General features: G+C 53.2%; 2 protein-coding genes and 1 long non-coding RNA gene across 7 annotated transcripts; 1 reads left to right on the top strand and 2 right to left on the bottom strand.

Annotated features, from left to right (window-relative positions):
• Nucleotides 1–9,228: 9,228 nt before the first annotated feature.
• Nucleotides 9,229–11,196, bottom strand: DIO3 (iodothyronine deiodinase 3). The gene has a single exon (XM_055555665.1). The coding sequence runs from the start codon at nucleotides 11,194–11,196 to the stop codon at nucleotides 10,291–10,293; it is 906 nt and encodes a 301-aa protein (XP_055411640.1). The 3' UTR covers nucleotides 9,229–10,290.
• A 65,791-nt stretch (nucleotides 11,197–76,987) lies between these two features.
• LOC129634211 (uncharacterized) lies at nucleotides 76,988–117,073 on the bottom strand. Its single transcript, XR_008705476.1, has 3 exons — nucleotides 116,992–117,073; nucleotides 84,567–84,635; nucleotides 76,988–77,658 (listed from the first exon to the last, which is right to left on the bottom strand). It is a non-coding gene; the product is annotated as an uncharacterized LOC129634211 (long non-coding RNA).
• Nucleotides 116,557–140,027, top strand: LOC129634210 (uncharacterized). 5 transcript variants are annotated; one of them, XR_008705474.1, is made up of 9 exons: nucleotides 116,557–116,659; nucleotides 126,525–126,602; nucleotides 129,115–129,326; nucleotides 131,121–131,276; nucleotides 131,608–131,857; nucleotides 135,117–135,314; nucleotides 135,808–136,075; nucleotides 137,206–137,280; nucleotides 139,232–140,027. XR_008705474.1 is itself a non-coding variant. In XM_055556219.1 (8 exons), the coding sequence occupies exons 4-8, from the start codon at nucleotides 131,178–131,180 to the stop codon at nucleotides 139,413–139,415; spliced, it is 744 nt and encodes a 247-aa protein (XP_055412194.1). In that variant the 5' UTR covers nucleotides 122,453–122,762; nucleotides 126,525–126,602; nucleotides 129,115–129,326; nucleotides 131,121–131,177; the 3' UTR covers nucleotides 139,416–140,022. The 5 variants fall into 5 exon arrangements, 3 of the variants coding, with proteins under 3 accessions (XP_055412195.1, XP_055412196.1, XP_055412194.1); XM_055556219.1 differs by lacking the exons at nucleotides 116,557–116,659; nucleotides 135,808–136,075 and adding an exon at nucleotides 122,453–122,762 and having other exon boundaries at nucleotides 135,117–135,252; nucleotides 139,232–140,022; XR_008705475.1 differs by lacking the exons at nucleotides 135,117–135,314; nucleotides 135,808–136,075; nucleotides 137,206–137,280; nucleotides 139,232–140,027 and adding exons at nucleotides 132,806–133,071; nucleotides 133,430–133,568.
• The last annotated feature ends 901 nt before the right edge of the window (nucleotides 140,028–140,928 follow it).

Genomic DNA, 140,928 nt, shown 5'->3' with positions numbered 1-140,928 from the left:
ATCAAAAGTGTGTGTCCCCAGGACGTTACCTAACCTCTCCCAGCTCCACTCTCCTCCCGGAGAACTGGGCGCAACTGTAACTCGGTCCACTGTGCTATACCCCGAACAGCCAACCCCGCTCCCGGGACCCACGGCTTGTGTGTCTGAGTGTGCCAATGAGAGGAGCGTGTGCAGGTCTGGGCCAGGGTGCAATGAGGAGGCTGGACTGGAGGGTCTCAGAGCCTTTTACTCTGGCCGTTGGGATCCCCTTCCCGGGCGCAGGTCCTAGGCAGGGCCCCCTTGCTCAAAGGGCCCCACCCTGGACTCAAGGCTCTGTGGTCACCGTCTTGAAGTTCTTTTTACTTTTTGAATTGAAGTGTAGATGACTTACAATGTCATGTTAGTTTCGGGAATATAGCAAAGTGATGCAGTGACTCGTATACATCAATGAATATATATGTGTCTGTATATTTCAGACTCTTTTCCATTATAGTATATTACAAGATATTGAGTGTAGTTCCCTGATTTTTACAGTAGGTCCTTATTGTTTACCTATTCTGTACATAGTAGTATGTATCTGTTAATCCCAAACTCTTTAATTTACCCCTCCTCCCCCTTCCCCTATGGTAACCATAAGTTTGTTTTCTATGTCATTTCTGTTTTGTAAATAAGTGATACCCACAATGAAGTATCACCCCGCACCAGTCGGATGGCCATCATCAAAATGTTCACAAATAATAAATGCTGGAGAAGGTGTGGAGAAAAGGGAACCCTCCCACAGTATTGGCGGGGATGTAAATTGGTACAGCCACTGTGGAGAACAGTACGGTGATTCCTCAAAAAACCAAAAATAGAACTGTCATACAATTTAGCAATTCCACTCCTGGGTGCATATCTGGGAAAATATCATAATTCAAAAAGACGCACGCACCCCCGTGTTCATTGCAGCACTATTTACAACGGCCAAAACACGGAAGCAACACAAATATCCATTGACAAAGTGGATGAAGAAGCTGTGATATGTATACAGACATATACACATATATACCCAATGGAATATTACTCAGCCTTTAAAAAGAATGAAATCATGTCATTTGCAGCAACCTGGATGGACCTAGAGATGAGCATACTAACTGAGGTAAGTCAGACAAAGACAGATATCATATGACATCACTTACAAATGAAATCTAGAAAAAGATACAAGCTGACATTCTTAAGTCATTTTTGTCTTTGCCTTGCGTTTTTTTCTTAATATGTATCTATTTTATTGAAGTATAGTGGACTTACAATGTTTCAGGTGCACAGGAAGGTGATTCAGTTATACCTATGCACATATATTATTTTTGAAATTATTTTCCATTATAGGTTATTCAAGATATTGACTGTCAGTGAAACTGGAAGGGACTGGGAAGCGTGGGCGAGCAGAGGAAATGGTAATAGTGCTGCCCTGCTCCTTGCCGCTGAGTTCCCACGCGGCATTCGTGATGCAGGGGGTGGAGGATCGCAGGGGGCCGCAGCACCCGGGGGGCGGAGGATCTCCGGGCCGCAGCACCCGGGGGCGGAGTCGCACTCAGAGCAAGGAGGATGCCGGTACGTGTGTTCGGAAGCTGTCCGCTTGCCCTGAAAACAATGGCCTGGAGGGGAGTGGGCGATCGGGCACCCACAGCTCCATTCCCTGCCACCCTGCCTTCCTCAGCAGCAGCCTGTCCTTCAAACACGGGGCACGAAGCGCGATGCAAACAGCTGAGTCAGTTTTGCGCAGTATTTCTACTGAGCGGGCGAGGATGAAACAGGTGTAGGTCTGAGCTACGAAATACGAATTGTGTAATTTTAGTGACTGTGTGTTGTGGATTAAATGCTCTTATGAAAGTGAAAGAGGCCTTCCTAGGTGGCTCAGGTGGTAAAGAATCTGCCCGCAAAGCAAGAGACCCAGGTTCAATCCCTAGGTTAGGAAGATCCCTTGGAGGAGGAAATGGCAACTCACTACAGGATTCTTGCCTACGAAATCCTATGAACAGAGGAGCCTGGTGGGCTACAGTTCATGGGGTCCCAAAGAGCCGGAGACGATTCAGCCACTAACACACATGTGAAAGTGAAAGAGGGCTTCCCTGGTGGCTCAGATGGTAAAGAATCTGCCTGCAAAGAAGGAGGCCTGGGTTTGATCCCTATAATGGGACGATCCCCTGGAGAAGGGTATTTCAGTGCTTGTGTGTTACGAATTAAATGCTCTTATGGGTACATGCGTGCTAGGTCACTTCAGTTGTGTTTGACTCTTCTGTGACCTTATAGACCGTAGCCCGCCAGACTCCTCTGTCCGTGGGATTCTCCAGGCAAGAATACTGGAGTAGGTTGCCATGCCCTCCTCCAGGGGATCTTCCCAGCCGAGGGATCAAACCTGTGTCTCTTATGTCTCCTGCATTAGCAGGCGGGTTCTTTACCACCTGTGAAACCCCAAGTGCTCTGATACTTGCATTTAAAACTGGAAAAATGAATGGTAAACATGCTTAAAATTTGAAAAGGTCAACTTCATCCGTCAGCTTGACAGGACTGTGGGGCGTCCAGTCATTTGGCCAAACATGATTCCAGGTGAGTCTGTGGGGTGCTTCTGGATGAGGGTCACAATGGAATCTGAATGGACTGAGAAAAGCAGATTGCTCTCCCAGTGTGGGCGAGCCTTGTTGGATCAGCTGGGGGCTTGACCAGGACGTAAGGGATGGAGGGAGGGAGAATTCACTCGCTCTGCCTGACTGTCCTGGGGCTGGAACATCCATCTTCTACCTTCAGAATCCTCACACTCACACCAGGACTTACTCTATCAGCTCTCCTGGGTCTTGAGCCTTCGGATTTGGACTAGAACTTAACATGTGACTGGCTCTCCTGGTCTCTGGCTTGCCCGCGGTAAATTATGGACTTCTCAGCCTCCATGCTCACATAAGCCAGTTCCTTATAGTTAAATCTCTCTCCCTCTCTCCCTTTGGCTTTATTTCTCTGGAGAACCCGGATAGCACACAATTCAAATCGCTAATTTTTCTTTACTGATAATGACATTAAGTAACAAATAAACACCACAGGGTGAGGTGCCAGAGAAGAAAGGAAACAGCCTGTTATTTTGTACCTCAACTCCGGGAGACAGTGAAGGACAGGGAAGCAGAGAGTCGGACACGACTGAGCGACGGAACAACAGCTGGCACGAAGCTTCCTGCATTTTGAACAAAGGGTTCCGCATTTTCCTTTTGCTCCGGGCCCTGCAGATGACCCAGCTGGCGAAACTGCTGGTCCTTTCTTCCTTGGCTGCAGGTCGCCAGGTACGTGGGGAATCTGGGAGCCCCTGTCTGGTCACAGAGGCCCAGCTGGCTGTGGAAGGTGGAACTCCAGGTCTCAGAGACCACGGTCTCACCAGCAGTCCTTTGAGCTCTGAGTCTGCCCGACTGGCCGGAGAGATTGCATCGTCGCCAGCTTCACTGTCCCACCTCCCTCCCCCAGGACTGTCAAGTTAATTTTTTAAAGTTTTTTAAAAGAAATATTATTGCTATCACTATTTTTAAAGATTAATTCACTTATTTTACTTTTGGCTGCACTGGGTCCTTCTGGCTGCACCCAGGCTTTCTCTAGCTGTGGTGAGCGAGGGCTGCCCTTCATTGCGGTATGGGGGCTTCTCCCTGCAGGGGGTTCTCTTGGGGAACAAGGGCCCTAGGGAGCTTGGGCTTCAGTAGTTGTAGCCCACAGGCTTCAGTCCTTGTGGCACATGGGCTTAGCAGCTCCATGGCATGTGGGATCTTCCCAGACCAGGGATTGAACCCATGTCCCCTGCATTGGCAGGCGGACCAACAGGGAAGTCCTAAAAATGATGATTTGGCTGCATCGCGCCACATACAGGATCTTAGAACCCACACCCTCTGCATCGGGGCCATGAAGTTTTAACCAGTGGACCACTGAGGAAGTCCCAGGACTGTCAAATTTAGAAAAACAAACAACCCAGGATGTCCAGTTAAATTTGAACTTCAGATAAACAATGAACAATATTTTTTAGTATATCCATGCATTATTTGGTACATACTTTTACTAAAACATTATTTGTTGTTTACCTGAAATTCAAATTAACTGATGTCCTTTATTCAGCAACCCCATTCCCTTTCTCCCTTTCAAATGTTTGTTTTCTCAGCACCACCCCACACCAAACCCTCCCAGTGTCCCCACCTCCCACCCCTGGGTCTGGTCCAGGACTCCCCATCTCCACGCAGAACCCCTCTCTGCCCTGACCTCTGGGTTTCTCCTCACTACAGCCACTGTTTTTGCTGTTTTAAACCCTATTTTTCTGTCATAAGAGCAATACATGTTCACTACAGAAAAATCACAGGCTCCAGACAAGCAACAAGAAGAAAGTAAGAAAACACTCATAATCTCGCCCACACAGAGACAGCTACTGTGAATTCCTCGGGGGAGATTTTTCCAGAGCTGCATGCGTGTGTTTCTCTGCAGATATTTAAAAAAAAGAGCCCAATTCAGACCCACTGTCCTACGAGAGCTTCATGTTCCTGTCACCGCAGAGGGAAGAAACAGTCTGCGTGGTGAGGGTCAAGGTCCTGGATCATTTAGTCACCGAGAGAGGGACTCTGTGTAGCCTGATGTTAGACCCCAGCATCAGGGAGGCCAGTGGTCAAAGCTGCTTTCTAGTCCACAGCCCTGTTGCTAATGTCTAGGGCCGTTATCACCAAGTACCGAAGACCGAAGGCTTTAAACAGCAGGAATCTCTGCTCCTGACAGTTCTGAAGGCTGTCAGTCTGAGACGAAGGTTATCAGCTGAGCCGGTTTCTCCTGAGGCCTCTCTTCTTGGCTTTATGATGGACGTCTTTTTTCTCCATCCTCACGTGGTCGTCCCTCCGGGCGTGTCTGTGTCCCGACCTCCTCTTCTCATAAGGACACTGGTCAGATCGGAAGAGGGCTCACCCCAATGACCCCGTACTAACTTGAGTCAGTGTAAGTCACTCAGTCATGTCTGACTCTTTGCAGCCCCATGGACTGTAGCCTGCCAGGCTCCTCTGTCCATGGGATTCTCCAGGCAAGAATACCGGAGCGGGTTGCCATTTTCTTCTCCAGGGGATCTTCCCGACCCAGGGATTGAACCCAGGTCTCCTATGTTGCAGGTGGATTCTTTACAGTTTGAGCCACCAGGGAAGCCCATACTCACGTATATCTTTAAAGATCCTGTCTTCAAATAAGGTCACATTCTGAGGGACTAGGGCCAGGACTTGAGCACATGACTTTTGGCGGTCGACACAATTCAGCCCATAACACACCGGGCCAACCTGCTTCAACCATGCCAAGTCTCAATCTCTTCATCACTGAAATGGGGCTAATGATCGAACAACCCCTGAGCCGGTGCTCTAGAGCCTGGGAGCTGTAACTACTGAAGCCTGAGTACCCTAGAGCACGTGCTCTGCAACAAGAGAACCCACCACAGTGAGAAGCGTAGCCCCTGCAAGTAGCGAGTAGCCCTGCTCTCTGCAACTAGAGAAAAGCCACAGGGCAATGAAGACCCAGCATCACCAAGTAAATAAATAAATATTCTTTTTTAAAGAGGGAGATGAGGATGACCAGATCAAATAATTCCGATGAAGCCCAGTGCCTGGCCCCTAGATGGAACACACAGATGTCACTTCTCCCTGTGGTACGTGTGGGTAGTCCCACCTCTGGGAAGGTCACTTCTCTGCAGGACCACTTCTCAACAGGAGGCCATGGACCTGTTGGTACTTACCTAGCCCTTTGCCCAACAGTTTATTTCTGTCCGGTAAATACCAGGAGGTATTGTGTTCGGAACACAGTTTGCACTTTTTAGGCCTCCGTGGCTTTGCACTGGCAGTACCCTCCAGGGATGTCCTTCCTTCCTCCTCTTCCTGGAGGAGGCATTTGTGTCTTCAAGGAAGTAAATAAGACCTTCTAGAACTCTTATCATGCCCCACCTCCCATGCTTAGGGCTAAACCGTGTGCTAAGCTGACACGGACCTTGAAAATACTAATGAGGAGGCTGGTGATGGTTAGATGACTGTCTCCTTCCCCTCCTCCCCACTCGTCTGAGCATTCCTTGAAGGCTGAGATGAGTTCCTTCTGGGGGCGGGAGGGGGGGCACTCAGACATCCGGAAGGTGCCTGGCACAAGTTACTCCGCAGGCAGAGACCTGCTCAGACTAGACGGATGGCCAGGCCAAGGATGCCAGGATAGGAAATGGCATGGGAAATGTGTGGGGGCGGGTGGGGGTGATCACCGAACACGCCGTGGCGTGATCCCGATGACAGCCTGACGGAGACTAGAGCTGAGGATGTGCTCAGGTAGGGCTGTCAGCAGGTGAAGTGGGGCCTGGACGGAGGCTCACAAAACAGTCCACAGGGGCGGTCCTGAGGAGGAGGAGGGCCTGGGATGCTCAGGGGTGGCTGTCAAACCTTCCCAAACATTCTAGATCCCCCTGGAGAGCTACATTTCACACCAGCCACATTGCACGTGCGTGTCTGTACACACACACACACACGCACAAAGGTTTCAGGAAGACACAGTTAACTTAGATGACATGAACATTGGTATTTACATTGCATGTCTTCCATTTCAGTTCTTCAAGATGCCTGACTTGATCTGGTAAGTTGATTTCATGAGCCGCCACTGGGATCTGAAATGCAGTTTGAGACGGCTTGCTCTAAGCAAGCCTGACACTTTGTGCTCTATGTTCCCCTGTATTTAAAATTTAATATTGGAAATACATTTATGTCTTATCTTTATAGTTTTCAGTTCAAAATAAGGGAGAGAGAGAGAGAGAGAACACGGGGAAAATACAAAACAATAAAATCAAATAGGTTTTCGGGAAGGCAGTTTAGCAAAATGTGGCACAACAGACACAGACATGGGTGTGTCTAGCAATTTCACTTTAAGAAATATGCTCGTGGGGCAGAGGGGTGTAAAGCCCTGAGCACCTCGTGAAGAATGTTTATAAAATGAAACAACATCCCTGGCCTGGGGCACCCATGGAGCCATCCTTGGCCTGAGGTCACCCAATACTCAGTTACTGACGTCGAAAGGGGCAGGGATCCTGGAGAGAGGTGCCAGGGAGTCAACAGTTAATGCCAGCCTATAAAAGGATAAGCCTTCGCTGGTTTTACAAGGGTGGGTGAATGGGAGAGGCAAGTTAGAAAGTGCACACACCGGGAGGTTACCTAGGGTTGAGTCTCGGGACTTCTCTGTTTTTGGCAATGAGCGTGCGTTCTTTTTGTTAGAAGGGGAGATTTTAAAGGAAATGGGAGAAAAGAAAGGAACAAGAAAAGGAGGGAAAGGGAAGAGCGAGAAGGAAACGGAAAGATGAGGGGGAGGAAGTGAGACAGGGAGGCCAGAGAAGAGAAAGGAGGAAGGGGTGGATGCTGGGGCGCCCAGGAGAGGCGAGCGCGCCAGGCCGCGCGGGCCGAGGCAGGAGCCACAGGTCCCAGCGCCGCGCTCTCGGGGTTTTGGTGCCAGGAGCCTGAGGAGGCTCGGAGGGGAGCGAGCAGCGCCTCCAACTAGATCCCCAGGTAGAGGACTGGGACCGGCAGCGACCCCGGCCCCCAGGGGGGCCCCTGCGGCGGCGCCGCGCCGTCCGGGGTCTCCCTGCGCTTCATTCCGGCCGTGCGCGCCGGAGTTCACCCGGCAACCCCGCCGCTGGCTCAGTATTCTTCTTGGGGGTTTCGGGGTGAGACGAAGAGCGCGGGAGGAGGGGGATGGGAGGAGGTGCAGAAAGACCATCTGTGCCAATTTTTTCTTTTTTCTTAAAAGTAGCTTTTTCAATGTAAATACTTTTAAAGCAAAAAAAAAAAAAAATCTCAGCTCAAGGTGTCAGTTTCAGAAAGTTTCACGGAGGAGCGGCGTGGGGGCTGGGCGCGGGACTGGAGGCGGCGTAGGTGGAGCTGGGGCTCCGTCCTGCCTCCAGGCTGCTTGGACCCTCTGTCCCGCAGACCACCCCCCCTCCCCGCCCCGCCCTTCCCCGGCTCCCCCTTCACGTGCGCGCGCACTGACACCCAGGCGCTCACAGAAACCGCGCCCCCAACGCCCGCCTCCGCATCCCGGGCCCGGGACTGTCCCGGGTCCCCGGGATGGGGAAGTGCGGTGGCTCGGCTCCCCCGATTCCTGGTCCCCGGGCTCCCGCCTCAGCTCTCGTTTCTCTGTTTCTCCCGCCCCCCACCCACTGTTCTGCTCTAGGCGTCACCAGCACAGGGAGGTGGAGACCAGCTAACCTCGCGCTCCCGGCATCGTCCTCACCTAGCGAGCAACACGCGAGCCGGGGGTGCGTGGGTGGGTGGGGGCAGGGACTGCGAGGGGGCGCCTGGCCCGGAATGCGGGGAGCGCGGGGGCTCTGTGCCAAACGCCCCTTCCTCTCCCAGCCCGGGTGCCGGTCACCGCCATCCCTCTCTCGTCTCTCTCGGCTCGGCCACCTCTCTCTCCTCCGCTTCCCAGCACTGAGCGCCTTGGGGTGGTGGTGATGAGGTTTGGCTCGAACTTGGGGAAGCGGAGGAGGGGGTGTTCTGGGCCGGGGGCCGCGCTCCAGCCACCCCCGCCCCGCGGTAGGAGCTGCTGCTGGAGTGATGGCGCTGCAGGCCGCCTCTCCTTCCCCGGTCGCCCCGCCCTCCCCCACCTTGCGCTTTTCCATGGCGATTCCCGGGGGGACCCCCCAGCAGACCGGCGGGGATCGGAGGGGTAGGGGAGACGATTTTGCGGGTTTGAGGAGCGCGCGAGGGAGCAAGGAGGTGCTGGAAGTGGCTTAGGGAGGAGCCAGGTGTGCTGAAGCGCCCGTGGTGGGCGGGAGGCCAGCCCAACCTGGTCCAAAGCCCCAGGGTCCAGCCTCGCTCCTTTCCCCTCCCCCACCCCGCCTCCACCCCGACGGCGCCGGGAGAAGTTAGATGGGCGGCTGCAGGGTCAGCTGTCACGGCTTGCGTGCGCGCGCGCAGGCGCGCGCGGCAGCAAGTGCGGGCCTCCCGCCTCCCTGGGGACCCCGCCGGGCTCCACATCTCCGCTCTTCTCATCACCTTGGGTCCCCCACCCCGGGCCTGTGCGCATCCCGGGCATCGGCACAGACCCCCTTTCCTTCTTCATTCCCCTCCCGCACCCCCGCTGGCGGATGCTCTTTCTCTCCACCCTTCCCCCTAGGGTCACTATGGGGACGCGAGGGAGAGATTTGTGTTTAATTCTTGCCGCTATTCAGAGGGAAGAAAAAAATAAAGGGACCAAAGGCAACCCGAAAGCAATTTACTTCAAGCCTTTATTATTGTAGTGTAAAAGAAGTTTATATACAGGGAACGTTTCCAGCAAAACACTCACTAAATAGCCTTCACATCAGGGGCCCCCCCACTTCCGGCCCCGCAGTCGGCAGCTCTGTCTGGGAGACCCCTCTTTCGGGGTTCCCAGGCTCTACCTTCATTTTTCTTATCCGGACTCCACCACTCGAACCCCGGGTCGCAGGAGCCCCGGCCCCTTCCCTCTGCCCGGGGCGCCGTGAACCCCGACTCCTAAGCGGTCTTCCTTTGTCCCTAAGCAGTCCCCCAACCTCCCTCTCCCACCCCGTTGATGTGGTTTCCTCATGGAAACCCAGAGCACTTTCCCCTCTTGTCTTAGGTGCTGCTGCGAGCCTCCTGCAAATCAGAACCAGCTCGTGGTCGAGGCCAGTTAGAGACAGCTCTTCATCAGCAGTGGGGCTCGTGAGCACCCAAAATAAGGGGGGGAAATAACCCTGCCCACCCTTCCCCACCCCAAGCATCCTCCCCCAAGGCAGGAACAAGACACAGACACAAAAGCAGCAGGGTATTTCTTCCCCGCGCGCGCGCACGCGCGCGCGCGACAGGTGTGGGTGCCAGGCAACTAAGGCGAGCGGCTCGCGCTGCTGGAACCCAGCTGCGCCCAGGGCGCGCGGGCGCAGCCTAAGTCTCTTTGCGCTGGGCCAGCGCGCCTGCTTAAAGGCACGCTGGCTCTTCTCTTCTGCGGAGGGCGTGTGAGAGCTGTGGCAGGGGGCCTCTGCGAGCACAAGTCCAGGGGCACACAGGGAAGGGTGGCGCTGCCTCCACCCTTAGAAGGGGATTTAGAGCAAGCCAAGCAAGTACAGGCGACGGACAGTTGAAAGCAGAGTCTGGGCAGGTGGAAGGGAGTCTTCAGGTGGCTTGGCTGAGAGGCAGACTCAGACGGCGATGCATGGCTCAGCTCAGCTGTGCCACTGGGCCCAGGCCAAGCCTGTCTGGGAGTTGTTTGCACGTGGGCTTCGAAGGCTCGAAGGCATGGCCCTCCAAGTTCAGTCACGTGTCCATCGGTTGTTTACACTCGACGGGGCTGCGGGCCGTGCAGCTGCTCATCATAGCGCTCCAGCCAGCTGCGCACCTCGGAGACCTGGTAGCCGTCGGGGCCTCGGCCGCCCTGGTACATAATGGTGCCACTCTGGATGATGTAGAGGCGCTCGAAGTAGGCGCCGTAGGCCGAGCTGCTGGAGTTGGTCATCGTGTCGAGCACGAGAGCGCATTCTGGAGCCCCTTGCTGCAGTAGGCGCGCGGCGCTGACCCGGTCCTCCAGGCTTCGGTGCTGCGGGATGCTGTAGGGAGAGTCTGTGGTGACCCAGCCGTCGGAAGGGTGAGCTTCCTCGATGTAGATGATGAGGAAGTCGACGTCGCGCTGATACTTGGCGACCAGGCGCTGGAAGGCGCTCATGCGCGCCATGAACGGAGGTCAGGTGCAGCTGCCGAAGTTGAGCACCAGCGGACGGTTTCCTCGGGCGTAGTCGAGGATGTGCTGGTTCTGGAAGCCGTCGGGCAGGACCACCTCAGAGTTGGGCGCCGGCCCGCCTTCATGCGCCTGCTTGAAGAAATCCAACTTCTGGCCGTGCCAGACGGCCCTCAGCGACGCCAAGGTGCACAGGCGGTTGTCGTCGGACACGCAGACAGGCGGGTCGTCGGGGGGCACTTCCTCGCCATCACTGTTGAGCTCCACTTCGATTTCCGGCTGACCCCGGCGTCGACGGCCCAGTAAATGCTTGCGGATGCACAGGAAGTCTAGCAGCCAGAGCATGAAGGCCGTGCCCAGGAAGCGCGGGAAGAGCACGAGGCACGAGGCCGTCTGGGCGCAGAGCCTCAGGGAGTGAAGCAACAGGGAGCGCAGCATGGTGGCGGCGCCCCCCAAAGCCCCCCTACCTTCCCCCACCACCCACCGCGGGGCGGCCTGGCGAGACATCTGGGCTTCGGCTGTTCGGAGAGCTCAATTTATAGCCGAGGCATCAATTGGCGGGAGACTCCACCTCCGGCCGGGGCCCGCCCCCTTGCAACTTGAGCCCGAAGGGATCACCCCGCGGCGCGGCCAGGGCCTTAGAAATCGCCGGCCGAGGGCGAGCACCAGCGGCTGGAAGGCGGGGCGGCCCGGCCCGGGGGCCGGAGGGGCGGGGCTGGGCCCCGAAGCCCGCTCGCCGGGACGGGCGATCAGGACCTCGGTGGCGGCGCGGGTCAGACAGCTGGACCAGGGACCCAGGAGTCCGCGGCGGAGGTCCTCCGGCTAGCACAGGCACCAAGCTGGCCCCGATCCCGGCGTCCCAGCCCCGGCCCGCGCACGCCCCTCGCCGCGCACCTGAGCGGAGATCCCCGGCGGACAGCCGCGCCGCGCCGGAGCTCCGGTTCGCTTCCCGCGCGCCGCCGCCAACGCCGCCCCCGCCGCTGCTGCTCGTGCGGGGCCGCTGCCCAGGTGCCGCCGGAGCCTGGGTCGGCGGCTGCCGCTTCGCTGGCCCCACCTCCCGCCCCGCCGGGGACGCTGGCCCGCAAGGAGGCAACTTTGGGCCCCCGCCGCTTGCCGCGTTCGCCCGCGGGCGCCGCTCGCCTCCCGGAGCCCGCCCGCCTCCCGAGCGCGCTCACACTCGCGCCTCGCACACGGCCGCCCCCCGCACCGCCCCGCCACGCACACCGCGCTCGGCGCCCCCCGCCGTCGCCCGAGGCTGCCGCGCGCCGCGCAGGTCACGCCCGCCCCGTCCCATCGCGCCCCGGCTCTGCGCCGCAGCTCTCGGGTCAGCGGCCTCCGGGTCCCGGCGGGGAGGTGCGGAGGGCAGGGCTAGCGGGAGGGTTGGCGACCGGCGCCAGAAACGCGGAGGCCCGGGGAAGGCAGCGCCGTCCTTGCGCCCTAGCCGAGCCGGGAGCGCTCTGGGCGCTGGGCGCGGCGGGCGCGGGGCGGCGGGCGCGGGGCGGCGGCGGCCCCGGGCGGCTCTCCCACTAGGGGTAGCTGTTGCCTGAACGCCGGAGCGCTCCCCTCTCGCCGCTCGCCTCGGCCGGCGCAGCCCCGGCCGCCGGGCGCACCCGTCCCGTGCGTCCCCGGACGTCGCTCTCTGCCCCGGGAACGTCGGGACTGGAGCGCCCGCGCTGAGCCACCTTCACCGACCCAGAGCGCTGCGGCTCGACTCACCACGGAGGCGCTGGGACGCGGGGAAGTGCGTACTCTCAACGGGGAATGTGTGTGGAGGCTTTTAGGGGTGCGGGGTAACTCCCCAACTCCATGGGGGCCCTGGTCGGCTCTGCCGCCGCGTCCGAGATCTGATGACTCGCTGCGCGCGGCGCGGGGCCGGCGACTTGGGGCGGCGGGGCGCAGAGTACCGTGACCTGGGGGGTCCCCGAAGCTGGGAGCCAGGTCGCCTCGCCTCGGGCCTCCTTGACCCCTGGGGCGAGGCCTGAACCGGGTCGAGAGCGATCTTGATGCCGGGGGAGTCCAGCCCGCCTGGGACGCTCTCGCGGTCGTGGGGACTCGTCTGGGGCGGCGGTGGCTGAGCCCGAGTCCGGCGCCGCCACCGCCGGCGTCCCGTGCGCTCGCTACCCGCCTGGGGACCGGCCGCCTAACTTCTTCCCGGGACGGACACAGCGCTCGCATCCCGGGCAGAGGTGGAAGCTCGCTGATCCGGATTCGGCGAGGGCACCGCTCTCGGCGGCGGCGGCGGCGAGGGAACAAGTCTCGGGGAGTCAACCTAGGGCACCGAGCCCCCACCCAGGACCCGGCGGGCCCCAGCGGGCGCGGAGAGAGATGCGCGTCTCGGGCAGAGGTCCTCTCCTCCGGTTTTCGCGACCCTGGCGGGACCCTCTGCCCTGCAAACTCCCACCTGGGACCGCGGCTCCGGCAGGTCAAGACCCCGAGTGGAAGGCAGGTCAGGGGCCTGAAGATAGACCCTTTTCTCTTTCTCCCAGCCAGGCGATGCCCCTGCGGCCTGGGGCGGCGGCGTTGGGTGCTGCAGAGCCCGGGAACTTCCCACCCAGAGGAAAGGCCGCTTCATCCCGGTCCCCGCTGTTCTTCGCGCCCCCAGCACTGCCCATCAGCACCGTGGGTAGGGGTCTTTAGGTGAGTTAGGGGATTCTCCCTGATCCCAAAACCTGAATGGGGGGCGTCCCCCTTGCCTGCTCCCCCCCCCCCCCCCCCCGCAGAGCATCTCTGAGCTGGCAAATCGGTGGTTCCTTGACTTATCTTTTGCTGGGCCGGGGAGTCAGGGTGGTGGCTGGGGGGAGAAGAGAAGAGAAGCCTTCTATTTGGCTAGTCTCTGAAGGACGTTTTGGGGCCCTGAGTTTGCCCCCTCCTGGGCAGGGGTCATGGGAGTCCCAACTTTTGTTGGACAGACTCTCCAGCCCTGATTCCTTAATTTCTGGGAGGTGGCAGTCTCAGACCTGTGCCCTGTCCCCACCGCATGTACACAGGAGCTGGGCCGGAGCCATGGGGCTGTCCTCCCTACCCCCTTCCCACATTTAGTCTCAGAAGATCAAAAAGCCAACGATGCCGCCCCAGGCCGCAGGGACATCGCCTGGCTGGGAGGGCCTTTGGCGCTGCCTGGGATGAGGTGGTATTGGCAGTGGTGTGGGGAAGGAGTGGCCTGGAGCACAGGTGAGTCTGGTCCCTCCGGAGCCTCTGCAGGCAGCCCAGGGAGACCACCAACGCATAGGCCCTCGGGCCCCAGGGAGGCTCAGGTGAGCAGTGCTTGTCCTCCGGACTGTCGGCTGTTCTGGCAGATCTGCTTCTGTTCCTCGGGCCAGCCGGCTCCACCCCGCGCCTCTGGATTCCGGGACATCGGACCATCCGGCTCCCACCACGCCTTGTGCAGGTGAGGACAGTCTGAGCTCCGAGTGGCCTCTGGGACGCAGGCCCCGTGCGGAGACTCTCGCTTCTCTGCCCGGCCCTCCCTCCCCCTCTTCCGTCTCCTAAACCCTTTTCCCTCCCAAGCAGCCCCTGCCCCCTTCCCCGCCTCCCCGGGCCGCTTCCTCCTAGCTGCCCACGCCTTGTCCTGACTTGCCCTCGCCCGAGGCCAAGTCTTACCTGGGACCTGGAAGAGCCAGGCCTCGGGCCCTGGGGGACCAGAGTCGGAGCCCGGGCTGTGCCCACGCCAGTGGGCTGGCCGGCCGACCGCCTTCTTTTTGTCTGCCCTGCGGCAGCTCCAGCAGGGGGCGGGCCGGGGAAAGAAAGGGAAGGACAAGTTGGCTTGGGTCTCCTGGGTGTCCAGGAGCAACTTGGACGTGGGGAGGGGGTTGGGCAGGTGGCTGGGACCCCCAGGCAGGGCAGGGAGGACGCCGCCACTCCCCAGAAACCATGCTCCCCAGACTTTCCTCTCCGGCCCCTCCTCCACACTGCCCTGTGCGGGTGGCGGGAGAGGGGCCTCCCGGCCTATGTCTCCCCCCAGGTAACGCAGCTCCCAGCTGCCAGATAGATGGATGCTGGGACTCCCTGTGGGGTGTTCAGGCCCCCAGCTGCAGGAGGGCTCCCCTGGGGCTTCAGTGGGGGAGCAGGGGCAGCCCGCACACCTAGCCAAGCGTGTTGAAGAGCGACAGGTGTGTCCTGGCCATGAGCTTGTCCAGAGGCCTCAGCGCTCCGTCTCCCCAGCCCCCTCCTCGGGCCTCCTGGGACCCTGGGGGAATCCCAGCTGCCTTCCTGCCTCTGAGCCTCCGTGCATGTTGTTCCCTCTGCCTCCTCCCTCCCCTGGGACCCGCAGGCCTTCTCCTCGGCCTGCACCTCCCTCTGGGTCAGGCCTGCTCCACCCCCACCATCTCCCTCCTCGTGGCGGAGGGCCTGGCACCTCTCACTACTGGTCTTGTGTCAGCTGCTGCCCAGACCCTGCCTCTCCCAGGCCGGCCCAGCCAGGATCCTCTGCAGCGACGAGCCTGCCCCCTGCGCCCCCGAGGAATCCAATAAACCTTTGTGAAACCAGCTACCCGAGTGCAGTGTGGACTTATTGGAAACGTCTAATTTCCAAACATTTCATCCTGCCCTTCTGCACGCTGGCGGGCAGCCCTAAGCAAGGTAGGGCGTGTCCGCGGCCAGGCAGAGTGAGGTCTTCGAGGACCTGGGACCTGGGGGTGGGGGGGTGGGCAGGCACACAGTCCCTGGGAGGTCCCCTTCGGGCAGAGTGTCTGGTGAATCCCCTCATCCCCCTGGCCGCTGACCTTCCTGGGAGTCCTCTCACGGGGACCCGAGAACCCCCATGGGGGGGCAGGGGGGAGGGCTGTGCTCACCCTTTGCTTTTGCTTCAAGGACGGTTTTTTCTTTCTGACTCGATCTCTTCCGACTCGGCTCCGTTCGGCTCAACAGGGTGGATGCGCTGCTGGTGGGTGGCGGCTGCGGGCTCAGCGGCTTCCGGGCTTAGGGGTCTTAGAGGTGTCCTTGACCCAGCAGGTCTCTGTCCATCTTCACAGGACGTGCTTCGGCTGGGCACCCTCCCGGGAGCTGCCGGCTAGGCTCTGGGGTGGTTGGCTGCCTGGGAGCCCAGCCAGGAGAGCTTGTTGGGGCCTCGGGGCCTGCATGGAGCTGGTGTTGGCAGCGTTCCTGAGCCGGGGGAGGTCTGGGGCTTCCGGCCAAAGAGAAGGGAAGGCCTGGAGGTGAAGCCCTGGCTACCTAGTGGGTGACCTGGGCGTGTCCCGCCCTCCCTCCGGCCTCATCATATATTGCATGGGGATTGGGTGGCTGCTTTCCACGCCTTCCCTGTGCTACGCCTCCACGATCCCAGAAGATTCAAAGAGGGCCTATAGGTCCTTCCCTGGATGCTGCTCTGGGGCTGGGGTCTCAATACGCTCTGGGGCTATCGAGAACCCCTGCTCGATGGAACCTGCTCCCAGCCCGTCTTTCGCCTGCCCCTTCAGAGCCTCGTATGTGGGCCCAGTCCTACCTCTCAGACCCAGCCTGGCTCTGACTGGCTCCTGCCGTGAGCGCAGACACAACTTAGCATTCTGCACGCCTCCTGGTGCCAGACTAGGCCCCTGCGGAGGGCGGGTGACTCCTTCCCCGAGGCCCATCCGGGAGGCTGCCTGCGAGCGCGGCCTGCCTGGGGCTGGAGGGATGTTGGATGCTCGGTCATTCATATGAAAGGCAGACTCTGCTCTGAGGCCTCCAGCGGGCTGGAGAGCCAGCTTTGGGTCAGTCTGTCCTGTCCATCTCTTACTGTCTCTGGAAGAAGGTAGGGTACGATCAGCCAGCGGACTGGCACCCTAAATTGCTTTGCTTCTACGATTCTCTTTCCTTGACCGAGAGGTGCGCGTGATGCCGTGACCGCGTTGTATTTGCCCTGTTCTTTATGCTGGGCAGTGCCCACTCTACATGAGGGCACGTGTGGGTGTATCTCTTTATACCCAGCCTTGCTCTGAAGTGCACTTCAAGCCTCTTGCAAGAAGCCGTGGAATAGCAGGGGGCGCCACAGGGGAGAAGAAAAAGTGGAGCCGTGAGGAAGGACCTATTCCTCACTGGGGACCCAGGGCCGCCCCAGCAGCCTCCACGTGGGCCACGGGCCCATTGCGCCTCCAACATCCTGGTAGTTAGACCTGATGGCTCTGATTCCCAATGTCCAGAAGATGAAATGACTGTCCAGCTGCCCGAGATGGGCAGCTGTGGGTGTGCCTGCACTGGACAACATCCCGGCAGGACCGTCTCTGAGGCCAGTCAGACTCCGTCTCTGAACCTGGGGTCACCATGGTGCAGATACCGAGGGCTGTGTACAGATTAAATGCCACTATGCTCATGGCTGCCAGCGTGTAGGAGCTCAGAGCAGAGAGGGACCCTCGCCTGGCGTTGCTGAGGCTGAGAGATGGCCAATAAAGCGGCGAGGGTCTCAGCTCTGTTGTCTGGTGAGGGTGCCCTCTTGAATTGCATTGACCCCTTACCCCCACCCCCAAACCCTTGTCCAGCCTAGGCTCCCAGTGGGCTCACAGTAAATCAGGCTCAGTGTCCACCCTTCAGGAGCCCCCGAGACTGGCCAGGCCCCTGGGAAAGGCCCCTAGTCCTCAGTGAGATCTTTTGGAGCTGGTAGGAGACAGGAAGGCGCAGGGAAAGGAGGGTCTATGCAGCTCTGGGTGTCCCAGCAGCCTCCGTGTGCCACTCTACTCCAGTTGAGCTGTGTGATCCTGGGCAAGAAACTTGAATTCTCCGTGCCTCCATCTAGTCATCTGTAAAATGGGCAGATCATTCAACCCCACCATTTAAGGAGGTTGTTATTCTTGTTCAGTCCCTCAGTTGTGTCCAACTCTTTGCAACTCCATGGACTGCAGCATACCAGGATTTCCTGTTCTTCACTATCTCCCAGAGTTTGCTCAAACTCATGTCCATTGAGTCAGTGATGCCATCCAACCATCTCATCCTCTGTCATCCCCTTCTCCTCCTGCCCTCAGTCTTTCCCAGCATCAGGGTCTTTTCCAATGAATCAGTTCTTCACATCAGATAGCCAATGTATTGGAGCTTCAGCTTCAGCACCAGATCTTCCAATGGATATTCAGTGTTTATTTCCTTTAGGATTGACTGGTTTGGTCTCCTTGTTGTCCAAGGGACTCTCACGAGTCTTCTCCAACACCACAATTCAAAAGCATCAATTCTTCAGCACTCTGCCTTCTTTATGGTCCAACTCTCACATCTGTACATGACTACTGGAAAAACTATAGCTTTGACTATATGCAACTTTTATTACCCCATTTTATAGATGAGAAAACTGAGGCTCAGAGAGATGATTTGCCTAAAGACACAGAACTAGTGTCTGATTCCAGAACTCACCCTCACTAGTTAATGAGAGATGCTCAGTGGTTAATGGGGTGACACTGGGGGCAGAATGGGGTGTGGGGAGGCTGGGAGAAGGGCTTGGGGGTAACCTGCCTTCTCAGAGGAATGGGAACTCCAGGGAAGGGGAGTCTGCCTCGTTCTTTGGGGACACACCGAGTTGGCGGTGTCTGCAGGTCTCAGGAGAAGATTCCCGCACTAGGCCGTGATGGGGGGTGGCAGAGGGGTGGGCCTCGGCATTGTGGGCATAATAAAGCTTTGCTTTTGGAATTTCACACTGTTGGGGAAAGATGGTTGCTGACAAGCCACGGTCTCGAAGCCAGCTAACCCTGCATCAAGAAGGCTGGGTGCTGGGATGCTGGCCCCTGGCCAGTGAAAACACTTCTCTAAGGACAGCATCTCCAAGGCCCTCGGGTGGTGGCAGGTGCGGATGCCCATAGCCAAGGCTGTCCCCGTAAGGACCGAGCCTTTCCATCCAACGGGTCGCTTGACCTTTGGGATCTCTGGGATTTCACACACTTGATTCAAATCCTGGCTCCACTTCCTGTATGGCGCTGGGCACATTCCTGACCCTCTCTGAGCTCATCTGTGAACGAGGGTGTCGGTACCCTCTGCTTGGGGGTTGATGGAGAGCCCGGGAAGTGTGAATGAGGCGTGCCTGGCACACAGGGACCGGACAAGCAGCGGCTGTCCAAATGTGGCTGCTTTTCCTTGGCTGGCGTCTGACATATCTGATGGAGGGGGTTGGCGGCAGCTCAGCTCCGAGGGGGGTGAAGTCCACGGGCAAAGTGGGGTCACAGGTCTCTGTGGGGTGGTGGTGGCGATGGCCATGTGGCTGGAGTGGACCGAGAGGGTCCTGCCTTGCTCCTGCTGATTGCCCACCCAGGAGGCCCGCTCTGCCGCCTCCTTCTCCAGCTGCAGAAGCTAGTCTCCTCCTTTGGGGCTTGGCACAGCCGCCCTTGCTCCTTATACCCCCCAAATACAGAGAGCTCAGTTCCCCCATGTCTCCCTCGCTGACCAGCGACTCCCTGCGGGCGCACAGGGACTGACTTAGCGGTCTGCCCAGCCAGTGCATGGTGGGGTGGAGCCCCAGAGAGCTTCTGGACTTGAGCCCACTCCTGGGGTGACCTCAAGTAAGTCCCTGGGCCTCTCTGAGCCCCGGTGACTTGAGGGGGGTCTGCTAGCACATCTCAGAGCAGATGGTGCTCCTGGTGAGTTAGGCTCTGTCAACCCCTCGCTGCCGCTCAGCGCCTGATAACAAATAGGCACACGGCAGCGAGCAGGGTTCCTCACCTGCTGCGGGCGGCTCGGGGCGCCTTGCTGATCTTGGCAGGCTCCCTGGCGTGCCCGGGTGTCCACCAGTGTCAGCTGACCCAGGGATGCTCTGGTGTCAGAGCAGACTCGGCTGTCTGGGATGCTCTGCTCCATGGGCCCCTCCTGCTCTGGTGGGCGGACCTGGCTGGGTCCCGCGGGGATGGCAGAGGCACAGAAAGGAAGCGGTCTTGACGCGTGGCTTGTTTTTAGCCCCTGCTTGTTCTGTGCCTGCTCCCGTCCTGTCAGCTCAGAGAGGGCACCCACATCGGGGGCGGGCCTGCCGAGCTCCTGGGGAAGCTCGGGGCACTGGGAGTGTGACGGACTGTCTCCTACCAGGATGGAGCCTCAGACTGCAGCTGGTTGAACCCTCAGCCTGGCCCTCCTGGCACCTGGCCCGAGGTTTAGCCAGACCCAAGCGGGACCAGACCCAGCCTGACTCTGAAGTGTGATGTCGAGGGAAGATGCATTTCTGTAGGGTCTCAGATCCACCCCCTGCCGTTCCGCTGCGGCAGTTGCATGAGGCTGGAGGGCCGGTCAGCACCCTTCTCGGAGGACCCGTGTCCTGTGGTCTGAATGGCCCCAAGGGCTCACCGATGAACTTGGCGAGTCCCTGGGGTATCCCTGTTTCTTGCTTGGACACTGACCTTGTTGCATGACCTGGGGTCCATCCCTGCTCCCGTGGGCCTCCTGTTCTCATCTCTACGGTGAGGATGAGCTCTGTGTTTTGTAAAGGAACTTCCACCTAGGGCTGGGGGCAGGGGATCTCAGGGAGAGAGACAGTAGGGGTCAGGGAGTGCCATCGAGAGACAGGGACCGAGAGAGAGACAGGGAGCCTGGGAGGCAGGCCTCGCCTCTGCCTCTGATATTTGTCTCTGTGACTCTGAGAACCCCACCATTTGCCTGTCAGCTGGCCTGCTGGGCAGGGAAGCAGGGCAAAGTATGGCCCCTGCTTCAGAGGGCCCTCCAACCCCGTCCCCACACTCCCGTCTGCCCAAGGACCCGCCCAGCAGGCCAGCGGATAGGCAAATGGTGGGGTTGTCAGCGTCACGGAAGGGGTCATTAATACACATCCTTGTACCCATCACCCCCACCAAGGGGTATGCAGAAGCTTCTCAAAAGAGGCAAGGCAGAAGGGAGGGTGGAGGTGAGGCTGGGGTCCCTCAGAATTAGGGGCCATACCTTGCCTTCCTTCCCTGCCCTGGGGATGGTTCCTGGTAGGGCAGGGGGCTTTATCCAGGACGGGAGCCTGTTACTGCGAAGCAGTTCAACATGCAGAGGGTACAGTTATCCAGGAGGACTGTGCAAAGTCTGTTCTATTTCCAAGGAGCAGAGTATCCACTGCCTTGGCTGCTCCATCTGTACACAAGACAGGGATGCGCGGATGCTGGGGAACTTTCATTAAGTCCCTACTGTGTGCCAGGCCCGAAGTGAAGTGTGTTTTCATGTGTTAGTCCTGGGGTGGGAACCTCTGTGCTCAGCCGTGGTGAGGAGGTGGCAGGGAGGGGGGAGTCCTGCCAAGGCTGTGCAGGGTGGCGTGTCCATTCATTCGTTCATTCATTCATTCAGCACCTGCAGCGCTCAGCTCTTCTGAGGACCACCCCAGCCCTGCCTTGGAGGGCCTCCGGTCTGTGGGTGGGAGCTGGAATTCCAGGTCGGTTTGGAGGTTGGCCCAGGGCTGGCTGGAAGCCTCGACAAGCCTGGGTAAACCTGGTCCTTACCCTGTGGCCAGTGGGCCAAGACGCAGAGGCTGACAGAGGAAGAGAGCCCAACCCAGAGGGATCTGGCTTCCTCCAGCCCTCCTGGGACCCGCAGTGAAACGGCTCTGCTGGAGTTTCAGGGTGACTTGCCTGGGGATGTAAGGGCTGTGGTGGGGCTGGCTGTGGGCTGGACGGGGACAGGCAGAGTCATCACGTGACTGCCCTGTGGGGAGACTCCCCTGGTGGGGGTGGGGGTCCTTGAACATCCTCTCCCTGAAGTCCCTTGGTGTCCCTGGCCAAGGCTGCTTCCTGTCCTGAAGGCTTAGAACTGAGGCTGAGATCTCCTGGGTGCTGTGGGCCCCAGGGCTAGGCCGTGGACAGCCTGGCCTTGCCAGGACCCTTCCAGGCTTCAGTCTGGGTGGCCACGAGTCCACGACTTGGGATGTGCATTCTTGGAGCTCAAGGAACTTCTCCCCAAGACCCCAGGCCTACCACCGGAGTGGGTGGTCAGCATACAAGGCCTCCACCAGACAGAAGAAGCCCCCGGGGAGGGCCTGGGAGCCCTGGGGAGGGGATGGGTCAGCTGCAGGAAGGTGTGGTCAGAGCTGCCTGCGGAGACAAGGGTGGGGAAGGCGAGGCCAGATCCTCCTTAGAGCGGATGTTGAAAACGGCTGCATGGCAAGCCTTGGGCGGGTGTAGTCAGTGTGCTGGGGCAGAGGGCCACGCCCTCTCCCCTCCCCTTCTGCAGTCTCCCCTTCTATCGCCTCCACTCCTGCGCCCTCTTCCTCTCCCCACCTCGCTCAGCCAGCAACCCTCTGTGCCCATGACCCTGGGGGCTGGCTTCGTGGGTCAGCGGATGCTCACAGCCCTTTAGAGCAAGCACTTCTGTGACCTCCACAGGCCCTGCTGGCAGATGATGATAAGATCTACCCTCCCCAGACGATGCTCCCGCCCCGAGCCGGGCAGGTGGGCTCAGGAGCCACCCTGCTCTCGGGACCAGAAGGGCTGCAGCCCTAGCTGGCGGGTAGCAGCTGAGTGTCTCCAGAAGTCAGGGTGCAGGTGTGGGCGTGTCCAGGGCAGCCCTGCTGCCCACTGTCCCAGGATGGATAGGTCACCTCCCCAGACCCCTTGCAGGGCACCCCCCGACCCTGGCTGGGGTCAGGCCCTCCTGATGGACCGCCCTCCCCGGCTGGTGGTGGCCCCAGAGGGATTCTCGGGGTACCTCTGTCCTCAAGAAGGGCTCTCTGGAGAGGAAAAAAGAACACATTTCAACACCTCCAGATTCTGAAAATGGATTTCTCCCAGGGAAACAGACTCAGAGCACGCTCCCTTCCCGGAGAGAGAAAGAGCCAGGAAAACAGCGGGGGTGCTGGGGGAGGGGAGGAAGGCCCCAGCCAGGCCAGGATCGTGGGAGCAGGACGAGGAGCTGGAGGGAGCTGGCTGCAGACCCTGCTGGCCGGCAATCATGGGCAGTGCCACCCGGGAAGGCGACTTGCCCTCTCTGGCCTCAGTTTGTCTTCCTGGTCAGTGGGTCCCTCTCTGCTTCATGAGTGATGCTTGGAGGCTAGGATGCGGGTAAAGCAGGACGAAAAGCCTTCCTGAGTCCAGGAAGATAGCGTCAGAACATTTCTGAAGGTCATCCTATTGGACCCAGGATGCCGAGGGCTCCAGGCATGACTGCTGTGTGGCCTCGGGGAAGTGGTCAGCTCTCTCTGGGCTCCAGCTTCCTCTTCTGGTAAATGGGAGCAAGATCTCTACCTCGCTGGTTCCTGGGAGGGTCAGCTGGGACATGGATGTACTGCTAGGCACAGCTAGAGCTGCCAGGGTGCTCTGAGTGGCTGGGGGCATCTCTGGGGGTGCTGCCAAGCTTCGGCTTATCTGCCCTTCCCTTGCTTGTCCCTTCCAGGGCAAGTCCCCTCCCCCCTCCCCTTTCCTTGCTTTGGCTGGCACAGCTGCAGGGCTGCCTCTTCCAGGAAGTCTTCCCAGATGCCTGAAGGGTATCCTGACTTCGGCAGGTCTGTGCCACGCTGTCTCTCTCCAGGCACCGTGTGTAGCTGCCTTCTGTTAGGCTTTGACACCTCCGATCTCATTCCTCCTCTTCATCCTCCAGAGCCGGGTTTGAAAATCCGCTCTCTGCCCAGGATGCTGTCCCACTTGCAAACGTCCACAGCTTCCGAGTAACGTCCAAACTGCTCAGCCTGGCCTTGGAGGCCTCCAGGTGGGATCTCTCTTTCCCTCTTCTGGTCCAGCGCCTGCCCCTATCTGACACTGACCCAGTGATCCCACCACTCAGGTGTCATAGCCGTGACTCCACGAATGCCGGGCCCGTGAGCAGTGATGGAGACCACCAGCCTTTGCACGAGGCGCCAGCCAAGGCTTGGGGAGATGGGACGCCTCTCCATCTGACTCCGCATCTGAGCGTGGACCCCTGTCTCTGGCTTCGAGTTTTTGCTCTTTACAACAAAGCCCAGTTTCTGCACAGGTGCTCCCTCCGCTATCTGCTACCACCTTTCCTGGAACTCATTCCAGATGGTCTTCCAGTTGTCCCTGAAGCCTTGGTCCAGACATTGACCCCTCAGATTCTTCCTCATATCACCTCTCTCCTCTCCTGCAGTCTGCACGGCCTTTTACTCATGACCTTTAGTTCACTGTGACCCTTGAGGGAGGGGAGATGGTGTTCTAGGTAGAGATTGTTAGTTGTTCCCCAATACCCACTCTCCACTCTTCCAAAAGTAAAAGAAACCTCAAATTTGAACTGGGTACATGGATACTCTTTCAAGTTCTCAGCCTCCCTGGTTGCTATATGTGTCGATTTAACCAATGACACATAAGAAATCAAGATCTGTTAAACCTCTGGGACTTTCCCCCACTAGGAAGAGAGGTGGCTCCCCCTTCTTTTTCTGCTCCCACTGCTGGATGACAGATGTGATGGCAGGAGCCAGAGCAGCCGTCTTGACTGAACATGATGGAAGCTGGGTGTTGAGGCTCACAGAGCAACAGAGCAGAAAGCGCCTGGGTAACCACAACAGGACTCTAGAATGCTGAAGCTCAGACTATTACATGAGAGGGGGAAAAAGAAAAACAACCTTCTATCTTGTTTGGCTTCTGTGCATGCTAAGTCGCTTCAGTTCTGTCCGACTCTTTGCAGCCCTGTAGACTGTAGCCCACCAGGCTCCTCTGTCAATGGGATTCTCCAGGCAGGAATACTGGAATGGGTTGCCAAGGCCTCCTCCAGAGGATCTTCCTGACACAGAGATTGAACCCATGTCTCTTATGTCTCCTGCATTGGTAGGTGGGTTCTTAACTAGTGCCACCTAGGAACCCCTCCATCTGGTTTAATCCAGTGTGGGTTTTTTGGCATATGTTACAGCAAATATGTATTTATTATAGCCAAAATGTATCCTAACAAGTAGAGACACAGATAGGAAAGTTCATCAACCGTTTGCAAGATGACTAAGTGATTACCAGCCGGAGGCCAGCGGGCCTCAGCTTGGAGGCTGCTTTTCGGAGCATGTGGTGCTCTGCGGTCCTAGAGGGATGTGTCCACGGCTTTGCGTGCTGGCCGTGACCCATTGTAATTGCGGCTCCTTGGACAAGTCTGCGTAACAGCCCAGCGGCTCAGATGCTTCTTCTGTGACTGGCGGCTGAGACGAGGTGACGCACAGAAAGGACCCAGTTTCAAAGGTGCTCATTTGTGTTGGCTCCTCTCCTGGGCTGAGCCAACTCGCTTTAGTGAGAGCTGAGGGGTCACCTCTCCTCTCGCCTGCCCTGCCCCCTGCCCTCCCCGTTTCCTCTTCAAAGGGACCACCCTCCTCTCCCCTGCACTCCACCCGCCCCTCTCCGGCCCCCCACCCCCCCAGCATTTTCCTGGGAGGGCTGGTGGATTTAATGAGCCCACATGAAACATCCAGCTTGTAACAATGAATAGTTTCCACCAGGACTTCTCTTGCACTTAAATTAATGATCTCGAAATCTCTGGAAAGGGCTGCAGAGGAGAAAGGGGAGAATCTTTTCCAGAAGCTGCTTTTAATATTGTGGAGTTACAGGCCCCCAAGGCTGCCTCCACAGGGAGCTGTCCTGACTTGACCCTTAGGAGGAGGAGGCTCTTTGGAGGCTTCTGCCCACCCCTCACTAGCGGTGCGGTGCCCTTCGGGCCACACCTGCCCCCTGGGCAACCTCCAGGTATGACCAAAGGGTCTTTGAAACGCTGACCAGCAAAGTCAGGAAGAGGCTTTCCTCAGCCCTGTCTCCATCTCTGGGACTCTGGACTCCAAGACCCACCAGCCTGGAAGAGACTGGAGGAGGCACCAAGTGGGGCGCTTCATGCTGCCCACTGGAGGTGCTGAGGGTCGGGGGGGCGCTGCCAAGGGGGGTCTGGCCCCACATCCACCTGGGCAGCCCTGTTTGCTTGTGGTCTGGGAACAGGGTTTCCCTTTCAGCTGCAAGAAGATACAGAGGATTTGAAAACAACAGTTGGAGAGGAGATGGTGCAGGTCCAAGCCACCACCCCCCTTTTAAACCGGTTTAATTGTGGTAAAAGACACATAAAATTCACCACCCTGACTACTTTCAAGTGTGCAGCCCTGCAGCCGTGAGTGCGCTTGCAGGGTTAGGCCACCATCCGTCCCCACGACACATCCATCTTGTAAAACTGAGACTGTCCCCGTGAGACACGTGCCCCCTCCCCCAGCCCCTGGCAACCACCCCTGTCCTTTCTGTCTCTATGAACCTCGCGGAGTAGAAGCAGAGAGTCTTTGTCCTTTGGTGACTGCTTTATTTCACTCAGCGTAATGTCCTCGAGATTCATCCAGCATAATGGCCTTGTGGCCTGTGTCAGAGGCTCCTTCCTTCTTCAAACCAAATCTAATATAATCACGCCGCATTCTAGCAAACACCGCTTGCTGTTTGGCCATCGGCAGGTGCCGGGCAGCTTCCACCTTTTGGCTGCTGCAGATGCTGCTGCTAGGAACACAGATGCATTGAAACGTCTCCTTCATATTTCAGTTTCTTCGGGTGCAATTGCTGTGTCAAATGGCAGTTTGGGGATTATTTTTTGAGGAAGTTCCATCCTGTTCTCCACCTTGGCTGCCCCACTTGGCATTCACACCAGTGGTACACGGGGGGGCTCCTGTGTCTTCACATCCTCCCCACACTTGTTATTTTCCTTCTCTTTGCTGTTTGGTGGCACTAGGGGCAAAGAACCCGCCTGACAATGCAGGTGGACAGAAGAGATGTGGGTTCAAGCCCTGGGTCGAGAAGATCCCCTGGAGGAGGGCATGGCAACCCACTTCAGTATTCTTGCCTGGAGAACCCCATGGACGAGGAGCCCAGCGGGCGGCAGTCTGTAGAGTGGCAAGGAGTCGGACACAACTGAAGCGACTGAGCATGCATGCATGGTATTTTATTTCTGAGTAGCCATCTTCACGATGTCAGAGCCTCCCTTCTTACAGGGGTGAAGGGAGATGCAGGCTGCAGGCTGGTGCCAAGGCTGCTTGTGGGTCCGGGGTGGGGACCTTCGGGGAGTGCAGCCTTCAGGCTCCTCTGTCCAGCTAGGGGTCATCCTGGGGGAGGCCCTCGGCTCCCGAGCTCCTGCAGCAGCAGGAGGTGGGTCCCCATGTGCCCCTCCCCAGCCGGCACCCACGTCTGGATGCTTTCCTGACAGGCCTGCTTTGGAAGGTGCAGGTGGGCTGGCTGAGGAGGGGTCCCCCAAGCAGGGGATGCGCATTCAGCCACCTGCTCTTGAGGGGCTCCTGGCTGGGTCAGGGGCCATGTGGGTGCCAGGGGGGTGATTGAGCCCTGGGAGGTGGACCAGGGGGGAGCAGGGCCACCTGTTGAGTCTTCATTCTAAAATTCCTGCCCTTTCTGTGGCCTCAGATCAGGGTCAGCAGTTAAGTGTCCCATGCCATTTTGAACCTGAATGGGAATATATGGGTGTGCTAAGTGGTCATATGTGTGTGTGCTAAGTGGTGTCAGTGATGTCTGACTCTGTGACCCCATGGACTGTAGCCCACCAGGCTCCTCTGTCTATGGGATTCTCCAGGCAAGGACACTGGAGTGGGTTGCCATGCCCTCCTCCAGGGGATCTTCCCACCCCAGGATCCACCCTGTGTCTCTTACATCTCCTGCAATGGTAGGAAGGCTCTTTATTACTAGCCTTACTTGGGAAGCCCATGAAGCCAGAACTTGAGTCTTTAATAGGGGAACGCACTGCCAAGCCACCTGCTGGTGGGACCCTCTAGGGACTGTCCTTTGATTCCTGAGGCTCAGGCCCTTTAGAAACCCCAAGCTATCCCATCCAAGAGCTAGAGGGCACGGATCCCATTAACTTCCAACACATTCACCTGTTCAAGGTAGAGCATCCTGAGGATCGAGAAGGCTGTAGCGAGGATGGGACCCTGGGGTGAGTGCTGTGTGGGAGCTGGTGGCCAGCCTCTGGCCAAGGAGGGTTGTATCAGGCAGAAGGAACAGTGTGGTTGAAGGCCGAAGGGGCTGGGCGCTCAGGACAGTAGGGGAGGGGAGCAACTGTCTCCAGGGTGGAAGATGGCCAGGCAGGCCTGGGGGCCCGGGGGAGGGGTTGGGGCTGTAGAGCTTCCTGTCGCTGCCGTAACAGCGAATCACTACAAATGGAGTGGAGCTCTTGTTATGGTTGTTGCTCAGTTGCTAAGTTTCGTCTGACTCTTTGCAACCCTATGGACTACAGCATTCCAGGTTTCCCTGTCCTTCACTATCTCTAGGAGTTTGCGTAAACTCATGTCCATTGAGTCGATGATGCCATCGAACCATCTCATCCTCTGTCATCTCCTTCTCCTCTTGCCCTCAATCTTTCCCGGCATCAGGGTCTTTTCCAATGAGTCAGCTCTTTGCATCAGGTGGGCAAAGTATTGGAGCTTCAGCATCAGCACCAGTCCTTCCAATGAATATTCAGGGTTGATTTCTTTTAGGATGGACTGGTTGGTCTATTTGGTGTCCAGATCAGATCATATCAGTCGCTCAGTCGTGTCTGACTCTTTGCGACCCCATGAATCACAGCACGCCAGGCCTCCCTGTCCATCACCAACTCCCGGAGTTCACTCAGACTCACGTCCATCGAGTCAGTGATGCCATCCAGCCATCTCATCCTCTGTCGTCCCCTTCTCCTCCTGCCCCCAATCCCTCCCAGCATCAGAGTCTTTTCCAATGAGTCAACTCTTCACATGAGGTGGCCAAAGTACTGGAGTTTCAGCTTTAGCATCATTCCTTCCAAAGAAATCCCAGGGCTGATCTCCTTCAGAATGGACTGGTTGGATCTCCTTGCAGTCCAAGGGACTCTCAAGAGTCTTCTCCAACACCACAGTTCAAAAGCATCGATTCTTCGGCACTCAGCCTTCTTCACAGTCCAACTCTCACATCCATACATGACCACAGGAAAAACCATAGCCTTGACTAGATGAACCTTTGTTGGCAAAGTAATGGCTCTGTTTTTGAATATGCTATTTAGGTTGGTCATAACTTTCCTTCCAAGGAGTAAGCGTCTTTTAATTTCATGGCTGCAGTCACCATCTGCAGTGATTTTGGAGCCCAGAAAAATAAAGTCTGACACTGTTTCCACTGTTTCCCCATCTATTTCCCATGAAATGATAGGACCGGATGCCATGATCTTCGTTTTCTGAATGTTGAGCTTTAAGCCAACTTTTTCACTCTCCACTTTCACTTTCATCAAGAGGCTTTTTAGTTCCTCTTTACTTTCTGCCATAAGGGTGGTGTTATCTGCATATCTGAGGTTATTGATATTTCTCCCGGCAATCTTGACTCCAGCTTCTGCTTCCTCCAGTCCAGCGTTTCTCATGATGTACTCTGCATATAAGTTAAATAAATAGGGTGACAATATACAACCTTGACAAACTCCTTTTCCTATTTGGAACCAGTCTGTTGTTCCATGTCCAGTTCTAACTGTTGCTTCTTGACCTACATACAGATTTCTCAAGAGGCAGATGAGGTGGTCTGGTATTTCCATCTCTTTCAGAATTTCCCACAGTTTATTGTGATCCACACAGTCAAAGGCTTTGGCATAGTCAATAAAGCAGAAATAGATGTTTTTCTGGAACTCTCTTGCTTTTTCCATGATCCAGAGGATGTTGGCAATTTGATCTCTGGTTCCTCTGCCTTTTCTAAAACCAGCTTGAACATTAGGACGTTCACGGTTCACATATTGCTGAAGCCTGGCTTGGAGAATTTTAAGCATCACTTTACTAGCGTGTGAGATGAGTGCAATTGTGCGGGAGTTTGAGCATTCTTTGGCATTGCCTTTCTTTGGGATTGGAATGAAAACTGACCTTTTCCAGTCCTGTGGCCACTGCTGAGTTTTCCAAATTTGCTGGCATATTGAGTGCAGCACTTTCACAGCATCATCTTCAGGATTTGGAATAGCTCAACTGGAATTCCATCACCTCCACTAGCTTTGTTCGTAGTGATGCTTTCTAAGGCCCACATGACTTCACATTCCAGGATGTCTGGCTCTAGGTCAGTGATCACACCATCATGATTATCTGGGTCATGAAGATCTTTTTTGTACAGTTCTTCTGTGTATTCTTTCCATCTCTTCTTAATATCTTCTGCTTCTGTTAGGTCCATACCATTTCTGTCCTTTATCGAGCCCATCTTTGCATGAAATGTTCCTTTGGTATCTCTGATTTTCTTGATGAGATCCCTAGTCTTTCCCATTCTGTTGTTTTCCTCTATTTCTTTGCATTGATCGCTGAAGAAGGCTTTCTTATCTCTTCTTGCTATTCTTTGGAACTCTGCATTCAGATGCTTATATCTTTCTTTTTCTCCTTTGCTTTTCGCAAGAGTCTTCTCCAGCACCATAGTTCAAAACCATCAATTCTTTGGTGCCTAGCCTTCTTTATGTCTGAGTCTCATATATCACCTCACAGGACTGGAGGGCATAAGCTCAAAAGGGGCCGGCAGGGAAGGTTCCTGCTGGAGGCTGCAGAACGGGTGGGGTCCATCTCCTTGCTCTTTCCAGCTTCTAGAGGCCGCCTTTCAACCTGCCCTCACTCCGGCTCCAAGTCTCCTGTCCCCGCTTCTTCACTCAGAGGACCTTGGCTATTTAAAAATGGACTATTTAACCAGGGACTTCCCTGGTGGTCCAGTGGTTAATCAGCCTTGCAATGCAGGGGACATGTGTTTGATTCCTAATTGAGGAACCAAGATTCCACATGCCTCTGGGCAAATAAGCCCTTGAGCCACAGCTACTGAAGCCATGAGAGAGTCTGTGTGCCGCAAAGAAAGATCCCTCATGAGGCAACTAAGACCCAACACAGCCAAGTAAATGAATAAATATTTAAAATAAAATAAAATAGGCCTATTGGGCTTCCCTGATAGCTCAGCGGATTAAGAATCTGCTTGCAATGCAGGAGACCCCAGTTTGATCCCTGGGTTGGGAAAATCCCCTGGAGGAGGAAATGGCCACCTACTCCAGGATTCCTGCTTGAAAAATCCCATGGACAGTGGAGACTGGTGGGCTACAGTCCAAAGAGTTGCAAAGGCTCAGACACAACTGAGCAAGTAAGCACGCACTGTGTAGTTCATGGAACTCCGTTCAATGTCACATCGCAGACTGGGTGGGAGGGGAGTTTGGAGAATGGACACGTATACACGTGTGGCTGAGTCCCTTTGCCGTCCACCTGAAACTATCACAATATTGTTAATTGGCTATACTCCAACATAAGGTAAACAGTTTTTTAAAAGGTAAAGGACCTTGGTGATGACTGGGCCCACCCAGACAATCCAGGATCACCCCCCGTCCCCATCTCAAGATCCCTAACTCATTCACTTCTGTGAAGGCCCCTCTGCCAGAGAGAACTTGTTCTCAGATTCCCAGCATTTGCATAAGGCCATCTTTTGGGGCGTTGATTCTGCTGACTCCTGGGTTGAGCCTTTTCTGGATGGTGACGGGGAGCCACTGAAAGTGTCAAACAGAAGCAAGTGGCGACCAAATGTGGCCTTGAGAAACATGCCTTCAGGAGGCTGCTGTAGCTGCGGGTCCCACTGGACCAGGGCACGCTGGGCCAAACGCCCTCCATGGAGGGGCCACGGGCACCGTCACAGCTGACAGCCCAGCCCCCGGCAGCACCCATCCTCCTCCCGGAAAACTAACACTGCTCCTTCAAGGCCCAGCCCGGGGCGGCCCTCCCCCTGCACCGTGGTGTGGTTTAAAGCAGTGGTCTGTAACCTCTGAGATCTAATGCCCAGGGATCTGAGGTGGACCTGATGCAATAATAATAGAAATAAGAAGTGAAGTGAAGAAGTGAAAGTCGCTCAGTCCCGTCTGACTCTTTGCAACCCCATGGACTATACAGTCCACGGAATTGTCCAGGACAGAATACTAGAGTGGGTAGCCCTTCCCTTCTCCAGGGGATCTTCTGAACCCAGGGATGGAACCCGAGTCTCCTGCCTTGCAGGTGGATTCTTTACCAGCTGAGCCATAAAGAAAGCCCAAGAACACTGGAGTGGGTAGCCTTTCCCTTCTCCAGGGGATCTTCCCAACCCAGAGATCAAACCCAGGTCTCCAGCATTGCAGGCAGATTCTTTACCAGCTAAACCACCAGTGAAGCCCAAGACTACTGGAGTGGGTAGCTTATCCCTTCTCCAGCAGATCTTCCTGACTCAGGAATCGAACCGGGGTCTCCTGCATTGCAGGTGAATTCTTTACCACCTGAGCTATCAGCAAAGTGCACAATAAACGTGATGAGCTTGAATCACCCTGAAACCAACCCCCGGCCCCAGTCCGTGGAGTGGGTTCAGGAACAGCCAGTACATCGGGTGAGCTCTGGGGCCCCACTCAGGAGCCTGGCTTGAATTCACCGGTGGCATCCTGCCGACAGGAATGCTTAGGGTCCAGAGTAGGAAGAGGCAGGCCAGGACTGGGTGGGGCGGTGGATCCCCCTGAGGAGGGCTGGGGCCCAGCTCACCAGCTGAGAGGAAGGCTGCTGCTTATTCCCAGCTGTGGAGTTTGCCCTGAGCTGAACCAGCCTGTGGCCCCAGAGGCCCTGGCTGCTGAGGTCAGACAGACGGTGAAATCTCCCAGGGGCCCTAGTCACTGTGGGGGTGGGGGGGTGGGTAATGGCTCCTTCCTCGGGACACATAACAGCAGCACCTTTGCCCCAGCCCCACCCTGTGACCCTCCCCACTTCCTCTTCCATCTCCCCACCTTGGTGTTGGCACTTGCTGCCCTCAGCTGCCCAGTCCTGACTCCTACCACTAAGGGTGGGGAGCCCAGTGCCACCCTGGTCTTCTTTTCCTGGCTCCTCCATGCCCTCTGAACGTGACTGCTCCTCTGCCCACTGGGTGTTCGGATGCACAGGTCACGGTCCCTGGGGCCCCTCCTTTATTTATTCAGCAACTCCCACTGAGACCACTTTTTTTTTTCCCAGATGGGGGCTGGGTGCTGGGACACACAGATATCAGTCTTTGCCCCTTGGTGGGGGCGTCTCCTGTCTCTGGAGACACAGTTGGTTTCTCAGAATGAATAACCGCTTCAATAGGCCATCACAGGAGGGGGCTGGCTAGGCTGGTGTGATCCAGATTCTCCACCCCGGCTACTCAGCCTGACTGCTCTACTTTGAGATGTTCCACTCACACTACACCTCAGGACAGCAATTTTTTGGTTTTTTTTTTGGGCAGGTGCAAAGCCTTCCTTTGAGAAATCCTGAACCACCTGGCTAGGGATGCTGAGGCTCTGTGAGGGGATGTCACGTGACTAAGCATTCCTGAGTCAGTGGTCCAGCTGACCAGGGGCCCAGACCATCTTCCAGCCCTCCAAGCACCTGCATCATTGCCTCCTGGCTGAGCACTTCAGGGGCAGAGCGATTTGGGAAGTGAATCCAGTCTCACTGTTCTCTAGCCCGAAGCCTGCCCTGGCCAGTCAGTCCTATGTTCTAAGGCTCTGTTGAGCCCTTCAGCGGCATCTAGTATTTGAGCTGGCCCGATCAGGGTCCCCAAACCTTCCATTTTCATCCTCAGTGCCCTAGGGCCCTGCGCCCCCACCTAACCCGGATTAGTGGCTCAGGGATAAGGAGTAATGAGCAGAGGGATCCTGTCTCACCTGCCCAGCCTGTCCTGGTCACCATCCCAGGTCCTGTCTCACAGACAGGGGTGTCTGGTGGGTCTTTCCATTTTCTTCTCAGCAAGCTTTGGTTGAACACCTGCTGCAGGACCCTCAGGCCTCATTCTTACTGGACTGGGAAGAACTATGACAGCTCTTGGGTGCGGTAGGGGTCATTAGAGCATCAGACCTGGATTCAAAAGACCGGAAGCTCAGCGGAAAGCAAAGCACTCCAGATGGAGACACAGCCACTTCACTGGGGTGCCCGAGGGAGGGAAGGCCAAGACCCAGCTGGGGGATCGTGAAGGGCTTCCTGGAGGACTTCCTGGAGGAGTAGGTGAGCACAGCACACCTCTCCATTCTGAGGCTGGTGCTGGGCTGGGTGCCTGAGTGCATCGCATTATTTATCCTTCTTGGCGTCCTGTGGGGAGGTGGCCATGGCCAGCTTACAGAGGGGGATACTGCTTGACGATTTCAAGGTCACAGCCTCAGATCGCTGCATTTGCCTTATCTGACGCCACCTGCGTCAGTCACCCATCACCGTGTAACAAAGTATCCCAAAACTTAGTGCCTAAGACTTATGCCCTCACTCTGGGCATCACTTAGCTGGGTCCCCTGCACGGGGTCCCTCCCAAGCGATAATCTAGGTGTCGCCTGGGCCGTGTTGATCTTGAGGCCCAGCTGGGGAGGATCAGCTTCCAAGCTCCCTTGGTGGCGGCTGGCAGGAGCCCTTGAGAGCTTATGGCTGGAGGCTGCCCTTGGTCTCGGCCACATGGGTCCTTCCAACACGGCAGCTTGCTTTATCCCAGGGCCCAAGCGGCAGAGTCCCCCAAGATGGAAGGCCAGCACTTCATCACCCAGTTGTGGGAATGACATTTCATCAGTTCTGAGAATGAGTCACGGGGGCCCAGCCCACACTGCAGGGGAGGGGCTCACACAGGAGGTGCACCCCTGGATGGGGGCCATCCTTGGACGCTGCTCCCTGCCCCATGGGACCAGGGAAGTCATTGTCCCGGCTTCTCCCCTTTGAAGCTGGGCAGTGCTGGGTCGTGGCTTGGAGTGGTGACAAGAAGGGAGCATGAAAACGTCCTGGGTGACAGCTATGGAGAGGTGTTGGAGCTTCACAGCTGACACCTCCCAGCACCCCCATTGCCTCCCCTCCTTGCCCTGCTCCCCCCACCCCTTTGGCCTTCCCCCGCTGCCTACAAGCCAGCCTGGGGATGGGCATGGTTTGGCGGCCAGGAAGCCCTTCATGGTACCCTCTCCACCAGTACGCTCCCTCCCCCTAACACCTCTTTTCAGGAAAATGAGGAAGGGTTACGAGGAACTGACCATTTGTCTTTCAAATGTTTTGCAATTTTCCTGGAAATGTGAGTGCTCCCCAGAGGGGGGCCCAGGCTGCTGGTCTGACCTCCTCCTGCTGTGGGCTCCAGTGACCTGGGCAGGGGAGCCAACGAGTCCCACCACAAGCCTTTTCAGGAACTGCCCGGGGGCTGGCCAGCCGAGCCCCCCAGAACTGCATAGGCTGCAGTGGGGGGTGGGCAGCCAAGATTCCCTAGCTAGTGTGGGGTGGGATTGGGGGCATAGGTTAGAAAGTGCTCCAGAGCAGGGTATTCCCTGCCCAGCTCCCAGTCCCCAGGGTGACCCCCTGTAGGCTTCCCAGGCCAGCTGGGCCTTCCCGGGGTTCCGGCACCCCCGGAGTCTCCCCTTCCTGTCCTGGCTACTCTGTACTCCAGTCACTGAAGGGACAGCTGCACTGTGCCAACGATGGGGCCGCCGGAAACCGAAGCCTGGGAGGCAGGCCCAGCACACGTGACCTCGGCCTCTCTGGCCCTCCGCTTCTGGGGTTCTAAAGAGGAGGGGGACGCCGGCCCTGGACAGCACCCCCACCCCCAGCGGAAAGAAGAAGCGGGTCTGGAGCCCCTCCTCCAGCCACGTGTCCTCGGGGATGGGCGGGGCTGGAAGGCCTGGAGGCGGGGCCTCGGCGTCCCCAGGTAGGGTTGGGCGCCCTACGCCTGCGGCTGTCCTCAGGCTGGGCGGGGGCAACCTCGCTGTTCCCGCCCCTGTACCTCTGGCCTCCTCCTCTTCTGCTGTCTGCACTCTCCATGGCCTTCCGGCTTCCGGAGCATCACTTCCTGCCTAGTCCTCAGCCGGTCTCCCCACCGCCTGGACTCTCAGGCCGCATGTCAGTCTTGAGTTTGATTGGGAGCCCCTTTCCCAATCAATTTGCTTGCATCTTCTACCCTTCAGGTTAGGGGATGGGGCCCTTTGCAAGTTCCTGCCCTCCTCCCCGCCCCCCTCCTCCCACCCCAGAGCCCTGTCTAACTCTAGAAAGAAAAGAAAGTGAAGTCCTCAGTTGAGTTCAGTTCAGTCGCTCAGTCGTGTCCGACTCTTTGCGACCCCATGAATCGCAGCATGCCAGGCCTCTCTGTCCATCACCAACTCCCGGAGTTCACCCAAACTCATGTGCATCGAGTCAGTGATGCCACCCAGCCATCTCATCCTCTGTCGTCCCCTTCTCCTGCTGCCCCCAATCCCTCCCAGCATCAGAGTCTTTTCCAATGAGTCAACTCTTCACATGAGGTGGCCAAAGTATTGGAGTTTCAGCTTCAGCATCAGTCCTTCCAATGAACACCCAGGACTGATCTCCTTTAGGATGGACTGGTTGGATCTTCTTGCAGTCCAAGGGACTCTCAAGAGTCTTCTCCAGCACCACGGTTTAAAAGCATCAATTCTTTGGCGCTCAGCTTTCTTCACAGTCCAACTCTCACATCCATACATGACCACAGGAAAAACCATAGCCTTGACTAGACGGACCTTTGTTGGCAAAGTAATATCTCATGTCCAACTCTTTGGGACCCCATGGCCTGTAGCTCACCAGCTTCCTCCGTCCATGGGATTTTCCAGGCAAGAGTACTGGAGTGAGTTGCCATTTCCTTCTCCAGGGGATCTTCCTGAACCAGGGATTGAATCTGGGTCTCCTGCGTTGCAGGCAGACGCTTTACCATCTGAGCCGCCAGAGAAACTAACCCTAACCCTAAGCTGCCGCCTTTCTCCCTGTGGCCTCCCCCATCTGGTGCAGTCTCTGGCCCAGTCACCACTGGGCACTGCCCTTTCCCTGGGAGGGGGGTGTCCCCCACCCACCGCGTCCCCTGAGCTGCTTCATCAGACTGTCCCCCAGGCAGGTCACACTCAACGTGGCCAAACACACCTCGGTGTCTCTCGCCACTTTCCCTCTGCCCAGATCCACCCCTCCTCTGCCCTCGCCCCCACCCCAGCTCCTTCCGACGGACCTTCTATCCCACGGCCCCCCTCCTCTGCTGGGCCGCCTCCCTCTCTCCAGAACCGAAGCACAAATTGCCCCCTCATCAGTGGCCCTGGCAGACCTGGCTAGTTGTCCCCACCGGCCGCTCCTCCAGCCCCTCCATCCCAGAAGATGGCCTTTCCCAGCTTCCCCTGCGGCCAAGGGCAGGCTGGCCTGGAGCTGGCATGGGTCCATGCAGACGCATGTGTCCGGGCCAGAGCGGCCAGAGGGGAGGCTGACCCCAAGGACCACGTGGAGAAGAGCTCCAGATTCAGTCCAGGCTTCTAAATGAGAAAAGAAAGTGAAGTCGCTCAGTCGTGTGTCCAACTCTTTGCAACCCGGTGGACTGTAGCCTACCACGCTCCTGTCCATGGGATTCTCCAGGCAAGAATACTGGAGTGGGTTGCCATTGCCTTCTCCAGGGGATCTTCCTGACCCAGGGATTGAACCCGGGTCTCCTGCACTGCAGGCAGACGCTTTACCACCTGAGCCACCAGGGAAGCTAACTGAGAAGGGAACCTTTCTTTCCTGAAGCCACTGTCGTTTGGGGTCTGTGGCACACAGTCTACTACAACATCTGCCCCCCCGCCCAACACACCCCACCCCTGCGCCTCTCCCATGCTGCATGAAGACAAACCTGGCTCCTTTTTGCTCCTTGATCCCACAACCTAGGATCTCCCTGCACCCTCAATGGGGTCCCAACCCTTTGCTTAACACACGTGTGTCTTAGGGGTTGCACCCGACTCCCTTGCTGGCCTTGTCTCTGGGCCTTCAGCCCCTCTTAGTCCACAAAGCTCTGTGGATGGAGCATCTGCTGTGTGCTGGGCCTTGTGCCGGGCATTGAGGGTGCAGTGGTGAACAGAATGATTCCTGACACTCTGGAGAACGTCTTGGCTTGTTTTTGGATGCGTCTGCCCGTGGGCTGGGGTTTGTGGGGGGCAGGACACTCCCTGGTCCATCTCTGAGCCCCAGCACCCAGGCACAGGGCTGAGCATCTTTGTTGAATGAATGCATAAATGAATGATCAATGCCTAAGTTAGAAGGGAGCTGAGACAGCTTCAGATCCAGCTGGGGTTTGAGTGTCCACTGTGTTCCTGTGACCGGGCTGGGTTTGCACGTTACCAAGGCAGAATGGCTCCCCTCCACTCCCTTGGGCTGCAGGGTCCCTGGGGTCCTTTCCCTGCTGGCCCCAGCCCAACTCCAGAGCCCAGCATCTGTTGGCATCCTGCTCTCGGGGAGAAAGGACCGGTTCCTCCCGGTCAGGGGTGGGTTGCTGCTGCCCAGATGCCACCCGGCAGATGCTGCAGCAGGCGTGGCGCTGGGCAACGTGACCAAGGGCTCCTGGTCTCTGGGGGTGGGGGCTTGGTATGGGCACAGGTGCATAGAGGCCAAATTCCTTTTACCAACTTCTTCTGTTGCCAGCTTGGAGGTATGGACTCCCACCCCTTCCCTGGGGAGGCCCAGGCCCTTGGCTGGAATCAGAGTCTGAGTTCCGAGCTGGGGACAGCCCCTCTGACGGACGGCCTGGAACTATGCTGGCTATCTGTGGGCGGAGATAAAAAGACAGAGCTCCATCTCTGAGGGGTTCTGGGTTTAGCAGGGCGACATCACTTTTGCAGTGTATACCCTGCAAAACTGCACAGAGGCTTGAAGCAGAGCGCCAGGCTCTAGGCTTCGAGGGGAAGGGTTGCTTAGGGAGCCAGAAAGGCCTTCAGAGAGGAGGGCACGAGGGATGGGGGCACTGTCTGTGTGGCAGAGTGGAAGGTGAGTTTTCCAGTCAGAGGAAACAGCGCTTGCGAAGCTACGGAGATGTTAGGGTCTCACAGGCTGTTTGGTGATGTTGAAGCAGAGGGGGAAGGCCGGTGGTTGGGGTCCAGCCCAATCCTGGGGGTCCCATTCAGGCAAACAAGGTCTCTGGGCCCCTTTTCGGGGCAGGGGCAGCCAGGAGGGTCTCTGCAGGGGAGAGGGGCCCGGATCTACAGGGTAGAAAGGGTAGCAGCAGGGGGACTGGGCTGAAGAAGGGGGTCGCTGAGGATGAGTGGGGTGCCTGGCTTGTGCAGTGGTGGGGCCGTTCCCCGAGGAGATATCTCTGCCGAGGACGGGCGTGAGTCCTGGCACCCCGCCGTGGGGAGGGGTCCCCCACACGGTGGTCTGTGGCCCAGTGCTGGGCGCGGGGATGTGGGCAGAGGCTCCGGGCTCCATCCTTGGCTTGAAGCGCCCCGTGTGCGGGGCCTGGCCGGCCTGGGTGAGTTTCTCAACCATCAGGAGCCTGTGGCTTGTGCATCTCTGACTAGACTCGGAAATTCTGGTGTTTACAGTCGACAAAGTGTAGCTTCCTGTTTTTAAGAGAAAAGGATTAGAAACACTTATTAAAAAGCCCTTTGAAAGGCATCAAAAGACTTCCTGAACGTCAAATGACTCTTACAAAGGAGCCATTTAGTGATTTAAGCAACACAAATGGGAAACATACTGGCCGGACCTCCTCGGATCGCTCACACACTCACAAAGCCTGGAGGGACCTGGTGGCCACGTGCGATGTGGACCGAGGGGACCCGGAGAAGCTAAAAATAGTCCTGAGGGTAGGGTAGCCCTTCTGTGGGACACAGGCATTTGGTGGTGTTGGGGGACCCTGAGCTTGGGGTGGCCGGGGCAGACCCCCAGGTGAGTCTAACCTCGACCCAAACCCTCTCCCAACTCCAGCATCTGGAACCCCCTCGGGCCTCTGAAACACCCCCATTTTCTACTGGGATTCCCTGGACTGACATCCCCAACACCCTGTCTGCCCCCGCCCCGCCCCGCCCGTGTACCAGCCTCAGTCCAGCCGCCATAGTCTCTGTGTGTAGTGTCAGCGTCCCTGTGGTCCCTTAGCCTGGTGGGCTCCACCTGTACACCGTCCTGTGGTTCCCTTGTCCCCAGGCCCCGGCCCAGGGGCCCGTGGTGGCAGCCTCCTCATTGGGCTCTGGCTCTCCTCTCTCTGGCCTCCCTCCACCACCTGGGGGGGTTACCGTGCTGGACACAGAGGACCCCAGGCAGATGCAGAGACCCTGGCCAGCTCTTGGGGACAAGCTTGGGTACAAGGTGGTTGGCCACTGAGAAGGTGGATTAAAGGGATGGTGACTCTCATCCTTGCTGGGTGCTGGGGCCTCCCCAAGAGGCTGTGGACCGTGAATCTCAGTTTAATCTCAATTTAATGGGGAGACAGAACACACACGCACAGGCACCCCAGCCCCGGGTCCCTGGAGCCCTGTGTCGCAGGGAAGCCAGAGGCCCCAGGGACCCGAGTCCTCCGGCTTGAAGAGCCCCACCCTCAGCACCCCAGGCATGACCCCTCTGCCTGCTGTCGTCCGCATCAACCCCAAGGCCCCAGACTCTTTCTTCTGTGCAGGCTCCTGGCCTTTTAGACCGGTCACCCCACCTGGGGACTCAGAGACCCCTGACCCAGCTGGCATTCCACCCGCCGAGCCAGCTGGTGACCTTCCCTGCCCTCCCAGGAAACCACCCCCCCAGCCCTCCTGGGTTTTGACTATTTGCTCCTGGGTTTTGCTCCAAACAGGGTACATTGCTACTTAGGCAGCTATTAAACCCTTCAGTGGCTCCCAGAAAATGCCAGAGAATTCTTGGAATAAAAATAACAATGAATAAAGTTGCCTGGAAATGAGGCTATGGGGCTGAATTTGATTACGCCCCACTTAGACGAGAAAATTAGCTTATTACAGCTGAGGTGAGGTGAGGTTTTTCCATTTTCTTCAGTGAAAAAAGTTGCTTTTCCCATGCCCCTCCCCCAGGGCTAGAGGTTAAGGGGGCCCTCTGAGCCCTGAGTTTGCTGGAGCGAAGGTCACTCTGGCAGGGTGCATGCTTGGCATGGGGGCGGGCCCCCATCTCCTGAGGCTGCACTCGTGGGCACCCCGTGTGACCCTGCCCCATGAGAACATCCCAAGGACGGGTACCTGGGCTGACAAGGGGCGGAGGTGGGCCAACGCCACGATGCCCTAGGTCACCCCCTGCTAAAAGGGACCTATGCTTCCATGGCCGTCTGCCCATGCCTGCCCCAGGGACCCACATGTCCCCTCCTCTCCCGTCCCTCAGCACCTGGACCTGCTCGGACCACCTCCTGGGTCTCCCCTTCCGGTCACGGCACAAGGTCTTTCCCAACGCCTCCCTGTCATTGCTCCTCCACGGCCCTCAGGATAAAGAAGGGCTCCTTACCCCGGCATACAAGGTCTCTCATCATGGCCCATGGCCGCTGTGGTCCTTAATTTTATGTGTGTGCTTGCCTGGGCTTTAGGGTGGCCAGATATTTGGGCAGACATCATTCTGGGTGTTTCTGTAAGGGTGTTTTGGGTGAGATTAACCTTTAAATTGGAGGGAAGCAGACTGCCCTCCCCAAGGTGGGTGGGCCACACCCAATCAGTCCACTGGAACAAAAGGCTGAACCTCCCCTGGGGAAGAGAGAATTCTTCCTGCCTGACAGGCGTTGAGCTGGGATGTCATCTTTTTCCTGCCTCTGGACCGGGACTGAAGCATCAGTTCTGGGGACTGGGCCTGCTGGCCTTTGGATGGGAACAGCTCCATCAGCTCCCCTGGGTCCCAGGCCTTTGGACTTGGATGAGGCTGTGATCTGAATATTCAGTGTTGTTGTTCAGTCATTCAGTAGTGTCTGACTCTTTGCAACCCCATGGACTGCAGCGCACCAGGCCTCCCTGTCCCTCACCTGCTCCCAGAGTTTGTGCAAGTTCATCTCCTTTGAATTGGTGATGCCATCCAGCCATCTCATCCTCTGTTGCTTACTCCTGCCCTCAGTCTTTCCTAGCATCAGGATCTTTTCCAAACAAACAGTCGGCTGTTCGCACCAGGTGGTCAAAGTATTGGAGCTTCAGCTTCAGCATCTGTTCTTCCAATGAGTATTCAAGGCTGATTTCCTTTAGGATTGACTGTCCCCCGCCCTCCAATTCAGATGTTGAAACCTAGCCCCCAGGATGATGGTGTAAGTGGGCTGGGGGGCGTCGGGAGGTGGTTGGGTTGTGAGACTGGAGCCCTCATGCACGGGACTAGAGCTCTTGGGAAAGAAGCAAGTGACCTCCCTCGCGTCCTCCTCCCTATGAGGACACAATGAAAGCCCCCAGACCCCCGACCCCACTGGCACAGGACCTCAGACGTCTAGCCTCCGCAACCGTGAGACGTCAGTGTCTGCTGTTTTTTAAGGCCCTGTCAGGAGCATTTTGTTACAGCTGCTCGGGCAGACTGAGACGGACTGGAACCACAACGTCAACTGGGCCTCCCGCTGGTCAACTCACTCTGCAGACTATGGGACTTGTCTGCCTCCGTAATCATGGGGCCCAATCTTTTCCTTGTTCTGCACACTCATCTTATTGGTTCTGTTTCTCTGAAGAACCCTGGTGACTAGAGCTGCTGTGTTAATCTGTGTAACAAATGACCACAAATGTGGTAGCTCTTACAGTTCCAGGGCCTGGGGCTGAAATCAAGGTGTGTCAGCCCTGGGCTCTCTCTGGAGGCTTCGGGGGAGTCGGCTCTCCTGGCTTCTTGCAGCCTGTGGTGGCCGCCGGTGGCCTGGAACTGTTGCCGCGTCATCCCCATCTCTGCTTCTGTTTTCCCGTGTCTTTCTCCTCCGTATGCCTCGTGTCCCTCCGTCCCTCTCCTAAGGATACCTGTCACAGCGTTTAGGGCCCACCCCGCTAAACCAGGATCATCTCACCTCAAGGTCCTTGGCTAAATGACATCTGTTAAGGCTTAGCTGTGTGCGGGGCCGCTCACAGGTTCTGGTGACGAGGGCCTCGTTTCTGAGGGGCTGCGGTCACCAGCGCAGCCCTCTCGCCCGTCAAGGCCGCTGTGGGCCTCTCTGGCTCCGGGCTGGCTGAGCGGGTTGGTACGGGTGAACAGCAGAGAGTCCCTGTGAGGCCTCCCCCGGACGCGGCTGCAGGCTCTCAGCAGGCCCACACACCTGGCCACTCCAGACGGCTGGGTTCCCTTCTGCGTGCTTGTCTCCGTTTCCCCATACTTTCTACATTGATGTCATGGACGTGCCTTGCTTTAATAACCAGGAAAAAGGGAATTGTGAAGACTTTCCGAGGACTGTAGCCCCAGGGGAGCCAAGCCCTGGGGGTCACTGTTTATTCAGCGTCTACTGAATGTAGTCAGAAGCATCCCCCTGGTTCAGCTCCTCATGGGACCCCACGACATGTGCTCAGGCCTGGAGCACTTTGCAAAAACATCACTGCCAGCCTGCCCCTCACCCCCACCCCAGACCCTTGATGGAGCAGCTTCTGAGGCAGAGAGTCCTGCACAGCCCAGGCTGGCCCAGGAGCTCAGAAACCCTGAGGGGCCTGAGGCAGAGTCCGGGGCGGGTGTGGGCAGTGGGTCGGGTTGGGCTCTGCTCCTGCCCACTGTGAGCTGAGGGTCAGTGCCTTCCCCGCCCCTGGACCTGGCCTGCTTGTGTGCACCTGCCAGGGCAGGCATGGGGCAGTCCCGTGGGAGCCAGCGTGGGGTGGACCCCTCTTCCCTCCCTGATGACCTTCTGTGTTCACCCCTGTCCCCCACCTGGCTGACGGCCTGGCGGATACTAGGGAGGACTATCCGGCCATCCCCGGCGGGCCGCTGGGGGTGGGGGGCTGTTCTGGGGTAGATGGGGAGCCGCTGTGAGACTGGGGAGGGGGCTGGCGCTGGCTGAGCCAAGGCTGCCAGACGCGGGCTGGCTTCCAGGCTCTGCTTGGAGGCCAGGCTCCAGCTAATTAGCTCCCACCCATCCACACCCTCCCCTCCTCCCACAGGCAGGCTCACGTGCTGCGCCGATGCGCCCCCATATCGCCCTGCACCCCCAGACCCGCCCACCCCCCTCCGCACCCTCCGCAGCAGCCCCAGTGCAACCTACCCCCGGGCAGCGGGGGTGGGGCCGGCTCCGCCCCCCGCCCCCGCCCTCGCTGCCTGGAGACACCAGCGGCTCATCCTCCCTGCAGGCACCCGTCACCCCTGGGGTCCTAATTACCCACGCGGCGAGCACATCCACCCGCCTCCGCAGGGACGGCCCCCACCACGCACGCCCCCCACTTCCCCGCCCCGCCGCACAGCCCGGCCCAGCCTTCCTGGAGCCCGTGGGCTACGTGTGGAGCCAGGACTGGAGGTGGGGGGGGGCGGTCCCGTGGGTCCTTGGGGACCACCTCCTCCTGGATACTCTCTCTGCCGCCCTCCGAAGGAGCAGGATCAATCTTGGGGGCAGGAAATAGGTGTCAGGCAGTCCTGGTCCTGCAGGCCCCGGCTCTGGGGGTGGGTGGGGACCCATTCTTGCCTCTCTGGGCCTCCACCTCCCCCTCTGTGCGGGTGATGCTCCGGGAGCCCCAGGGTGCTGGCCGCATGGCCCCTTGCTCTCTGGCTGGGGCTGACCTGGCTCTCCTCTCCCGGCCCCAGGCCACCGGCTAGTGGTGCTCCCTCACTCCACCAGCTCCCCCACCCCCCAGGCTTCTCCAGCCAGACCCCTTTTATCCAGCCTCCTCTCCCCCACCCCCCATCCTGCCTCTGTTTTTCTTCCCACCCCACACTGGCCCATCACCCGTTTCCACATCTCCATGGTTACCCAGTCACCGCCTGGCCTCTCAATCCTCCACCCCTGTGGCTCCCACGACCCTCCTCAATGTCACCACCGCACTCTTGGCACATGCAGACTCCGTCCTCACCCAGCCCCTTCTGGTTCTGAAAAGCTGTGCCTCTAGCATCTACACATCTCCTTCCCTTCTCTAGAGCTTCCCTGGTGGCTCAGATGGCAAAGAATCCTCCTGCAATGCAGGAGAACCGGGTTCAATCCTGGCTTGGGAAGATCCCCTGGAGGAGGGCATGGCAACGCACGCCAGTGTTCTTGCCTGGAGAATCCCACGGACAGAGGAGCCTGGTGGGCTACAGTCCATGGGGTTGCAAAGAGTCGGACATGACCAAGCAAATAACACTTTCCCTTTCCCTTCTATATCCTTCGTTCCTGATTCGGATCATCCTGTGCCTGGTTCTTTGACCCCTGATCCCTCCACTTTCCCCTTACCCATCAGCCCTCTGTGCCACACCCCTCCTGGCCACTCTGGGCCCCTGATCCCATTGTGTGAGTCCTCACCTCCCTCACTCCTGCCCATCTGGCCACCAAGCCCCAGCCCTCGGCGAGTCCAAGGCCCTCCACACCTGAGCAAGCCACCCATCTGACCCAGACGCCACCCCTGCGTCTCTGGCCTTGAGCCCTGGCCCCCGTTGAGCCTCTGTCCCATGGTGCATGGGGGAGGTGGGAGCCACAGCTCCTGCCACCCAGCCATGGTACCCACTGGGCTTTCCCCACTCTCTCTCCTTCATCGCCACCTCCTGCATCCTCCCCATCTCTCGCATCCTCACTGTCTCCTGCATCTCTCAGGGCCCTCTCCACCCAACTTCACCGTCTGGCTCTAGGTACCAGTTACTTCATCACTCCCCTCGCTCCTCCAGGCCCGAGACAGGGTAACTGCTTGCAGTTAACTGCCCTGGAAGAGTGCTCTGCCCCTGCAGGTCGCCCACGCTGCCCACACCTTCGCAACCTTCTGCTTTCCTGAGCTCTCCTTATTTGCAAGGGCAGTGGCCTCCTGCCCGGACCCAGTGGGCGTGGCCCCCTGTCCTGTAGCCCAGGGCCCCTCCTCCTGGTGGCATTTAGCTCTGTCATCCACACCCACTGTTCTGGGTGCCTGGGGCCCTGACCTCTGATGTCCTTTCTCCCAGTCACACTCACGGTGGGCTCGTGGGCTCTGGGAACCCCCAGGGCTCTGCCCCAGGTGTCCGAGGCCAGGTCCAGGACCTAGGTCTTCGCTGCTTCTCCCTTGCCCGAGCCATCTCACCCACACCTAAGTGCCAGTGGATGCTACACGCTAATGATGGCTAACCGCTCTGTGCCGAGCCCAGGTGCTGCCTGGACCCAGCTGCCCTCGGGCACGTCAAGGAAACATGCCCCGAATACCTGCTGACCTCTTGTGCCCATCTCAGGAGCAGAACCACCATCAACCTGATCATGCAAACCAGCCCTTTCTCCCTGGCTGTAGCTTCCTTGTCTCCAGGTCCCACTGACGGCACCTCTGCCTTCCTCACTGGCCCCGCTCACCCCCCGTCTCTGTTCCCACCACTGCTGCCTGGGCCCTGGTCCCATCCCATCCCTGTGCCCAGCCTGGCCCCCTTCAGTCCACCTGCAGCAGGTGTGGCCTTCCTGGACCACCGTTCTCCTGGCGCAGCCCTGGTGGGTCTTCCCAGCCCCTCCCTGCCAGCTGCTTTCCTGTCCATCCAGGAGAGTTCACAGTTGGCTTTGACTCTTGAGACTTAAATACGTGGTTCCCTCTGCCTGGGTGGCCCGTCCTCTCCCGGTGTGCGGGTCTGCCTCTGGCACAAAGGCCCCACCATGCCACTTCTGTTGGTATCATTAGTCCCCTCAGACTCTGCAGTGCTCCTCCCGGCGGATGGGGTGGGGAGCACTGGCCTGGTCCTTTGTTTTAAGGCCACGCAGCGGAAGCAGGACCCTGGCACAGTCCTGACAATGCTTGAGAGGGGGCAGGCCCCTCCCTGCTGCCTGTAATGCTGGGAGGGGGGCTGGGGCTTCTCTCGGGGGACACAGAGTAGCCCTGCTCCTCCCCTTCTCAGCTCCCCCATCAAGAGAGGGAGGCTGGGTCGGGAGGGGAGCCAGGGCCTCACCCCTCCAGGTCTCCCCGTTCCGGGGTGTCCCCAGGTCCCTCCAGACCCCTTGGCAGCCGCTGGCCCCTCGAATGGGTGGTGGGGCTGGGCTGATGATTCTCGATGCTGCCGGTGGCGGGGGGAGGTGTCTTCCAGGACTGTTCGGAGCCCGTCCCCCACCAGGCTGGGCTGGGGCTTTTCTGCTTTGCTAGAAAGGGAAGGTGACAGCAAGGGACACCAGGGGATGGGAGAGGGGTTGGGCCCGGGTCTCCGGGGACCACGGGGTTCTGGGCCCCAGGCCCTGCCCAACAGCGCCCAGCGAGGAGTCCAGGCTGAGCCGGCTGTGGGGGGGTGCTGCCCGTGGCCCGAGATGCCCCCTCTCGGCCTCCTGTTCAGAACGCCGGGCGCCGCGGGGGAGCAGGGCGGGTTGGCGCGGAGCCACGGAGTGTTTGTCATGTTCCGCGCCGTGGCATGGATGCCTGCCATCGTCTGTCGTTATAATGAAGTACAATTTGGCAGGGGGATGGGTGGGGGAGCGGTGAGCCTTCACCGCGCCTGTGAGCCCTGATCACCCCGCATCACCGCCCAGGTAAGCTCTCCCCGCCTCCTGTACCAGGGCTGGCCCCAGTGGGGGTGCCTCCTGGCCCTGCCCTCTCCTGCCCACCTTTCTCGGCTGAGCTGAAGTCACCCCTCTGCCAGGAGACTGGCTTGGCCACGAGACCAGGTGGCCTGGGACCTACTGTAGCGCCCAAGGCAGGCGGCTTCCTACAGGCGGCCTCGGCTGTGGGCTGACCCAGAAGGGCCTGGCCGGGGGCAGCTGCTTCCCCGTGAGAGGAGGTGGGATCCAGAGGAAACAGGGGTCCAGGGGAAGGAGGGATCTGGCTGGGGTGAAGCATCAGGGGCTGCACTTCCTCCTTGGGGGTCCTTGGCCCCGCCCTCCCCCTGGGGGTCCGGGGCTTCCTCTGTAAAGGGGTGGTTGGGAAGGCTAAGGAAGGAGGGAGGCAAAGCACCCCGCCTGCTCCCAGGGCTGTGATCACTCACACACAAGAGCCCAGGGAGACCCGCTGGAAGGTCTTCTTCTTAGATAGTCTGCTACTTTATTGCCATTTAATTATACATATAGCTGTCTTTTAAATGTCTCTCTTCCTCACCAGAAGGCAAGGATGGCACATGCACGGTACCCCCAGGGCCTGGTGTGTGAGCAGGTGAGCGGATGCTGCCTGCTCACCAGGCGAGTCATCCCCACAGGTGCTGCACCTGGAGCTGGGGCCTTGGCTTTACCTGCTCACAGGCAAACATGACCCAGTGTGTCTGCTGAGCAGCTGCAGGAGCGACGACCGGTCGGGGTACCAGAGGGACCCCTCACTAAAGGGAGAGAAGACTGGAGCGAGGCTTCCTGGGGGAGATGAGATCTGAGCTGAGGCCAAAAGAGGAAGCACGCTCAGAAAGAGGATTCATCAAAGAGACGGCCATGGGGCAAACCTTCTGACCGGGCATCTAGGGCCAGGCCTGGCCTGCACCTGGGTCTTCCGCTGGTCATCAGGCTGGCGGGGGCAGCAGTCATGGACACAGTGCAGCCTTGATACTCCTCACCAGTATGGCCAAAGATCACTATTCACAGTGCTTCCCTTGGAAAGGCAGCTCAGTTCAGTTGCTCAGTCGAGTCCAACTCTTTGCAACCCCATTGACTGTAGCACGCCAGGCCTCCCTGTCCTTCACCAACTCCCGGAGTTTACTCAAACTCATGTCCATTGAGTCAACAATGCCATCCAACCATCTCACCCTCTGTCGTCCCCTTCTCCTCCAGCCTTCAGTCTTTCCCAGCATCAGAGTCTTTTCCAATGAGTCAGTTCTTTGCATCAGGTGGCCAAAGTACTGGAGTTTCAGCTTCAGCATCCGTCCTTCCAATGAATATTCAGGGTTGATTTCCTTTAGGATGGACTGGTTGGATCTCCTTGCAGTCCAAGGGGCTCTCAAGAGTCTTCTCCAACACCACAGTTCAAAAGTATCAGTTCTTCAGCACTCAGCCTTCTTTATAGTCCAACTCTCACATCCATACATGACTACTGGAAAAACAATAGCTTTGACTAGATGGACCTTTATTGGCAAAATAATGTCTCTGCTTTTTAATATGCTGTGTAGGTTGGTCAGAACTTTCCTTTCAAGGAGTAAGCGTCTTTTAATTTCATGGCTGCAGTCACCACTTCAGTGATTTTGGAGCCCAAAAATATAAAATCTCTCACTGTTTCCATTGTTTCTCCATCTATTTGCCATGAAGTGATGGGACTGGATGCCCTGATCTTAAAGCCAAGAAGAACTAAAGAGCCTCTTGATGAAAGTGGAAAAGGAGAGTGAAAAAGTTGGCTTAAAACTAAGATCATGGCATCCAGTCCCATCACTTCATGGCAAATATGGGGAAACAATTGAAAGGTAGGTGGTATTTGATAATAGTATGAGGCTTGATCCTCAGGGCTGGCTCCCAACCTAGCTTCACTCTGCTGCTGCTGCTGCTAAGTTGTTTCAGTCGTGTCTGACTCTGTGCGACCCCATGGATGGCAGCCTACCAGGCTCCTCTGTCCATGGGATTTTCCAGGCAGGAGTACTGGAGTGGGCCTTCTCCGAGCTTCACTCTAGACCAGGGATTTTATTTTATTTGTCAACTTTGATCAAATGGTTACCTTGTGCTCTGTGTTGAGAAGGATTCTAGTGTTCGTACGAGCTCAGTGGGAAAGATTGATTGGTGAGTGATTCGTGATGTCGGAAAGATTGGTGATTGATTAGTGATGTCTGCTGTAAGTGTGGAAATCACGTGTAGGGGCATGTGTGCTATAGACTTAAACATTTTTGCTCTAGACTGTAGACCACACTGTGTCAGACAGGAAAGGGTCTTGGCCATTACTAGGGCAAAAAACCTCTTGTGTGATGAAAGGGAAACCAAGGAAGAGCTTAGGGGTGAGCAGAGCAGGAAGAGGCTCAAGCCCCAGCTGGCCAGGCTCTTGCTCCTGCCCACGCTGCCTCTTTTTCCTTCTGGCTGAGAGGTTGCCCCAGTCAGGAGGCGGCTCGTAGCCCAGGCTGGGGAGTGAGCATCTGCTTTCGACACGTGGGAAGTAGCCCAGGAGGCTGGAGCCTGTGGGCCAGTGGAGGTGGGGAGGAAGGGGGGTTCTGGGGGCCAGGGTCAGGGTTCATGTCCAGTTCCCCAGTCTTGCTGTGTGACCTTGGGCGAGCCACTGCACCTCTCCAACCTCATCTGTGAAATGGGGTTGATCGAGTTGTTTTAAGGTTAAAAGGGAGCCTTCCTTCTACAAATATTTATGAGCATTGATTATAACAGGCTTGGTGTTGGTGAGTGAAACTGTCACAGGTGAGCAAGACCTTGCTTGCTTGTTTGTTTGCTTGCTGTTTGGTTGGAGGGACAGGCTTTGCTCAAATCGTCACCCCCTGAAATAGTGGAATCAAACACTAAGGGGGGGCGCTCCAAGGGACAGAGTCAAGTCTTGCTACACTAGAAAGTGGCCGCGTGGTGGCTGGGGTTATTGCTGGGGTGGTCGTGCCCCATGGAAGCAACCGGCCGAGGGATGAGGGTGGGATACAGGCTGCATCCCACCTCAAGGGATGCCCTTTCTCTGAATCCCACCAAGGCGCTGATGGGCTGCAGCTGCCTTGCTTCCTGGCCCCTTGCTTGTCGCCCAGGAGAACCCTAGGGGCAGCAGCCAGGGTTAGGGGGCCACAGAGTCCACCCGGGACAATGTGCTCTGTGTCAGGCTCCCTGGGTAGTGTTCTCGCCAGGTCTCAGTGTCCCCTTCTGTAAAATGGACACATCTGGTGCTGGGGGAAGACCTTGCCATCTATGCTGTGCCTCTGGGTTGGCACCCCTTGAATTGGGCAAGTATTCAGGGATCTCCCACTCCAGGGTGATTTCTCAGGGCTGTGATCACAGACAAGAGCCCAGGGAGATCCACTGGGCCCCTGGAGGAGGCCCCCTGGAAGGTGTCCTTCTTAGACAGTCTGCTAATTTATTGCCATTTCGTTATATGTGTAGCTGTGTTTTAAATGTCTCTCTTCCTCACCAGAGGGCAAGGATGGCATGTGTGAGCAGGTGAGCGGATCTCAGAGCCAACTTGTTCTGGGGAAACTGACCTCCCAGACTGGTGGATCCAGGAAGTGCCCCTTCACTTGGCCTGGCCAGGCTGGCCCTGCCCGGCTCAGGGTGGGGGCGGCCAGGATGTCCTGTGCAGGAGGAGGGCTGCTGGAAGGAAGGGAAGGGCTGGGGCTGGGTGGGCGGTGGGCACAGTGTGGGGGTCTTGGGAACCTGGGGACAGGAACGCAGTGACTGGTTCCTTCTCGTCCCCTGGTGGCTGCAGACTGCCCCCCCGCCCCCCATTCCTGCATGCTTTTTGCCCACAGTCCTGGACGCTGGACTCAGTACTGAGGCCGGGGGCTGTTCTGGTCACCCCTCAGCTGCCCCCTCCTGTCCTCCACCTCCTGGTGCTAGGACCCTCCTCCCGAATGCTCTCCGGGAGTCTGCAGGGGGGATCGCTGCAAACCGGGAAGTCCTGTGACCATCTGGTTGTGTCTTTCCGTGTCCCCGGCTCCGGGCTGGGATGGCTGGGATGAGGGGTCTGGACTCTGGGCCTCCCGGCCAGGCCAGCGCCCGGGAAGGTGCCCCAAGCCCAGCTCTGTGGGCCTTGGCACAGGCCAGCTCTTCCCCAGGGCCGGTGTTTTGCAATCCTTCTTGGCCACCGACTCCCGTTTCTCTGGCAATTGCAGGTTTTCTCGGCTGTGATTTGGACAATGTTTTTTCCCTTCCAAACAACCACTCTGGAAAAAGGGACTCTAACTTTGAACGAGCTGGCTTTGATTGTTCCACTTCTCTCCACAAACAGCACCCCCTTCTCACTCTGCCCACCAATGCCCTGGCCCAGCATTTCTAACCCAGCGATGCCTGGGGGTCACTCTGGGGCGGGGATCATGGGGAGGGATCGTGGGCAGTGGCCGCTGACCTCCAGGGCCTGGTGCCTCAGCTTCGGGGGCCACACCGTCCAGTTGCTTTAGAGTGGTCCCCGGTCACGTGCAGGCTCCTGAGGGAGTTTCCTGAGCACCTACTATGTGCTGGGCGCTTGCTGGACACCTCTCATCGTTCCCGCCACAGAGGCCTCAGAGGAGGGCGACTGGCGAGGACAGGACTGGGCTTTGGAGGTGAGTCTGCGTCCGTGCGCCTGCCCTGCTGTCTCTGAGCACGTGGAGAGCGCAGCCCTGCCCACAACTCTTCGGATTCCACCCGGGGAGGCTCTGTACAGCTTTATCCATAGTGGCCTTCACCTGGACACCCACCTCAGACTGTTCACGTCTGCTCACAACTGACTCTCACTCCCATTCCGGGCATCACGGGCCCTGGCTCAGAGAGGTCAGGGAACTTGCCTGTGGCCACATAGCTGTAGCAACACGGGGCAGGGACTGGACACTGGGTGGTGTGAATGCTGGCTGAGGAGGGATGAGGGGCCCTTGGTTCTAGTCCAGCTCTGCAGCCTGGGGTCAGGAGTGAGCTCTCTCCGGGCAATGGGCCTGGCCCCAGAAACCAGCTTGTCACCCCTTCCCTCTGCAGTGGGTGGTGGGCCACCGGAGGGGTCCTCGGGTTCAACTCCGGCTTCAGTGAGGGGGAAACGGAGTTCATGGTCCACCAGGGCGTCCGAGGTGGAGACGTGGCTGGGGCTGCAGTTTCCTGGGCCCCAGGATTTAGTGAGGTCAGGGCTGGGCAAGAGGGCACACTGTGCTCCCCTTTGCGAGGACGGTCCCTGGCAGACACCGTGCTCCTGGCATCTTGGGCTCTGCCAGCTGAAGACTAGAAAGCTGGTCCCTGTGAGCACTTGGGGGCCCCCAGACTGCTGGGATCCTTGAATTTCACATCTGCACTCTGTAACTCTGCTGCCTCTTTGGCCGTAGTTCATGGGGAGGAGGAGTCACGTGATGCTGGGCACACCTGCTTCCTCCGGGCAGCCCCCCTGGGCTGCATCTGGCAACTTGAGGCTTTCATGGCTGCGTGCTCCTCATCCGAGACCTCATCCTCGTGGGACTTACCCTGTGGCTTCTGTATAGCTCCAGGTCCTCCTCCAGGGGCTCTCCAGAGCCCCGCCCTGGTCATGGCCCTGCCCTCAGCTGCATCCTTTCTCCAGCCCGTTGTCTGTGGTCCCAGCGCCTGACAACGGCTGGTGGGTGCTTCCCGAATAAAGGAATGGGCTGCATAGAGTAGAATGTCCCTGTGCAGAAATCTATTGGCATTTTAGTCTTTTTTTTTTTTTTGCCAACGATGACATGAACTTGTATTGATTCAGCAAAAAAGCCGGATACCTTGTCATTAAAAAAAAAGGACCAGCTCTCACTTTGCTGTGTGTAGCTGCAACCTGGGAGGATGCTATGGAAGGCCATGTTTCGAGTGGTTTTACAAGCCGGCCTCTACGTGCCAAGATTTCGGGAGCGAGGAGCTGGGCTTCTGACTCCTGGAGTCCCTCCCAGCCAGCCACAGGCTCCTGGCTGCGCTTGCCAAGCAGTCCCTGAAATGTACTCAGACTCTGAGAGGGGACAGGGGCCCAGCCAAAGTCCTAGCCCCGGACAGTGCTGGGAAGGCCCAGGAATGTTGATCATTTGCCCTTGACCTGGTGAGCAGGGCAAGTGAACCCTGGGCACTGGCCCCCACGGGCAGGCAGCCTCTCAAGCCAGCTCTGAGGGCCACCCCGCCACGCTTCCTGTGGGCGGGTCACACCCTTCAACCCCTGTGGGACCTGCTCTGCACAGGGTCAGGCCCAAACCCATCTGGGGTCCCCCATGTACCCAGAGACCCCGCGCCATCCCCTGGGGACCTTTTGCAGCCTCTGATGGCTCCCCTGCTGGGAGTTTGGGGGTGACGCCGAGGAGGCCAAGGAAGCCAGCTTAGCCGTCCCGCCTTCTGTTCTAGCCCTCGGAGTAAACAGGAACATTAAATCACTACTTGGGGGTCAGGAAACTGGAAATAATCAAAACACAGTGTCCTGTCCTCGGCCCGGGCGCTGGGCCGCTTGTCCCCGGCCCAGCCCTGCCGCCTGGGGCTTTCCCGGCCTCGCCTCCACCCAAGACGCTGCCCCCGCCATCTGCCTCGTGGGCCCGGGTGACCGCAGTGGCCCACGCCCCAGGGTTCAATTAGTGAGACACCCGGAGAGCTGGCAGTCACCCCCTACACCCACGCAGGCACCACTTGGCTGGGGACCTCACTAGCAGCCCTGGAACCCCCACCAGCCCTCTGATCCCAGGTGATGGGGGTGGGCATGGGGAGGGCCTCAGGGGGTGGCAAGCGGGGGTGGGGGGCAGGGGCTGGTACCTGGTGCTCTGTCCCTGCTTCTAAGGCAGGCGCGGCCTGAGGGCTGGCCACCTCGCATGCCCACCACCAGGGGATAGTTAGATGGCCTGGGGCACACGGAGGTGGGGGGTGGGCAAGGGTCTCCTCCCCTAGGGCGTTCAGATAACGTGCCTTCCTGAGTGGGCCTCATCCCCAGGGGGCACTGCAAATCTTGCGGGTCTCCTGGGACTCCCCGAGGGCCAAGTCCTAAGGGGAAACTGAGGCTCGGCCAGCGAAAGCGGGCTTTGAGGCTTAGCCCTGGGGTTCCTGCGCCTACCTTCCCACGGCCCTGGGACATTTTCCAAGGCTGGTTATACTCTGGGAGGTCACGGTGGCGGGGGTAGCGGGGAGAGGAGGAGGCCCCCTGGGCTGGGAGGTACAAGGTCCTGGCTCTGTGCCCAGCCCAGGGTGTGAGCTGCTGAGCCACCTCAGACACAGCTCTGCCCTCTCTGGGCCTCCACTTCTCACCTCGGGTGGCCTCTGAAGGTTGTCCCATCTCTCAGATCCCACCTGCAGTGAGAAGAGAGGGGACCCCCAGGGACGGCCACAAAGGACTCACGGCGGCACCTCAGCCCCACGTGGTCACAGGTTCCCCGAGGCCCTGCTGCACGACCCCCCGGAGCTGGGTGCTCCCGAACCCCACGCTTGACTGTGGGCTGCAGCCCCTGAACAGGGTGGGGCCCGAGAGAGGAGTCCCACGGGGGTCTGAGCCCTCTGGGGCCGGATGGTGGCCGGGTGGGAGGACGCAGACAGTTGCGATGCGAGGGGAAGAAGCACGCCCACCTGACTTGGAGCCCCGGGTGGGGACGCTGGGGGCCTTGGGCCCGTCTGCTGGAGCTGCTGGTCTGGTGGGGTGGCCGAGGGGACACAGACGCTCATAGCCCTGGAGACTTGGTGGTGTGGGGTGGACGGGCTGGGGCAGGAAGTGGCCTTCTTGGCCTGGCACTCAGAGGAGCTATCTGGGCTGGGCCTGGCACTCTGAAGGGGGGCAGGGTGGCCAGGGTGGGCTGTGGGCAGGCTCACCCATGGCGGGAGGCTGGGGTGGCCACTCCTTCATTAACCCGCCCCTAGATCTGGGACCCGGCCCAACTGCGTGCCTTCTGAGTGTGTCCACCACCTTGCACTTGAAGCCAGCTTGTGTTGGAGGTGTGACTGTACCCATTCTCCTGATGAGGAGACTGAGGCCTGGGGAGGCAAGCGGCTTGCTGAGTTTGCAGTGGTGTTTTAGAGTCAGTAGGGGAATTCGAGCTGGCCCTGGCGGCTCTAAGGACCTCGTTCCTTCCTTGTTGGGACTGTTGTCTCTCATCCTCTGGTGATGGGCTGGGCTGTCCAGCTGTGCTCTCCCCCTGGTCCTTCTCCTCCCCCTGTGCTCAGCTGTGGCCTCCAGCAGCAGTGGAGGGGCCACCCTGGCATCTCAGCGCTGCTCCTGGGTTGGGGGCAGTGCTTTCTGGCTTCCCCTTTCCTCTCCCCAGAGGGGAGAGAGGACTTCTCAGAGCGAGGGAAGGTCCCAGGGGCAGCAGCCACGGTGAAGATGGAGGATTGAGACTGACGCATCATTCAAGCCAGAGCTGGGCTGGGGCCGGGGAAGAAAGGGCTCCACTTACAGGGACTTAGGCTTCCCTGGTGGCTCAGAGGGTAAAGCGTCGGCCTGCAATGCCGGAGACCCAGGTTTGATCCCTGGGTCGGGAAGATCCCCTGCAGAAGGAAATGGCAACCCACTCCAGTATTCTTGCCTGGAGAATCCCATGGACAGAGGAGCCTGGTAGGCTATAGTCCATGGGGTCGCAAAGAGTCGGAGACGACTGAGCGACTTCACTCACCTTACAGGGTCTTAGTCCCTGGGAAGAGGTGAGGCTGGCTGGGCTGGGGGCTCAGGCAGGTGGTGGTGGTGGCTTAGAGGAAGGGGTGGGGAGGGAATGCAGGAATGGAATTCCTGGAAGGAGGTCCCTGCCCTGGGGGGTCGGGAGGGAGCTGACTTCGCGCCTGCGGCCCTTCCCCTTGTCCTGCGTTCCAGGCCCCAACTGCCCACCCCTGGCACCAGCATCACTTTGCCTGATGGAGTGGGTCAGGTCACAAGTAGCAGAGAATCAAGGCCCACCTGTCCCACCCCAGGGCCAGACCTCAGCAGTGGCCGTGGGAGCAGGTGTGTCAGTACCAGCTCCCTTACCCTTCAGGTGGGACGGCAGCGTCCCTGGGGGCAACGCACTCTGGTTCCCACCGTGGTAACACTCAGCTGGCTCCTGCCTCAGCCCCTGTGGACATGTGCATCCTGACCTGCTCCCCTGGGACCCTGTCTAGGGTCTGCTGGGGAGGAGGGTGGAGAGGTGGGGTACATGGCAGCTGGAGGCTGGGGTGGGGAGGAGGGTGGGGTCCAGGTTCTGGCATGGGTGATGGGTACATGGGGCACCATTCACTGGGAATAGCCGTTCACCATTCTCCTATGAAGGCATACGAGATTGCCTTCCCAGACCTCCTTGCAGCCCAGGGGTGGCCACAGGAGCCAGGCCTGACTAGTGTGACTCAGGGGACAGAGATGTGAGGGCGACATTCACTGGAGGGCTTCTGGGAAAGGCTGTGTCCTCCCTGAGATGGGGAGCTGTCCCTGCCCCTCTTCCTGTTTCCCACCTCTGGACATTGTTTGCGAACTTGGTGTTTGGAGCCAGGGCAGCCTTCTTGCAGCAATGAAGTCATGGGAGAGAGAAACCACCCGGGTCTGGCCCCAGGGCAGTGGGACCAGTGTCGCGGCCACAGACTTCAGACTCCTGGTTATGCTGGAGAAACAAACCCCTCTTTGGCTAAGTCACCGTTCACTGGGCCTTCTATTATTTGCAGCCCAATGCATTCCTAAATTATATAGGATCTGCTACCACGAGCAGGGTTGGAAGCGATTTCCCAGGACCCAAGCTGCAGAGTCCGCTGGGGCAGGAGGAGACGGGGAACATGATGCAGCTGGGATGCTGGGTCTGAGGGGCATCGAGGTGGGGCAGCCTTGGGTGGTGGCCAAGGCCACGGGCATGGTTGGGATTGCTCGGGGTGGGTGGGGAGAGGGAGAAGCCGGAGGGTGCAGGCAGAGCTCAGGAAAGAGCAGGGTTTGTGGGGAGGGTGGAAGAAAAGAGTGCTGGGGAAGCACTGCAATAATACAAATAATAATCAATCCACCGTTTATGGAGCTGCTGCTGGACGTGAGTGGCTGGAATTTGCATGGACTGTCTCATCCATCCAGTCCTCGCCACCACCTGGTGTGTGAGGCACTATCATCGCGTCTGTTTTATAGGTGACAACACAGAGGCTCCGAGAAAGAGCCACAGGGACCCAGAGCACAGAGAGCACTCCTGGGGGGACCGGAGGGGTCTCAGAGGAGGTGCTGCTGCAGTGGCACCCGCAGGATGTGGTAGATCCAGTGGCCAACGGGGGAGGTGAGGCTCTCCAGGCAGAGGGGAGGAAAGAGTGGGATCTGGCTGGACCTCAGGATGCTCAGGCCTGTGGGGGATGGGGGGGCTGCTGGAAATCAGGTAAGGGGATAGCTGGGGCCTGGAGTGCCAGCCTGGGAGAGGCGCCGCGTGACCAGGGCCAGCTCACCGTGCAGATTGGCCAGAGCAGAGGCTGCAGCTGACCCTGGGGCGGGGTGGGGGGGGTTGGGTGCCACACCCCCCTGCCCAGATGTCTCTCGAGGCGGAGGCGAGGCAAGACCACAGTCGGAGCCCTTGGCCTGTGGCCACGGCAAACAACTTGTCCTCATTGTCATTGAGTAACTGCAGTTGGGCCCTTTGGTCCAGGCCATTTCAGGACAGCGGGCTGCTGGCAGCTCGGGCGGGGTGGCCGGGGACCCCCTGGCTCACCAGCCCAGGGCCAAGCCCCCTGTGGCTGTGGGCCAAAACCTGCTCCTGGAGGGGAGGCCCGTGGGCCAGCTGAGCCAGGAAGGCTGAAGCTGGACAATGGCTATTCCAGGGAGCCCTGGTTGTCACTCGGCGGGGGGAGGGTGGACATGGAGCTTACGGGCAGCCACTGGTTAAGGGGGTGCGGGGGAAGGAGCCCTGGGTCGGGGCGGGTGAACCTTCAGTGCCAGGGTGACCACTTCTGCCGCTGGCTGGATGGCAGCAGGAGACCCTCATCCTGGAGGATGGTGGCCGGACCCATGAGAAAGGACTGAGGGGTAAAGCTGGGTGGTCAGACAGCCACCCCCTACCCTCGGGGTGAGCTCTCAGGTGGAACCTGCCCTGCCCCAGTTTCCCCATCCATCAAATGGGTACAGTATTCTCCATCCTTTGGGGAAAGCCGTGAGAATTAAAAGAGAGGATTCATGCAAAGTCCCAGGCCCGCGGATTTCGCAAACAATTAAAATTTCAAAAATCAACTTTAGTTCCTGTTGTCGGGTGCCAGCTTCATATTTTGCCAAATGAGAACACTGAAAACAAAAACAGAACATCAGCTACCATCTACTGTGACCAGCACTTCCCCAAAGAAGCAACATTTGGACACGGAAAGCGTTGGAAGCCTCTGCAAGGAGAGGGCGGGCCCGGAAGTCCTCGGCCACGTCCTTATTTTTTCCCTGCACACCTGGGACCAGGTGCTGGCGGCCTCAGCGCTGGCCTGGGGCTCAGCGGGTGCGTTCTTGGTGGAGCTGGGTCTCTCCCCACCTCCTCACCAGCCACTTCCAGCTCAAAACTGGAGAACTTACCATCTTTCAGGAGGAGTCTCTCTGATCAAAGGGTCCCCCCCGACCCCTTCGTGTAGTTAGTCCCACCAAGACTCGCCCTGTGCTTCCTCCCACATTTTCTCAGCAGATGAGGTACTTTTGGGAAGAAGAACCTGGCCACACCAGGTCCACTGCAGGAGACGCCAGACTGAACACTCAGACCCCTGAGGTCGGGTGCCTACCAACCCCTTAGTGCCCTGGGGCTGGGATGACACCCAGAGGGTGGGAGACCCGGGCTCACAGAGGCGCTGAGTGGCACAGCTGAGGTCCCCCCACCATCCGCCGGGCAGGTTCCTGAGGCAGATGATGGAAACCCAGGTGGAGAGCCCTCCCTTCCCTGCAGAATCAAAGTTGCCGATGAAGGTGGGCATTAACCCTTTGCTTCCTCCCAAGGTCACTGGCTCTGGGCTCTCCTTCCTTCCTGGAGGATCTCCAGGGTTCTGTGGGGCTTGGGAGGCTAAGCCTGGCAGGGACCCGTGGTGTGGGCCTCCACGTGGCTAGTGTTACAGCTGGGCGCAGGCACAGGCGCGTGCGTGCGCACACACACACACGCACACACTTCCTCTTCAAAGCCCCCTCCCCGGGTCAGGGTCTGCACACCCACGGCACTGCCTTCCTCAGGGGGCCCTTTGGCTACGCTGCAAGGAGAGAGAGAGAACTAATTTCAGGGAGAGAACTCGGAAAGACTTGGGTTTGAGACGCATGCCTTTCCAAGACTGCAGGCATTTCTCGGGGCCCTGGAGCAGGATGCCAGGCCCCCGCCGATTACAGATGGGTCACAGATGCTGGGTGTGAGTCCTGAGCGGTTGTGCAGCTTCAGGACACCTGTCCACCACGAAGCGGGGGAGGGGGCGGGGGTGTCACGTCAGCTCAGCGCTGCAGCAAACGACCCTCGGCCGCTCACACAGCACAGGGGTTTACCTGCTCGTGTCTCAGTCCATGCAGGTGTGCAGAGACGGGGCTGAGCTCCTGGGCCACTCAGGATCCCGGGTCGACTCCCATTGGTGGCTTCACGGACAAGAAGGATTTTCGGAAGTGGGCTGGAGGGGCATACTTGGGGAAGGGAGGTGGGGGAAGCGGGAGGGGGCGGAGTTCGGCCAAGCCCAGCCGCGTTGAAGCCTCCGCAAGTCCTCGGCCCACCCGACTGGGAGCTCCGGGGCGGGTGGGCCCTTCCGCGCGGTCCTGAGTTTGCAGGAGGATGGCAGACCTTTCCTCTCACGCTGGCCACTCCCTGGTGTGAGGGGTCCTGCGGGAGAGGGGTGACCCTGGGCAGCTCTCTTCAGGTCACGTGTTCTCAAAGGGCTGGAAATTGAGGCCTGTCTTGGGTGGACAAGGTCCTGCAGGGGCATCCGGGCAGCGCCCCGCGGTCCCAGGGCGGGCGGCCCCGTGCATGGCTCAGGCCCTCCCGAGTTCTGGGAGGAGCCGCTTCCTCTGGGCTCCGCGGGTCTGTCTCCCTAACAGAAGTCAAAAGAGGACAGTTCCTGGACAAACAACCGCCCCGGCCGCCGCCGCTGCTGCGGGCCTTCAGGCGGCAGTGCCACTCGTCACCTCCTTTCTCTGCTCACAGTTCTAGGCTCCCAGCGTCCTCTCGTGGACCACGTCTGCTCAGCACCTGGGGGTTCACCTGGGGGCTCAGCCGGACCATCATCCCTGGAGTATCTGAGCCCCGGGTCACCACATCTGCTTGACTGCGGCGGCTGCACCTCTGCATTTTACCATCAACGCTGGGCAAAGGGGTGCCAAGGCGTGCCCCGTGGCACCCCCTGTGAGGTCCCCTGAGAGCCAGCCAGACGACTCCTCATCTCCACCAAGGAGCAGCAATTCTAGTTCCTGCTAATGAGGCTCCATCCACCCTGCTTGGATAATGATGCCCCTTCTCTCTGCAGGTCCCTTGGCACAAGAGGCCAAAGTGCCCGGCATCCTCTGTGGCTTGGAGGTCAGTGAAACTCTTACTGTGTCCCCGGTGGAAGCTCTAACAGAGCCCTGGCCTGCAGGGACAGGAAGCACGAGCCCCCAGCGGTCACCAAGCGACGTGGTAAATGTGACCAGTCCTGCTTCTACCCAGCGGGGACAGAGAAATGCCACTGACTGAGATGTGCACTGAATCCTGGGGACATCACCCCATCCTGGCAGGGAACTGCCTTGAGTGGCCCTTCACTCTGCCTTGGACAGGCCATCCCGTCACACCATCAGGCCGGCAGCCCCTGGGTGGTGTGTTCCACGATCTGACGGTGGACTCTACGATGGTCATAGGCTCAGGCCAGCACCCCACTTCCTACAAAGTGGGTCTGTGGTTTGATGTGATGGTCCACGGGCCTCACGCCAAGGGACTTTACATTCTGTGAGCTCGAAGATGGTGATACCGACTGAGGCCCTGTGGAAAGAAAAGGTAACCTACATCTCTTATACTGTTTCTTGGTTGCTCATTGCCTCTTCCAGGATGGAAGAAGGCCAGGGTAGTTAACTTGCTTCCAAGAGGCTGGTGGATTTCCTTTAGGAATGAGGCCCTACTAGCGTCTCAGCATGGGGCCCTGTTGCTGGAAGGTTGGACAAACAGCCGTGGCACAAGCTAGACCAGCCTTGGAAAGTGGGAACCCAGGCAGCTGGGCTGCCTTAACCTCTGTCACGATGGCTATTGCATTCTCATGCCCACTGTTCCAGTGTGGGGGTGGCCATTCAGGGGCTGACCGCGTCCGAAGGCTGTCTCTCTCTTTGTTGTTGCTATTCAATTGCTAACTCATGTCTGACTCCTTGCGACCCCATGGATTGCAGCTCCCAGGCTTTCCTGTCCTTCATTATCTCCTGGAGTTTGCTCAAACTCATGTCCATTGTGTCGATGATGCCATCCAGTCATTTCATACTCTGTTGTCCCCTTTTCCTCTTGCCTTCAGTCTTTCCCGGCATCAGGGTCTTTCCTAATGAGTCATCTCTTCACATCAGGTGGCCAAAGTATTGGAGCTTCAGCATCAGTCCTTCCAATGAATATCCAGAGTTGATTTCCTTTAGGATTGATTGGTTTGATCTTTTTGCAGTCCAAGGGACTCTCAAGAGTCTTATCCAGCACCACAATTTGAAAGCATCAATTCTTCAGTGCTCAGCTTTCTTTATGGTCCAACTCTCACATCCGTACATGACTACTGGAAAATACACAGCTTTGACTATACAGATCTTTGTCAGCGAAGTGATGTCTCTGCGTTTTAATAAGCTGTCTAGGTTTGTCTTAGCTTTCCTTCTAACGAGCAAGCATCTTTTAATTTCATGGCTACAGTCACTGTTTGTGGTGATTTTGGAGTCCAAGAAAATAAAATCTGTCACTGCTTCCAGTTTTCCTCCATCTTTTTGCCATGAATTGATACTGGATGCCATGATCTTAGTTTTTTGAATGTTGAATTTTAAGCCAGTCTTTTCACTCTCCTCTTTTACCCTCATCAAGAGGCTCTTTAGTTCCTCTTCACTTTCTGCCATTAGAGTGGTATCATCTGCATATCTGAGGTTGTTGATATTTCTCCCGGCAATCTGGATTCCAGCTTGTGGTTCATCCAGCCCAGCATTTCGCCTGATGTACTCTGCATAGAAGTTAACTGAGCAAGGTGACATACAGCCTTGACGTACTCCTTTCCCAATTTGGAACCAGTCCATTGTGCCATGTCCAGTTCTAACTGTTGCTTCTTGACCTGCATACTTTTCAGGGTGATCCTGGACTGGGTGTTTTCTAGTGGATATTTTTTAAAATCATTTTTTATTTATTTGGCTGTGCTGGGTCCTAGTTGTGGCATGCGAGATCTCTAGTTGTAGTGTGTGAACGCTAGCTGCCGCGTGAGGGATCTAGTTTCCTGAACAGGGATTGAATCCAGGCCCCCTGCATTGCGAGTGTGGAGTCTTAGCCACTGGACCACCAGGGAAGTCCCTCTGGTGGGTATTAACATATAATACCTGATGTTTTCTCCACATATGTACACTCCATCCACACACTTCCACCCCAGAATCCCTGATCTTCTATTTCTACTCCCAGGCCTCTGGCCAGGTGACGGAGCTGTTTGTCACGGCCCACGAATCCAGCTATACTCTAACTTTGGGCTGCTTCTCCTTCCACACAGAGTGGACGACTGCCCCGAGTCTTGCAGCCTTATTTGGAAGATTCTCCCTTTCTGTTATTTTCAAGGCCATTACAAGTGGTTTGAAACAGCCAGCGTCCGTTTTCAGTTTGCATCCGTTTCCTGAACCATCACTGTGCTCACCATATACTGTTCCCTCCACGAGCCAAGCTCAGACTGTGCTTCACCAGTTGGCCATAAAAGTTTCATGTGGTGGAGAGGAAGCTGCATCATCTAGTCCTTAACTGCTGCTGCTGCTAAGTTGCTTCAGTCGTGTCCGACTCTGGGCGACCCCATAGACGGCAGCCCACCAGGCTTCCCCGTCCCTGGGATTCTCCAGGCAAGAACACTGGAGTGGGTTGCCATTTCCTTCTCCAGTGCGTGAAAGTGAAAAGTGAAAGTGAAGTTGCTCAGTCGTGTCCGACTCTAGCGACCCCATGGACTGCAGCCCACCAGGCTCCTCCGTCCACGGGATTTTCCAGGCAAGAGTACTGGAGTGGGGTGCCATTGCCTTCTCCGAGTCCTTAACTAAACTGTGCTTAATCTGAGACGTGGCACTCAGGTGCTTTATGTTGGAATACTGCTGGGCTTTCCCATTCTACTGTTTTCCTCTATTTCTTTGCATGTTCACCTAAGAAGGCTTTCTTATCTCTCTTTGCTATTCTCTGGAACCGTGCATTCAGTTGGGCATAACTTTCCCTTTCCCCTTTGCCTTTCACTTCTCTTTTCTCAGCTATCTGTAAGGCAAATATGGGGAAAAAGTGGAAACAGTGACAGATTTTTTGGGGGTGGGAGCTCCAAAATCACCGTGGATGTTGACTGGAGCCATGAAATTAAAATATGCTTGCTTCTTGGAAGAAAAGCTATGACAAACCTAGACAGTATATGAAAAAGCAGAGACATTACTTTGCCAACAAAGGTCGATCTAGTCAAAGCTATGGTTTTTTCAGTAGTCATGTACAGATGTGAGAGTTGGACAATAAAGAAGTCTGAGGGCAGAAGAATTGATGCTTTGGGACTGTGGTGTTGGAGTAGACTCTCAAAACTTGGACCCTTGGACTGCAGGGGGATCAAACCAGTCAGTCCTAAAGGAAATCAACCCTGAATATTCATCGGAAGGACTAATACTGAAGCTGAAGCTCCAATACTTTGGCCACCTGATGTGAAGAGATAGTTGAATGGCATCATCGACTCATTGGACAGGAGTCTGAGCAAACTCTGGGAGATAGTGAAGGACAGGGAAGCCTGGTGTGCTGCAGTCCATGGGGGTCACACACAGTCGGATGCGACTTAGTACCAGAACAACAGCAGCAACTGCTGGACTTAACTGACCTTATGTCTTTGTAGGTCTGATAGAACCCATTTCATGATAGCAAATTCCGACCACATGGCCACTTGGTTTCCCATGGCTAAGCACTGTCTCTAGGAGGGTCCACACCATGAGCTATTTATTGAAAGATATGTAATTCTCCATTGTCGGTGCCATGGGCTTGATCCAGAAATGGAAGCATTTGATTTGAGATTTTCCCATTGGGGTTTGCTGTAAAATCTTGGTGTCTTTTCCTACTGCTGGTAACCTCTAAGATCATAACATAAGGCAGATCATATGGTCCAGGGGGCAAGGATGCTTGTTCTGCAGCCTGAACCTGCTGCAGAGCCTCTTCCTGCTTCCAGGTCCCACTCAGAGTTAGCATTCTCTTGGGCCACCAGGTATGGGTGAATATTGTCATTGTTCAGTCACTAAGTTGTGTCTGACTCTTTGCGACCCCATGGACTGCAGCACATCAGGCTACCCTGTCCTTCACCATCTCCTGGGGTTTACTCAAATTCATGTCCATTGAATTGGTGATGCCATCCAACCATCTCATCCTCTCTCGCCCCCTTCTCCTCCTGCCCTCAGTCTTTCCCAGTATCAGGGTCTTTTCTAAAGAGCTAGCTCTTCTCACCGAATGGCCAAAGTACTGGAGCTTCAGCCTCAGCATCAGTCCTTCCCATGAGTATTCAGGGTTGATTTCATTTAGGATTGACTGGTGTGATCTCCCTGCAGTCCAAGGGACTCTGAAGAAGATTTTTGAGAGTGAATCCAGGAAAGTATTCCCAGGTGTGGAACATGCTGCCTCGAGAACTCAGAGACCTTCCGTGCTTTGTGTTTCCCTCCACATGGAGCAGGTGGATGAGGGGTGCAAGATGCAGTTATTGGTCCTTTGCTTTTGAACAGATCCTGAGAGCACTGCCCTAGATCACTGGATCGCTAACATTTGCTGATCCAGCAGGCATGTGAGTCTTCACAGGGTTTATCTCTCACCCTCTGGAAACGAGGCCTCCACTGTGTCCATCCAGCTTGTGTTGCATGGTATCCTCTTGGTAGTGGACCAGTGTGATGTTCTGTGGGGTGTCCAGCCAGGAATGTGATGGGGACTTCGGACTGTAATGTGTCAGGGATGAGAGAGATAGCAGCCCTAGTGAAAGACTAGGCGTGTACTATTGTCCTTCCCAAGTCCATGTTTTGTACCCTCATTTCTTATGGGGATGAAAAGAACACAGTGATCCTATGCCTTGTGCCCAGGCCACATTCATCGGTGCTAACAAAGACCACATTTGCTACAGGAGTTGCGGCTGGGGCAGCTACTGGCTTGAGTTAGTGGTAATTCGTCACCACCGTGCAAGATCCTTCTCTCAGGGGGCTGACAGGCAAATGAAATGGAAATATGATGGGGACCACCACTCTGCGTCATTTACCTCTTGAAAGGTGGCATTCGTTTGTGCCCTTCTCTGGTGTGTGATTTTGTTTGTGGTCTACTCTCTTGGCCCAAGTAGGGGAAGGCAGTTTCAGATAAGGCAAAGGTGGGGGTGGTACCAACCACAAAACAGGTCTGTCCGAATTGTTCATTCCAGCTCCAGGGAAATGACCACTGGACCACAGACCTGGGGCCTCACAGGAAGCCACACCAGGGTCAGGACTCCGTCGGCCCCATCGGTCTCATTCTATCAGGATCATTTGGTCTCTGGTATCATCATCAACTTGACTCCTGTGTCCAACAGCCTTTGGGGTGTCTGGGCATCCTCCTTTCTCAGTCTAAAGATGCTCAAGGCGCTCAAATCAGTAGCCTCACCCTCATGTGTGGAAGGACTGGGGCGTTACTGTCGTGGATACTTGTGGTGGCCCAGGGCCCTTCCTCCTGGAGAAGCGTCTGCCGGATTCCTGGTCTGAAAACTAGCTCCAGAAGGAAGCCAGGAGGGGAGCTGAGACTTTTTATTGGGGCAGCTACCATCAGCATCCTGATCAGTCATTCTTGATTGCTTTTCATTCACTGTGCAGATTGCACTTTGCCCTCCATGGCTGCCCAGCTGTTCTGCCCCCTGCTCCAATAACCAGGTTAACAATTTCCAGAGCCCCCTGACTGCCACTGTGATCCTGTTGCTCATTAGACTGGTTATTGTTGTTGTTTAGTCACCAAGTTGTGTCTGACTCTTTGTGACCCCATAGACTATAGCCCACCAGCCTCCCCTGTCCACCCAAGAATACTGGAGTGGGTTGCTATTTCCTTCTCCAGAGATCTTCCCAACCCAGGGATTGAACCTGAGTCTCCTGTATTGCAGGCGGATTCTCTGCCACTGATCCCCCTGGGAATCTCCATCACAGTGGTTCTTCTGTCTAGTTTCCTACAGCTCCACGTTGCCCCCTGCCTCTCCCACGTTGCCCCCTTGCAGTCAGGGAGCCTGGTTCTGCAGGGTTAGCCCTGGCTGTCACTAGCCCCGGATCTGGAGGACAGACATCACTGTGGTGTTCAAACTTGCCTTCCATTCCTTCCTACTTTGGTGAACGGTGTACTTTTCAGGTCTCTGGATTCACTGTCAACTTGAATCCTGTCCAACAGCCTTCCACACGTCTGGGTGGCACTTCATGGAGTCTATTCCTATTGTACTGGTTTTACCACTCTCAGAGCCGTGGGCCTCTTCCTGAATCTCCCCCATCTGAGCAGCAGGCAAGGGGACCGCGGGTGTAGGACAGGTGGGACTTTGCTGTGGAGGGGTGAGTCTCACATTGCATTGGGCACAATTCAGCATCGGGAGAGGGGAATGATTCAATAACTACCCAGCTCGTCCCTGCCACCCACCTCCAAGGTATGCCAGGCAAAAGAAGTGAGCTGGCCTCCAGTGGGCTGAACTAGGGGGCCTCACAGTCGGGCCCCCCAGGACACCCTGCCAGCCTTCCCTGAGAACCTGCCTGCTTGAGGGCTTGGGATCCAGAGGGGCCCCAGCCTGTTTGGGAGGTTGACTCCTGAGTAGAGGATGGTCACCCTGGGGCACGGCTGAGCCCCTGCCAGAACAATCTGAAGGAGCAGTAAAGCCTTCTAGGGGAGGGGTGGACGGGGAGCATGCCAGGACGGGCACTCTGGCTGTCCCTGGGCACAGGTCCCGCAGGCAGACGGTGAAGCAGGGCACACACAGAGGGAGCAGCTTAGGCAAAGGTTCAGGGAACTGCGGCGACTCCAAGAGGCCGGGAGGCTGGGGAGGGGACCGGTGGGGAGGGCTGGGAGCACTCTGCTGAGGATCCAGAGGGGACACTCCCTGGTTCCCTGGCGCCGGCCTCCCTTTTGCCACCCTACGCCTTGAGTGCATCAGAGTCAACTTTCCAAAACAAACCCGGGCTGTGTCATGGCGGGATCGAAGCCCTCCCCAGCTCCCACCCCTCCAGAGCCCACACTCCTTCACTGGCACAGATTCCCCATCCGGGCTGAGTCCGCCCAACACGGTTCCTGGACCCACCTCTCCATGGGGTTCCCAGCGGCTCTGGCCCTTATGTGGGTGTTTTGTTGTGGCTCAGCTCGTGGGGCCCTTCTGCTCCCCGCTCGAGGCCTTTGCTCCTCTGTTCCCATCTGCTGGGATGCTCATCCCCCATTGGTTTTCTAGTTAGTTCCTACTTGGCCCTCAGGAGCCACCTCCTCCAGGAAGTCTTCTCTGATTCCCTCCCTAGCACACTGCCTGGCCCATTTGGTCATCTTGAAAGATGGCTGCCGTCGTTGGCCAGGACCATCTCCTGCTCCAGGTGGAGACTCTGCAAGCAAGGCCAGGGGCCACGCTGGACTCCTCTCCAGGGTCCCAGCCTGCAGCCTGCAACCCAAAGCTGAGCAACCCACAGGCTGAATGAGAAGAAAGCGAGGAGATGACGCCCTTAAGCTCTGCAAAGACATTTTCCCAAGCAGCTGGCAAGGCCCCCACCCGCTCTGGGGGATTTTCCAATCTGCTCCAAAAAGGCCCAGCTCTGAGCATACTGGGATCATTCCGGGACACGGTGAGGCCCACTTCGCTAGCCCTGGCCACAGGCAGAGCATGTCTGAAGGTCCTTTCTCCTGCTTTTCCTTTTCCCCCCTTTTCCCTCCTGCTTTTCCTGGCAGCGGGGCAATTGGAGATGAGGCGAGATGAGCCTCCCAGAGCCCTTCTCTCCTTGGCAGCCTCTGGCCCCATCCCAGACCTCATCCCAGCACAGGCAGCATCCTTGTGTGGCATAGAGGCGAGCACAACCTGTGTGACTCTCAGCGCCAGGGACCTGCAGAGACGATGCTGGCAAGGGGTGGGGGGTGCAACTGAATCTCAGAGGGTGGGTGCCAGGGAACCCGGCCTGCCTGCCCTGCTCCCCTCTGTTTCGTGTTCCTGGGCCTGTGTGTCGGTGACGGGGGTTGCTGAGAGCTGGCTGCTGGCAGCTGGGGTGCTCCTACTGGTCCAGGGGTGGAGGGGGAGGCTACGGGTGGCCAGGAGCAGGGAGTGGGCGGAGGCAGAGGGAAGAAGGGACCGGGTCAGCTGTGCCAACGTGACGGGCATCTCCTGGGATTTCCAGAGACCGAGCGGAAACTCTTTGCAGAGGGGCTTGTTCCTCGCTCTGTCTGGCACCGCCTGGGACCTTCTGGGAGTTGTTTTGCTCGTGGTAATTGGTGAGAAGTTTGTTTCTAAAAGCCTGCCCAGAACCCCAAAGTGGAAGCAGGCGGAGGGCCAGAATGAGTGGAGAATGTTCTTTTCAAACACATTTTTATAAGAATGTGTTCAGGTCTGCTCTTTGGACTTAGCGAGTTTAGAATTTGGAGTTAGTTTAAACAGGGCTGGGTGGGGGCTCACCTTTGCCCCCTGAGGCCCCGGAGGACAGAGAGGGTGTCCCTGGCCCTGGGGAACGGGCTGCCCCGGGGAAAAGGACCTCATGCTTATCACAGGCACTTCTTATCTGTGCAGGGGAGCCCACCCCTCGGGGTGTCACTGCCTTGGTGTGGGCCCTGCTGCTGAGAGTAAGGGGGAGGGGATCTGCCTGGCCTCCTCTGTGGTCAGAATCCAGTACCCTTTGCCAAGTGCTCAGCCCAGGTAGAAAGGCAGGAGTCTGCCCATCGCAATCCCGGCTCCGACTCTGAACTCAGCTGGTTTCTGCTGTTCAGACAGCTGCCACCCAGCCAGACTTCACGGAGTAGGCTGGTAAATGCAGAGAGAGAGAAATGAGACCCCACGTCTTCTTTGCAACAGGGTACAACCTGGGAAGAGAAGTCCCCAGGAAAGTGATTTTTTGAACCTGAGGCAGCAAGGCAAGCCATCAATTTCTGCCCTGCTGGGTGATGGCATTCAGTGTCTTGCCCTACTGGGCCTCAGTTTCCCCATCTGTCAAATGGGGGGACAGTGTCAGAAGGGGTGACTTTTCGAGTTCCATCCTCCTTAAAATATTGTCCTGTGATGCCCCCTGCGTCGGTTGCCCACCTGTGAAAGGAGGCAATTTGGGAAGCAACTTCAGAAAAGCGTGATACTTGATTGGCAGGTCCTGGTAGCTTGGAGAGAACCAAATGTAAAAAATGGTGAAAAATAGGAGAGATGGTGTGTTTCCAGCCTTCGCCCGGGGAATGAGGGCCGCCTCTGTGCCAAGCTGTTTACCCTTGGATGGGCAGGGTCCAGCCCCCGTCTAGAGCATCCTTTTTCGGTAGGTCCTCAAAGCAGCTGGATGTCACCTGGGATAGGATTGGCACACACAGGGTCTTCTTCTGCCTGTGTTTGGCAAGGAGGCTCTGAAGCTCGTGGTGTGTAATACATTCCTGAGTCTAGCCAGAGAGAGGCGGGCTGGACACGGGCACCTCGGTGTCCTGAGGGATCACAGCCTGCCCCGATCTTAATGACCAGTCATGATGCCCCTCCTGCGTCTGGCAGTTGTTCGGTTAACCCAGTGCTGACTGTCTCATGTGGGCTCTGGATCATTGCCTCCATTCTCACCCCCAGCTTGAGACAGAGCGTTGTCCCCATTCGAGGAGGTGGAAACCTGAGCTCGGAGAACCTCCATCACTTACCTGAGGTCACTCCGCTAGTGACAGGTGAAGCCCCAGGGTCATTGGACTCACAGGACTGCCCTTGTGTCCCCTACTCCACCCCAGTTAAAAAAAGGTGGTAGGCCCAGTGGGTTCCGAGACCGTGTTAGAGGCGTGTGGGTAGATTTTTACATAGTTGTGTATTACAAACAAGTTACGCCGTCAAACCTGTGGTTTCAGTGAGAATATTGCCTAGGAGAAAATCAAGGTTTAAGAAGCGAGATTATTTAGGATTGAATTTAAGAACGATTGCTGTTGTTCAGTTGCTCAGTTGTGTCCAACTCTTTGCAAACCCATGGACTGCAGCACACCAGGCTTCCCTGTCCTTCACCATCTCCCTGAGTTTGCTCAAACTCATGTCCATTGAGTCAGCGATGCCATCCAACCAACCCATCCTCTATCACCTGCTTCTCTTCCTGCCCTCAATCTTTCCCAGCATCAGGGTCTCTTCCAATGAGTTGGCTCTTCGCATCAGGTGGCCAAAGTATTGGAGCTTCAGCGTCAGCATCAGTCCTTCCAATGAATATTCAGGACTGATTTCCTTTACAATGGACTGGTTTGATCTCCTTGCAGTCCAAGGGACTCTCAAGAGTCTTCTCCCACACCAAAGTTCAAAAGCATCAGTTCTTCTGTGCTCAGCCTTCTTTCTGGTCCAACTATCACATTCATACATGACCACTGGAAAGGAAGTACACATTTGGTCTAGACTGCAGCATGGCAAAAAATCAGGGACTTGGGATAAAACCCAGGGCTGTATAAGTCATACAGTCAGCCCGCCTCCCTCCTGACCCTCAGCTTCCATCTGCAGCCCAAGTGCCTTGATGCTCCCTCTCAAATCCCTCTCCCTTGGACCTCAACCTCGGGCCAGCTCCCCACAGCCCATTCTGTTTCAGAAATGCCTGTAAAGAATGACCTCCACCATATGTCCCTCTCTTGAACCCTCTGCACTCTGAACTCTGCTTCCTGCCCCCGCTGAGGCCGCCGTCTTCGTGGTCCAGTGGCTTCTCTTCAAGGAGGTCCAGTGGCCTCCTTCGGAATGACCGTCGGCGGCCCTGATGCGGGTGGCGCCTCTCTCTCAGGATTTCTGGACCCCACGCTCCTGTGGCTTCCCCCCTTTTCTCTGGATACTTGCCCCCAGGCTCCTCTGAGGATCCGCGCTTCCACCCACCTTGGAATTTTGTTCCTTAGACCTGTTTGGATGCCCTCCTTGCTCCCTGCTTAGCTGGTTCACTCCCTCCCTTGGCTTTAATATCAACCATGAACTGATAACCCCCCTGCTTACATCTGCACGCCATCTCCTGAAATCCCGACCTGCCTGCTGGGCGTCTCCCCTCAGGCCGCTCACAGGCTCCTCCCACTCGACTGCCTGAGCTAAACCCTGGACCACTCCCACCCCCTGCCTGAGCTGGCTCTTCCACCCACAGTCTCACTGGCGGATGAATATTGGGGCTCCACGTGTCTGGCCTCCTCCCGCCTCGGGAATGTGTCTGGGATCTAACCTCTTCTCTCTCCTCCCTGCCACCTTCCTACTCAAAGCATGGTCTTCCTGCATACTTCAGGGACCAAACTGCCCGCTTCAATCTGCTTGGATAGTAACAGCCAGACCTTTTGAAAGACACAACTGGAGTCAAATCACCCCCTGCTTAGAGTCATCTCCTCCACTCTCATCCCGTCCCCTTGGGATACAATCCAGACCCCTCAGCATTTACAAGGCTCCCACGGAAACAGCTGCAGCAACGAACCTCTGTGGCCAGAAGCTAGTTGCAGAGGGTGAGAGCTGGTCCCCTTTTTACCCGCTGCTGAAGCAGACACGTTCGGGCGCTCGTGGCCGCTCCTCGGTGTCAGCAGCCCAGGCCCCTTCCGCCTTGTGGCTCTGCTGGTCTCGTGGGTCTAAGGCGACTGTTCGAGGTCCTGTCATTCCATGGGGCAGGGGAGGAAGGGAGGGAGAGAATAAGCAGCAAGTCGGATGCGGTCCTGCTCACATCCACGGACCAAGCCGCATCATGTGGCCACGCCTGGCTGCCAAGGAGGCTGGGAAATATTGTGTTTGGCTGGGTGGTCATGTGCACAGCCAACTCTTCTCTTACGACAGAGGAAGGGGAGAAGGAAGTGGGAGGACAGCTGAAATTCCTTCTCAGCAAAGGACGGTTTGCCCCCATCCTGGGGAACCTCTCTGAGTCTCGGTGCCCATGTATAACATGGGTGGGGGGCTGCGGGGATGCACTGAGATGGTAAATGGCGAACGCGCGCTCTGAACCCCATCAGGGTGTTTCTCCACTGTCATCTTTCTCCTTCCATCCCTGCCCCCGGGGCCTGGAATTTGGCATCCGTGGCTTGTGAATCTTGGGTACTGTGACTGAATCGGCACTTAGTAGGGCCAAACAAAAACAGCTCTGCAGCATCTGCCTTGTTGCCTTGTCTGTGCCGAGGTTTTGGCACAGGCGGGGTTGGGGGGGAGGGTTTGGGGGCCTCAGGAGACGAGGCTGGCAGGGCAGGCGCAGTTGGTGCGTGGCAAACCGAACCTGTCAATTCCAGAAGCTTTTGGCACGTTGTGGAAGCACTAGATGACTTTGAGAAGTGTCTGTGTGTTTTTTCCCCAAGTGCAGTTATTTTTGCCGCTGTGAAATGTTCTGAAATCTGACAGTTTTGTTTTGAGTCTTAGCCCGATGGGAAGATGGAAAGGAACACTGCCTCCCAGTTCTGTGGCACTCGCTTCTCAGGGTCTCCTGAGGACACCCAGATCCTGGCAGAAGTGGCCAAGGAGAAGCCAGGCAACCAAGATCTCCTGGGGACGGGCGCACAGTGGGTCAGGCGTGCAGTGGGTCATGACCAGGAGCTCTCAGGCCCACTCAGGGCATGAGACCCAAGGGCTGACTTGGCCGATGTAAAAGCACCTACTGTGGGTCAGGCCCTCCCCCACCAAACATTTGTTGAGCACCTACTGTGTCTTCACATGTCAGATGTAGACTGTGCACCTACTGTGTGCCAGGCCCTCACCCACCAGGCATTTCCTGAACCCCCCACCATTGGTGCGGGGGCATGAGAGGGCTCTTGGTGGAGGAGTGGGTGGTGGTGGGGGTGGAGATGGACGGGGATGATGCTGAAGGATGTAGACCCCAGAAGAGAGAGAGATGACTCAGATGCAGACCCTGGTCATCTGAAATCCACGGGGGTCCTGCCAGGCTGCAGGGAGGATGGGGGGAGGTCTGAGTGCACCAGGGGACTGGGCGTATCCTGGTCTCATTGCTGCCCCCATCCCCTGTCTGTCTCCTCCTCCTCTTCCCAAGGTCACTGCTCTCCAGGCCTGGGCCAGACACCTCTGCTCTTCCCACCCGCCTGCCCTCTAGCTGATCTCAGATGCATCTTCACAGATGGCATCCTCACTGCCAGGTATGCCATGTGCTTCTCCACTCTGGCATCTTCAGACCCCTCTTGTTGGGTCCAGTCACCTGCGGGCACCTCCAGTCATTTCTCCCTGCGTGTGGTCGTCATGAGCTTGTCACGTGCGCCCTAACTTCCCAGGCTCTGTTTCGGTGCCCATCACAGGCACTGGCCCCACTGCTTCTGGATCAGCAGCATCTCAGCTGCCTTCTGACCTCGGGAGTCCCAGGATCCTGGCACATGGATTGTAATGCAGTCGGTGACTTCCCTGAGCACCTGCTGAATGCCAGGCATGGAGCCAAGGGCTTTACCTGCACCAGAATCCCAACAACAGCCCTGGGTGGCAGCAACCACTGTGATCTCCATCTTCACAGATGACAAAACCAAGACCCAGATGAACAGATTACCGGATGACGCAGAGTGCATCCAGTATTTCCCGAAAAAGCCAGTCGTTGACTTAACCCCGGATGATAGCTGGGGGAGTGGAAATTAAGCTATAACAACAGTGATCTCGTACACGTGTACAAATGGTTTTATGTTTACAAAGTACTTTTCTACATTGCTATGGAGACTGAGGATGTAGCCTTTCCCTCTGAGAGGTAGACTTAGAAGTAACTGACAATCACACTACAGTGTGTTTCTGGTTAAAAAGGCAAACAAAAACAGGGCAAGGTTCCTGCTCTCCCTCCCCAGCCTTCACTTGGGGACCTTCATGGAGAGACACTGCTGCTCTGTTAGTTACAGGACTGGCGGCCGTAACAAAGATGCCATCACAGTGAGCAAAATAAGAATGTTTCCTTTTCTTCCTTTCAGTATAAGCTGTGCAGGGCTGATACTGCAACTTCCTGGCTCCTGGGGCACAGGATCCTCCCACCCCCATTCTTCCACCTTCAAGTACCTTTCACTTTGTAGCTCAGGAAGATCGTGCCTACAACCAACCACACGATGCAGCCCGAGAAAGAGGAGGCAGAGCACAGAGTGCATGGCTCTTTCCTTAAGGAGCTGCATGTGCTGCTTCTGCTTGCATCCCATTCGCTGCAAGTTTCTCACGTGGCCTCATCTAGCTGCAAGGGAGGCAGGAAACATTGTCTGGGGGGGGGGGGAGCGGCTCTGTTCTTAGCTCAAACTTAAAGGGCTCTGTTTTTAAGGAGCAAGGGGGCAAACGGATATTGGGGAACAACTAACAGTCTTGGCCATGGTCCACCCCTGTGGGCCCCTGACTTCCATGCAGGCTCTCCCTTCCAGCCTCTGGACACATTCAATCCCTTCTCTTGAGATCAGTCCTGAAGTCCTGCCCAGGCATTGCATCCAGCCATGTCCAGGGTCCAAAGGGACCGTGCAGACCTCTTATCAAGACCAGATGTGAAGGCTCATGGGCAGGGAAACTATTAATGAAAAAGACAGTGGTTTGTGGCCTCCCTTAGGTGATGATGGGGCAAGAACAGCAGAACTGCTGTAAATCTTGCCTTTGGAACAGATGAGCATGGACAACACAGCTGCTGCTGTCCAGGATGATGACTGAATCCGGTTGGGCAGGCGTCACCACCACTCTGCTGCAGCTGACCCCTTTGGTCACCCAGCCTCTGCTTCTTGGAGGAGTGCATTGTCCACCATCTCCCGCTGGCCTTGCTGGGTCCTCTGAGAGCACTCTCCTTTCCCACCCCTGTCTCCAAATCCACCCTAGTAGTGGGCGTGGCTGACTACGCCCTTCCTGGTGGCCACCAAACCTCCACAGCATATTTCTGGCTGTGTCTACATTTCAGGAGTGTCTAGGGATCTCTTTGGGGTGGGAGTGTCAAAAAGGAACAAGCTTTGGGAAGCTGGGCTATGGTTTATTTGGCAACACAATTCCCTCCCAAACTTAGTAGGTCTATTTGCATCTGGTTATTCAATATTGCATGTAACCCCACTTAAGGTCTTGTCCAGGTCTTGCTTTTTACTCTGATGAAGCTGCTCTTTTGTTTCCAGGCCTCCGTTTTCAGTTCATTTCACAGCAGCTACTTTGATGTTATCTGAACCACAGGCTTGAATGGGGAGACGGAACCACATTCAGACCGTGGCCCCCAGGACAGCTGCCCTTGCCTGTTTGAGAACTCTTTATGGGAGGAGCTGGGAAGGGATGGGGTCATCTCTTTCTCCACCAGGACTGCACCTCCAAATCCATCTTCGTAATTTTCCTGTATGACTTCCTAAAGGCAGCACACCGCAGCCAGCACACCCGCACTGAGTCTCAAGCCAGTTTTATATTCTCAGGGGCCAGCACGATGTATTCAACCTTCCAGACATCGCAGGGAGCATTTTTATGACAGGCTTTCGGCAGCACCAGGGCCGATAGCTTTCCAGTTCACAAAATCTGAATCCTAGACTCTGGAGGCCGACCTTGGAAGTCTGGGTTTGTTGTAGCAATGCCCCAGCCCCACTACGTTTGTGTAGCCAAATCTGTTAATAGTCAACATATTGGCTTGACTGCTAGAACAAATACCTAACCCTGAGCCCCCCGAAGTGGCTTAAACATGATGGGAGTTAATTTTTTTCTTATGTTACAGTCCAAGTGGTTCAGGATGACATGGTGACACCAGAACCTCAGGAACCTAGACATGTGTTACTGGCCTCAAAAGAAACTTTGAGTTCAGGGTCTAAGATGGCTGCTGCAGCTCCATGCATCCCATCTGCATTCCGGCCAGGGCCAAGCAGAGAAGAGGAAGAAGACGACATGCCCTGCCCCTTCCTCTCAAGCCCGGGGCCTGGAACATGCACATGTCAGCCTACTCATATCCCGTGGCGAAAAGGGATCTGAGGCTCAGGGCACTGGGTCGCCCGTGCTCCTGAGTGTTTGTGTGTGTGTGTGTGTGTGTGTGTGCATGCGTATGTATGAGTTAGTGTATTGCTCAGGCCTCTCTCCCCCTTCATCCAGTGCTCTTTCTTTAAGCAGCGACACTGGAAAGAAGCGGGCCTGGGAGAGAAATGAGATCCTTTGTTCCAACTGCGAAATGCCTGTGCTTAGAATTGGGAACCCGGGGAACAGAATGAATGGCTTGTGCATTGTGGTCATGTACTCTCAAGGCCCAGGATGCCCACTGGCTGGGCAGCCTGAGCCAGCCGGCTTGTGGGTGAGCGGTGCCTACTGCAGTCCTGGCAGGGCCCGAGCCCCACCTTCCTGCCCATCTGGCTCTGATGTTGCCGGCTGTGCCCGTCTCAGGTTTTTCGCCTGTTGTTCAGTCGCTCAGTCTTGTTCGACCCTTTGAAACCCCATGAACTGCAGCACGCCAGGCCTTCCTGTCCTTCACTATCTTCTGGAGTTTGCTCAAACTCATGTCCATTGAGTCGGTGATGTTATCCAACCATTTTCACCTGTAAGATGGAGTTAATGCTTTTGTCCTGTTACATCCCACGTTGTTTTCGGACCTCAGACAGGAGACTGGAGGCAAACAGGCCATCAGCTGGAACGTTGCGAGTGGTTGAACAGGGGACCCCAAAGGGACTCTGCAGATGAGATGAAGCTCAGGATCCTGAGGTGGGAAAATGGTCGTGGATCACCCAGAGAGGGGCAGGTAACCTGGAGAGTCCTTAGGGAAAGCGGGAGATGGTGGGATCAGAGAAAAGAGCATGTGATGATGGAAGCCGAGGCTATAGTAATGTAGTTGGAAGGCAGAGAGAAGGGCCACGAGCCCAGGCGTTGGAGGGCAAGGAGACTTCTCCCCAGAGCCTGCAGGAAGAACCGCCCCGGGTCACGCCTTGGTTTTAGCCAGGTGAGACCACTTGGACTCCTCAGCCGAAAGTACAAGGGTTTGTGTGGTTTTCGGCTGCAGAGTTGGTGAGGTCTTGTTACAGCAGCAACAGGAGTCAGATATGTGAAGGCCTGGAGTGTTGGGACCCTGTGGGATTGCAGCTGGCAGGATGGGAAGCAGTGGGTGGAAGGAGACTTGAAAGGCCCAGAAGGACAGGCAGGCTCTTTGCTGGACGGTGAGCGGCCTCTGGGACCAGCGTGTGGGGGTCTGGGAGGGGCTCCCAGGGAGGCCAGCCAGGAATGCCCTGAACCCGCCTTCCACCCCCATCGAGGGGGCTGTACTTAATCTCGAGGAAGAGAGACCCACAAGGGTGGTGTGCGGGCCCATGGAGATGCCTCCGGGCCAGGAAATAACTGGCCTGTAGGAAGGCAACCGGAAACGGCCTCAGCCGGAGTGCTTGCGGTTGCAGTGTTGTGCAAAGTTCTGGAAGCCCGTGCGTCTCAAGAAGTACCCGGGTGTGCAGGGCCGCGGAACGAATCTTGGATCAGCCAGACCCGAGCCCCAACAGCACAGGGAAACCAGACGCAAAGACCCGGAGCTTTTTATTGAGAGTGCTTTCAGAGACACCCTACACAATCCAGGGTCCAGCGACCTCTGGCTCACCGGGGAGGGGCTGTCGAAGTGCAAAAATGCTCTGCAAGCGGAGCCCAGGAGGGTCCCTGGGAATTGGAAGCGTGGCTCAGCCAAAACGCACAATGAAAAGAAATGTGTGACCATGAAAGAGACACATTCAAAATCGCATGTTTTTCGTCTTCAGTGTTCACGGAAACATGCCCATTAGCGGGGGTGGGCGCAGTGTGGGTGGGGGAGGCCCGGCGGAACGCGGCAAAGGGCTCCAGGGAACAGGATTTCTGTGCCCGGCGAAGACGCCACCCTGGAAAGCCACGTGTAGACGCGTGCGTCCAACAGCCCCACGGATGGTTTCAGATCCTGCAGGGAAGAGAGAAAAAAAACATTCTGAACATTGCCAGAATGGTATTTGAGTAAACAGTGTGGACAGCTGCTCCTCGCTGTCGGAGCCAAAGAAATTCTGCTGTCCTCCAGGAGGAAAACGCGTTTGACCAGGGACCCGTTAACTGGGGGCTGATCTGCCTGGCAGGATTGGCGCCCCTGCCAGGGGCACCCCGGGGGGTCTCTGGACTCCACCTCGAGCACCCTCTTTTCAGCTGACTGTGGGTTCCCTGACTTGCGGATACGTTTTTCCCCCTTCCTAGACAAAGTGTTAATTGTGCGTGGGAGAGGGGAGGCGGCCCCCTCTGGGGGCTGCAGCCTGGCTTGAACCCCAGGTGGAGATGTGGGAGGTGCTGGGAGAGCCGGGTGCCCCCCGAAGTGGCAGGTGGGGGAGGCGGGGAGGCCCGGGGAGGCCATGCCAAGGCCTGTCCGGCCCAAAGGTCAGAGGCACACAAAGGATGCTGGAGTTCGCCCTCTCCCCCGGGAATGACCCGAGTGTGAGAGCCGGGCTGCTCCTCCGGCAAAGCGCCTGGGGATTAATTAGTTTAATTGGTCCCTGCTTTAGGCCAAATAGTCAGTGTCAAAAGAGAAAAGTAAAAGATACTTTCCCATTTGGGAAGACAAAAACGGCCCCTGGCAATGGCGGAGGGTGGTAATAACAACAAAAAGCCTTTGCGGGAGTTGACTTGAATGGCCTGGGAAGGCGGCTGGACCCCAGCTCGGACCCCCCTCGCATACCAAGCAGAGATGGGAGCCCTCTGGGAAAGGCCGGCCCAGGAACTTGTTCTGGCCAAGGCGCCACCCCCAGCCTCAGGCAGAAACATCTTGGGGGGCTGGGGGGGCGCCCATTGAGCCTCGTTATCAGGGTTTGTACCCCTGGCCACAATGCCCCCAACTTTCCCCAACCTCATTTGCAAGAGGAAACTGGGTCCCCAGAGGACTGGTTGGTCCTGGCTGCGCTACGCTTGGGGGGGGTGGACTCTGGTTTTCATGCGGTAATTGTTGTGGGGCTGGGGAGCCTGGTGGGGAGAGAGGCTTGAAGCAGGTCCGTGGGTGTTGTTAAGATGCGCAAGGACCTGTCTTATGTCTTAGAGGGTGGAGGTGTGGTGGGGGAGGCAGGGCCAGAGCCCACAGCCCAAGGTTAGGCTAGCTGTGTGACCTTGGACAAGTCACTTGGCCCCTCTGGGCTCCTGTCCCCATCCCTCAGATGGAGATCATGCACGTGCCCTGATGCAGCGCCCGTGTGCGTTGTTAGGATGGTGAGCACAGACGCCAAGGGCATCTCTTGCGCGAGGACGGTGTGCAGTCCCAGGGGAGCTGGGACGAGTGAGGGAATCACGGCCAAGGCTGGAGGAGTGGTCCCAGGTGCATTTTCCCAATTAAAGAAGGTTGAAAGACTCGGTCGCGACTGAGCGCGCACGCTCGCAAGACAATACGAGAGTCGGAAAGATTGGGGAACAAAACATAATGACTTTAAAAATCACACTGGATTTTTTCTATTTATATTCTCTTACCCAGGCTGAGGTAGAAAATATTTATCTGTGCTGTTTTACAAGAAATGGCCTCTGGCCAGATGAGACGCGACTTTGGTCCACAGAGCTCAGAAGACAAAGGGAGGAAGGGAGCTCCATCATGAATGTTCATTGTGTCAGACTACCCCAGAGAGACCAGGAGGCCACTCTTGTTTTGTCTTGTTTTACAGCTTAAAAAAAAAGATTGTAAAATCTACTCTGTTGTTCTTGTTTAGTCACTAAGTTGTGTCCAACACTTTGTGACCCCATGGACTGTAGCTTGCCAGGCTTCCCTGTCCTTCACTATCTCCCGGAGTTTACTCAAACTCACATCCATTGAGTTGGTGATGCCATCCCATTATCTCATCTTCTGTCTTCCCCATCTCCTTTTGCCTTCAGTCTTTCCCAGCATCAGGGTCTTTTCCAACGAGTCTGCTCTTTGCCTCCAGTGGCCAAAGTATTGGAGCTTCAGCTTCAGCACCAGTCCTTCCAATGTATATTCAGGGTTAGTTTCCTTTAGGATGGACTGGTTCGATCTCCTTGCTGTCCAAAGGACTCTCAAGAGTCTTCTCCAGCACCACAGTTCGAAAGCATCAATTCTTTGGCACTCAGCCTTCTTTATGGTCCAACTCTCATATCTGTACATGACTATTGGAAAAACCGTAGATTTGACTATACAAACTTTTGTCGGCAATGTCTCTGCCTCTTAATATGCTGTCTAGGTTTATCATAACTTCCCTTCCAAGGAGAGTGAAAAAGCTGGCTTAAAACTCAACATTCAAAAAACTAAGATCATGGCATCCGGTCCCATCACTTCATGGCAAATAGAAGGGGAAAAAGTGGAAACAGTGACAGATTTTATTTTCTTGGGCTCTAAAATCACTGCGGATGGTGATTGCAGCCATGAAATTAAAACATGCTTGCTCCTTGGAAAAATCTACATAGCATATTATTTACCATTTTAATAATCTTGAAGTGTATAGTGAAGTGGTGTTAAGTACATTTCACATCATTGTACAACCGTGACCACCATCCGTTTCTAGAACTCTTTGATCTTTCCCAACTGAAACTCTGTCCCCATTAAACAACCCCCACCCCCGCTTCCCCCTGGCACCCACCCTAAAGTCCTGTCTCTGTGAATCTGACTGCTCCGAGTACCTCATAAGTGTGGAATCATATGCTCTTTGTCCTTTTGTCTTACTTATTTCACTTAATGTTCTCAGTGTTTGGCCAGGTGATAGGATAAGTCAGATCTTCCTTCCTTTTTTTAAAAAGTTGTATTTATTTTTTCACTTGTTTGGCTGCCTCGGGTCTTAGTTGCAGCTCGTGCGCTTAGCAGTTTTCGGTGCTCAGGTTTAGTTGCTCCGTGGCTTCGGGGATACTATTTCCACAACCAGGGACTGAACCTGAGCACACCTGTGTCCCCTGTTTTGCAAGGTGGATCCTCAACCACTGGACCATTAGGGAAGTCCTTTCTTCCTTCTTAAGGCTGGAAAATATGCCAAGAGGGCTTCCTAGCTGGCACTAGTGGTAAAGAACCTCCTCCTGCCAATACAGGAAACATAAGAGATTTGGGTTTGATTCTGGGGTCAAGAAGATCCCCTGGAGGAGGGCATGGCAACCCACTCCAGTATTTTTGTCTGGCGATATTCCAAGAGGCCTTTGGTTTTATTCTGTGGTGTGTTGGTGGTGGGGGATACAAAGAGAGAAAGAGGGGTTGGCCCAGATCCAGTGGCCAGAAGGGAAGTGGCCGTGGGCTCTTCCGGGGGCGGGATGAAGTTGCCGAGGTTGATTCGCTGTGGGAGGACTGGGGGAGATTTCATCTTTTCAGTAGCTTAAACGGAATACCTTAGGGCCAGATGGCAGTTGAGGCACCGGGACGACATGCAAAATCTCAGGAAGCATCCTCAGTACCAGTGACCCAGATAATTCACATTTTACTGCAGTATTTAACAAAATAGAAGTAATCAAAAAAGACTGTGATGAACAAAATACCAAAATTTAAAGTGAAGACAGGGTTAGTCTGGTTCTGTCTCACTCAGGTTCTCATAAGGATTGGCCTAGCACAGATCTTGTCTTTATTTTAAATTTTGGTATTTTGTTCATCAGGGATTTTTTCCCATTATTTTTTGTCTAAGTTACGGTCAAATATACATAACACAAAACTCATCATTTGCAACCATATTTAGGTGTACACTTCAATGGTATTAAATACATTCAACTGCGTGTGTTCTCAGTTGCTGTGTCCTCTTTGCGACCCCATGGACTGTAGCCCACTAGGCTCCTCTGTCCATGGAATTTTCCAGGCAAGAATACTGGAGTGGGTAGTCACTTCCCCCTCTAGGCAATCTTCCTGACTCAGGGATCCAACCTGCGTCTCCTATGTCTCCTGCATCGGCAGGCGGATTCTTTGTCCTTGAGCCACATGGGCAGCCCGTTAAATACATTCACATTTGTGCAACTCTCACCACCATCCATCCCCAGAAATTTCTTACTTCCCCAGCTGAAGCTCTGTCCCTATTACACACAAACTCCCCTTTCTCCCTCGCCCAGCTTATTGGAAGCTACCCTTCTACTATCTGTCTCCATGGATTTGACTACTCTAGGGAACTCATGGAAGTACAGTCCGAACTATTTGTTCTTTTGTTATTGACGTTTCACTCAGCGTACTGTCCTCAGGGTTCGTCTGTGTTGTAAGAGTACCAGAATTGACTTCCTTTTTAAGACTGAGTAACATTTCGTTACTCAGTGGATAGGCCACATCTTGTTTATCCATTCATAGGTTGATGAACTTTGGGGTTTATTTCCACCCTTCGGCTATTGTGAATAGTGCTGCTATGAACATTGTTGTGCAAAGATTTTCTTGAGTCCCTGGCTTCAATTCTTTAAGAGCAGAATTCCTGGATTATATGGTAATTCTGCGTTTAGCTCTTTGAGGCCGGGCAAAACTGTTTTCCATGGTAGATGCTCTGTTTCTTATTCCCATCAGCAATGCACAAGGATTTCAGTTTCTCTACATCCTTCCAACACTTGTTCTTTTCATTAAAAAAAAAAAAAAATTAGCCAGCCCGACGGGTGTGAGGTGGTATCTCACTGTGGTTTTGACTTGTGTCTCCCCAGTGACTACTGATGCGGAACATCTCTTCATGTGCTGCTTCGCCATTTCTGTAACTTCTCTGGCATAATGTCCATTCAGTTCCTTTGCCCATTTTTGAATTGGGCTGTTTATTTTGCTGTTGTGATTGAGCTGTATCTGCATTACTTTTGACTTAAAAATTATTGTCTTAAATGCAACTAATCTTCATTGCTGAGCTTTTTGGTGTTTCCTTGAATTCTGCATGAAGGGAGTACCTCATTTGCCTCGCCCTCGTTCCAGACCTGGTTCTCTGGGGAGGAAAATTCCTGGAGGGGCGGGTGACAGCCAGGGTGGGAGAAGGACAGATGAGGGGGAGTGGGCTGGGGGGCCGGCCTGGTGGGAAGGGCAAAGTGGAGGGCTGAGGAAGGTCTGACCCTTGGTGTTCTCAAGGCTGCCGTGTAACAGCCCCTGTCCTCCAACAGGAGCCCTCCACGAGTGGTTTCTCATCGAAAAGGAGGAGGAAGGGTTGAGTTTGTGAGTTCGATGTTTGGGCCAGTGCCTGGGAGAGGTAACAGAATAGCTGCAAATGTCGTGTTGAGGATGGGGAAGGATGGGTGACCAGGAGAGGTTGGTGCTGAGCCGTGCCGGCCTCCTGGGGATGTGTGCCCAGCCATGTGGATCCTACGGGGATGAAGACCCCAGAGACAGTGCAGACCCACTCTCCTCCCTTACCCTTTGACCTGCCAGGCAGTTGGGGCTGCATAGGAGGTCCACTCAGCAAGCTCAAACAGACTGCTTCCCTCTTCTAAAGGACGGGTGCCCTTCCTGCATCCTGGGTAGCACGTGGTATATCCATCACCAGTTGTGCACGTGTGTGCAGTTGAGTGCGACTCTCTGGTACCCCATAGAGAGAAGCCCTCCAGGCTCCTCTGTCCATGGGATTCTCCAGGCAAGAATACGAGAGTGGGTTGCCATTATCTCCTCCAGGGGATCTTCCCGACCCAGGGATGGAACCTGCCTCTCCTGTGTCTCCTGCATTGGCAGGCGGGTTCTTTACCACTGAGCCACCTGGGATGCCTTATCCATCACCACGGCCAAGCCCAAAGGCAGTGGTGGTGATGTGTCGAGTCTCCAAGGAAGTGAGAGAACCTCAGATGCTCACCAGAATTCAACCCACATCACAGCATCGTTAGCATCAAACTGAGATTTGCTTGTTTGGACTTCTGGACAGCATCCTAAGAAAAGTGGTTATTAGGGTCATTAATAATAATCAGTTGGCCTTTATTCTCAAAGACAGAAGTGCTCCTTCTGGGAAGCCTAGCTGAAATGCCACATCCCAATTTGATAAAAACTATAAATATACAAATCTGAGCTCAGTGAATATGAAGTAGAATAAATAAAAAGAAAAGCACACTGAGCTCTATCATAATTAATTTTCTGAATTCAGAGATAAACAGAAAATACTAAATGCAGCCAGGTAAGAACGAGACCTACAGAGGAACAATATACAAATGCCAGTAGCATTCCTTTTGGAAACAGTGCAAGCTGGAAGTCAGTGGGGCGAATATCTTTAGAGAAGGAAATGGTTCATCCAGAATTCTCTTTTCTGCAAAAATATCTTTCCAAAATGGAAGGCAAAATAAAGAGGTTTTTAAGACCCTAGCAGAAACTGACACTACAGGAAATATTAAAGGAAGTTAATATTAAAGGAAGCAGAAAGAAGATAATATTAGATAGAAATCTGGATCTACAGAAAAAGAGGCAAGAGTATTAGAAGTGGCAAATATGTAGAGAAATGTAAAAAAAATTAAAAACAAACAAAAGCTCATTTTAAGGCTGATTATTCACAGTGATATTTGTGGCATTCTGGCGGTTCATAAGTTTTATTTAAAAACTTGAATTAATATATTTAAATTATAGATGTCATGTATACTCATTTCATTCAGATTCAAATAGAATCTCAATGATAATAAAATCTTCAATTTATTCCCTGAAAGAAGTAATGTTTGATTATCAACCTCCTGTACATTTTGTATATTAAACATTAAAATATACAAACACGTATGGAATATTAATTTTTACATGAAATATTTAACATTATTCTGCTAATTGCATTTAAAAACACTTACTAAAAGAAAAATTTTCTTCAACTTTTAATTTCCTTAGAAAACAACTGACCATTTAAAACAAAATATTAACAATATACTCTGGGGCTTATTATATATTGAAAAGTAAAATCTATGACCACAGTAGTACATAGGACAGGGGAATTAAATGAAAGAACATTGCAGGATACTTACATTATATGTGAAGTGGTACAGCATTTGACGGTAGACTGTGATATGTACATTTAAATTCTGCAGCTACTTCTGAAAATTGGAACAAAGAGATACGATTGAGTAGAGAGAATCAATCTGTGGAGAGAATGGGAATTAAAAAAACATAATTAATTGCAAAGAAGAAAGGAAAAAAAAGAACAGAAGACAGATGGGACAAATAAAAAACGAGTGGATAGGGCTTCTCTGGTGGCTCAGTTGTTAAGAGTCCTCCTGCCAATGCAGAGAATATGAGTCTGATCCCTGGTCTGGGAAGATTCCATATGCCCTGGGGCACCTAAGCCCGTGTACCACAACTTCTGAAGCCCGTGTACCCTGGGGGCCGTGCTCTGCAACAGGAGAAGCCACCGCAACGAGAAGCTTGTGTACAGCATCTAGAGAGTAGGCCCGCTTGCCACAGCTGGAGAAAAGCCGCCGAGCAGTGCAGACCCAACACAGTCAAAAGAAAAAAAAAAAAGTGGAAAGACGGTAGACCTACAGCCAGTGATTCTGATAATTACATTAAATGTTTACATTTACAAACACTTCAGTAAAACGCAGAGATTGTGACACCGGATGACAGAGCAAGGCTTGACTGTACGTCGCTTCAAAGTGAACATATTAGCCGCTCAGCCGGGTCTGGCTCTTTGCGACCCCGTGGGCTGTAGCCGCCAGGCTCCTCTGTCCATGGAATTGTCCAGGCAAGAATACTGGAGTCGGTAGCCATTTCCTTCTCCAGGGAAGCTTCTCGACCCAGGGATTGAACTCAGGTCTCCTGCATTGAGGGTAGATTCTTTACCATCTGAGTCACTAAGGAAGACTCCATATGCTGCTTATAGAAACCTATTTTAAATATTCAAAAATCAATTGTATGTTCACATACTATCAAAAAAAGTTGGTAAGTGAAATTTTAAAATGCTGTATTATAAATGAATTATATAAACGAAAAGCAAAAGAATGAGGGAATATTGAAAAGGCACAGGAGCCAGTCTGAAAGAGCTCCCAATGGCCAACGCTGTAACAATATTAGAAACAGAATGACCATGAGAGCATTGGATTCTAGAGGAAAACAACAGAATGGGAAGGACCAGTGATGTCTTCAAGAAAATTAGAGATACCAAGGGAACATTTCATGCAAAGATGGGTACAGTAAAGGACCGAAATGGTATGGACCTAACAGAAGCAGAAGATATAAAGAATACACAGAAGAATTATACAAAAAAGATCTTAATAGCCCAGATAACCTCGATGGTGTGATCACTTACCTAGAACTGGACATCCTGGAGTGTGAAGTCAAGTGGGCCTTAGGAAGTATCACTACAAGCAAAGCTAGTGGAAGTAATGGAATTCCAACTAAGCTATTTCAAATCCTAAAAGAGGATGCTATCAAAGTGCTGCACTCAATATGCCAGAAAATTTGGAAAACTCAGCAGTGACCACAGGACTGGAAAATGTCAGTTTTCGTTCCAGTTCCAAAGAAGGGCGATGTCAAAGATGCTCAAACAACCACACAATTGCACTCATTTCACATGCTACCAAGGTAATACTCAAAATCCTTCAAGCTAGGCTTCAACAGCACATGAACTGAGAACTTCTGGATGTACAAGCTGGATTTAGAAAAAGCAGAGGATCCAATGCCAACATCCATTGGATCATAGAAAAAGCAAGAGACTGCCTGGATTGCAACAAACTGGAAAATTCTTAAAGAGATGGGAATATCAGACCACCCTACATGTCTCCTGAGAAACCTGTATGCAGGTCAAGAAGCAACAGTTAGAACTGGACATGAAACAATGGACTGGTTCAAACTGGGAAAGGAGTACGTCAAGGCTGTGTATTGTCTCCCTGCTTATTTAACTTCTATGCAGAGTGCATCATGCAAAATGCCATGCTGGATGAAGCACAAGCTGGAATCAAGATTGGCGGGAGAAATATCAATAATCTCAGATATGCAGATGACACCACTCTTATGGCAAAAAGTGAAGAACTAAAGAGCCTCTTGATGAAAGCGAAAGAGGAGAGTAAAAAAGCTGGCTTAAAGCTCAGGATTCAAAAACGAAGATCATGGCACCCGGTCCCATCATTTCATGGCACATAGATGGGGAAACAATGGAAAGAGTGACAAACTTTATTTTCTCCGGCTCCAAAATCACTGCAGATGGTGATTGCAGCCATGAAATTAAAAGGCTCCTTGTAAGAAAAGTTATGACAAACCTAGACAGCATTTTAAGAAGCAGACATATTACTTTCCTGATAAAGCTCCATATAGTCAAAGCTGTGATTTTTCCAGTAGTCATGTATAGAAGTGAGATTTGGAGCATAAAGAAGGCTGAGTGTGAAAGAATTGATGCTTTCAAACTGTGGTACTGGAGAAGACTCTTGAGAGTCCCTTGGACTGCAAGGAGATCAAACCAGTCAGTCTTAAAGGAAATCAACCCTGAATATTCTTTGGAAAGATTGATACTGAAGCTGAAGCTCTAGTACTTTGGGCACCTGATGTGAAGAGCCAACTCATTGGAAAAGACCCTGATGCTGGGAAAGACCGAGGGCAGGAGAGAAGGGGGTGACAGAGGATGAGATAGTTGGATGGCATCACCAACTCAACAGACATGAGTTTGAGCAAACTCCGAGAGATGGTGATGAACAGGGAAGCCTGGTGTGCTGCAGTCCACGGGTTCTCAAAGAGTCGGGTATGAATGAGTGACTGAATGACAACAAGTATTGGATTCTAACCCAAATAATAAACTGAATATATTTTAGTCTGAACAAATATAAATTAATAATGTAATAGATAAATAAATGAAATTATATGAAAAGGACTATCACTGAAGTGAAATGAAAAGGAATGATACCTATTTATAGAAGTCCAATTAATTCATGTAAAAAGGAATAAGGGGAAATCAAAAAATTGCCATTAGAATTTCATAGATATCATGGAGGCAAAATACACCAATGGATGCCAAAATTAGTGGGAGAAAGTTTAAGAAGAAACAGAACCTTTGCATTGCCTCGAAGTATCTCCCTGCTCTATTACAAAAAGAAAAATAGTGGCTACACAATGGAGGAACCTGACAGACACCATGTTTACAAAATGATGAAAGTTCCCGTCACAAGAAATAAGACATGATAACGTCGAGGGCTCCCTGATATGGCACAGGTTACTCCTGCGGTATTTCTCTTGATGATGCAGAACCTCAGATCACTATGAGAAGGCATGACACAACACAAATCAAGGGACAGTCCAGAAAACACCTGACCACTGCTCTTCAAGGGTGCCAAGTCCTGACTGATGGAAATACTGAACAATTGCACAGACTGTAGGGGACTAAGGACGTGCCAGCTAGGAGCAGTGTGGGATCCTGAACTGCGCTCCGGAGTTTCACTTTGTGAAAAAGTGGTAAAATCCAAATAAAATTTGTAGTTTAGTTAATAGTATTTTATCAATGTTAATATCTTGGTTTTCTTAATTGGTCCACGACTTAGGCATTATCATTAGAAAAGGTGAGTAAAGGGTATACATGTCTTCTGATATTCTAAGTGTCTAAAAAAGAATATATATTCTTTTTATGTATATATAAATGTATATAAATGTTATATACTATATATATGTATATAAATATATATATATGTATATATACATATTTATATATATAGGCTATATATAGACCCCATAGGCTGCCGTCTATGGGGTCTCAGAGAGTCGGACACGACCGAAGTGACTTAATATATATGTGTACATATAAAGAATGTATATATATATATATATATATGCATATATATATGAATATACAGATACATAAACTAAATCACTTTGCTGTATGCCTGAAACTAACACAACATTGTAAACCAACTGTATGTTAGTTGGCGAGAGTAGTGTGGGAACATACATACTACCACACGTGAAGCAGATAGCCAGTGGGAATTCGTTGTGTAACTCACAGAACTCAAACTGGGACCCTGTAACAACTTAGAGGGGTGGGAGGTGGGGGGATGTTCGAGAGGGCGGGGACGTACGTGTATCTGTGGCTGATTCAGGTTGATGGATGGTGGAAACCAACACAATATTGTAAAGCAATTATCCTTAAATTAAACAAAAACAAAAACACACCAAAAGTACATGCCGCCTAAGTAAAAGCTTTAGATATTACAGGTCTAGACAATCGCTTGACTGTGACCTTGTGAGAAGCCTTGAGCCTGAACCACTCAGTTCATGGATTCCTGATGCTCAGAAATTGTTAATAAATTTTGTTGTTTTAAGTCACTATGTTTTGGGTTACTTTTAAAATGTAACAATAGATACCTACCTCATAGTGAGTTTTAGGAAATCGTTAATATAAACAGAATAAACATGTGGTCAAGACTGCCAAAAATAATTCTACGTCAATAAAAAGTTGTTTGTTTTGAAAAAAAAGCCTTAACAAACAATACAGTTTATGATAGCATAAAATACATGAATGCCTAGGGATAAATGTCACACAATATATACCAGACCTGTACCCTAAAAGCTATAAAACACTGAAATTAAAAAGAAAAATAAGAGAGAAACTAAAGGATGTTATGAAGAAATAAAAAGATATATCTTGTTCAGGGATCCAAAGATTCTAAATGGTTAGATATCAATTTTGCCCTCAACAATCTATGGATTCAGTGCAAATCTCAATTATAATCACACTGGTCTTTTTGTGGCAATTGACAAGGCAGTTCTAAAATTTACATGGCAATTCAAGGACCACGAATAGCCAAAGCAATTTCGAAAAAGAACAGAGAAGGAGGATTTATACCACTGAATTTTAAGCCCTACTGTGAAGCAATAGCATGCTACTGGTGTGAGGACAAATATCTAAATCAATGGGACAGAATAGAGAACCTAGAAAAAGATCCAGGTATGTATGGCCAATTGATTTTTTTAAAAAATGTGCACGGTGAACCTTAGGGAGAAGGAAAGTCTTTAAAACAAATATTGATAGGCATACATAAAAATACGAACCTCAACCCCTACCTCACATCACACACAAAAGTGATTTTGAAATGGATCACAGACCCAAACATAAAAACCAAAAATATAAAACTTCTAGGAAATGGAGATAAATGATTTGTGCCCTGGAGGTAGGCAAAGGGTGTTTAAATTCTTTGAATTTTATCTCTTTATTTTTGGTGGCCCTGGGTCGTTGCTGCCGTGAACAGCTTCTCGTGGTGGTGGCTTCTCTGGCTGTGGAGCACAGGTTCTGGGGTGCGGGCTCTGTGTCTGTGGCACACAGGCTTAGTTTGTCCCATAGCACCTGGAATCTTCCGGGTCCAGGGACTGAACCTGTGTCCTCTTCATCGGCAGTCAGATTCAAATCCACTGTACCACCTGGGAAGTACTCGGCAAAGAGCTCTTAATAAGACCCACACTGTCACAAAACGCAAAATGGTAAAAATGGGTGTTATCAAAATGAATATCCACCTTTCAAATGACCCGTTAAGACAACGGACAGGCAAGCCAGTCTGGGAGAACAGACTTGCAACTCACAGTCTGATAAGGGACTTTAACAGAATTTAATAAGAGCATGAACAACGTAATTAAAATATTGGATGAAAAACTTTGAACAGATACTTCATACAAGAAGCTCTGCAGACAAGGGAGCCCTTGGCTGTTTCCTCTGCTTGAAATGTCTCCTCCTCCATCGTCTCACTAACTCCCTCTTCTCTTCAAGTCTTTGCTCAAACTTCGCCTTCTCAGAGAGGCCTCCCCTGACATTTTATTTAATATTACACTCTGCCCCAGCTCCTCCCCACCACACACATTTTCCAAATCCCCTTTTTTCTTCTTTTTTTCCCTTGGCACGTCCATCAGTTTCTAACACACTGTAAAATTTACTTACTTATGCTTATTCATTATCTCCGTCCCCTGTGAGAATGAGCAAGAACTCTGTGTATTTTTCCATGGATGCATCCCGAGCGTCTACATGAGTGCCTGACACATAGTAGGTGTTCAAAAAAAAAAAATCTCTCTTTTATACGTGAGTGAATAAATAAAAGGCTGCTTTTATGCTTCCGCTTTGTTTTTGGTCTCCAGCGGTGTTACTTTGATGTGTCAGGCATGAATTCATTTTTATTTATCCTGCTACAGACTCGCCGTGCATCTTAAATGTAAGATTTCCGTCCATCATCAGTTCTGGGAACTTCTTCGTCATTATATCTTCATGAAGTTCACCTTTCAGTCCTGTTCTGTCTAGTTGCTTCTAGAACATCAATTAGATAACATTATGCTATTTATTTGATCCTCGTGTCTCTTAACGGCTTTCTTTTTTTTTTTTTTTTCTGACCTCCTTTTTTCTCTTTGCATCAGTAGGTAATTTCTTTCACTCCACCTTTGATTTGACAAATTCTGTTTTCAGGAAACATGTCTGATCTGCTGTTTTACCAAATAGGAAGGTTTTCATACCATCAGTAAGATTTTCACAGCCAATTCTGCTTGGTTCCTTTTCAAATTTATTTGGTCTTTTTTTGTTTGTTTGTTTTCAAGAGCGCTTTATTAATTCCCCATAATTTTGGTTTCCCGTTTCAGTTCTTTAAAACATTTGATGCTATTCTCTCACATCATCCCACCCGCTCCTTCCCCCACTGTGTCCAAAGGTTTGTTTTCCATGTCTGTGTCTCCTTTGCTGCCCTGCATGTAGGCTCATTGATACTCTCTTTCTAGATTCCAATATATGTGTTAATGTACAATATTTGTCTTTGTCTTTCTGACTTCACTCTGTACCATAGGCTCTAGGTTCATCCACCTCATTGGAACTGACTCAAATGCGTTTCTTTGCAGATAGCCAGTGGGAGTTTGACGTACGATGCAGGGAACCCAAAGCCGGCGCTCTGTGGCAACTGGAGCGAAGGATAGCAGTGGGCTTGAGAGGCAGGGAACCCATGTATGCCTATGACTGATCACACTGCTGTATGGCAGAGGCCATCACAATATTGTAAAGGAATTATCCTCCAATTAAAATAAATAAATTTTACAAACATTTAAAAAAACGTTTAAGTTCTCTAATTAGTAGTTGCATGTATTTGATGAACTTGGGGTTCTGACTTGGGACTGTGAACACCTTGTTGGTAGGTTTATATGGTGGGGTCCTTTGAGGCCAGGTTGCGGATGAGGGGGATTTGTGTTTGCTTCCAGCAGGAGAACCTTATTGGAATATCTTTAATTTTACCATTTGGGGTTTTCTGGACCAAAACGTAGTGTAAATGTGACCCACAAACTTCTGTGAAATAAGAACACAGGAGACTCTCCATTCCAGAGAGACAGCGAGCTTGCTTGTCATCTCCTTTGCCAACTTTTTAGTCAGGAAGTCCTGCTTCACTAAAGAACAATCCCTCTCTCTGGCTAAGCCCAACAGAGGCTTCTTGCTCCTGCAAAGTTTTCAGGGAATCTGAGCAACTGTCTAGACAGCTGCCCCACATGGAGCAACTCAGTGACCCAGGTTGCCTCAATCCCAACACAGCTCTGCCATCTTGACACATGGCGTGCAGAGTCTGTTTTTGGTCTAGAAGTCATTCACCTCTCTTCTTCTCAGCATCCATTGGCCAGAACCAGTCCCGAGGCCAGGCCAGATAGAAGAAGGCTGGGAATGTGTCCATCTGTGCCTGGAGATGCTGGCTCCGGGGGAGGGGGGCGGGTACTGGACATCTTCCCTGCTCCAGAAGGGGGAACTTCCGTCTTTGCTCGTCCCTACAGATGAAGCCTCTTAGGTCCTGGCTGTGGGCAGAGATGCTGGTCCCAACATCCCATCTCGCAGGTGCCATAAGCCCTCTCTCCTGTCCCCGACAACCACTGAGACCTCCACTGTCAGGGCTCGGGCCTGCCTGATAGCCTGGAGTCACTTCAGCTTCAGGACTGGCTAAGCCGTCACTCACTTTTACCTCTCCCTTAAATTCTGGGTGACTTCTTCACCTTCTTGCAAGCTTGTTTGCACATTGAAAATGATGTTTCTTATATTTTATGTAATATCCACAGGCATTTCGTTTTAGGGGGTAAGTATTATCTATTTCTGCTTTATTGACTATGCCAAAGCCTTTGACTGTGTGGATCACAATAAACTGTGGAAAATTCTGAAAGAGATGGAGATACCAGACCACCTGACCTGCCTCTTGAGAAACCTGTATGCAGGTCAGGAAGCAATAGTTAGAACTGGACATGGAACAACAGACTGGTTCCAAATAGGAAAAGGAGTACGTCAAGGCTGTATATTGTCACCCTGCTTATTTAACTTATATGCAGAGTACATCATGAGAAATGCTGGGCTGGAAGAAGCACAAGCTGGAATCAAGACTGCCGGGAGAAATATCAATAACCTCAGATATGCAGATGACACCATCCTATGGCAGAAAGTGAAGAGGAACTAAAAAGCCTCTTGATGAGAATGAAAGAGGAGAGTGAAAAAGTTGGCTTAAAACTCAACATTCAGAAAACTAAGATCATGGCATCTGGTCCCATCACTTCATGGCAAATAGATGGGGCAACAGTGGAAACAGTGTCAGACTTTATTTTTGGGGGCTCCAAAATCACTGCAGATGTTGACTGCAGCCATGAAATTAAAAGACGCTTACTCCTTGGAAGAAAAGTTATGACCAACCTAGATAGCATATTGAAAAGCAGAGATATTACCTTGCCAACAAAGGTCTGTCTAGTCAAGGCTATGGTTTTTCCAGTGGTCATGTATGGATGTGAGAGTTGGACTGTGAAGAAAGCTGAGCGCTGAAGAATTGATGCTTTTGAACTGTGGTGTTGGAGAAGACTCTTGAGAGTCCCTTGGACTGCAAGGAGATCCAACCAGTTCATCCTAAAGGAGATCAGTCCTGGGTGTTCATTGGAGGGAATGATGCTGAAGCTGAAACTCCAATACTTTGGCCACCTCATGCGAAGAGCTGACTCACTGGAAAAGACTCTGATGCTGGGAGGGATTGGGGGCAGGAGGAGAAGGGGATGACAGAGGATGAGATGGCTGGATGGCATCACCGACTCGATGGACGTGAGTGAGTGAACTCCGGGAGTTGGTGATGGACAGGGAGGCCTGGCGTGCTGCGATTCATGGGGTCGCAAAGAGTCAGACATGACTGAGCGACTGAACTGAACTGAACTGATTATTATTGACAAACCTAGACAGCTTATTAAAAAGCAAAGATGTCACTTGGCCAATAAAGGTCCATATAGTCAAAGCTATGGTTTTTCCAGTAGTCATGTACAGATGTGAGAGTTGGACTAGAAAGAAGGCTGAGTGCTGAAGAATTGATGCCTTTGAACTGTGGTGTTGGAGAAGACTCTTGAGGGACCCTGGGACTGCAAAGAGATCAAACCAGTCCATCCTAAATGAAATCAACCCTAAATATTCATTGGAAGGACTGATGCTGAAGCTGAAGTTCTAATACGTTGGCCACCTGATGCGAAGAGCTGACTCATTGGAAAAGACCCTGATGCTAGGAAATATTGAGGGCAGGAGGAGAAGGGGATGACAGGATGAAATGATCAGATAGTATCACCGACTCAGTGGACATGAACTTGAGCAAACTCCAGGGGAGAGTGGAGGACAGGGAAGCCTGGTGTGCTGCAGTCCATGGGGTCGCAAAGAGTCGGACGTGACTTAGTGACTGAGCAGCAACAGCAGCAAATGAGTATTATCCATACTTTGCAGATGAGGGGAACTGGCTAGAAAGCTTTGCTCACCAGCCCCAGGATGCACATGAGGTAGCCTTGCTCTTAGTCAGGCCTGTGTGACCCAGGCGTTCCAGCTGGCCTTCCTCGGGAGAGGGAGGGCGGAAGGGTGTCTGCCACAGATCAGGTGCAGGTTTCCCAGAGGAGACAACCTTCGACCGGGTCTGGAAGGGTACGAGGTTGGGGTGCAGGAGTGTGGCTGTGACCCAGACCAGGCAGAAGCCTGGGGTGTGACAAGGTCAGGACACAGGTGAGCCACTCCATAATATTTACTGAACAAATGAGTAAATAAATAGCCTACGAGAGGGCTGAGGGGGTGAATAAGGCTGTCAGTAAAGCCTGAGTCAGTCTCTCTCGTGACGGCTTGTGTTTGACCCCGAGTGTTTCTACCTGTTCTTGCCTCATTTCCCAAGCTAAACAAGCCGGGAAGGACTTGTGGGAACGCCAGGGAATGAGTCCCTCTTCCACTCTTAGCAACTGCAGTTACCTAAAATTGCAAGCCTGTCTGATCTCATTAGCGAAATAAGACTCAGAGGGGGACCTAAGGTGGAAGTTCAGCCCTGATGTGGAGACGCGGCCTCTTTGTCTCTGGTCCCGGGTAGAACCCCGGACGCCGCCAGGCTGGCCTAGTGAGCGCCCCACGCCCGCGCCCAGAGCCCACCCCAGGGAGGAGAAGGCAAACAGAGGGCAGAGCCAAGTTCAGCCTGGACCGCACTCAGCGCCTGGCTCCATCATAAACACCCTCCCTCGTCTTTATTACGAGGTGGGAACTTGAGCCCCAGGGCCTACAGGAAGGGCTCCGTCCAGAAAAGCCCACTGAGGCAGATACCGATGGGAGACCTAGCAGCTTGGGCCTTAGGTGAGCAGTGAGGGGGTCAGACGGAACTCAGGGCCAGGAGTCGGGGCTCTGGATCCTGTTCAAGCACCTTGACGTTCAGGCAGTGAGAGAGCTGAATAGGTCGAAGCTCGCAGGATCCAACGCAGAAGTCTTGTTTGCAGCAGCAAGTTGCTTCTCTAGGGAGCGTTTCAGAAGACAGAAATATTGTGGTCTGCTCGGGTGGCTGGGATGCAGCACAGAAACAGCTGTTTATTGATCTCCTCCTCGGGGCCACGCTCAAATTAGTGCTTTCACACCCATTAGCTTAGGCACTCCTCGTAAAAGCCTGCAGACAGGTATCATTATCCCCGGTTTTTAGATGAGGGATCGAAGAAGCACTGGTTAAGTAACTCACCCCAGGTCACTTAGCCAGTAAGTGTGGCTTGGGGAGCCTCTTCCCCATCAGACTCGGAGAAGGTAGTCTGCCTCAACACCATTTTTTTTAAGGAGCCACTGAACACCTGTGCTGCTGCTGCTGCTAAGTCGCTTCAGTCGTGTCCGACTCTGTGCGACCCCATAGACGGCAGCCCACCAGGCTCCGCCGTCCCTGGGATTCTCCAGGCAAGAACACTGGAGTGGGTTGCCATTTCCTTCTCCAATGCATGAAAGTGAAAAGTGAAAGTGAAGTCGCTCAGTCATGTCCGACTCTTCGTGACCCCATGGACTGCAGCCTACCAGGCTCTTCCGTCCATGGGATTTTCCAGGCAAGAGTACTGGAGTGGGGTGCCATTGCCTTCTCCAGAACACCTGTGCAGTTTTGCCTAAAGCAGAAAAAATAACGTTCAAGGACTTGAAGGCTTATAAAACTTAAAAAATTTTTTTATTATTTTTTAATTTTTACAATATTGTGTTGGTTTCTGCCCGACTACAGTGCACATCATTCATAACTATATATATCTTTCCTCTAAAGGAAATCAACCCTGAGTATTCACTGGCAGGAATGACGCTGAAGCTCCAATATTTTGGCCACCTGATGCCAAGAGCCAACTCATTGGAAAAATAAGACCCTGATGCTGGGAAAGACTGAAGGCAAAAGGAGAAGGGGACGACAGAGAATGAGATGGTTGGATGGCATCACTGACTCAATGGACATGAGTTTGAGCAAACTCTGGGAGATGGTGAAGGACAGGGAAGCCTGACGTGCTGCAGTCCACAGGGCTGCAAAGAGCAACTGAACAACAAGCCCTCCGTCTTAAGCCTCACTCCCTCCTGCTCCATCCCAGCGCTCTAGGTCATCACAGGGCATCAACTGGGCTCCTTCTGCTATACAGGCAATGTGGAAGGGGCTCATGGGAGTCACAGCGCCTCTCGGAGGGATTCAGAGTGGAATCCCAGGCTCTCTGGAGGTCAAGGAAACCGTGGGGATGAAGCTGCTCCTGCAGGCGAGGGGTGGTTCCGCTACCCCCACGTCAAATGCACTTATTTTTGTTTGTTTCTTCTTTAAACTTTTAATAAGTGAAACCTCCTGAGAGAGCAAGACAAATGTTCTCACCAAAAAATAAAAAAAGGATAAATATGTGAGGTGATCGGTTCAGTTCATTTGCTTAGCCGTGTCCAAATCTTTGTGACCCCATGGACCACAGCACTCCAGGCCTCCCTGTCCATCACCAACTCCTGGAGCTTACTCAAACTCATGTCCATTGAGTCGGTGATGCCATCCAACCATCTCATCCTCTGTCGTCCCCTTCTCTTCCTGCCTTCAGTCTTTCTTTATGTGAGGTGACAGGCATGTTAATTATCTAGTTGGGGGGATCCTTTCATGATGTTCGTACATGCTAAGTCGCATCAGTCATGTCTGACTCTTTGTGACCCCAGGCTCCTCTGTCCATGGCATTTCTCTGGCAAGAATACTGGAGTGGGTTGACATACTCTCCTCCAGGGGATCTTCCAGACCCAGGGGTGGAACCCACATGTCTCAGGTCTCCTGCATTGGCAAGTGGGTTCTTTACCATTAGCGCCACCCGGGAAACCTGTGTAAGTGTATCAAAACACCATTGATGTACTCTTCAAATATCTCGCAATCTTATATGTGTCAATATGTCAATAAGCTAAAAAATAATTAAAAAAAAAAGCAGCATTGTAGATTCACAGTAAGTTGCAAAAGTAGTAGAGAGGTCCCAAGAACCCATCGCCTAGTTACTCTTAGTTAATCTTACATTTTGTCACATGGAGGAATTTGATGTTGGTGTGGTGTTTGAGTCTAGTTCTATATCATTAAATTTTTTTTTATTGGGGTGTAGTTGCTTTATGATGTATTAGTTTCTACTGTACAGCAGAGTGAATCAGCTATATGTTTACATATATCCCCTCTTGTTTGGATTTCCTTCCTATTGAGGTCACCACAGAGCTTTAGGCAGGGTTGCCTGAGCTATGGAGAAGGCAACGGCACCCCACTCCAGTACTCTTGCCTGGAAAATCCCATGGGCGGAGGAGCCTGGTAGGCTGCAGTCCATGGGGTCGCTAAGAGTCGGACACGACTGAGTGACTTCACTTTCAGTTTTCACTTTCATGCATTGGAGAAGGAAATGGCAACCCACTCCAGTGTTCTTGCCTGGAGAATCCCAGGGACGGCGGGGCCTGGTGGGCTGCCGTCTATGGGGTCACACCGAGTTGGACACGACTGAAGCGACTTAGCAGCAGCAGCAGCAGCAGCAGCAGCAGCCTGAGCCATGCAATAGGTTCTCACTAGTTATCTATTTCATGCATAGTATCAATAGTGTGTATGTGTCAATCTCAATGTCCCGATCCATCCTACCCCTTCTTTCCCCCTCAGTATCCAGATGTTTGTTCTTATGTCTGTGTCTTTATTTCTGCTTTGTAAATAAGATAATCTACACTAATTTTTTCAGATTCTACATTTATGCGTTAGCATACAATATTTATCTTTCTCCTTCTGATTTACGGTTCTGTGTCATATTTATCATTGGCTTCTCAGGTGGCTGTAGTGGTAGAGAATCCTCCTGCCAGTGCAGAAGACATGAGAGACGCGGTTTCAATCCCTGGGTTGGGAAGGCCCCCTGGAGAAGCGCATGGCAACCTACTCCAGTATTCTTGCCTGGAGAATCCCATGGACACAGTCCATGAGGTCACAAAGAGCTGGACACGACTTGGTGACTCAACAGCGAGGCTAGAAGGGACGTGAGTGAGGAGAGCTCTGGCTGCGGGCAGCTCGGGGTCTAAGGAGGGTGGCTGTGGGCAAACACCTGCATCTCAGTGAGACCCTTGCAGGATGGAGTGGTCTGGGCCCCACAAGCTTGACACCAGGAGCTCTGCCTCGGGAGATCAGCATGCAGTGCTTTGGAGCTGTTTTGAAAAAGGGGGTTTCTGATTGAGAAGCTAGCTTGAATAATAACATCTAGTACTGTATTCTGAAGGGATAATTGTTTTATATTTATAAAGATTCTTAATTATCTGCAGCAAATGCATTTAGTTCACTTGGTAATTGAATTAAGGAAAATGTCTTTTCCGGCATGGTAAGTCGTTACAATCATTAAAAAAAAAAAAAAAAAAAGAGACAGAATAACTTTAAAGTACTTCCCTACATGACCTAGACAATCTCGTTATTACTGAAAGCTGAGTAATTCCATTAAGGGCCCTGTCGGCTCTAATATAATGGGAATTCTGGGGATACGAACCAAATTAAAATCACAAGAGGTGATGGAAATTTCCTTTCGTTGGGGAGCCTGTGTTGACCCCCATCTAGAAATGGTCCTTCCCCTGTGGGCTCTGGAAATACTAATTTTTTTCATACTTACCACACTGTATTATGATTATCTCTGGGTTCTCTGTACCCTGTTTATGCCCCAAATGCGTTTGTCTGTTGAGAGCTAGACCACGTCTTGCCTGCTTAGGAATCACGAAAAAGAACCCCAATGTTCATAGCAGCCGTATTTATAACAGCTAGCAAGCAACCTAGGTGTCCACTGACTGAAGAAAAGATAAAGAAGTTCTGATACGTAAATACAATGGAATATTATTCAGTCATGAAAAGGAACGCATTCCAGTCGGTTCTGGTGAGGTGGATGAACCTAGAGCCTGTTATACAGAGTGAAGTAAGCAAGAAAGAGAAAAACAAATTTCGCATATTAATGCATATATACAGAATCTAGAAAACTGGTGCTGATGAACCTATCTGCAGGGCAGGAAGAGATATGCAGACGTAGAGAACAGACTTTGGGCAGAGCAGGGGAAGGAGAGGGTGGGACGGATTGACAGAGTAGCGTTGACATATATACACTGTCATGAATAAAACTGATAGCCAGTGGGGATTTGCTGCATGATGCTGGGAGCTCAGCTCTGTGCTCTGTGACAACCTAGCCAGGCAGGGTGGGGTGGGGGTGTGGTGTGGGCCCTCCCCTCCCTCCCCTACTTCCCCTCCCTCCCCTCCCTTCAGGAGGGAGGGGACTTATGTGTACTTGTGGCTGATTCACAGTGTTGGATGGCAGAAGCCAACACAATCATCTCCCAATTAAAAATAATAATAAAAAGAAATCTAAACCTAACTGTAACACCCAAACTGAGTTTACACCTCTCCCTCCACGCCTGTGAGGTTCTTCAGAAAGCAGCCTCTCAACATTTTATCTTTGGATGGACACATCTTTTAGTGGATGCCAACAGCCATATGGGGTTGCAAGATCCAAGTCATGGAATGTTTGGGAGGACGCCTTGGCCAGGGGACCCTCGGGCCCCAGGGGACTTGGGCCCTGATGCTGGAGCCTGGGCTTGTCAGGCAGCTTGGGTGGCGGTGGTGGGCGGGGAGTCAAGAGGAGCCCAGACCAACAGGCCCTGGACTTCGAAGAAAAATCAATACCCGTCTGGCTTTTATTGTACCATAAATGTGTCCCTGGTTGCACGGCCACCTCCTGGCCCCCTGCATGCCCAGTGAGCTCTGCCGATTAGGGAGCTGCCCACCACACCCCTACACGGCCCCCTGAGGCCATCGGAGGGGCCTGCGTCTGCTCTGGTTCTTCATGGTGGTAAAACCCACTGGGAGTTCCCACAGCAGTGGGGCGAGGTGGGGTGGCTCCCTGGATCTTCCAGAGGAGCATGAATTCAGCCAATAATCACCCAAGTGCCATGACCAGATGCTGGATCAGCCTCTGCTGATGCCACAGGGACCCCACCAGATGGGCCACTTAATGCCCGGAGCCTACAGTCCAGTGCGGAGATCGATGCTGAACTGGTAAATGACTCAAAAGCAGGGTGAGTGCAGACTGATGTGTTATCCACCAAGCAATAAACCGAGGGGGGTGGGCGGCGGCGGTGATGGAGGCACAGAGGGCGGGGCAGGCGGGCGGCTGCAGACGGCCAGGCTGCTGCCCGCATGCTGGGTGCCTGGCGCTGAGCTGCCATCGCCTGTTGCCCACCTCTCTCAAAGGGGACCGTCTTCTCCCCGACTCTGGGCTCTTCTCCTGACCCCTCTTCCTCGCCCCATCACCTTCCCATGCCGACTCCAACACACGCCCGTGGCTCTGACATGCCCATGCCGTCAGGGCGCCAAGCTGCCGCCTCTCTTTCATTTCTTATTTCAAATGCTCGGGCGGAGATTGAGATCCCCATTGTCCAGTCTGTGCATCGGCTGTCCCAGGCAGGTCCACCCTGGGGCCATCAGCCAAGGCCTGTGTAGAGTGGACGACCCACCCGCCCGGGACACAGGTGCCCGGCAGGGGATGCCATGCTGCAGAGAGGCACGAGGCCTGGGGTCGAGTCCTGATCCGCCCTTATCAGGGGTGTGGACTTGAGCAAGCCCCTTGCCTCTGCGCCTCAGCTCTGTCACTGGAGCCCGGGATGGACTGAGGGAGGTTGTGTCCAACCCTGGGCAGGGTGGGCAGGGGACACGAAGGGGTTTTCTATACGGATGGGCAAGATGTAAGGGCTGCTGCCGATAGCCAGGGACTCACAGGGCAGTTCCGGATACGTGCTTGCTACCCATTTTTATAGAATTCCACATCCTTTCTGGATCCTGGGATTACAAAACAGCCACTGGGAAATCACGCACCCCATTAACACTGAGACTTTTATGTATTTACAATTCAGCTTAAATTTTTACCAAGAGAGGTTTTCAAAATGTAACATGTGTTAGTCACCGCATGAATTGCGAAACCAAGGAAATATCTCCAAAGTGCTGGCCTTGACAATGTAATCTGGCAGGGCTTGGGGAGGAATAAAAATAACGCTTCTCAGCATTGCCGCCTTGACCGGTAGGGGGGGCACATGGAGCCCTCCCTGGGCTCCCAGGTAGCTTGTTGGCATGTGTGCTGGTCTCCTCTCCTCCGCCCTGGCCATGCCCGGCCGTCGGTGGGGAGTGGGGAAGGAAGGAGACTGGGGAGTCAGGGGGCCTGGTTTGAATCCTAGGGGAGCCACCCACTGGCCAGGTGACCTCGGGCATTTTCCAGACCCTGTTGTGCACAGAGAAGTTAGGGGGCTGCCCACGGGGGCACTGCAGTGATGAGAGGTCCTCACCTCTGGCCCCCGGCCTCCCAGGTGGGTTCAAACCCAGAGGTACTGTGCCCCCCGAAAGCCTGAGGCAGCCTCTAGGGCTGGAGCCCCGTTTGGGAGGATGGAAGGGCGGCGCCCGGACGTCCCCCGCAGCTGTACGGCCAGCTTGGTTTTCTAAACACAACAAGCCAGCCCTTCCCCACGGAGCTACAAGCCCGCAGGTGGCTGGATGAACATGTGGTTTCTGGATGTGACATGAAAGTTAGCATTTGCAAGCTCTCTGTCTGGGTTCCCTGGGTTTATTTTTCTTGCTTTTACGGCCCTGAAATATTCCCGATCGTGTTTATGTTGAGGCAGGATGCGTGGAGGCCAAGCGCTGCCGTATCACGATCGGCTCCATCATCCCTCCAAAAAGCATCAGCAGGGTCCTGAGCCAGCCGAGCACAGAGCCCACCGCACAGGCGCCAGGCTTCTGGGCACCTGTCCACCGCCTCACCCCTGCCTGCGCCAACTGCATCCCGGCCCCTACCTGGGAACCCCTGTCCATTGGTGACATCAGCTTCCCCCGGGCTCCACGTGAATCATTTCTGACCCTCGCTGCAGATGGGGAGTGATGGTGTGTTCAGTCGCTTAGTTGTGTCTGACTCTTTGGGACCCCACGGATTGCAGCCCACCAGGCTCCTCTGTCCATGGAATTCTCCAGGCAAGAATACTGGGGTGGGGAGCCATTTCCTCCTCCCGGGGATCTTCCTCATCCAGGGATCGAACCTGCATCTCCTGCCTTGGCAGGCAGGCTCCGTGGATGGCTCTACCACTGAGCCATTATCAGGAAAGCTCCTCCCTGGTGGCTCAGACAGTAAAGAATCCGCCTGCAGTGCAGGAGACCCGGGTTCCATCCCTGGGTTGGGAAGATCCCCTAGAGAAGGAAATGGCTACCCACTCCAGTATTCTTGCTTGAGAAATCTCATGGACAGAGGAGCCTCGTGGGCTACAGTCCAAAGGGTTGCAAAGAGTTGGAGGAGACTGGGCAACTAACACTTTCATGGAGAGTGGGAACCTGGATTAATTATTCCTATGCTGCAGAGGACAAAACTGAGGCTTGAAAGTGACTTTCTGTCCATCCTGAGGCTCAAGGTCACACAGCAGTGCAAGCTGAAGTTAGGGTTGAAAGCGGCCACTGTTTCTATCCTCTCGTTTCTGTTCTGCATCTCCCCCCACGCCCGAGGGCGACACCTCAGTTTCTCACCGCAGTTCCGAAGCTCCCGGAGCCTCCGCCGATGACACCCACTGTGGCCAACAGCCCTCGCCCTTGGCTCTGTCTGGGTCTCCCCTTTGGCTTGGATTATATGCCACCTAATGCCCCCTCTCCTGATTGCCGGCTCTGCTTTTTAATTGTCTATGTCTTGCCTGTTCCCCGAGACTGTGAACCCCAGAAGGACAGGAACCATGGGCCGGCTGCCCCGTGCCTGGCCTGGGGTGGCCACATAGCTGACTCTTAACCACACTTGTTGAATGATGACTTGTTATTATTCCCTGAGGCTGGGTTCCAGCCTGTGTCTGGCCACAGGAGGCTAGAACCTTCCCCCACCCAACCCCACACACACCCCTGCTCCCAAGTCCTTGGCTGGCTAGCATTTCAAATGATATTGTTTCATATTAAATTATTTTAAATTCCATGGACCCGGGTTTCACAATCAAATAATTCGATCTTGTTTACAAATGGAATTTTTACTTTTTGACAGTTTCTAGCTTTGCTGGGCTGGATGGTCAGGAGAGCGTGTCCTCTCGTGCCCTCCTGTCCACCTCTGCTGCCTTCCCTGGGATGCCGTGGAGCCAGGGAATGGTCTTGGGGGTTGGGTGGCGGGCACCCAGCATGGCTGTGGGGGAGGCTGCCCCTCCAGTGGACACTGGGCACAGAAGCCTCCCCTGCCTTTGACCTTCTGTCGTGAGTAAATCCATAAATTACAGAATAGGAAGGGACCACTGATACCTGTCATTCCGACCCCGCTTTACAGACTAGGACACTAGGGTTCAAGACCACAGTCCCTGTGGGTGGCCGGGACCCTATGCTTGCTCTTTGGACGCCCTCTCTAAGGGCTATTCCACATCCTGTCTTCCTCTGCCTATACTGATGAAATCTTTTCATGTTGCTTTGAGCTATGGAGACATAGATGTGGGAAGACATGACCTTTGATCCCTAGATGCTCATAATCTGGGTTCTGGAGTGGGGGGTGGACAAGGAGACAAAAAGTGGCCATGCGCTGAGGCTGGTGGGCCCCTGGATGGAGCAGGGGCAGGTTTGTGAAGGCACAGACATGGGCTGAGCTGGGTGGTTGCCGCCCACCCCTTCTTAGGAGATGGTTGGACTCAGCATCTGAGTACGTTGACCAACGTGCGAAACTTTAGTCTCCCAGAGAGTCCCCGTCACCCTGGAGGCTGCCTCCTCGCCCCGCAGCGCCGTCACCACTGGACACAGATTGGCAGCCTCTCCTCCAGAACTTGGTCTAAACAAGTGACGGTCCCGGAGTGGGGGACGTGCTTCCTTGCTTTGTGGCCACTCGCGAGGGTGACCTGGGTTGGCCCCAGCAGCAGCCCTGCTGGGCTTGGCTCAGAATGGTGTCTGGCTGTTTCCAGAAGTCTCCGGATCTCTGAGTTCAGAGCTGAACCTCCGAGAACACGCTTGTGCGGGCCGCCCCCACGGGGCAGCGGTGCTCGCGTCTCTGCCAGCCCTGGGGGTTGCGGAGGGCTCCTCAGGAAGGGCCTAGAGGAGGTTGGTTGACAACGTCCCAGCTAACTTCTCAGCACAAAGGCAGGCACTTCATGCTGTGAAGGTCCTGGGAGACGATTGCAGGGAGGGCCCGACAGGCACTGTGGCTCCAGCCCATGCTGCTGGGGCCCCGACGTGCCCTGGAATCCTGGAGCCCACGCCCCACCTCTCTGTCTTGTCACCGTGACCTTTGTGGTCCTCATACATCTCACAGGGCTGACCCCATCTGGGCACCTGGGGTCAGAGTGCAACCTATGCGGACAGTGGGGACGCCCTGGGCCGGCAGGGGACGCCTTGGGCCGGCAGAAATGTACATCCAGCCAAGCTGAATGTGTGTCCACACTTTGGGCCAGAATCGACGTTTCTAGGACTCTAACTTCTGGATGTCCTGGCGTCGGTAACCATTCAGGATGTCACACGGGCACCTAAAGCCTCCTGAGAGAGAGGGAGGTGCATCTACCTGTGTGTGTTGGGACAGACAGGTCTCCAAAATAAACAAGGTGAAAAAAGCAAGATGCCAAACAAAGTGGGATCCCTTTTCGAGTTTGAAAAAAAGACAGAGGGTCTTCCTTACTGGTCCAGTGGTTAAGAATCAGGCTGCCAATGCTGGAGACGTGAGTTTGATCCCTGATCTGGGAGGAACCCACCTGCCCGTGCACCTCAACTATTGAGCCTGTGCTCTGGAGCCCAGGAACCACAACTACTGAGCCCACAAGTCACAACTACTGAAGCCCAAGTGCCCTAGAGCCCGTGCTCTGCAACGAGAGAAGCCCCCACGGTGGGCAGCTGTGCACGCAATGAAGTGACCACTGCTCATCACAGCCATAGAGAGCCTGCAGGCAGCAACAAAGACCCGGCAGAGCCAAAAAACAAACAAGTAAGTTATTTAAAGAGTTATTTTAAGAAAAGATAGCTAAAGAGATGGAGGTATATGCTCTGGACGTACCCCAGCGGCAGGCGCATGGACACAGGCCACTGAGCACCCAGCTCCCAGGCCCTACACGTTAACTCACTGAGTCCTTGGAAGACCCCAGGAGGTGGATATTGCCATCCCGCTCACTTTGCACATAAAGAAACTGAGGCCTGGGAGGCGAGGAGTTGAACCCCTGACCAGGGTGCTGCTGGGGAGGGTGGCTGGAGAGGGGCGGTCAGGGCTTCCAGCTTTCCATGTTCACCTTTGTGTCCTCCGAGTTTTCATCCCAGCTGAGTGTGTGACTCTATTTGAGAAAACATCAAAGGGTATCCTGGACAGAGGTAGGAAGCCTTTAATTCCTTTACTGTGTTTTTCTGTATTAAAGAGGAAAACAATCATGTCATTTTAAGAACTCACCCTTTGCCCCAAAGAGAGAATAACTCTAGGAGCAGGCATAGAGAACAGACGGACCCCAAGGGGAAGAGATGGGGGGAGGAGTTGGGAGATTCGGATCACACATACACACTATTGATAGTATGCATAAAAAAGGGCTTCTATTTTACAGGGTTGGGGCTTTTATACTATGCATAAGATAGGCATACTATCAGGGCTTTCCTGATAGCTCAGTTGATAAAGAATCTGCCTGCAAAGCAGGAGACCCTGGTTTGATTCCTGAGTCAGGACGATTCGCTAGAGAAGGGATAGGCTACCCACTCCAGTATTCTTGGGCTTCCCTTGTGGCTCAGCTGGTAAAGAATCTGCCTGCAATGCAGGAGACCTGGGTTTGATCCCTGGGTTGGGAAGATCCTCTGGAGAAGGGAAAGGCTACCCACTCCAGTATTCTGGCCTGGAGAATTCCATGGACTGTATAGTCCATGGGGTTGCAAAGAGTTGAACATGACTGAGCGACTTTTACTTCACTATAAAATAGGTAACTAATGAGAACTTATTGTATAGAGCAGGGAGTTCTTTTTTTTTTTTTCACTGTGTCTTTATTTTTTATTTATTTTTTTATTTTAATTTTATTTTATTTTTAAACTTTACATAATTGTATTAGTTTTGCCAAATATCAAAATGAATCCGCCACAGGTATACATGTGTTCCTCATCCTGAACCCTCCTCCCTCCTCCCTCCCCATTCCATCCCTCTGGGTCGTCCCAGTGCACCAGCCCCAAGCCTCCAGTATCGTGCATCGAACCTGGCCTGGCAACTCGTTTCATACATGATATTTTACATGTTTCAATGCCATTCTCCCAAATCTTCGCACCCTCTCCCTCTCCCACAGAGTCCATAAGACTGTTCTATACATCAGTGTCTCTTTTGCTGTCTCGTACACAGGGTTATTGTTACCATCTTTCTAAATTCCATATATATGGGTTAGTATACTGTATTGGTGTTTTTCTTTCTGGCTTACTTAACTCTGTATAATAGGCTCCAGTTTCATCCACCTCATTAGAACGGATTCAAATGTATTCTTTTTAATGGCTGAGTAATACTCCATTGTGTATATGTACCACAGCTTTCTTATCCATTCATCTGCTGATGCACATCTAGGTTGCTTCCATGTCCTGGCTATTATAAACAGTGCTGCGATGAACATTGGGCTACACGTGTCTCTTTCCCTTCTGGTTTCCTCAGTGTGTATGCCCAGCAGTGGGATTGCTGGATCATAAGGCAGTTCTATTTCCAGTTTTTTAAGGAATCTCCACACTGTTCTCCATAGTGGCTGTACTAGTTTGCATTCCCACCAACAGTGTAAGAAGGTTCCCTTTTCTCCACACCCTCTCCAGCATTTATTACTTGTAGACTTTTGGATCGCAGCCATTCTGACTGGTGTGAAATGGTACCTCATAGTGGTTTTGATTTGCATTTCTCTGATAATGAGTGATGTTGAGCATCTTTTCATGTGTTTGTTAGCCATCTGTATGTCTTCTTTGGAGAAATGTCTATTTAGTTCTTTGGCCCATTTTTTGATTGGGTCATTTATTTTTCTGGAGTTGAGCTGTAGGAGTTGCTTGTATATTCTGGAGATTAGTTGTTTGTCAGTTGCTTCATTTGCTATTATCTTCTCCCATTCTGAAGGCTGTCTTTTCACCTTGCTAATAGTTTCCTTTGATGTGCAGAAGCTTTTAAGGTTAATTAGGTCCCATTTGTTTATTTTTGCTTTTATTTCCAATATTCTGGGAGGTGGGTCATAGAGGATCCTAGAGCAGGGAGTTCTATTCAGTGCTCTGTGGTGACTTGAATGGGAAGAAAATCCAAAAAGGATATATATACAGAGTTGATTCCTTGTGGCTCACTGGTAAAGAATCCTCCTGCCAATGCGGGAGACCCGGGTTTGAACCCTGGGTTGGGAAGATCCCCTGGAGAAGGAAATGGCAACCCACTCCAGTGTTCTTGCCTGGAGAATCCCACTGACAGAGGAGCCTGGTGGGCTACAGCCCATGGGGTCACAAAAGAGTTGGACAGGAGTTAGCAACTAAACAATAGCTGATTCACTTTACTGTACACCAGGAACTAACCCAACATTGTAAATCAGCTATACGCCAATAGCTATTTTTCATAGAGAAGAAAATTAAAAAGAAAAAAGCTAGGGCTGCAGTTAAGTGATCCCCAGTCTTGGGGGGAGGGTGTCCCTGGGTGTTTGCTTATGGAAATCAGCTGTTTCCCGTGATTTCCAGAATGTGGGATGTGAGAGATTCCTGCCTGACTTCTAGTCCAAAGTGGGCAAGAGGAGGGGGTTGGTGGCGAGGGAAGGGGCTGCCTTGCTCTAGGAGTCACAGGGGGTCCACCTGGCACCCACGCTGGACCCCCGGGGGGCTGCCCTACCACCCTGAGCTGGAGCTGGGAAAGATGAAGCCGGGTATTTCTTGCCATCGTTGCTTGATAACCAAGATCAAACCTGCCCAGGAACTATATTTAGTCCAGGACAGGATTCCGAGGCCACCTGGCCCCCAAGCAGGGGGCCCTAAGCCGCCCATCTTGCCTCATCCAGTCTCTGAATCCAGCGCACACTTGAGCTCGAGGACGCTGCTCTGTGGCTTGCATGGCCATTGAGAGGGTGACGTTGCCATTGGTGACCACAGGTGTCCTGGCAGCCTGAACAGAAAGGCTACTTCAGGCTCCAACAAGGCCCAGGTTTCCAGGGGCGACAGCGGAGCCTCAGCCTGGCAGGCGTCCAGCTCTGCCCTGACCAGCTCGGCGAGCTCCCTAGAAGCTCCCCTCCCCCAGGCCTCAGTTTCCCCACCTGTAAAACCATGGGAGTGACTTAGATGGCCTCAGGCCTTTAAGATGGTGGCAGATGCCAGCCCCTGGCCTTGCTCCTGCTTCAGGTGAGAGGAAGGATGAACCGGGGGGCCTCTGGGATGCTGGTCCAGTCTCCATGGAGACCAGCTCACTTTCTCTCCTGGGCCAGCCTCCGTATGGTTACATCGGAATACGGTGGGCTCTAGCCATATGCCTCCTGCTGCTGGCTGACCTGATTTCTGGAGCTCTGGAACGCCAGAGATGGAGGTACCCCAAAAGATGAAGGGCCTCCCTTCATAGAGGATAAAACCAGGCTGTAGAGGAGCTATGAAGGCAGCCCCCAAGTGCTGGCCTGAGGCCCCCACCCCTTGAGGCTGAGCAGCAAGACTGCCCCACCCCCATCAGCAGCTTCCTTCATTCTCCACGTCTGCCAACCTGCACAGTGAATCTTCTGCCTCTACACGGGCCTCCCCCCAGACCCAGACTTCATGTCCTGAGCCTGCCCTCTTATGCCCAGTGACGGCGGCGAGGGTGGCGGGGCAAGATTCCCTCCAAAGTGTCCGTGAGGCTGTTTCTGTTTTGTATGTAGATTCATCTGCATTGCTTTTTTCGTTCCACATACACCCACTCCAGGATTCTTGCCTGGAGAATTCCCATGGACGGAGGAGCCTGGCGGGCCACAGTCCACCCGGTCCCAAAGAGTTGGACACGACTGAGTGATGAACACTTTCACTTTCATAAGCAATATCAGATAATACTTCTCTGACTTCACTTAGTATGATAAACTCTAAGTTTATCCATGTTGCTGCAAATGGCAACCTTCTATTCTTTTTTTTAATGGCTGAGTAACATTCTATCACGTGTAGGTACCACATCTTCTTTCCATTCATCTGTTGATGGGCTGGTTCGAGGTTGGACCATATAAGAGCCACTTCAAAGCTTAAAAAGGCTGTCAGATCAACAAAATCAAATGAAAGGGACTATCAACCCAGAGACTGATAGGTTGACTATCAACCCAACAGTCATAAAAGCCACAAAAGATGGGTTTGGCTGCACAGGTCAGGTCCACACATCAGTGGGTCCCTCTGGGAGGGCCTCTCAGAACCCCTGGGCTCCGGGGTGGGGGAGGTGGAACATTCTGGGTTGGAGGGGAGGCCCCACTAGTCCTCTCCTTTCTTCCCCCTTCTCTTGTCCCTTTCTTGCATCTCTGGTGCTGGCCAGGTGCTCCATTGGGCCTTTGCACATACTGATATCAGAGCCATCCTGCCCTCAAGGGCAGTTTGTCTTCAGCAACACTTCCCTGGCCATGTGACTGGTGCAAACACGGTCCCTGGCTGCTGCATACCCTGCCCTGCCGGCCTCTCCCACTCGGAGTCAGTGCCACTGTAGAGGACTTCGTGGCGATGGCAGGTGTCTGGCCACAGCCGGTGGGCACAGAGCTCCCCTGCCCTGTGTCCCCCATTCAGGGGCCACCAGAGACTCGTGGAGCCCGAAACAGACCTGAGGGGAAAGAGCCAGGCACAGACCAGTCCCACCAGATCCATGTCCCGCCCCCCACAGCCCCAGTTCTATTACTCGCCCCAAGAGTAAGTTGGTGATCCATTTCCTAATTTTCACTTGCTGCCTACAGAAAGGCTAGAAAGGTTGAAGTGTGTGTGAAAGCAATCTGCCAACTAAAATGCACGGCGCAGGTGTGTGTACATGTGCACGAGTGTGTGTGTATGTGTACGTGTGCACAGGTGTGTGTGTGTGCACAAATGCGCGTATACCTGCTTGTGTGTACAGAGGATGCAGGGGCAGCCTGTCCTGGCCACGTGATGGTAACGATCATTGAGGCAGCAGGAGAGCCCGCTGAGGCTGGAGCAGGGAGGCTGCGGTTCTGCCCCCGGGCAGCTGTCAGAAGCAGAGGAAAATGGACTCAGCTCTCCCAGGGCCCGGGAGGGGAACGCAGGAAGCCAGGGAACAGCTCTCCTCCATGTTGCCAGGGGACCTTCCTCCTGGAAGACAGGAGCTCAGGGTCCCTTCCTCAGTAGAAGGATGCTGGCCATGGACCTCAGGGGCTGCTCATCAGGCAGAGTGTCATGGTCTTCCAAGGCTAGGAGAGCCAGCCTAACCCCAGCTCTGCTCTTGCTGTGTGACCCGTGGTTATGTGAACACCCTCTCTGGGCCCTGCACGTGCCACCTGCAACAGAGGGGCAGGGTGGGAGAAGAGCTGCACCCACACCCCCAACTGCTGTCAGGGCTGGCACCAGGGCACCAAGCAAACAGCGGATTGTCTGCAGAGGCTGGCATGGGCGGTACAGACCCCTTGGGGTCCCACGGGAGCAGCATGACTCCATCCAGGCTCTGAGGATCCTGTGCTGGACCGCATGGGCTCACATCTGCCGTGGGGACCCAGGAAGTGGCCGGAAGAGAAGCCTGGAGCTGGGCTGGCAGCAGGAGAAGGATTTTGCTGGGAGGCTTATCTGGGGGCAGGCATCCTGGGCAGGACCAGAGGTGTGGCAGGAAGGCCTGGGGATGAAAGTGGCCGGTGCGTGGGTACCTTGAGCCCAGCCCTTACCTCCAGCACGACTTCCCTGGATTTGCACTGTGACCCAAGGAGGTGGGTGCTGTCAACCCCACTATGAGAGGAAGCCCAGTGAAGGGCGGTGACACCCCCAGTGCCAGGGTGCTAGGAAGTGGTGGCCTGAGTGTCAGCAGGATGCTCTGACTCCGGGGCTGGAACCCAGGAAACAAAGCAGCTGGGGACCATGGGCCCCTGGGCTGTCTCCAGCTCCTCCATCCCACCCCCACAGCTCTGAAAACAGGGATCTATGAACTCTGCGATGCAGCCCACTGGGCTGAGGGCATCACTCTGGCAGGTGGCAGCCATCGTTGGGAAGGAAACAGGGTAACAAACGTCAGAATTCATGATGCGGTTATGATGCGTTTAGAGAAATCCTCTTCTGGGGAAGTGTTTTGGTTCTGTGTGTACAAAGAGCTCACCCCTTATTTCACATGAAGCCGCTATGAGTGCCCTGGGATGAGACTGGCCATCTCCTTTCTCACCCCAGCCACCGTCAGCAAGCCCTGGAAGCCACTGCGTTCGGCCTTTTTTTTTTTTTTTTTTCTTTTTTAAATTTTATTTTATTTTTAAACTTTACATAATTGTATTAGTTTTGCCAAATATCAAAATGAATCCGCCTGCGTTCGGCCTTTCTCGGCTCCTCAGGGGCCTCCGGGCTTTTGTTCTCTAAACAAGAACGCCGGTGCCGGGCACAGGACAGGAGCCAGGCCGTGCTGGAGGGCTTCCGTGCCGTGGCCCTACCCGCATGCTGGCGCGCTGGCTGGGCAGGGGGGCGGCACCCCTGTGTGAGGTCTGGGTGCTCAGCGTGTTGAGGTTTGGCTGCGGCTGAATGAGGGGGACCCCAAAGCTCTGGCACGGGCCATGTTGTCCTCTCTTCATGAGTCCCACGGAGTCCCTCACCTGCTGGCCAGAGGTGCCCCGAGGTCCCCAAACCCCAGGTCCCAAAGCTGTTCCACCAGGGCGCTCTCTACTCTGAGAGGTGCTGAACCCTGTGTAATCACAGGGGGTGGGCAGAGACAGAGACCTCCCACTCCGGGGCCACACTCCGTGTGGGTGATGAGCAGAGTGCCTTGGGGAGGAGGTGGATGTCCAGATGATGTGGAGATGGGGGGTCAGGGGCCAAGAAATGCCAGGCTGGCCTGGGAGGCCTATGGGGAAGAAGCCAGCAGTGGGCACCTGGAAGGCAGCCACGGGGTGATCAGATTTGTTTTCCAATCAGGTCACTGACTCTGGCTGGAGTAGGGGGCTGGCCCCGTGTACCTGACTCTTTCCTAATGACTCTCTTCTAACCAGAGGAAGGCCAGACTTGTGTTGGAAGCCCGGGATGTGAGCAAAAACCGCAGTGCATCCAGTTTCAAGTGAAGCTGTCTCCCCTCCTTTGGGCATTGCCAGACACTGCCACTCCTTTTGTTTATTATCTCCATCAAGTTTTAAGGTCTCCCAGACTGGAGGCCATTTTTCTAAATATCTTTGAACATTCCGATGTTTAGAACATGTGGGCTGGCTGTTTTGATCTTAGAGGGTGCTGGGGGCCAACCTCCCCAAGGAAGGCTGGGGAGAACCCTCAGATGCCAACCCTGCAGGGGGGTTCCTTCCCTTCCTGGTCTCAGGCCTCCTGTTTGGGCAATTCTAAGTCCCTGGAAGGTGGCTCAGTGGTAAGGAACCTGCCTACAATGCAGGAGATGTGGGCTCAATCCCTGGGTCGGGAAGATCCCCTGGAGGAGGGCATGGCAACCCACTACAGTATTTTTGCCTGGAGAATCCCATGGACAGAGGAGCCTGGCGGGCTACAGTCCATAGGGTCACAAAGAGTCGGACACGGCTGAGCAACCGAACACACGTACACAGGCCCCTGGAAACCTTCAGTTGTAATAAACAAGCACAAAGCAAGCTGGTTTTCCCACAAGAGGCCACATGCTCCTTCTGCCCTCCTGGTTTTCCCGTTAGCTACACTGCCTGGCCCAGGTGCCACAGAAGGGGCCTTTGTTTTCCTTCTGTGAACTAAACACATAGAACAAAACAAAAACAGAAACAACAACAACAAAAATCCCCAACACTCTCACACACACATAACTCCACCGTGTCCATAGTCAGGACAGAGGCTGGAAGCCCTGTCGCCTGGCTTCACGTGGCGTGAACAAAGACAGCTGTGCTGGTCAGGCTGGGCCTCTCCAGGTGCCAGGGGAGCCCAGGGGTTTCTCGCATCCCAGGTCTGGGTCCATACTTTGGTCACTTGTTTTTGTGAAAATGACCAATGGACCCCCAACAAGGCTGCTGAGGGGGCCACCAGCGTTTTTAAAGGAGGGAAAACATCATAAAATGGAGGAGGAGGGTCCTCCAGATGGGACCAAAACATGGACACAGGGGCAGCAGGGTACGAGGTGCCCAGGCTTGCCATGTGGGTCTGTTCTGCACGCCCGGGGCACCTCCTGCACCCCCACTGCACACCCGACCCTCTGACTGCCTCCCATCACACCCTCACACACATAAGGGGTCCGAGCCACGTCGGCATAGATACGAACAAACGTTTTGGCCTGGTACTCCATCCAGTAAGCCCCCACCTGCAGAACTGCAGGGCCCCTTAAACTGCAGTGCGACTAGCTGCCTCTCAACTCTTCTCCCGCGTTTCCAAGAGACAACAAAACACGTTTTCCCCTTTCCTGTCCAGTTTAAAGGTTGTTCCTAAAAAGCAATAGTCAACTTACTTTTAGTTTTTTGAAACAGAAAATTATTTACCAAGAACACACGGCTTATTTGTTTTACTCTAAGCTACTCCTTTATTGAAACAACATCACTGGAAAAGCCATTTCAGTACAAATGGAAGATGAATTGAAAAATGGATTTTTTCCTTTTTTTAATCATCACTGGGGTTACTGATTTAAGGGCAGTTGTAGTTCAAACAAAGCCAAGGTCACTCAGTTTGTTACGTAATAGTGAAATAGTGCTGTTTTGTACAAAACAAAACCAGATATTCTTTCAGTTAAAAAAAAAATTGGTGATTTTGCCTGTGCAACTTTTATCTCAAGTAGAAGATGATTCTAATTTTATCTGTGTTCAATAAGCAGATTTTTTAAAAAAAATCATGAGGCTGGACGTGTTTACTTTTCCTTACAGTTCTCTGAGCAGCTGGAGAAAGTAAAATCACCTTGAATCTAATGTTTTCTGAGCACACTACAATAGTCAGGTCCCTTAGACCCATCTGGAACGAAATTAATTACATCTATGTGTTAGTTTAATAGGAAACAATTTTATTTTCACTTGTATTTTCCTCCGGGATCTTAGGGAAAAAAGGAAAAAAAAACAAAAAAACAAAAAACAAAACCCAGGATATCAGGAAAAGGCTTTGGTTCCTCATGGCCCATTTTCTCTTTAGGCTTTTTTTGGTTTCCAGCTTTTGTTTTTTTTAATTTTTTACTGTTTTTTTTTTTGTTTGTTTGAAAAAATACACAAAATGGGTATTTTAAATATCAAATAATTATAGAATTTGAACATGACAAAATTTGAGCGCCACTGTACATTTTGACAAAAAATATTATTAAAAACTACCGTCTGCTTTCACTCTATTTACATTCAAACGCCATCCTTTTCATTTCATATCTTCTGATCTGTTCAACCTACCATTTGTTACATATGTAAAAGTTCTGCCGACTATTTCAGAGAATATTTGGGGGAAGAGTAAAAAACCGATCTGTAAAATTTCTACGGAAGCACGCTTGCTTAGTTCACATTAGTTTTAAACACCGTGTCGTGCTTGAAATGGCAAGTGTCGCTCGTGGGCACCGCGAGGCGGCTGCCCGGACTCGGGGTCGCGGCTCTTGGCGCGGCGCGGCAGGGCCGCCAAGGACCTTGCCCTCGTCCCCGAGGCCCGGCTCCGCCCGCAGCCCCCGGGCGCACTCACGCTGTCCCCCGGCCCGGGTGCCGCGCGGCCTTTGGGTCTTTACCGAGGCGAACGGAAGCGTGGGAAAGACCCCCGCGGGGACGAGATGAAGGTGCGCGGCCTGCGTTTCGGCTCCAGCCGCGGGTCCCACCTGCTCTGCCCGGCCCCCGTGCGCCCCAGAGCCGCCGCCGCCACCGAAGCGCACAGCCAAGGCCAGCTGTCGGGACACCCCGAGCTCGTTTGGCTTCCACTGGGCATTTCATCTGCCTCCCCTATCCCGACTAGTTCCGGATTTGCAACCTCACAGGTGTAGGAACTGGGCTGGGCCGGGCTCTTGGTCTTTCGGGGACCCCCCCCGCAGGGGACCCCACCTCCACTCCCCAGCAATGACCCCTGTGAGCGTACGGCCGGGCCCAGGGCCACGGGTAGGGAACGATCTAGGAGGCCGGGGATCCGAGCTCGCACTCCGCCGCCGCAGGCAGTGGCTCAACCTTCGCCTAGCGCGGCGCCCCGGAGCTGTCCTGGGAGCACGGCCTCCGTCAAGTCGGGCAGGCTAGAGGAGGAGACCCCAGAACTTGTGGGCACAGGGCAGGAGCCCGCGGGCGCCATCGGAAGCAGGCGCGGCAGGGCAGCGCAGCGCAGACACTTGCTCTGGCTCCCCGCGACCCTTGGAGGCTGGGACGCCCAGCCCTCCCGGGAGGGCGCGACCACCCACGCCGCCGCGGCCGTGTGAACCTGGCCATGACCTAGGCCTGGGGGCGCTGCGGGTCGGGGCGGGAGGGGAGGGGGCTCTGCTTGGCCACCATTTGCCAGCCCCGCATCACCATCCCGAGAGACCTGTCCTCAGTCGGGAGACCCCCAAATCGACCTGCTCCGACCGAGCCCAGCCGACCCCCAACGCCCCGAAACCCCAGGCCAGCCTGGGCGGCTGGGCCCCGCGGGCGCCAGGCACCGGAGGGGGAGGGCCCCGAGGCCCTGGGGCGCCGTTCCAAAGGCCAGAAAATGGAAACTGTGCGAAAAGAATCTCCAAATCCGGCCGGGCCCAAAGCCCACCGGCTTACATAAAGCCCCAGGAGCCCGCCCGCCCGCCCGCGGCCTCCCCTCCCGGGGGTGAACAATCGGCCGGCCCCTGGCCAGGCCGTCCTGGGGTTGGCACCACCACCGACCCCCTGACCAAGGGCCTGGCGTGACCCCGGGGAGGAGAAGGGGGTCTCGGTCTCTTCCCACCGTCTGCCCCGAGAAACATTTAACTGGCCTTTAATCACATTAGCAGCCGGCCCCAATTAAGGCCGCGGGCGGGGGAGGCAGGGGAAACCGCCGGCCGTGTCACTTGAGGATAAAGGTCCTTTATGCCCCAGGCCTGGCCTGGGGCGACGCGGCGGGCCGCCGTCCCCAGCCTTTGATTGCAGGCGCCTGGGCCTCGCCGCCGCCGCCATCTCTTTGCCCCTTCAAACTACCCCCGCCCCCGGTCCCCCTCCCCTGCCCCCACTGTGCCATCGCCCTCGGGTGACCCGGTGGCCGGGCAGGACAGCGACCCAGGCCCGGACTCGAGTCCGCGCCCCCCACGCCAGCCGGGACGGGCCCTCCTCAGGCCTGGGCCTGCGCCTGCGCGCTGGGAGCGCTCGAAGGGGCGGCTGCGGGGCTCACCGAGAGCCCCCGGGACGCGCCGCCTGCCCGCCGACGCCCAGCTCCCGGCCAGGACCCTGGTAAGGCCGCTGCCCACTAAGTGGTTCGGAGGGAGGGTGACCCTCGCCGTGGGCGGCCCGGGAAGGTCACCCGCGGGCTTTCTGGGCTCTGTCTGACCTCCTGGGCTCGCGGTGAGCCCCGCTGGGCCCTCCGGCCCGGCCCAGGACCAGTGGCGAGCCAGGCTGGCTGGTCTCCGGGGTCCCAGGCTCCGGCGGCGGCGTCGGGCCTCTGGCGCACAGGGAACACCAGGCCAGGGCGGTGGGGCCGGCCCGCGGCCTTCTGTCTTGGCTCGCCGGCCCAGCGCGGCGGAAAGCGCGCGCTCGAGGGCCGAGCGTCCCCGCGCAGTGCTTACCTTGCTCGGGCGCCCGGACCGCAGTCGTTCCCCTCGCTCCTCCTCGAGGGTCGCCTGGGGCGCGCTCTGGACGGGCCGGGGTCGCGCGAGGACAGAGGCCGCCCGCGCCGCCGGAATGCCTGCCGAGGCTGCCGCCGCCGCCGCTGCCGCCGGCCGCGACGCCCGGGGGGCCGCCGGGGACCCCCGCCCGCCCCACGGCGGCAGCTGCAGCCCGGAGCCGCGTGACCCCGGCCCCGACCTCCCCGCGCTCGGCTGTTTGTCTCGCACAAAAGAGAACACTCATATTTTTCTTTCCCCGGCACCGATTTAACACCCGCCCCATCTCCCCTCCCCCGAATTACCCCCCACCTCCCACACGCTTCGCTGAGAACCGCTTTCTCTCCGCACACCCACTTTGTCTCGCCTTTCTCCACTCTTGAATTCCGTCGTTGTAGTCGAGGATGTCAGCATAGCTTAGAAAGTTTCATAGAAAGTCAGAAAGCAATTAGAGAGGCCCTATTATTGGAGTTTCGCTGGTGCCATGGAATCTTTTAAAGGACAGCCCGAAGCACCGAACACAATCCCATTAAGCCGCCCAGACTCCCACAGTCCTCAATAGGGGTGCTCAATACTTCCACAGACTTTCGCGGCTCATGGGGGAACCGCGGGGTTTCAGTCCCCAGTCCCGCAGCCCACTCAACAACAGCGCGGCCTTGAACCTCGCATTCCTTCCTTTCTCATCGGAATTTCCAATGGGAAAATGGCTTGCAGGGCCGGAGTGGACATTAATTAAAGTCTGCCGAGCGGGCCGAGGTCTCTGCTTGACAAGGGCTATGAAAACCTCAAGCAGTTTCATAAGTAACTCCCCATCCTGTTTATTTGAAGTTTTTCTCTTTTTTAAGTTTTAAAAGTTTTTTTTTTTCTTTTCCCCAGCCACTTTCTACAAATGTGAGTGCGATTGAAATCAACTTTTACCTCTGTCCGCTTTCAAATCGATCAGCTGATGTTTGGAAAATGGGTCAAAGAAATTATGCTTTGCTGAGATAAAGACCACGTATGACCAAAGTTTCAGCTTAATTGAATTTTAGTGCCAAATTATAACTCACTGAATAACTGGACTTGGGCGCAGGAGGGGTGGAGGAGAAGGCAGTGAAGGACAGGCAATTCTAATGGAAATCCAGCCACCCTGGACTGGGGTCCTGTGGCCGCACGGGTACAATAAGAACTGCAGCTCTATTCCAAGGGATTGAGGTTTATCACACTGTGGCTTTCATGTGGGAAAACGGGGTTGGCCTTGCTTGGTTCTGTGGGTTTGGGTTGATGTTCCTGGGTATTATTTCATGTAGCAGGCAGCTCTTCTATAGAGCATAGCTTCTCCTTTGTTGTTGTTGAGACTAACTTCTGTTCTTGCCAATAAAAATTAATCTCTTCCTTTAGAAGTCAATGTGTAAAGAAAGCAGGTGTTTTGAAGAGAGAAAGTATTTAAAAAATAAAACAGGTACTTGGTTGTCAAAGCAAAATGCCGGGTTTAGAACAACTAGGATTTTGCTCCTGGTGTGTCATCACAGATGTTCATTTTATTAAATAGACGTTTGTATCTGGCAGTTTCTGGATTAATTTCAGGAAGGGAGAAGAGGTGATGGGCTCATAATGAAAGAATTATAATTTAGGTGGTGGTGCACTGAGCCTCAGTTGCAGGCAGATGAGTTGTTTGCTAAATCTATAAGGGGAATAATTAAAAATGAGCATGCGAAGGATGCTTAATTTTTGGATAGTTTGTATTTGTCATCAATTATTTGGAGCTTTTTCTCAAAGTTGCCCCCTTTTTTCTTGTTTCATGGCCCATCTTGGCCATGCTGCCTCCAGGCTCAGCCCCCTGGCCTCTGACCTCTTGTTTTGCATGCATGCTGCACCCGCAGCCAGCCTGCTGGGTTTTTACATCTGTTCTGCTTGCATACATAGGGACCTCTCCCCGCCTAGGTGGTTCAAAAGGGCAGCAGGCCATGCCCCCTCTGCCCCCCACCCCCGACCCCAACACACACACACACACACACACACACACAGATCCAACCTCGGGCACTTTGTAGCTAGGCCTTCAACACTTCCTGCCTTGGCCATATCAGTTTCTTCCCTGATTCTTAACCAGCTTTTCTTGGTCCTGCCTCTAGGCATTCCTCAGTCCCTCTCCCCACCTGAAACACCTTCCGCCTTCCTGTCTACCTGTCCAGACTGCAGTTCTCAGACCAGGATCACAGCCACATCGACCTGGCCCCCATCGGGCTGCAGGGAATTGCCTCCTCTGCTTGGCCTCTAGGGAGGGCCCCGTGCTCCAGTCTGTATTTCATTGCCCTGTGCTTCCTTCTCCCGCTATAGCTGGACTTTGGGGATGTTTCCGGTAGAAGAGAAAATGACAGAGGTGCCTTGAGAGTAGGTGTCATTTTACCCTGGTCACAGGGCTCTGTCAGCACCCTGCACCCACAGAATGGGCCATCCATCAGTCAGCTGCACGTGGATGTGTAAATCAGAACCACATTTGGGTGGCAGCAACAGATGCGCCCAGTCCCTGGAGGTGTGAGCAAAGACAACATGCTTCTGCGCTGAACTCACAGGACCCGTTCCTGGACTTTTTCAAACAACATAAATCAAACTCTTTAAATTCAATGGAATTTTAAACTGTTTAAAAAAGTGAATATGACTCAGTTGGACTGCAAGAGAAAGTGGAAGAAAAACAAACAAAAGCAAATCCAGTAATCCAAACAGTTGAGTCTGCTTTGGGTAGTTTTGATTTGCCCAAGAAAAGGAGCAGATTCCTGAGAAAGAAGCAAAAGATTCCAAAAGTGCTGCGATGTCTCGTCTTCTGGCAGGTTACCTGCACGGGGTGTTGCCAGAGCTGACTTCTAGAACGAGACTGTTCATCCCTGCAGTCTTGAATTGTTAAGGAAAAATGCCATCCAGGACTGTGCCCGGGGAGGCGGAAGACAGGCACCTTCTTCAAGGAGCGTGCCGAAAACCTGGCGATAGGGCTGACTCTGAAGAGGTTGACGAATTCCAGTCTGGTCAATAGTGCGTGATTAAAGTAACAAGATAAAAAATGATGTGAACCAAGCCACCTTCAAAACTCTAAAGGGAACAAAGAGATTAGCAATTGCTGCAGTACAGGAAGAAATGAAAATGATGAAAATAACTCAGGAACTTGAAGGAGGAACATTTAACATTTAGAATTCAGTGCAAATGTGTTAACAATCCATCTGTGGGCAAGGTGTCTTTTCTCACCACTTAATCAAATTAACCAAACCAGGAGCGTTAGCATTTAGAGATGCAGTGTGGTTTAGAAGGAGGCCGTCCCAAGAGTCTTCACGTTCAACCAAGACACTGAACTTCTTTCTGGAGTAGCAGATTCTCAGCTCAACGTTTGCAAGGAACGGTAAGATACATCAAGAGAAAAAGCAGGTATACAAGACACAGAGCTGGACTGGAGGACCACCAGGTTAAAATGCACATGTGGCACTCTTTGCGAGCTGTTTTAAAAACTTTGGAAAGCTTCTTCTCTTTCTCCCTGAGAGGAAGTTTCAACAAATGGCTGGATGGTTTAAGTCTTTGCCATCTGTGAAACCCCTGACCACCTTCTCCTGTGTCTCTTCGACTGGGGCCTTAGACCGGATGAAACGCGTATTCTGCCCGCATTATTTTTTGGAGAACAGTTTCAGTGTTGTGATTTTGTTCCAATTCAGTGGTTTAAGAAAATATGTAGGCTCAGGTTCACTTTAAGTGGGTTCACTTGGTGTCCTTCTAGGGGATGGAGAAAGAGAGAAACAAAGCAAGGGAAAAGTTCCTCCTTGAGACTTAATAATTCAACACAGAGTTAATATTGGGATTTTGGGCTGGTGATGGGTGAGTGGGTACCCTGTGTTGCGGGTTTGTTAAGGACAGCTGGGGGTCAAGGCCAGGTCATCCGTCTCAGTCCTAAATATCCCCCTTCTTATTCACAGTAATTTTGGGGCATCTTTGTCCTGATCAACCACCAGGCTCCTTGCATTCGATTTTGACCTTACTGGTCCACACAACCTTTGGGACTTGTTTTCCAGAGCTTAGATTTTTTTTTTTTTCTCACATTTTAAAAGGAGGGTACAGTGTAGAGACTATCTTATGGAATCCTGTAGCCTGGGAATGTTCCCTTATCAAACCTGTGGGCATTTTCACAGAAAACATATGCATTTTCACTTTCAGAGGCATAAAAAAATTGAGACTATAAATAACCTCACGTCAGGATTGTGTGCTAAATTTAGGAAACAATGTTTGATTTTCAGGGTTTTTTTTGGAGTTGGGGGCTCGCATGTGAGGGACTGTGGTCCTGGATTACAGAACTCTGCCTCTTTTCCTTAAATAAGAAAGGCGCTGATTCGAGGATCCTTCAAGATCCTTTCGCGTGGGTCAGTTTTAACTGTAGCATTAGTCTTTGTTTAGAGAATGCTTATATATTTTGAGAGAATTCACAGTAATGTAGGGACTAAAGACCATGCTTAGCGTATCAGAAGAGCTCGTTCTGACATTCTGCTGTAGGTAGGGGAGTGGGAGCTGGAGGCATCTTCCTGGCTGGACGAAGTGCCAGGGACAGCAGGTGACCTCCGATGGCCATGTCTCATTCCTCCCCCTGCCGGGAAACTCTCTGAGGCTGAGAAAAGCAGCAAGTGACTTCATTTGCCTCTGACCTTTCGAACGAAAATAAACTGTACATGACTAATAGAACCTAAGGTACTAAGAGGTCCTTAAGATGATGGAAATTGCCCACCAGCATGTGGACGGACCTCCTGCAGGGGTAGAGGCTTGGTTACATAACCTCTACTATCCTGTCCAGTTTTGACTCAGTAAGCCGGCGTGACCTATATTAAGTTCTAATAAACATCAGCTGTTTCAAGAGATACACATACTTTGCACAGAAATAGCCACCATTCCGATTCAAATGGAACTGGGATGTATATTTTAATGGTGACATTTTTGTTTCGTAAGAAAAGTCACTGGTTGTTTGTGAATTTGATTGCATTCTTTTAGACCCTTAAGGGCCAATTATTAATAAATGCACACAGACTGTGTGCCCTCTTGGAAATGTCAGAAATCTGCATTCGATTTTATGTCGTGTTGGACACAAGTGTTTGACCTACAGGAACACGTGCAGGTAAAGTGGAAACCCTGGAGAGGACTGATCTATGAGGCCGGTGTTCAGTTTTGCAGGCAACGCTTCAGGAATCCATTCAGTAGCTCAAAGCAAAAATGGTCCTGTCTTAGTGATGTGGCTTTTGGGGGGTTGTTAGGGTTCTGTGTGCATTCCAGAGGTCCTGGCTTTAGGACCTGGAGGTCCTGGAGATGTCTGTTTACACTCATGAAAGAAGAGAGTTAGGGGGCCCGCATTCCCTGGGTTGGAAAGGGTGGGGAGGGAGTGGACAGGAAGCATCAGCTGAGAGGTGCTCTCCTGGTGTGTCCTGGAACTTTCCAGAGAAACAAGATGGACTTGAGAAAGGTGGTTGACGTGGTGGCATTCTGCCTGATCTCTCACCCACAGGTCTGGCGTGCTGCAGTTCACGGGATTGCAGGGAGTCAGACACGACTAAGTGACTGAGCAACCATATATATTTAAGCACATGCTGCTTGGAGGCACTGACCATAGAAAGCTTTAAAACCTGGCCGATAAACACCTCCGAAGGAGCAGAGGCCATGCCTGCCCCACGGCAGTGTTTTCATCTAAACTTCTTCTTCATATTTCTCACGTCAGCACCGTTTCAACTGAAGATCTCAAGGTATTGTGTCCAGCTCTTTATACCAGTAAAGCATCTCTTTCATTTTGCACAATTAAGATTTGGGGAAGCAGGTGAAGGTGTAGACAGGAGAAGAGAGAGCCGGGTTATACAGAAGGTCAGAGGATCAGAGGACTGGGAGCAGCAAATCCAGAAACTGCCTGAGGCCGAGGGGTGACGTCACTGCTGTCAAGGTCAAGAAGAAATCATCTCTGCCTCTTCTTGGCCCAAGGCCTGGTGATAGCCTCAGAGCACTGGTTACAGGGCAGAGGCACTGTGTCAGATGCATCAAACGGGACAATTTTGGGGGACCCGTCATCCAGGCTGAGCAAGGAGGGGACACATCCTTGGAGAGCTGGTGCCTGAGCTGAGGCCCATGGGATTAGTTGGCATTGATCAAGACAAGGGATGCTGTGGGGTGATGCACGAACAGGATGGTCCAGGGAGAGGGAGCAGATGGCCCGAGAAGGGATGGTGTTGTCTCCGGGGACCCCACTCCATCACCAGGCCTCCATCCTCCACCAGGCTGCAAGCCAATGGGGTGATCTCTTTCCCTACAGGTTGATTTGCATGGCTTCCCAAGTGGTGCTAGTGGTAAAGAACCTGCCTGCCAATGCAGACGTAAGAGACACTGGTTCCATCCGTGGGCTGGGAAGATCCCCTGGAGAAGGAAATGGCAACACGCTCCAGTATTCTTGCCTGGAAAATTCCATAGACAGAGGAGCCTGGTGGGCTACAGTCCACAGGGCCGCAGAGTCAGACACGACTGAGTGACTATCTTGGCCTGTATATGTCTATCCTGGATTGCAGCAAATTCAAGGTTTGCAGACTTTAATAGGTACTCACAGAAGAGAAGGTATTCATTGGAAGGACAGATGCTGAAGCTCCAATACTTTGGCCACTTGATGTGAAGAGCCAACTCACTGGAGAAGACCCTGATGCTGGGCAAGATTGAGCGCAGGAGGAGAAGGACAAAGGATGAGATGATTGGATGGTATCATCGACTCAATGGACATGAGTTTGAGCAAAGTCTGGGAGATAGTGATGGACAGGGAAGCCCGGCGTGCTGCAGGCAATGGGGTCGCAAAGAGTCGGATACGACTGAGCGACTGAACAACAACAGCCCAGAAAAGAAGCACCCAATGGACAGCCTCCCAACATTTGATGTGGAGGATGTTTTCAGATTCTGATTCGTGGGCCTTGTTGGTTTAAGCTCAGCATCTCTGTATATTGTCTTTAACTCACCTATTTAGTGAATCTTTATTGAGCGTCTAATGGCCCAGGCACAGGGGTAAATGGTCAGTGGATGGGCACAGTTTCTGCCCTCCTGGGGCTTGCAGTCTGCAGGGGGAGACTCTTCAGGGCAGATTCTTCAGCAGCATCGTGTGACCCAGGGGGTTTTTTAACATGTGCTGTTTCAGTGGCTCAGAAGGAAAAGACCCTTCAGCAGACATCTCCAGGAGCCCTGCCGTGTGCCAAGGCGCCCTATGAGGTGCTGTGAGTGTGTGAGGTGGTCCCGGCTCCCAGCAAGTTCGGGGTTGGGTGGGGAAGGTCATGGAAGGTCATTTGAGTGTTAGCGGTGGTAGAGGTCGTGGGGCCATATGGAGGGAATATTCAGTGCTATGGATGGGGCATTCCAGGAAGAGGGGAGACCACTACAACGCTGACTAGAGCACAGTAGGCCCTTTGGGGGCTGGGGGAGAAGGTGGGACAGTAGTGGTGAGGGCCAGAGTTGGGTGGCAGGGGCTGGCCTCTCCTGGGCTTGTCTGCAGTCCTTGAATTACATGCTCCAGATGACAAGAATTATGAAGGCTGAGGTCGTCTTGTTGAAGATGTTCTACTGAATTAAGTTCATGTTTTCTATGAAATGTTCTGCAACGTTAGTTATAATTGGACATCTCTTAAAAGAAAAATCTCATTTCCCAGATGTCACCTGGATAGCTTATTTCCATGTCCGGTTAAACTTCCTGCTGGATAAAGATTTCCAGTGCGGAATGCCAAGAGCTGGTAGGGACATGGTCCTTTTCCGGGACAACAGTGGGATCAGTCATGCTGATGAATGTGCCCGACTATCGCAGGTAGCTCCAGCTGGCTTGCTTGTGCTGCACCTTTAGGTACCACTTCTGGGATGAGGACGGAGGCGGTAATGTGAGGCTGGCAGTGGGAACCAGGGCGCTCACTTGTTCTGGAGCCAGCTGGTCTGAGCTTGCTGTGATGTGAGCTTGCTAACACTTGGGAACCAAGCGATCGCAGTTTTTGAAGGTGCTTTACTGCAAGTTTCCTATTTTTTCCCTCCTGAGCGTGACAGAGCCTTCTACTCTGAAGCTGCGGATGGCAGTAGTGGCTGAAGCAGCTGGGCAGCTCGCCTGTGACTCCTTCTCAGCCCCGGAGAGCTCCCGGTCTATACGATGAAGTTGATTCGTGGGCTCAGCTGAATGTTTTTCCTTTCCTTTTTCTCTTTTTTAAAAGAGCAACTGGTTAGTAATTAGTTGTTCCATTCGACTGTTTTTCTCTTAAATTTTTTTTTTATGTGGTAGAAGTTTTTTTTCTGGGCAAATTCTCAGGGTTTAATTGCACTTAAAAATTGTGGAGCCTGTCAGAGTAAATTGCAGATAGAATAGTTTTACCCAATAAAACTAGTCCTGTGATTGCCACTGTTGTCAGGCTTCTCAGATAAAGTTGTGGGAAGGAGAATTTAAGTCTGCACGCTGAACCACACTTCAAATCAGTATTCAGCACGAGGCTCATCACGCTCAAAGACAGATACCCAGGGTAGCAGCTTTGATGTTGGAGAAATCAGACATTGATTTTAAAATGATTTTTCAAATGCTGCCCACCTAAAGAAAAGGAGAAATGCCTACCCCAATGGGCTTAAAGTTAAAGCAGTGCAATTAAAAAAAATTATTGAAATAGAATTGATTTGCAATGCTGTAAAGTAGTGTAATTTGTGAAAAATGTTTTAAAAGGCAAAAGCCACTTTACAGCATGTTAAAAACAGTAAAGCATAAGCAATATTAGCTGCTAGCTTCCTGTAAAGTTGCGTCTGCTCTTTGGCTCAGTGAAGTTTCTGTTTATTCCTGGGAGCAAATGAGATGGCTGAATGGCCTAAGTGGCTCTAGCCTTTTCTTGGGCCGTGAGAAAAGGTCCCCTGCCACCCACCCTACACTTCCCAAGTAGTTTGTGTGTGTGTGTGTGTGTGTTCAGTCGCTTCAGTCATGTCCAACTCTTTGCAACTCTTTGCAACTATAGCTCGCCAGGCTCCTCTGTCCATGGGGTGCTCCAGGCAAGAATACTGGAGTGGGTTGCCATGTCCTCCTCCAGGAGATTCCCCACCCAGGAACTGAACCTGAGTCTTCTGTGGCTCCTGCATTGCAGGCTGATTCTTTACTGCTGAGCCACTGGGGAAGCCCATCAAGTAGTGTTTAATCCCCTAAAAAATAGTTTCATCTTCCTTTCTTCCCTTTTTAATAAGGGAGCTTCTAGTGCTAGATTTATCTTCACAAAAGACAGAACTTTCTAGAATATGCAGCTTATCTTTCAACCCAACTTGGATTTCTGAGGACAAAAGCAGACTCTATACTTTTTATTCTTCCTCCCAGAGTCCATCGCTTATACTGACCAATAATAAACTTCAACCAATTATTGGATCTACTGAGGATGGGAAGTAGTTCCTCTCCTGTTTGAAATCATTTTTAAGTTAACTACATTATGTCAGTCTATTGCTAATCTGTAATATACATTTATATTTCGTGTGGTTCCCTATAGACCATGATGGACAGAGAAAAGCACCTTCCTTATGTGAAAAGTATCAACTCGTTTCTGCTCTTCAGCATTGTGGAGAAGGTGAGTTAAATAATATGTGGCAGCGGGTATGGGTTCCGTCCCTGGTCAGGAAGCTCAGATCCCACATGCCTGGAGGCCAAGAAACCAAAACCTAAAACAGAAGCAATATTATAAAAAATTCAAGAAAGACTTTAAAAATGGTCCACATCAAAAAATCTTTTTAAAAAATCAGTGCAATTAAAAAAAGAGAGAGAGAGAGAATATGGGTATCACCTGGGAACTGGAAGCCTGGGCCCCAGAAGCTGACTGCCTCAGGCCTGGCCAGGGTCTTCACCCTCGAGCTGTGCTATGTAAGTTCTGTGACCCAGACGAACTCAGTGTGATGCCCGACCCAGCACAGTAGGTAATAGTGTGTGTGATCATGTTTATAATCAATCGTTAAGGAGAAAACAGTATTTCACAAAAACAAAACTAGGAGAATGAAGGTGACTGTGTATTTGTCTTACATGTGTTAGTTGCTCAGTCGTGTACGACTCTTTGCGACCCCATGGACTGTTGCCCACCAGGCTCCTCTGTCCATGGAATTCTCCAGGCAAGAATCCTGGAGTGGGTTGCCATTCCTTTCTCCAGGGGATCTTCCCGACCCAGGGATCCTCCATTGCAGGCAGATTCTTTACGGTCTGAGCCCCAGGGAAGCCCTATTTGTCTTATGAGTGATATATATATTTTTCCAAATGGGACATCAAGAGTACTAGCTATAATCAGTTAATAGAATTATGTACATTTTCCATATCCGAGTCCTAGAAATTTAAAAATTGGTTGCCCATGGGAGTTACTGGGTTATGTGTCTTGTGTGTGTTTGTCTACACATTTAGTGTATCCGGTCACTTTATGCATTTTGTATTCATTTTGTGGGCTGCCAAATAATAACAGCAGGGCAGCATCAGCTCTGTATCTGCTTGGAAATGACCATAAACACCACCACGGAAACTGAGAGCTCTTGCGTGTAGGCACCTGCCTCTCTGTCAGCACAGAAGAGCAGGGGGCTGTTTAGGAGAGGCTTGGGAGATGGGGGCTCAGAGCTGTGCCCCCTGTGCCCCTGCGGAAGGCGGGGGCAGGGCTTCCTTGCTCTTCCTCTGGGTAGAAGGGGGCGGCTGGGGCCCCGGAGCTGGTGCCCCAGAGGCACCCGGCAAGTGTTTCTGGTGCCAGCTAGTCCCTGGCAGAGGGAGTCACGAGCCGGGTGGAAGGGAGGAATGTGGGCCACAGAGGAGATCTGCCCCCCAGCCCTGGGCCCTGGACAGCCTTGGGACCTTGCAGAACTGCCTCTCCCTTCTCTTGCAATGACCTGCCATTCCCCTTTAGAAGCCGGGTGGGAGACAGATGCCACTGAGTATAATAATACCACATCCTAGCTGAAAAAGAGGCGATTGCTTTCTGAAATAGTTACTTCTCTATAAGTGCCGGAGGGAGATAAAACAATTGGATGTCTGATAGAAGTGGTAACATGTTTTCTCCAGTCCTGCCTTCTATACATCTATTTCGCTGAGTGCACCGTTTTTCACAAGAGCGTTTCCTACCTTGGGGTCATCTTTGTGCTGGAGATTACAGAAAGCCAGCTCACACCATAAATTGCTTCACCACAAAAAGGCCCTTCCAACTTCTCACATTCTGGGTCAGAATTTTTTTGTGTGTGGTTTTTTTTTGAGGTTCAGATGCCTCCCTCCCCAGTTCACCCCAGATAACTGTGCATGATAATGTAAATGCCGAGAGTCTTTGTCTATGCGCAGTAGAATAGGCCCGGTGTTAAAATACCTTATATGCCTCATATTTTAGGAAATGCACACAATATATACAATCGATTTACTCTCAAGCTATATCTTAGGTTCAAATCTGTCCACTAAAAACCTTTCTGATGACATATTTGAGATAAATATGGTAAAAAAAAATAGGTTGAGGATTGGATCCACAAATGTAAACCAGTTTATATAAACCACTGTTAACGAGCAGTTGTTTGATTTCATCTGGGTAATACTGAATGCCAGCTTGTGTGTGTAGCCAGACTCTAAACGTGAATCTTGTGTATGAAGAAACACTTTTTAAACAAATTACATTGACTTTGTACTGGAGTATAGTTGATTTACGGTGTTGTGTTAGTGCCAAGTGCATAGCACAGTAATTCAGTTATACTTACATCCACTTTTTTCCAGATTCTTTCCCCTTATAGGTTATTACACAATACTGAGCAGCATTCCCTGTGCTCCATGGTAGGTCCTGAAAAGACAACATTTTTGATGGAAGCTCTGAAGCAGAATTATGTGCTACATTTTTATAAGATGTATCAAAAGTGTTTCATATTTTTTCCCTCAAAGAGAGTGTCAGGTTAAATTCTTCTGCAGCTCCTACTGTCTGTACCGGAGGTGTCTTCAGTTACTTTGTCTTGAGGCTAAAGGGATTTAATGAGAGCTGACCTAATGGTTGGGCCTGACACTCTTCTGAGGGCTCTGCCTGTGTTGACTCATCAATTTCTGGTCCATCTGGTGAGACGGGGCCTCTTATTATCTCCATCTTACAGCCAAGGAAACTGCAGCTCCATGAGGCTAAATGTCTCATCCACCCTTGAACGGGGATTCACACCAGACGCCAGACTTCAAGAGCGTGCGTGCTTCTCAGTATTAAAGAGGAATCTGGGGAGTCTTTGTTTTCAATGGCAGCTTATTACGTTACCAAGTCTGTAATAGTAACTACGAATGGCGTAAATTAGGACACTGGGCAGATGTCACAATGGTAAGTGTTCTGAACTTCTGCTTGAAATACACTTCTGTTGACAGGGAGCCAGCTAGAGCCATGGAAGTCAGAAACACTCACCCATGATGATCAGAGGATGTCTTCAGACTGGATTTGTCCTGTGAACACGTAAAAGAGAACTAATGTTATAAATACAGACCCTACAGACATAAGAACTGTGAGTTAACACTTGATAGGGGAGAGTTAAAAATACCACTTTAACTAAAAAGCACTCTAAGTTTATCATGCTCTCTCACCTGCCAAGTGTTGAGAGAGTCTTTCTCAGGAGCTTGAGAAAACCAAGTCAAGAGATAATAAAAACACTTCTGGGTGGACAGGAAGAGACTTATCAATGTGCAAGTGTTATCAAGAGAGAGAGAAAAAGTGAACATTTGCAAAGAACAATCCTCCATTTCTCAAGAATAGCAGTAGTTTCAAAGGGAGCAAGTTAAACACCAACCTGGGGGCTACTAGTAAAAAAGGGCAGGGACACTTGAAAGTGGAAGCCGCTCAGTGGTGTCTGGCTCTGTGAGACCCCATGGACTGTAGCCCGCCAGGCTCCTCTCTCCCCGGCATTCTCCAGGCAAGAATCCTGGAGTGGGTAGCCATTCCCTTCTGCAGGGGATCTTCCCGACCCAGGGCTGGAACCCACATTGCAAGCCGATTGTTTGTGACACTTAATGAAATACTGATTGCCAGTTGCATGCTGTTGAGACCAGAATGGCTCCCTGGGACTTCCTTACACAATCCCTGGGACAGACCAACAGACTATTTGCGGGAGTAGCCGGGTACTGCATTTCTGACATTTGTGTATTTCAACACATTTGATTTAGTGGTTAAGTGAAGTCATACATGCATCTGTGCTAAGTCTCTTCGGTCGTGTCTGACTCTTTGTGACCTTGTGGACTGTAGCCCTCCAGGCTCCTCTGTCCATGGGATTCTCCAGGCAAGAATACTGGAGTGGGTTGCCCTGCCCTCCTCCAGGGGATCTTCCCAACCCAGGGATGAAACCTGGGTCTTTTATTTCTCCTTCATTGGCAGGCGGGTTCTTTACCACGAGTGCCACCCGGGAAGCTCCTCAGTGGTCACTGACGATCAAATATCCTTAAAGGAACCCCCGCTAACAATCCCTCCACATTGGAAGGGTCCCAAGAACCTGGTGGGGGGGGGGGTGAGGAGTGGAAGGTGATGCCTCTGTGACTTTCAGGCTCTGGGTTGGTTTCATTAGGGAATCAGATATGTTTGTGCTTATTTCGAAGCAGAAGAAATACACTTTTATAGGAAGACGGGAAACTCAGCTCTCATCCTGCCCACTGGAGTCCATGGCATAACTTCCAGATGGTGATATTCAGATTCTTTTGATAATCCTCCAGCTAGGAATATGAAATACATATGAGAGAAAAAAAAAACTTAAGCCCTGGGGGAAAAAAGATAAGCGCGTCCTAATGACTAGCAATCCCTTGTCTGTATTTAATGAAGTGTTCACCTTCTGGTGTGAGTGTCTGGAAGTCAGCTATGGGTGATACTGCGGTATGAACTGCACATGGTCCTTTGGGGTGCCTGACTTCATCTGCCTGCTCACTCTGCCTTTCCAGTGCTCAGAACAGGGTGTGGGGTGGTGTAGATGCTGGAACTATTGATGGCCAAGGGACCGAGTGATCGACAGGGATGAGTCTAGCATAGGAGGCATTCGACAGAGAAGTGCCATTTAAGTACTGATTAGAAAATACATCAGTGGACCCCGGAGACCGTCACAGTGGTATCTGCTAATGCAACCTTCTTTCACCTTTCTAGGGTCTTTAACAGCTGCAGAAAAATCAAGAAGACCCACAGGCAAATTTCGAAGAATGCATGGCTAATTTACAAACAAGGGGGAAACAGAAGGTTGAGAAACTCAGCGGCTTCAAAGACGGCAGAAGACGGCAAACAACTCGGAAAGCAGCCTCCGCGGTGAGTGCAAGCTCTGTTTGCTTTTCAGTGGTGATTTCTGAGGATTAATTTTGAGAGGGAAGAGGGACTTTACTCCTGCGTGTAGGATGGCTCTCCATCATGAACCGTTGTTTTAACGGACTAAAGAATTTGTTTGGCACACACTTGCTCAGAACCCAAGGGAAAAAAGCCAAGTTCCCTTGAGGCTGTCAGCCCCGGAGGACAGGAGTCAGTTTGAAACGTCTTAGCTTTAAGAAGGTGGCAGAATTACATAATTATTCACAACTCATAAGAAATTAAAATACCTCTTCCAAATATGAAGTTGTGAGATAACACAAACCACAAATTCTAGACTTTCAGAGAGCGCGTGCCTCGTTCGGCCTCCTACGCAGAAACCCACAGCAGAATGTGTGCGGCGAACACGTTGCCGCGCTGCCCTCGCTTCCCCAGGGTCCTTCCGCGAACAGGAGGGTCCCATTGCGCACAGGAGGGCCCCTCCGCTGGGCTCCTTCATGATGCTCAGGGATCTCAAGACGGAGCATGTTGGAGAAGCAAGTGGTCATCACAAGGCCCCTGGGACCACGGAGGAACTTCTGCAGGAGGTAAGGAATCGCCTAGAAAGTCCTAGAATAAAGGCACAGCACGATGGGACGGTGGGGGGTGGGGTGGGTTGGAAGTATGGAGAAATGGTCACATGGGCCCAAGGAGTCTGTCTTTTTCTTGGGGGGAGGGGGGGAGGGGCCCTAGGGGCACTGTGCGCTCTTCATGTTTGTGAATAAGTCTGAAAATTATCAGTTCAGTTCAGTCTCTCAGTCGTGTCAGACTCTTTGTGACCCCATGGGCTGCAGCATGCCAGGCTTCCCTGTCCATCACCAACTCCTGGAGCTTACTCAAACACGTGTCCATCGAGTCAGTGATGCCATCCAACCATCTCATCCTCTGTCCTCCCCTTCACCTCCCACCTTCAGTCTTTCCCAGCATTAGGGTCTTTTCAAGTGAGTCAGTTCTTCTCATCAGGTGGCCAAAGTATTGGAGTTTCAGCTTCAACATCAGTCCTTCCAATGAATATACAGGACTGATATCCTTTAGGATAGGCTAGTTTGATCTCCTTGCAGTCCAAGAGACTCACCAACACCACAGTTCAAAAGAGTCTTCTCCAACGCCGCAGTTCATAAGAGTCTTCTCCAACGCCGCAGTTCATAAGAGTCTTCTCCAACGCCGCAGTTCATAAGAGTCTTCTCCAACGCCGCAGTTCATAAGAGTCTTCTCCAACGCCGCAGTTCATAAGAGTCTTCTCCAACGCCGCAGTTCAAAAGCGTCAATAGCACCACATTTATCCAGGTTCACTTTGAAAGCCACTGTGCTTGCGTGCTCCGGTCGCTCAGTCGTGTCTGACTCTTGGACTCCAGTTGTGGCCCCATGGACTCTAGCCCACCAGGCTCCTCTGTCCACGGAATTCTCCAGGCAAGAATTCTGGAGTGGGTTGCCAGGCCCTCGTCCAGGAGATCTTCCTGACCCAGGGATCGAACCCGCCCTCTCTTTCACTGCAGGCACATTCTTTACTGCAGAGCCACCGGGAAAGCCCCTTGAAAGCTAACATCACGTGTTAAACGCCTTTGATGGATAGATGAAGCATCACTCACTCAGCCCCATTTTGAGGATCTACCCTGCCTCACGCCCAGTATGAGGCCCTGGGGCTTCCAAGGCAAAGGAGCTGGGTTCCTGCCTGCAAGGTGTTGATGTCGCTAGCAGGGCGGTCAGATGCGGAAACCACCAGGGGCTGGACTAGTACGGGTGCACCGTGCTCAGGAGACGGGTGAGCCCTGCACTGTGGGGTGGGTGTGGGCTGCGAGAGTGGGAAGCCAGGATGGTGTTTGGTGCAGGGGAGGCCTTGGGGCAGGGCTGCAGGGGTGGGGGGACCTGGTGACTTTGGGGGGTTTTGTGTGCTGCGCTGAGGGGCTAGGTCTGGCCATGGTAGGAGCTGGGTCTGTGTCTCTCAGTTGGGGGTCCTGGAAACCAGTGCCAAAGGAATTTACTGGAGACAGAAACTTTACCATGTTGGGCAGGGGAGTGAGTGGGATGTGGAGGAAGGTAGATTTTTAAATGTGAATATCTTAATTTTATTTTACATTGTTTTAAATATAACTTTATATATTTTTTTTTTCTTTTTCAAGTGGGGTAGATTTTTTGAGGATGGCGGCTATGACTTACTCCTCCCTCGGTCCACTGTAGTGCACAAAGGGAGTCCCCAGTTAATTGGAAATTAACTCTCTGTTTGCAGAGTTTCAGTAGCCGTATTCTTCCAACTTTATCTTTCTCAATTTTAAAAAAAGCCCTTAATCTTGACTGAGGATATAGGCTTATGAACGTGGCCAGAAAGAAGCAAGGGATGAGGCCCAAGTCTATCCAGTCCGTGTTTTCTCCACTTTTCCTTCTGGGTTGGGGGAACTTCATAGAGTCCCCCCACCCCATACAGAAAGCATCTTATATTTGAGTTGCACATTTAGAATACAAAATTTGAGAAATAATCGCCACCACATTCTACCAAATACCTACCGTCTACCAGAAGCATACAGCATGTGTGGCCGCTGCCCTTTGAGACCTCATGGTCTAGATTCTTTGCTTAATGTGGTGGAAACTGGAGGAGATTGAATTCTCTGAAGAAATGATACCCACAGAGGAGCAACAGTGCCATCCTGTTTCTGTTTGGAAACCCTTCACGATTTCAGAGAACGAAGAGAAACGTGCCACAATACAATGATTTTTTTTTATAAGCACAAGAGAGCTGTCTTCAGTCAGTCCCACCTGCGGAGAATTAACTAGCCTGCCAGCAACTCTGACGGTGAAGGGGTTAAAATAACAAATAAATGACTTTATTTAGACTTGAGCATTTCTGGCATTTTTTTCTAGACTTTTTTTCCCCCCACAGTATTTGATGTGACAGCTTTTGTTTGCTCACACTTGTCTCTCTTTTAAATTTCTCATATCAGCGGTAAAAGCTATTTCTTTTTTCTGTAACATCTTGAGCTTGATATCCAATGAAGGGAGAAATTGCTCTTGCATTGCTTGAAATTATATTATACCTAATTTTGGGGGGAGAAAGATGAGAGTAATTTAGATCTCCAGGCACTGAAGATTTTGCAGACAGGTCATCTGCAGCTTTATTGCTGATTAGTCATCCATAAAAGTGTTTTTACTGCGGGGGAGGTGTCGCCATTTCTAGTATGTTTTAGAGACGCTGGTTTTGAGGCCCATCCAGGGAAGGGAAAGACCGTTGTCCACACTGAGGGCACAGTCTGGCCTTGATGGGGCTCTGGTTGGGAGTGGAGAGCCTCTTTGCCCCGAGGGACGGAGCAAGGGGAGAGGGCACTGGATCTCGTCTTACCTAAGCCCATCAGAAGCATCACCCTTGGCGCCACTGGCGTTTAGACCGCGCATGCGCAGTTGCAGAGCCAGCCTCTCAAGTGGGCGGCGGGCTCCAGGTACCAATTATTTGTGCGTGGGGAAAGGTTCCCTGGAGAAGCCTGTCATTTCTGGACTTGGCGGGCTCACTTATAAACCATGAACAAGCCGGAATTTGTTGGCTAACCCTTTATAAGCAATTTTGGAAAGAAATGTGCTTCTTTCCTGACGTTTTCCTTATGGGAGTGAGAATCAGCCTGGTCTTTTGCAGTTTCTTTCACACCCCGGGGCCCCTTCCAGAGGCCCCCATTTCCCAGAGAAATTCACTTACAAGCGCTGACCTTTTGGGCACTAATATCCGAGAGGGGATGCACACAACTGGTTTGAATGCCAGGAAATCTCCCCTCCTGCCACCCTTCCCGGGTGGGCAGGGGCTAATAGGCTTTGTGTAAATTTCAGGGCAGAGGGGCTCATTCTCTGATCCATGCCGTCTGGAGCAGCTGGTATTTCCTAAACTTTTCTGTGTATATCGTTGGAAGCACAGCGTTACCACTCTAAAGAGGGACACCGAGGAGCCAAATGCCAGTGGAGTTCTGTAATGTGGGCTGCAGTGTAAACTGTGGTAGGGTTGAACTGAGGACTCTTCTAGAAAAACCTGTAAGTAATTAAGTTCTCCCTCCAGCAAGGTAAAAGCTGAGTCTGAAGTCTGTTAACACAAAGGAGAGTGAAACCTTTTTTGGTGGTTTTATATATATATATATTTTTTTTTCTTTTTCTTTTTTAATGTAAATAAAGAATTCTGGCAAAACAAAAAAAAAAAACCACCCCCAAAACCCTCATATCTTGTTACTGACTTAAGGAGAAAAGGAAAGATGCTGCCTTTGTTGGTTGCATGCTTCACATTGCTGAGGTCAGAACAAAACTTAGATTACCCTGTTTCAGCAACTCCCAAACCATGTTCCGGGGAATATAAGATATTTCCTGGGGAGGAGGGAGGAAAGATTTCATGGCCAGCTCCATTTCAGAAACCTTCCATATAACTTCCCCTTCTCTGGAGATTCACAATGCTCTGTAGCTTGTTAAGAGAATGCTGTTTGCCCTGGCTTAACCCAGCACTTGAATCTGGTGTGATCAGAGTCCTTTTTCACAGAGCACCTGCTCCCATCCAAGGGGAAGCACCGCTTACTTCACCTCCAGCAGAAACACTGCCCACTAGCAACTGATCTTGCCTGCCTGTCCTCATCCACGCTTGCTCTGTGGTTCTTTACTGACATCGGTGGTGTTGTACAGTCTCTTGTGATGCGTGCATCCGGCTTTCAGGAAAGACTGCATGCTCCTTGAGGACAAACACTTTTCCTGTATCATCTTTGTATACCAGCATGCCTGCTGCAAGTATGGGAGCATTCGATTACTACACAGTAAGTCCCCTACTTAGCAGCCTATAAGTTTCGAACTTTCGAAGATGCGTACGTGCATTCGCACGTCCAGTCACATGAGTTAGTTCACGTGTCTGGTGTACATTGTCACTTGAGTGCATCCCCTGCGAGTGGCTGTGCTTTTGTGTACGTTACTGGACAGTACTGTATAGACTACCATAGTGCAATATCTTTATTTCAAACCCAGAATGTCTGGAAGCAAGCGTAAAAGCTGCGGTGATGTAGCTGCTCAGATCAGATCAGATCAGATCAGTCGTTCAGTCGTGTCCGACTCTTTGCAACCCCATGAATCGCAGCATGCCAGGCCTCCCTGTCCATCACCAACTCCCGGAGTTCACTCAGACTCACGTCCATCAAGTCAGTGATGCCATCCAGCCATCTCATCCTCTGTCGTCCCCTTCTCCTCCTGCCCCCTGTCCCTCCCAGCATCAGAGTCTTTTCCAATGAGTCAACTCTTCGCATGAGGTGGCCAAAGTACTGGACTTTCAGCTTTAGCATCATTCCTTCCAAAGAAATCCCAGGGCCTATCTCCTTCAGAATGGACTGGTTGGATCTCCTTGCAGTCCAAGGGACTCTCAAGAGTCTTCTCCAACACCACAGTTCAAAAGCATCGATTCTTCGGCACTCAGCCTTCTTCACAGTCCAACTCTCACATCCATACATGACCACAGGAAAAACCATAGCCTTGACTAGACGGACCTTTGTTGGCAAAGTAATGTCTCTGCTTTTCAATATGCTATCTAGGTTGGTCGTAACTTTTCTTCCAAGGAGTAAGTGTCTTTTAATTTCATGGCTGCAGTCACCATCTGCAATGATTTTGGAGCCTAGAAAAATAAAGTCTGACACTGTTTCCACTGTTTCCCCATCTATTTCCCATGAAGTGATGGGACCGGATGCCATGATCTTAGTTTTCTGAATGTTGAGCTTTAAGCCAACTTTTTCACTCTCCACTTTCACCTTCATCAAGAGGCTTTTGAGTTCCTCTTCACTTTCTGCCATAAGGGTGGTGTCATCTGCATATCTGAGGTTATTGACATTTCTCCCGGCAATCTTGATTCCAGCTTGTGTTTCTTCCAGCCCAGCGTTTCTCATGATGTACTCTGCATAAACAGGGTGACAATATACAGCCTTGACGAACTCCTTTTCCTGTTTGGAACCAGTCTGTTGCTACTAGTGTACTTTTCAAGGTACTGTGTTACAAGATTAAAAATGCTTAATTTTTGTGCTTTCTTGTTTTTTGTGTCTTACTTGTGTGGTAAGCAGCTTGATTCATGAGAAGTGAAGCTGCTCAGCTGTGGGCAACTCTTTGCCATCCCATGGACTGTAGCTTACCAGGCTCCTCCGACCATGGAATTTTCCAGCCAAGAGTGCTGGAGTGGGTTGCCATGGAAAGCATTATAAATCTATTACAGTATAGTACTATATAGCCCATTCTGTTAGTTGGGTACCTAGGCTAACTTTGTTGGACTTAGGAACAAACTGGACTTATCAACATGCTCTTGGAACAGAACTGTTTCACCTGTAGAGGATTTGCTGTGTGTTGAAAGCTAGTCCCAGGGTGGCTCATGGAAGGACCCAGGCACACTTTGGACCTGCTAACAGAGCGGAGGGTTAGAAGCAGGGCAGATAATGGAAGGCTCTGCAGAGCTAGTCCTGTTCCATTGCTTTCTCTTCCTGCATTTCATTTTCTCAGTGGAAAACACTTACCTTTAGAGGTCTCTTTACCTCTCTCTGCATTTGTAAGAATAAAACCATAAAATTTTTTTTTATTGTAAAATTAGAAAAAGAATTATTAGGAATGGATTGAGGCTCAACGCAGATAGAGATTCAGTTACCTGGCAAGGCTGAGTCGGGAGCATCCCGTGTTTGGGGCTTTGAGCAGAGAGCACAGGGCTTAGAAGAAAAGGCTTGAATTTTCACTGCCACAAGAAATAGGAGAGTGACCATCCTTTCTGAGGAGACTGAGGGCTGTCACCAAGAGGAGGCTGGCGAGACGGTGTGATGTCCGTTGCTTAGCATCGTGGGAAGAGCGTGGGCTTTGGAGTCTGGTGGTCTTGGCTCTGAATTCCAGCAGCTCTGCCTTTTTTTTTTTTTTAAATTGAAGTATAGTTGCTTTACAATGTTGTGTTAATTTGTGCTGTACAGCAAAGTGACTCAGGTATCCACATATATGCATTCTTTTTTATGTGTTTTTCCATTATGGTTTATCTCAGAAGGTTGGGTATAGTTCCCTGTGCTGTGCAGCAGGACCTCTGTTCTGCATCTGCAGCTGCTGACACCAGACTCCCGGCCCATCCCTGCCCCCCTCCCCGCCTCCTGGTCCATCCCTGCCCCCCTCCGTGCATCCCTGCCCACCCCCCGCCCCTGCACCTTGGCAGCCGCGGGTCTGTTCTCTATGTCTGTGATTCTGCTTCTGTTTCATAGTTGGTTCACTTGTACCACACTTTGGATTCCACATAGAAGTGGTGTGGTATTTGTCTTTCTCTTTCTGACTTATGCAATTTGTCTTTCTGTTTACTTCACTTAGTATGATCGCCTCTGGTTGCATCCATGCTCTTGCAGATGGCAGTATTTTGTTCTTTTTTTATGGCTGAGTAACATTCCATCATATATGTATATGTACCAAACTTGTTTATCCGTTTGTCTGTCGATGGACATTTACATGGCTTCCGTGTCTTGGTTAATGTGAACAGTGCTTCCAACAACTCCACAGGGGCTTGGACTAGAGGTTCAGTTTATTTATTTTTAAGTGTTGAAAATATTGTTTTTAAAATTTATTGAATTTTTAAACATTAGAGAGTTATATTATTTAAAAGTATTTGAAATTTTAATTTCAATAATACCTAACTCATGAGACGATTGTAGTCTATGTAGATTCTTGTATGGTTTGACTTGCTTATGTTCATATAAGCACGGAACACACCAGGCTGTTAGCATGGGTTATCTGGGAGAGGTGTCCCTTGCAGGATGGCCACTGAGGGCTATGGCAGCCAGCATCCAGGAAACCTGGCCTCCTGGCGTTCATGTGTTTGTACAGTTGCTACCCACCGTGAGTAGGGCGGGCCTGGGTAACCAGTAGGATATGACAGAATGAAGAAGGGTGACCTTTTTGAGGCTAGCTCATAAATGACATTGCAGGTCCCACCATGCTCTCTCGGATTTTGCTCTGGGAGAAGCCAGCTGCCTTGCTGTGAGGACACTCCAGGAACCCTCATGTGGTGAGGAATACAAGCCTCCTGCCAACAGCCCACACCAACCTGCCAGCCACGTGAGGCATCATCTTGGAATCACAGCTTCCAGCCCCAGTCAAGCCTTCACATGATGGTAGCCCCACCTGACTTCTTGACTGCCCTCCTAGGAGAGATCCTCTGCCCAGAATCACACAGCTAAGCACTCCCAAATTCCTGATCAGCAGTATCTCTAAGATAATAAATGTTCGTTATTGTTCTAAGCTAAGTTCTGAGTTGCTTTGTTATGTTGTGATAATTAATACAAGTTAGGGAGGTGAGAAGCCAGACAAAAAGTAAAAGTCTGCACTAAAAAACCAGAGTGTGCATGATATGATTTCATTCACATGAATTTTATATAAATGTGCATAAAGAAACTAGAAAAATATACAGCCACAGACTTGTAGGAATATCTGTGTTACAGTGTCAGTTGCCAAGTGGCAGATATAAATTACAGAATAATGTGTGTAGAATGAATCCATTTTAGTAAAAGCAAGCCATAAATCAGCCTGTTTACAGAAGGGTGTGGTAGGTTTCTTTAGGAGGTGAGTATAATCACCTTTGTATAATCTTTTCTTGCATTGTTTCACTTGTTATAATAAGCTTTAATTATTTTTGTAATTTGAGACTACGGGCCTGTAGTTTAAAAATGAAAAAATAAAGTGATTGAAAATGAGAAGAAATGTGTTGCAGACTGCCTGGCATGCAGAGGCCTTCATTAAAGGTTCTTTTCTGTGCCATGCCAGTTTGGTGTCCACATCTGGTGGTCTGGTGAACCCCGTGGTCCATTTCTCAGACTAATGTTATTAAGTCAATAAATTAAAGTACATAGGCTTACAGAGGAATCCCCTTCTATTGAAATAAAGCTGCAACATGTTAAAAGCCAAGCTTGTGATGAAGCAATAACTCTATTAAAGCAACAACTTTATTAATATTTTAATTAAGATCCACTAAATTGAACAGCTCCTAGAATTTTGGAATAGTAATGAGGGTAAGTGTTATTTGGAATACTTGGAACAACTTTGATGTCATAAGAAAATATCTGTGATTTCTACTAATGGTAAGGTCACAAAAACTGCTGCTGTGTTATATAAAGATTTGCTGCCTAAGTTCATAACTGAAAATGAAATGTTAGTTGCTCAGTCACGTGAGACTCTTTGTTATTCTATTGTCTGCAGCCCACCAGGCTCCTCTGTCCATGGGATTCTCCAGGCAAGAATACTGGAGTGGGTAGCCTTTCCCTTCTCAAGGGGATCTTCCCAACCCAGGGATTGAACTCAGGTCTCCTGCATTGCAGGCGGATTCTTTACTAACTGAGCTATCAGGGAATGCAAAGCAACAAAGACTCAGTGCCGCCAAAAATAAAATAATAAACAAATAATTTACAAAAATGAAATAGAAAACAATGCAAACATTAATAGTAAAGGTAAATACTGTATTGTGAATGTATGTCTCAGATGAATACACACATATACCCCCCATGCATGCATGTATGTACTAGATTACAATGTGTGTGTGTGTGTGTGTGTGTATGTGTGTTAGTCGCTCAGTCGTGTCCGACTCTTTGCAACCCCATGGACTGTAGCTTGCCAGGCTCCTCTGTCCATG

The sequence above is a fragment of the Bubalus kerabau genome, chromosome 19, assembly GCF_029407905.1.
Source record: "Bubalus kerabau isolate K-KA32 ecotype Philippines breed swamp buffalo chromosome 19, PCC_UOA_SB_1v2, whole genome shotgun sequence".
Lineage (NCBI taxonomy): Eukaryota > Metazoa > Chordata > Mammalia > Artiodactyla > Bovidae > Bubalus > Bubalus kerabau.
Note: the sequence above shows the minus strand (reverse complement) of the source record. Positions and strands in the feature narration are given on the sequence as shown.

What these genes read in the sequence shown, in the direction of transcription:
- LOC129634210 (XM_055556219.1), top strand. Translation starts at nt 131,178, where the DNA reads ATGGCTAATTTACAAACAAGGGGGAAACAGAAGGTTGAGAAACTCAGC. An exon ending in CTCGGAAAGCAGCCTCCGCG is followed by an intron (nt 131,277 to 131,607) that starts GTGAGTGCAAGC and finishes CACAAATTCTAG; the next exon opens with ACTTTCAGAGAGCGCGTGCC. An exon ending in CCAAATGCCAGTGGAGTTCT is followed by an intron (nt 135,253 to 137,205) that starts GTAATGTGGGCT and finishes CTGCATAAACAG; the next exon opens with GGTGACAATATACAGCCTTG.